Source organism: Oryctolagus cuniculus, chromosome 5, assembly GCF_051225735.1.
Source record: "Oryctolagus cuniculus isolate XC-2025 breed Fujian yellow rabbit chromosome 5, ASM5122573v1, whole genome shotgun sequence".
In the NCBI taxonomy this organism is placed as follows: domain Eukaryota; kingdom Metazoa; phylum Chordata; class Mammalia; order Lagomorpha; family Leporidae; genus Oryctolagus; species Oryctolagus cuniculus.
The window spans coordinates 18,379,305-18,521,516 of NC_142871.1; the positions used below are offsets into that span (position 1 = coordinate 18,379,305).

A 142,212-nucleotide genomic window follows, 5' to 3' on the forward strand; every position below is an offset into this window, starting at 1 on the left:
TACCTTCGCATTCATATAAAGGTTTAAGGTTGAATTCACCTAATTCATCTCTTATCTCCCTGAACTGGTTCTTGATATCAAAAATTATGTAGTTTCCTGTGCTTCATTAATATGAGTTTTGTTTTGTTTTGTTTTTGTTTTTGTTTTTTTTTTGTTTTGTTTTTTTTTGACAGGCAGAGTGGACAGTGAGAGAGAGAGACAGAGAGAAAGGTCTTCCTTTGCCATTGGTTCACCCTCCAATGGCCGCCGCGGCCAGCGCGCTGCAGCCGGCGCACCGCGCTGATCCGATGGCAGGAGCCAGGAGCCAGGTGCTTTTCCTGGTCTCCCATGGGGTGCAGGGCCCAAGCACCTGGGCCATCCTCCACTGCCCTCCCTGGCCACAGCAGAGAGCTGGCCTGGAAGAGGGGCAACCGGGACAGAATCCGGAGCCCCGACAGGGACTAGAACCCCGAGTGCCGGCGCCGCTAAGAGGAGGATTAGCCTAGTGAGCCACGGCGCCGGCCAGAACCTATTATTTTCTACAAACCTTAGACCCCATGACACGTCCTATGTGGTGAAACACTTATATCCAGTGCTCGACACTCTGGCACCAGCAGTCGCTCCACGAACACGTGGTGCCTGAATGGATGTATTTCCCACGCACCTGTATCAGTCCTTGGGAAACGACCGGCAAGCTTTCCTGTCAGAAACTGAAGGACAGCGAGTCTGAAACGCCTCCCCCCGGCCACAGGTTCATGCCCTCTCTGTTTTATTCCTGTGGGGCCTATGAGGAATTCTGAGTTCTAACGCTGGGGTTTGTCAAAAACGAATCGCAGGACCCTTGACACTCACGGGTAAAACGGACACTCGGACTTCCTAACCTCCGAGGAAGGTGGCGGAAATCAAATGGGAGGGAAAATGAGTCAGCACTTGAAAAAAATACTGAGGCACACGAGGTACGGTTCATTAGGGTCCCCTACAGCCCCTCCTCTCAGGCTGAAGCGAGCGGCGCGGGACTGCGCAGGCGCGCGCCGGCACGGGCCACACCCCCGTCCAGGGCCCCCGCGCGGTGGCGCGCACGCCGCCAGACGTGCTCGCTCTCGGGGCGTCGCGCGCGTGCGCCCGAGTGGCCCAGCCCCGCTCTGGCACCGGAAGTGGCCCTGGCGGGTTTGCCTTCAAATTCTAGGCGAGCAGAAGCAGCGCTAGGCGGTGGGGGCGGTTGGAGGGTGCAGTGCCGCTTCGGAGAGCAGAGGGCCGGGTGCCGGGTCTGTTCCGGGTCCTCCTAACACCCTGCCCGGATCTCCGCTCGGCCCTTCCGCTCCGTCTGGCTGTGGGCGGCTTCCCGAGGAGCCTGGGCCGCCGCAGGTGAGTGTTGGCCGGAGGGACTCCCGACTGCCCAGGGCCGGGTCGTCGAGGCCTTCGGGGCCACCGCGCACCCCGCCGGGAGCGTGTCTGTGTCTGCGCCGCTGTCTGCGGTCCCTGCCGCTGTGGCTGACACTTGGGGGTCAGGTGACAGTTCCCCCTGCCTGGGGAATCCTGTCTGGGGCTCCTGTCGGACCCTGGGCCAGTGCCGTCGGAGAAGTCACCGGCTGAGAGAACGTGTGTCCGGCCCGCGCCCCCTGAGAAACCCCGCAAGCCTGGACCTTGGGAAGCAGCGTGCTTGCTCCAGCGGGTTGGGTGGGAGTGCTGTCGTGCAGCACGGTGGTCTTTGGTGTTATCCCGAGCCCCGTGTCCTCGGGGAAGGCGTAGCTCCCTTCCTGGCTGAGTGTTGTTCGGCCCCTGTAGAAATCGCATCCCTCGAAACCTTCGTTTCGTGCAGCGCGCCTTACAGTGACAAAGGCAGGCGCGGGTCCTTGAGAGCCTCGGGTGATCGCAAGCCCGTATCTCATCAAAGATGGTTTCCTCTTCACGGCTGTGTGTTGCCGACTCCGGCAGGCCGCTTCTCCTGGAAGCACCAGCTGCCGTCAGACCTGCAGTTGCTGCTGAAATCATTCCTGATGTTGCAGAATGTGCGCGCTCGATCTTTGCTGCGTGGTCACAGTGATAGCCACCTTCGTAGGGGTCAGGAAAGAGTCGTACTAAATGTCTCGGTATACAGCCAGATTCCACCCCACCCCCAGCAGATGTGTTTTGTTTTGTTTTTAAGCCATCAGTTCTTAAGGGAAGAAATAGTAGCAAAATTCTTTGTCTTGTATTCGCAGTAACAATCCGCGTGGGCTGTATCGTGTTTTAAAAATAAGAATGCCCTGCTGATGCATTTTTTTCCACATCCCTAGACTGTGAAAAGCTGTATAAAGCTCATTTGTGGCGCTGGTTGTTCAAGACGCCTTTCTGTTTTGTAGATTATTAGGCATTCTATATAGTCTACAAGCGGTCCTGCGTATTATTTTGAAATGTGTATCACAGTTATGACAAGTATTGAGGGTTAGAGACTCTGTTAGAGTTTACTGTATTAACAACATTGTTAAATTTCTGTTTCTAACAAATGGTTTGGGCTTTTATTTTCTAAGCTACTTGGCTGTCTAAAAAAGATAACATATCAAAACAATGTGGACACTGGTGATAACACACTAAATAGATATTGCATGTGGTGTTGATTGTTAGGGCTTTGAATATGGCTTTTTAGTTATGTTTTAATTGTACTTACTGATTTGTTTTGTTCAGGCAAACTGAACAAAAGTTTAAAACCAGATAGACATTTGGGGGACCTTTTTTCCTGAAATTTCTTTTTGGTTTTTTTTTTTTTTTTTTGTAAAATAATAATAATTTTGTCTTGCCTGACTATTCATGATATGATTGTAAAGGTTAAGAGAAATGTATGCCATGCTGTGATTGGTCATGGGCCGTTCATTTGTTGAACGTATTTATAATTAGCAGTGACTGACTGCAGTTCACATGTGCTTGCTTTCGTGGCCCAGAGATGAATGCTCTGAAAATTGTTTACTAACGTATTGCCACTTGGAAAGCCACACACGATTTGTTCACTGAAATGCTGGGAAGCTGTGTGATCTGTTATTTTTTTGTTTTAGGAGATCAGTTTTGCAGATAAATATTGTTTAAACACCTCCAGACTTCCGACATTGATGCTGATTAATAGTAGTCTATCCTTGTCTCCTCTCACGAAGCAAAGAAACAAATCTATCTAGAATAAAATGGTACCCTGTCCAGTAAACAAAAACGGTTTCAAGGTCTGGTTCTGAATTTATTTTGTCTGTTGTGCATTTACTTGCAATTCAGTGAGTGCTTCTTACCTATTTCCTGAATGAATGACCTGTGTATTTTACAGTAGAAGCTACAATATAGTGGAACCCAGCCTGAGATCTCTTGTTAAATGGGTGAAGTAGTCTTCTTATATGTGGAATAGAGGCACCCATATTTGATGTTTAGGAAGAGAATGGGAATCATGAACGCAAATATTTGCCTGTTCCTGTTTAGTCTCTTTGATGATCACTTCTTTAGAAAAACAGTACTTCAAGTCTCTTTGTGGCCTCACTGTACTGCATCACATCTTAAGTTTGCTAGAAATTTTGCTGAAAAATTCAATTTTTAGTATTTAATTTTAAGAAGATGGCTGTTATTGAATTAAAAGTTCATAGTGCAACTTGATCAGTTTAAGTAAATTAATTTAACCATTAGGTAAATCATAAATACTCAAGTCATGTAAGCAGAAGGGTGGTCCTGTAAGAAAAATGTGTAGGAAAAGCTGGCTATGAGATAGAGCAGGCATGGTCTGTGATTATTTTTTTCTCTAGTATGTGTAACCAAGGGTCTGAATTTGAGACAGTCTCATCTTCGTGAGTGTTCTATTAACCCATTGAGTTCCAGGTTTTCAGTTCTGTGACTATTTCAACAAAATTGATCCTGGTGCTTTAAAGTAGGTTAGAAATCATAATCTAGAGTTTTTATATTCTTTATTACCATTAAGAATGAAAATACAGATTGTCCTATAAGAGGGCACTGGGACAATATGGTATCCTTTACACAAATAAGCTGGCTATAAATAACAAAAAAGTGACTTTCATGACTTGTCCAATTATTTTTGGTGGAAAGAAGCAGATGAAGGGACGGGCTATATTCCATTTTTGACAGTGTGTTGTTGGTTTCACATGACATGACTTACTTTGACATCATCATTGTTCTTACTGTTTGGGGATAATGCAGCCTCTCATATCCAATAGGATATCATCTGGGACAGTGGTAGGTCCGCGAGGGTTACACTTTCTTCCTCCTGATGGTTTTCAGTGCATCATTTCAGATACACTGAGCAGATATATCTCTCTCTCCCTCTCTCTCTCTTTCTCTTTCTCTCTTTTTTTTTTTTAATATTTTTTATTTATCTGAAAGAGTTACACAGAGAGCGAAAAGGAGGCAGAGAGAGAGGTCTTCCATCCGCTGGTTCGCTCCTCAGTTAGCTGCAACAGCCAGAGCTGCACCAATCCGAAGCCAGGAGCAGGAGCTTCTTCCAGGTCTCCCACATGGGTTCAGGGGCCCAAGTACTTGGGCATCTTCCACTCCTTTCCCAGGCCATAGCAGAGAGCTGGATCGGAAGATGAGCAGCTGGGACCCAAACCAGCGCCTATTTGGGATGTCAGCACTGCAGGCGGCAGCTTTACCTGCTATGCCACAGAGCCAGCCCTGCGGATGTCTCTTGAAATCCAGCAATTTTATGAGATCATTCTTGTCTTTGTTTACAAATTTGTGAATAATCCATGCATTTATTATATCAATTATTTGAGTGAACAAAAGCCAGTAACATCTTTTTACTTTTTTTTAAGACCTTTATTAGCAGGTGCTTGGAGTTTGTTGACTTTTTTGAAAAAGTCAAGTTGTAAACTTTTATTACAAATTAAAAATGAGATTCTTAAAAATCTCATCTTGGGCCGGTGCCGCAGCTCACTTGGCTAATCTTCCGCCTGTGGCGCATTCACCCCGGGTTCTAGTCCAAGTCAGGGTGCTAGATTCTGTTCCAGTTACTCCTCTTCCAGTCTAGCTCTCTGCTGTGGCTCGGGAGTGCAGTGGAAGATGGCCCAAGTGCTTGGGCCCTGCACCTGCATAGGAGACCAGGAAGAAGTTCCTGGCTGCGGCCAGTGCAGCCGTAGCGGCCATTTGGCGGGTGAACCAACTGGAAAGGAAGACCTTTCTCTCTGTCTCTCTCTCTGTCTCTTTCTCTCTCTCTCTCTCTCTCTCTCTCACTGTCTAAATCTGCCTGTCAAAAAAAAAAAAAAATCTCATTTTGACCAGATATGAAACAATTTAAAAACCTTTACAGGTGTATTGAGAAAAACCAGGCTATTTTTTAAAGGTTTTATTTATTTGTTTGAAAGGCAGAGTTACACAGAGAGAGAAGGAGAGGCAAAGACAGAGAGAGAGAGGTCTTTGATCTGCTGGTTCTCTCCCCAATTGGCCACAACAGCCGGAGCTGCACTGATTTGAAGCCAGGAGCTTCCTCCGGGTCTTCTCACTGCTTTCCCAGGCCATAGCAGAGGGCTGGATCAGAAATGGAGCAGCTGGGACTTGAACCAGTGCCCTTATGGGATGCCAGCAGTGCAGGCAGCGGCTTTACCTGCTATGCCACAGCTCTGGCTCCAAAACCAGGCTTTTTTAAAAAAAAAAAATGTTTGTCATTACCAAAAAGAGACATAATTTTTTTACTTCTTTAATAGAAGTGGAATATTTGGAAGACAACCAATCGTGTATGTCTGCTCCACCACTGAAATTGTTACCAGTTCACAGTACCTTTGGTTGAGGCATATGGGCTCTACTCTATTTCTTTTTTTCCATAGTTGAACTTTGCCAGATGGTTCCACTGTACTGTAATTCATTCTAGCAATGTTACATTTATTTTCTAACCATGAGAATCTCATTATTTATATTAAGGCTATAATCATACTATTCTCTTGTCAGTTTCATAAAACACTTGTTTAATCTGCTTTCCCTTGTGGCACCTGTAGTATGGAATTGAGTACTTCCAGGTTGTACCAGCAAGTCATAACTAGTGAATAGGTAGTCAAAAAAAAAAAAAAAATAGAATGTTATTGTGGATTCTCTGACACTATAGGGATTTGTAGAACTACCATATTCCCAAGTGCATAGGCCACAGCTTATCAGTACATAACCAGAAGTCGTAACACATTAGAGTTTGTCGGACAGCAAGGTAGTATACTACACAATGCTGAGCAGTTTACATTGTCCCAGGGTCCTCACTACAGGATTGTAGGACAGTTATTTTCAAATACTGATCATTTGAAATGCAGGGAATTCCCAGAAGTAAAATGACAACCTAGGGGCCGGCGCTATGGTGCAGCGGGTTAACACCCTGGCCTAAAGCACCGGCATCCCATATGGATGCTGGTTCGAGACCAAGCTGCTCCACTTCTGATCCAGCTCTCTGCTATGGCCTGGCTATCGCATGGTAGACCAGGAAGAAGCTCCTGGCTCCTGGCTTTGGATTGGCGCAGCTCTGGCTATTGCGGCCATTTGGGGAGTGAACCAGCAGATGGAGGACCTCTCTCTCTCTCTCTGCCTCTCCTCTCTCTGTGTAACTCTGACTTTCAAATAAATAAATAAATCTTAAAAAAAAAAATGACAACCTAATCGTAGAAGATACTTTGATGAAATGCACTTCTTTTCTTCTTCTTCGTCTTCTTTTTTTTAAGATTTGTTTTGTTGCTTGACAGGCAGGGTTAGCAAGAGGGAGAGACTGAGAAAGAGATCATCTATCCTCAGGTTCATTCCCCAAGTGGTCCTGGTGACCTAGGGCTGGGCCAGTACACAGCCAGAATGCCTGGAACTCCATCTAGGTCTCCACGTGGGTGCAGGGGTCCAGGCACTTGGGCCATCTTCCACTGCTTTCTCAGGCACATTAGCAGGGAGCTAGATCAGAAATGGAGCAGAGCCATGACTGTAGCCAGCATGCATATGGGATGCTGATATCACAGGCAACAGCTTAACCCACTGTGCCATCACATAAATGCATTTCTTTATATTACATATCAGTTTGTTCAGTTAAACATTAAGTAAAAGTAACTTTTGCAGTAAAGTTTATGCCATTTTTGGAATGAATTTAAAAATAATTTCAGTTGCTCTAATCACAGATTACTTTTCTCAAAAGAAGAGAATTTTAAAAACACATGATTTCAAATGGTATATTTATTGTTCAATTTTAAGATTTTATGCATGTCCTATGTATAGGTCTGTGGGATATAATGAGTTAATATTGAACTAGTAGGTAATGTTTGTAGTTCATACTTGCTAAAAGTTGGTCTACTAGCTTTTTAAAGATGTATTTTATTTATTTGAAAATCAGAGTGACACAGAGAGGGGGAGAGCAGAGAGAGATCTTCTGTCTGCTGGTTCATTCCCCAAATGGCTACATGGGTGGGGTTGGGCCAGGGCCAGGCTGCATCTAGGAACCTAGAACTCCATCTATGTCTTCCACATGGGTGGCAGGGACCCAAGTACTTGGACTATCTTCTGCTGCCTTCTCAGGCACATTAGCAAGGAGCTGGATCAGAAACAGAGCAACCAGGACTCCAACTAGTGCTCTGATATGGAGTGCCTGGGTTGCAGGCTGAGGCTTAACCTAATGTTCCGCAATACTGTCCCCTATTGGCTTTTTTTTCCCCAATAGAGAAATTCGGAAACAGCCAACCAGGACTCAGACCAGTGCTCTGATATGGGGTGCCTGCGTTGCAGGCTGAGGCTTAATCTGGTGTTCCACAATACTGTCCCCTACCAGCTTTTTTTCCCCAATAGAGAAATTTCTTCAAGTATTTCCAGATATGGTAGTATGGTAGTTTTTGTCCTCCAGTGTAATGTTAGGAATGATAGGATATATTCTTGAAAATTGGAGGATCTCATAAATATGTAGTACGGACATTGATTTGAGAAGAAGGATGTTTTAGGTTTAAAGAGTATTAAAGAAATGAGAAAAACCACTTTTGTCTATCATTTAGTGTACTATGGCTACTTTCATACTGTATTCTTTTAACACCTTGTTTCTTTGATAACGAAGAATGTTTCAGGTCCTTTGTTAATGTAACCTTGGATTGACTTTATGTTTCTGTTTGCTGGAAATGTCAGTCCATTGACTCCTAAGGAGTTTTTTCTGACAAGAAAGGAGCTTAAATACAGAAGGCCTAGAGCGATTTCTACAAGGTAGGGGCCATTGAACCAGGGCCCTGGAAAAAAAACAAGAAGACTGCCTGTATATAAGTAACAACTAATTACAATTTTTGTTAAGTAGGAGAAAGAGAAAAAAGATAGGGATATGGAGGGGGTCCGTTAAGGAAGAGAGGGGAAAGAATGAGACGCTTGATATTGAAGCTCGTCTGGATCAACCCTGTACTTCCAGCAGCTAGCCCCAGTCACACTCTTCTAACACTTGCCCAGACTAAGTGTCACTGTGAGGCGTGGACAGAAGTAGTCACATGGGGATCAAGTGGAAATCCTAGCTTCATAGGGATGAACAGGGATCAAGGAACATAATAGTGCTAGGTCAGGAGCTGGGCAAAAGCAAGAAATCTTGGTAGTTAAGACAGCAGCCTGGCAGTGCTCATTCTTTCAAAGATTTATGGACAAGCATGGTTCTAGCTGCTAAGGATACGTCAGTAAATGACAGAGACACATAGGTCCTGACCATGAAGCTTTTATTTAGATGGAATATTATCAGTGGTCATGAGAGCGTCAAGAGAGTCATCATTTAGGTCATGGGATTTCTCTCCTTCTCTTTTGGACCTCAGATGCCTGGTCTTTGAGTTACTCATAGACTTCTGTTCATAGTTGTACTGCTTCATAATAAATTACTCCATAACTTAGTGTCTTGGACATTTATTACCCCACAGTTTCTTTGGGTCAGGAATCTGGGCACAGGCTGTAATCAGTCATCAGCCAGGGCTGTAGTCACGTCAGGGCTAAAGAAGGATTCACTTCCAAGTTCGTTCACAGGCTGTTGGAAGGATTCAGTTCCTCACTCTTTGTTGGTCTGAAGCTTCCCTCAGTTTTTTGCCACGTGAACCTTTGCGCTCGGCAGCTCGCTACATGTTACCTGCTTTCCCATTGAGTGGGCCAGCAAGAGACAGCAAGTAAGTTGGAAATCACAGTGAGAAACAGCATTCTATTATTTTTGTGTACATGTTAGAAGCCGTCATTCAAGAGAAGGTAGTTACATATGGGCATGGAAACCAAGAAGCAGAGGTCACTGAGAGCTATCTGGGAGGCTCACTGTGACAGTCCATATATATAAAGTTCTTTTGTTGTATTTATATACTTTCTGCAGCAAAAGACTTTATTAATGACTATGGGATGCCTGGTAGGCCAAAACTTGTATATATTTTTAGTTTCTCTGTTACTCTTCATCCAATTTCTATGTTCAGATTTCATCTTATTTTTTTCTCTATGTACTTTTTGGGTTGTTCTTAGTCTTTTTCTTTCTAGCTTCCTAAGAGGATGACTTGCTCAGTTATATTCACTCTTTTATGATGGTGAGTCGTGGTGAGTCTCCACTGAAGTGTTCAGTGACTCCCCAGCATTTTGATATTGTGCTCTCACCCCAGTCCTACCACGTGGGGATCCTTAGCCTGGGAACTGCTCTTTGCTAAGAACAGTGTTTCTTGGTTGTTATCTGTGAGTGGAGTGGCAGCGAGACCACTCTGAAGAGCTACTGGGTTGACCTCGCCCCTCTATCCAGGCAGAGGTTTGGCCCGAGTTGCCCTGCTGTCTGTGTCTGATACTGGGCTAGCACTGCTGATTTTTGGCTCTAAAATGGGAAAGGAATAGGGTGAACAATGATTGGCCAGGGCAAAAAAAGTCAGAAAGGACACAGTTAGAAAACTCTGGCCTGTTTCTCTCTGGGCTGCCAGGTATCCTCCCCACACACTAGCATCCAGCTGCCCCCATCATTTCAGTGGTTTTTCATCAATCTTCCTTAACTGCCTGGGACTCTTCTAGGATTGGTTTTCAGAGAGAGCATTAACAGCTCTCTTGGTTTCTTTTCTTATACGTGAAAATTGAACCTGATACTGAGATGAAAGATGTTGGGTTTAATGATCTTAATACATTATCCTAATACATAGCTTGTGACATGTATTCATCAAGCCTAACGAGGTAAAGAATCCATAGTTATAATTTAGCTGGTTAGAGAAGAAAACTACCTAAGGCTGGCAGAGAGTGGAAACCTGAGGTGGCTGTTGTGATTTTGATGTCCCTGCTTCTCCACTGAGGTGGTGGCGCCATCTCCCACTAATCTGTCTAATAAGGAGTATATGCCTTTTTCTGCTCTGGGAATGCAGTGCTGATTTTTAGCTCCTCACCAGTCAGTGTTTCTTGTCTATTAATTTTGCATCCTATAATCTTCTTAATTCTAGGTTGTAGCTACATGACTACCTTCTCTTGTCTTTTTGGTCCTAACAAATAGTGCATCTGACTGAAATTCCTGTTTGGCCTGTCATCATCATCTTTGCCCTGCCTCCTGGTCAGATATTCTACTTAAACTCAAGAAATATATTTGGCATGCTTTTTTCACAGGAACTCCCTTCTAAGAGTGAAGAGTTTAAATACATAGAATGTAAGAACTGTAGTCTCTCTCAGATTTAGCTCTGTTGCATAACTTGATCTTAACCATGGTGGGGCAGGAGGGAATATCCAAAAACATCATTTTGGAAAAGTTCTGACTAGATAGTTCTGACCAGGTAGAGGGGTCTCCATGGAAGTTATTTCTGTTCATCTGAGACACACCTCTTTGGATATCCTCTTGAGGTACAACAGAAGTCAAAGTCTCATTTACTTCATACTTTTTCCTCTTCTCAGCTTTCTGGTGATCTCTCATGATTAGTTTCCCAGGCTTGAAACTTCACTTTCAATGTCTCCCTACACAGTGAGTTCCTAAATACACAGTAATCTCAACAGTTCTTTCACCATAAGGATTTCAGATTTGCTTCTTTTTATCCCCTTAGCCTCAATCCTAATCAAAATTGTTGCCATCTTTTAAAAGCACTTAGATCTTCCTGAACTTCACTCTACTATTTACAGTTAATACATACTGGCACTCACTGTCAACGTTAACAGAAGTCATATCAGGTGCATCTTTCTGGTGCTGTGTATGCATGTCCATATCCTACTGAGTTCAGCGGTTAGGCTTGGATCTTGTATATGGAAAATAATGGATAGCCTGTATTGAAGAACTACTTGTGGCAAGATTATGGTAGGTACTTTGAATAGTCATTTATTCTTTACAATAAAACTCCTGGAAGTAGTTAAGTAGTTACTATCCTTGTTTTACAGATTTTAAAACTGAAGCATTGGGCTGGTGCTGTGGCGTAGCAGGTTAAAGTCCCATATGGGCACCAGTTCTACTCCCAGCTGTTCCACCCAATCCAGCTCCCTGCTAATGCATCTGGGAAAGCAGTAGAAGGTGGCCCAAGTGCTTGAGTCCCTGCACCCACGTGGGAAATCCAGAAGAAGCTCCTGGCTTTGGCCTGGCCAAGCCCAGTGCTGTTGTAGCCATTTGAGGAGTGAACTAGCAAATGGAAGACTTCTCTCCCTGTCTGTCTCTACCTCTGTAACTCTGTCTCTCAAATAAATGAAATAAATGTTAAAAAAAAAAAAACTGAAGCATAGAAAAAAGTTAGGGAAATTGACTAACTGGAAGAATTATAATTCTTTTTTTAAAAGGTTTATTTTTAATTCATTTTGAAAAGCAGAAAAATTTATTTGAAAAACAGGGAGAGAGAGAGAGAAGGAAACACAGAGCGAGATCTTCTATCCACTGGTTCATTCCCCAACTGGTTTACTCCAGCAACTACTGAAGCTGTGCTATGCCCAAACCAGGAAACTGGAAACAAGAGCTTCTTCCAGGTCTCCCACGTGGGTGCAGGGGCCAAGCACTTGGGCTGGCCATCTGCTGCTTTCCCAGGCACATTACCAGGGAGCTGAATCAGAAGTGGAGTAGCTGGGACTCGAATCCGTTGTAGACAGCAGTTTAATCCACTGTACCACAATGTTGGCCCCAGAATTATAATTCTAACCAAAGTGTTTCTAATTTCAGAACACATGTGTTTTCTTTAATACCTCCAAAGTATGTATCTAACTTTCAACATTCATTCTGCAGATGTTTAATAAGACTGATACATCTTTTAGATGCAAATCCTGCTGTCAAAGAACTTAGTCAAGTAAGTAGAGAGACGTGAACAGATGCCTTGAGAGGAAAGTCCCAGTGACATGCCAGGGGACGTTAGAAGAGGAAGAGTTTATTTTGATCCTCAGAGTTCAGGAGGATGTCCTGGAAGCACTGCTGTCTGGGCTGGGCTTTGACACAGAGGGAAGGTTTGGATGAGGCAACTGAAGTGCTGTTTTGAAGAAGTAGACCAGGAGAAGCACCTGGCTCCTGCCATCGGATCAGCACGGTGTGCTGGCCGCGGCGGCCATTGGAGGGTGAACCAACGGCAAAGGAAGACCTTTCTTTCTGTCTCTCTCACTGTCCACTCTGCCTGTCAAAAAATAAAAAAAAAAAAAAAAAAAAAAGAAGTAGAGATACAGGAATGAGGCGCAGAGATGGGAAGTGAGGTCCGCGTGGACGTGACTTCCCTGACGGAGCCCTGGAAGGCTACTTTGAAAAAACTTTTTGGAACTTATTTTTAAGAGATACACAATATGAAAATGTTTTTTTTTTCTTTTTTAGCTTACAGTTGAGCATGAGTCTTCTCATGATTAGTGAGAATGTAAAGTTGGCTCGTGAATATGCGTTGCTGGGAAACTATGATTCTGCCATGGTCTATTATCAGGGAGTTCTTGACCAGATGAACAAGTATCTATACTCAGTGAAAGATACATACCTTCAGCAGAAATGGCAACAGGTAAGACTCTGGGCTGCTGTACCTTTTAATTGTGTTAACAAGAGAAGATTGAGATCCATTGCCGGTGGAACATGCAATTATACCTTAAGAATGTGATTTGTTACATGGATTTGTATTTAATGTTACTTGAAACTCGGTTAATAAGCACCCACTCTCACTGTCAGCAGATTAAATATATACGTGTGTATATATTTAATGGTTATACATTATAAATGTATTTAATACCACCAAACTGTACACTCAAGAATACACACACACACATATACACACACAATTTAAAAGGCAGAGAGACAGAGTAAATCTGCTGGTTCACTCCCTAGATATCTGTAATAGCCAGGACTGGGCCAGGCTAACTCCAGGAGCCCAGAACTTAATCTGGGTTTCCCACATGGGTGGCAGGAACCCAATTGCTTAAGCTGCTTATTGAACCAAGGTATTGTGATGTGGAATGCAAGTGTTCTAACTACTCCAACTACTTAACTACTAGACTGAACATCTGCCCTTATATGTGGTTTTAAAATTGAGCCATGGGAGCTGGTGTTGTAGCATAATGGTTTAAGCTGCTGCCTGCAGTGCCAGCATGCCATATGGGTGCTGGTTTGTGTCCTGGCTGCTCCACTTCCAATCCAGCTCCCTGCTAATGCACCTGGAAAAACTGAAGTCCTTTGGCCCCTTTACCGACATGGGAAACCCAAATGAAGCTCCTGGCTTTGGCCTGGCCCAGCCCTGGCCATTGTGGCCATTCAGAGTGAACCAGCAGATAGAAGATCTCTCTCTGTCTCTCCCTCTGTAACTCTGTTACAGATGAATCCTTTTCTTAAAAAAAAAAAAAAAAAGCCATGGGGCCAGCGCTGTGGCGTAGCGGGTAAAGCCGCCGCCTGCAGTGCCAGCATCCCATATGGCCACCAGTTCAAGTCCCAGCTGCTCCGCTTCCAATCCAGCTCTCTGGTATGGCCTAGGAAAGCAGTGGAAGATGACCCAAGTGCTTGGGCGTCTGCACCCTGGTGGGAGACCTGAAGAAGCTCCTGGCTCTTAGTTTCTGATTGGTGCAGCTCCGGCTGTTGCAGCCAGTTGGGGAGTAAACCAGTGGATGGAAGACCTGTCTGTCTGTGTGTGTCTCTCTCTCTCTCCTGCCTCTCCATCTTTCTCTGTGTAACTCTGACTTTCAGATACATTGGTTGGGGCCAGTGTTGTAACATAAGTAGGTTAAGCTACCAACTGTGACTGCAGTATCCATATGGTCCCCAGTTCATATCCTGACTGCTCTACTTCCCATCCAGCTACCTGCTAATGTGCCTGGGAAAGCAGTGGAAAATGGCCCTGTCTTTGGCCCTTCTACCCATGTGGAAGACCTGAAGAAGCTTCAGGCTCCTGGCTTCAGCATTGCCCAGCCCCCACTGTTGCAGCCATTTAGGGACTAAGCCAACAGATGGAAGATCTCTTTATCTCTGTTTTTCCCTCTCTGCCTTTCAGATAAATAATTTTTTTAAAAAAATATTGGTTGTGGGCCGGCGCCGTGGCTCAATAGGCTAATCCTCCACCTTGCGGCGCCGGCACACCGGGTTCTAGTCCCGGTCGGGGCCCCGGATTCTGTCCCGGTTGCCCCTCTTCCAGGCCAGCTCTCTGCTATGGCCAGGGAGTGCAGTGGAGGATGGCTCAGGTGCTTGGGCCCTGCACCCCATGGGAGACCAGGAAAAGCACCTGGATCCTGGCTCCTGCCATCGGATCAGCACGGTGCGCCGGCTGCAGCGGCGGCCATTGGAGGGTGAACCAACGGCAAAGGAAGACCTTTCTCTCTCTGTCTCTCTCTCTCACTGTCCACTCTGCCTGTCAAAAAAAAAAAAAAAAAATATTGGTTGTATGTGAATTGAGTCCTTTGTCCTTTGAAGCTATAAAATATAAAGCTATAGGTTGTGATCCATTATTGTGTTGTAGGTTCTGATCAGCGTTTTAAATTATGTAGCATAGAAACCATTAAAAAACAATGTTTAAAAGTTTTATTTTTGTCAAATTTTAAAATTATAGCTGCCTTTTAACTTATATTATTTGAGTAAGAATTATTAGTAATGTGATTTAATTATCCAAGTTATTTAATTCATTTTTCATAATAATTTTGCATTTGAAGACAAAGAAGAAATAAACCATTGTGAAAAATTTGACAGAATAGCTTTGTGTGGTTTACTAGATATCTGATGCCAAAATGGAGGTTTCTGACATCTCTAATAAGTGGCCCTACTTTAATCTTAGTTGTGATTTGTAAATTGTGGAGATGTAAAAGGACCTTCTTCTTTGAAACCAGGTGTGGCAGGAAATAAACGTGGAGGCCAAGCATGTGAAGGATATCATGAAAACGCTGGAGAGCTTTAGACTGGACAGCACTCCCTTGAAAGCAGCACAGCATGAAGCTCCAGCTTCTGAGGGCGAAGTCTGGTCCTTGCCTGTACCTGTGGAACGAAGGTAAGTGGAGACTTTATAAGAAACCAGTTGGCTCAGAAAACAACAGTGGTTCTGTCTAGGAGGAAGTCTGCGAGACTGAGAGGAAGGGGAGGAAGTTTTTTACTGAATATCTGTTTATAACTCTTGAGTTTTGTATCATGTGATTCTGTGCCCTATTTTGATAAATAAAATATAGGTGGAAATAAGCTAAAAATATGCTTTCGTGAATGAGCTGAAAGTAGTCAAGACAGCATTATCATATAGAAGGAGAATGGAGCTGGGAATTGAAGTTATCTAGGCTTTTTACCCTTATCTGTAGCTTTTGGGAAATATTGTTGCCTTCTGGGCTTTGAGTTTTCCTTATGTGATGTGAGGCAGTTAAACTCACTGGATCTCAAACAAGATGTCCCAGAATACTACTATTAAGCCATACAGCTGCTAACATTGAAAAATGGCTTTTTTAATTCACAGAGAAAAATTAAAAATAAAATATTCTAAATTTTCAGATTTTTCTTTGGCATTTCCTCCCCCCCCCCACCACCAGCTTCTTACTACTGAGTACCACCGAATGAGCTCTTAATGAAACTGACATTTGCAAAATGCTCTAAACAGCCAGTCATGCTTAGTTAGTTTCACTGCATGTTTTTTAACTGACAAGTATGCAGGTGGATGCTTATTCTCTATCTCACTTAATAGATTTCTTAGTATTGTGGATTCACATGCATGACTTACCGTGGCTTTCTAGAAAGAGCAGTTATGACTTCAGGTTCTTTGTTTTCTGACCAGTTAGAGAACCTTGTATTAAGATGTTGCTAAGGCCGGCGCCGTGGCTCAATAGGCTAATCCTCCACCTTGCGGCGCCGGCACACCGGGTTCTAGTCCCGGTCGGGGCGCCGGATTCTGTCCCGGTTGCCCCTCTTCCAGGCCAGCTCTCTGCTATGGCCAGGGAGTGCAGTGGAGGATGGCCCAGGTGCTTGGGCCCTGCACCCCATAGGAGACCAGGAAAAGCACCTGGATCCTGGCTCCTGCCATCGGATCAGCGCGGTGCGCCGGCTGCAGCGGCGGCCATTGGAGGGTGAACCAACGGCAAAGGAAGACCTTTCTCTCTCTGTCTCTCTCTCTCACTGTCCACTCTGCCTGTCAAAAAAAAAAAAAAAAAAAAAAAGATGTTGCTAAGAGGTTTTTTAGTTTCAGCGTTCTGTCATTGTAACTGTAAAGTCTGGATTTTATTTTGTAATAATAGGAGCTGAATATTTAGCACCCAAAGTGTTGTGAGCATGTTAGGCTACATATATTTATTCATTTGTTCCTCGATGAGCCTTCTCTATAAGCCATGTTGTCCCTATATATGAGATAAAATAGGTGCAGTGAGGTTAGCAGTTTGTCCCCAGGATCACTAAGCTAGTGATGCTGATGATTGATCTGCGGATGATTCTGGTGGAGATAGAATTTGAACCCAGTTCTGGAGCCTGGGAAATCCAGCGTCGGGCTGCTGCCCAGTTTGGTACTTGGTGAGGATTCTCTTCCTGAGTAGATGGCCACCTTCACTGCCTGCTCACGCGGCAGAGAGTGATCTCTTTGGTGACGGGGTAGGACACTAACCTGTCCTGACTCACCTTTATTTCATTTTGCCTTGGTTACTTTCTTACTCCAAATAGTCATATTGGGAGTTGAAGCTTTAAGATAATGCATTCTGGAGGTATGCAGTTAGTCTGGAACAACTCTATTTCTTTTCTTTATGTAATTGGTAAGATCTTTCCAATGCATTGATGTGCCCAGTAAAAGATCAGTTGATTTTTAGTGAAGTATTTGATCACATCGGCCTCACAAGCAGAAGCAGTAGGATTCTCTTTCAGGGGTAAGGGGATGTTAAGCCCTAAATAGGGTCCCTTCTTTTTGCTTGATTTGTTTCTATCTTTTTTTTTTTTCTTACTTTGTTGTTGTTGTTAAGATTTATTTATTTGAAAGGCAGAGGGATACAGAGAGAAAGAGAGAGAGAGAGTTCTTCCATCCACTGATTCATTGTCTAAATGCCTGCAACAGCCAGTTGCTGGGCCAGGCTGAAATCTGGAGCCAGAATTTTCATCCGAGTCTCCCTCATGGGTAGCAAGGACCCAAGCACTTGGACCATCATCCTCTGCTTTCCCAGATGTGTTAGCAGGAGGCTGGATCAGGAGCTGCAGTGTCTGAGGCCCGTATCACAAGCAGCAGCGTGGCCCACTGCACCGCAGTGCCAACCCCATTTCCTGATTTCTCTGATCTCTTTTCCTCTCCCTGATTTTTGAATGCTCTGAATTACTGTGCAGTTCTCTGACTTTATTTGTTGATTATATCCGCTCCTTCTTGTAATGTATTTAACTTGCTTCTTTTCAAAGCTGTTATTTTTCTATTTGTCTTCATCTGTATTCATGCCTGGGAGAATCATTCTTTCTTCAGCTGTGTTGGTGATTCTCACTGGTAATCACCTGAACTGTATTCTCGTTAAATCCCCACAGCAGGCATGTCAGATTTAAATTTTAGATCTAGCCTTCACCGTCCTGAAATTCGTTCACTACGGTCTTGTTCAGTTATTGCCTCTATAGACTCATAGATGCTAACTTACACACTATGTGTGTTTACCCATATCTGGACCAAAAGCCAGAGGTGCTTACAACTTTAATACCTTGTGTTTGATTAGACCATCACCAGGACCTAGAAAACGCCAGTCTCCTCAGTACAGTGATCCGAAACCACATGCTAACCGGCCAAGTACAGCTGTCAGAGTTCACCGTCCCTCCGCACAAAATCTTCACAATGACAGAGGGAAAGCTGTTCGTTGTCGTGAAAAGAAAGAACAGAATAAAGGAAGAGAGGAAAAGGTAAATGTTACTGATTTTCATAAATGAGAGTTACTTACAAACCACAAAATGAAGGCTACAAATTTCTGTAAGTTTTAGTCATCAGTGTGCAAGTGTTGTCACAAAACCTTAGCTGTACTGCATGTGCGTGGGCTGGAATCAGTCAACAGATAGTTTTGGCTGTTTGTAACTTTATATTCTGATGTAATTTCAAACTGGTGAACAAGTCCCTGGAATGGTATCAGGAGCTTCCTTACATTCTTTGCCTAGTTTTAATGGTTATTAATCCCTTGGATTTGCCTCTCTGATTTTTTCATTATATTCTCCGGATGCCTCTATTTTCCTAAGTTGAGAATAACTTGTAGGTGTAATGCCCTTTACCTTTTAGTATTTCAGTGTATATGTCCTTATGTACTGGGATATTCTTTTACATAAACACAACACAATTATTAAAGATAGAAGTGTTATGTTGATATTGAACTGTTAACTAATGCTCAGACTCTGATGAAATTTGCCTGTCATCCCAGTAGTGTCATTTATAGCTGTCTACCCCTTCCTCCTTCCCGGATCATGACCCAACACAGAATCACAGATTACCTGTCCAATATCTGTAGTCTCTTTTAAATGTAAACACTTCTTTGGCCTTTGTCTTTTTTGGTCTGGCATTTTCAAAGAGTATTTTTATATTTTTATTTGTTTTAAGAGGTAGATGGCCGGCGCCGTGGCTCACTAGGCTAATCCTCTGCCTGCAACGCCGGTACACCGGGTTCTAGTCACGGTTGGGGTGCCAGATTCTGTCCCGGTTGCTCCTCTTCCAGTCCAGCTCTCTGCTGTGGCCCGGGAGGGCAGTGGAGGATGGCCCAGGTCCTTGGGCCCTGCACCCGCGTGAGAGACCAGGAGGAAGCACCTGGCTCCTGGCTTCAGATCAGCGCGGTGCACCTGCCATAGCGTGCCAGCCGGAGCGGCCATTGTGGGGTGAACCAACGGAAAAGGAAGAACTTTCTCTCTGTCTCTCTCTCACTGTCCACTCTGCCTGTCAAAAAAAAAAAAAGTAGAGTTACAGAGGGAGATACAGAGAGAGACATCTTCCCTTTGCTGATTCACTCCCCAAATGGCAGCAGAGGCCAGAGCCGAGCTGATCGGAAGCCAGGAGCCAGGAGCTTCTTCCAAGTCTCCCACGTGGGTGTAGGGGCTCAAGCACCTGGGCCATCCTCTACTGCTTTCCCAGGCCATAACAGAGAGCTGGATCAGAAGAATAGCAGCGGGGACTTGGACCGGCACCCATATGGGATGCTGGTACCACAGGCAGAGGCTTTAGCCCACTATGCCACAGCGCCAGCCCCATGGGCTATGTATTTTGTAGAATGTCCTCAGTTTGGGTTTTTTCTGATGGCTGGACATGATTAGATCAAGATTGTGCGCTTTTGGCGGGAACACCCTTGCAATGGTCTTCTGTTCTGTCCATGTATCTCATAGGATGGCACAGGGTGTCTCTTCTATTATTGGTGATAATTTGGATTACTTGGTTTTGATAGTATTTGCCAGGTGTCTCCTCTATAAAGTTACCATTTTTTCTTTGTAATGATTTAGGAAAAGATGCTTTGAGGTTGATAATTATTCTGTTTCTCATCAATATCCAGTCTATTTGTTTTAGTATCCAGTAATTCTAGTATGAATCAATCATTCCTTTCTGATTGCAAAAATCATGATTTTCTAATGCTGCTATTCTAGTTGAGTTTTTTAGCGTTCTATAAAGAAAAACTTTGTCTTCTTCCCCTTTGTACTTACAGAAGTATGGACTTGTGGGCTCTTATTGTATACAGTAAGTTACAATCTGGTACTATCATTATTTTGATTTGAGGAATAGGGGATCTTCGATGCTGGATCCTGTGTCTTTTTGATATGTACCCATCATTCTCTGAGCGCCTTCTTCTTTTCTGACCCCATGTGATGTTCCAGGCTCAACCTGTATCTTGTCTGCCCTATTCCTGGGAGGCTTGGTTCCTATTCATGAGAAATAGTATTTAGAGACCAAGATTTTGATGCTAGTGAATTTCTTTGAGGGTTTATTAGTAATAAGGAGCGCATCGGAATCTAGGAACTTAGCTTCTGTCTTCTCTACTTCTACCACTTCTCCCTCTCCTCCCCTCTCCTGCCCAAATAGCCACCACATATGGAGCTGGGCCAGGCTGAAGCCAGGAACCTGGAACTCTTATCAGGATCTCCCACAGGATCTCCCAGTGCTTGGCAGAGACCCAAGCACTCAGGCCATCTCCTGCTGCCTACTCAGGCACATAGTGACCTGGATCAGAAGTGAAACAGCCAGGACTTGAACCAGCACTCATATGGGATGAGTGGCAGCTTAACTGGCTGCACCACAACGCCAACTCCAAAGTAACATTTTCTGCTACATAGGAAGTGCTCAGTAAGCATTAGCTATTATTTCCCCCAAACATTCCAGGTAACTTAGAGTTTACTGTGTTTGCCGTTAGATTACACAGGTTTTCCATTATGTTGAGGTTTTTTTTGTTTTGTTTTGTTTTGTTTTTTAATTTAATTTATTTGAGAGGCAGAGTTACAGACAGAGGGAGAGACAGAGATAAAGGTCTTCCATCTGCTTGTTCACTCCCCAAATGGCCACAACAGCTGGAGGTGAGCCGATCCCAAGCCAGGAGCCAGGAGCTTCCTCCAGGTCTCCGGCATGGGTGCAGGGGCCCAAGCACTTGGGCCATTTTTTATCACTTTCTCAGGCCATTAGCAGAGGGCTGGATCAAAAGAGGAGCAGCTGGGACACAAACCAGCACCCATATGGGATGCTGGCACCACAGGCGTAGGCTTAGCCTACTATGCCACAGCACCAGCCTCCCACACCAAACCCTCCTTTTTTTATTTTAACATTTTATTTATTTGAAAGACAGAGGTGTATACACACACACACACACACACACACACAGAGAGAGAGAGAGAGAGAGAGAGAGAGAGAGAGAGAGAGAGAAAGTTCTTCCATCTGCTGGTTCACTCCCCACATGGCTGCAACAGCTGTAGCTGGGCCAGGCTGAAGCCAGGAGCCAGGAGCTTCTTCAGGTCTCCCATGTTGCTGACAGGAGCCCAGGACTTGGGCATCTTCTACAGCTTTCCCAGGCACATTGGGAGCTGCATCAGAAGTGGAGCAGCTTAGTCTGGTATGCCATACCAGGCTCAGTGAAGTATTAGCTGTTAGTTGGAAACATAATTTTTCTGTTGCCCTTTAGTTTCGGTTTCTCCAGAACAGAGCAGAGGAAGAATGGATACTAGAAAAGAGTCCCTCGGCAGCGGTCAGAGGAAGTCTTCTGTCCAGCTGCAGTTCCAGCATCTAGATGGTAGAATTATCCTGGTGGAAGGAGTCAGAAACTTCCTTCTACTGAGTGCAGGTCTGTCTTTGTTACTTGTAAAATTCTGCTTAGGACTTAAAGCAAGGGGCATATGAAGGCAGAGAACAAGTGTATAGAATAGATTTTCTTCCAAGTTAGCGTGTGGAACTCAGTCTGGGTCTCCTACATGAGTGACAAGGACCTAACAAGTTGAGGCATCACCTGCTGCCTTCCAGGGTACACATTAGGAGGAAACTGGATTGGAAGTTGAGGCAGTCATTGAACCCCAGGCACCCCAAGTGGCAGCTTAATCATCACATCACTGTTTTCACCCCAGTATCTCTTTATTGGTGTGTTTAGATGTTAACAAAATTGTTAAGACTTAAATCTGCCATTTTTTGTTTTCTGATCAGTGTTTCTTTTTTTTTTTCTGTGTTCTTTCCCACCTTCTTATGAGTTACTTGAATATTATTTAGAACTCTACTTTATCTGTAGTGTTTTTTAATATGTCTCTGTATTGCCTTTTTTAGTGGTTCTTCTAGATATTTTGTAAACTTAAGGAACTTAGAGTGGTTTATTGTTGGTGTCATTGGATCATTGGATAGGTTTGAGTGAAGTACAGAAATCTTATCTTTGTATCTTTCTACCCTTCCCACTTGTAATTATCCTAAATTCTTTTTTCTCTATCATTCAGAAACACATCAGACAGTACTGTAACTTTTATTGTAGTTGTCAAACATAATTTAAATCTAAGGAGAGGAGAGAAGGCCTGTTGTTTGAGAGGGCTTCAAGAAAATCAGGGAGGGGCCAGTGCTGTGGCATAGCAGGTAAAGCTGCCACCTGTAGCACAGCATCCTAAATGTGTGCTGTTTCAAAACCTGTCTATTCCACTTCCTTTTTTTTTTTTTTTTTAAAGAATTATTTATTTATTTGAAAGGCAGAGCTAGAGAGAAGCAGAGGCAGAGAGAGAGAGGGGTCTTCCATCCACTGGTTCACTACCCAGATGGCCACAATGGCCGGAGTTTAGTCTGTTCGAAGTCAGGAGCCAGGTCTCCCACGTGGGTGCAGGGGCCCAAGAACTTGGGCCATCTTCCGCTGCTTTTCCAGGCTATAGCAGGGAGCTGGATTGGAAGAGAAACAGCTGGGACTAGAACTGGCACCCATGTAGGATGCCAGCACTTCAGGCTGAAGCTTTAACCCACAGTGCCCGCCCCTGTTCCACTTCTGATTCAGCTCCCTGCTAACGTGCCTGGGAAAGGGGAGGAAGATGGCCTAAGTGCTCAGGCCCCTGCATCCATGTGGGAGACGCTGAAGAAATTCCTGATTCCTAGTTTTGGCCTAGCTCAGGCCTGGTATGGCTGTAGCAGCCATTTGGGGAATGAACCAGCAGATGGAAGATCTCAATATCTCTTTTTCTCTCTTCTCTCTCTCCTTCTCCCTCCCTCCCTCCCACCCTCCCTCTCTCCCTCTCTCTCTCTCTCTCTCTTCCCCCCCCTCCTCCCCGCCATTCCCCTTCTCTCCCTGTAACTCTCTGCCTTTCAAATAAAAAAAATTTAATGGGCGCCGGGTTCTAGTCCCGGTTGCTCCTCTTCCAATCCAGCTCTCTGCTGTGGCCCTGGAGGGTAGTGGAGGATGGCCCAAGTGCTTGGCCTCTGCACCCGCATGGGAGACCAGGAAGAAGCAGCTGGTTCCTGTCTTCGGATTAGCACAGCGCCAGCCGCAGCGGCCATTTGGGGAGTGAACCAACAGAAGGAAGACCCTTCTATCTGTCTCTCTCTCTCACTGTCTGTAACTCTACCTGTAAAATAAATTTTTTTAAAAAAATTCAGTGTTCTCAATTTGGGGAATTTAAAAAAAAATTTAAAAGAAGGATCATGGAAAAATGAAATTTTTTAAACCCTCCCTTGTACTTATCTATATTTTTGCTTACTCTATTGTTTTTCCCTGGTGTTTAAGGTTCTTTCTTACATTGTTTGTTTTCTGTTTAGAGAGTTTCAGCCATTTATTGTGGGTTGGTCTTCTGGCAACGAAATTTTCTTTGATTTTGTTAATCTAAAAAAATTTTATTTCCTCTTAATTTCTGAAGGATATTTTTTGCTGGGTATGGTATTCTGGGTTGATGGCTGTTTTCTTTCTGCAACTGAAAAATATTGTCCTATATTCTCCTGGTTCCCTGATTTTGTAAGGAGAACGAAATCTACTTTCATTAGAATTGTTTTTCTGTATAGGCAAGGCATTGACTTTCTTTCCTTTTCTATTTTTAAGATTTTATTTATTTATTTGGAAGTCAGAGTTACACAGAGAGAGGAGAGGCAGAAAGAGAGAGGTCTTCCATCCGTTGATTCACTCCCCAATTGGCTGCAATGGCCAGAGCTGTGCCGATCCAAAGCCAAGAGCCAGGAGCTTCCTCTGGATCTCCTACGTGGGTGTAGGGGCCCAAGGACTTGGGCCATCCTCTACTGCCTTCCCAGGCCACAGCAGAGAGCAGGATTGGAAGTAGAGCAGCCAGGTCTCGAACCGGCGCTCATATGGGATGCTGGCACTTCAGGCCAGGGTGTTAACCCCCTGCGCTGCTGCGTCACAGTGCTGACCCCAACACATTGATTTTCCCTAGCTGCTTTCAGTTTTTCCTTTATCTTTGGTCTTCAGGTGTTTAATTATAATGTGTCTTGACATGAATTTCTTTGGGGTCTTCTGTTTGTTTCTGAGGATTTCTGCTTTTATTTATATCAAGAATATTCATCATTGCTTGAAATCTGTCAAAAAACTCCAAAATCTGTCATTTGGTCTTGGCATCTATTAGTTGTCTTTTTTCATTAAGTTTGAGATCTTCTTACTTCGTGGTATGGTGATTTTCAGTTGAAACCTAGACATTTTCTATTTTTTAAAAAATTTATTTATTTATTTGAAAGGCAGAGCTACAGAGAGATATTTTCCATCCACTGGTTCACTCTCCAAATGGCCACAATGGCAGGAGCTGGGCCAATCCAAAGCCAGGAGCCAGGAGCTTCCCAGCTCTCCCAAGTAGGTGCAAGGGCCCAAGGACTTAGGCCATCGTCTGCTCTTTCCTGGGCGCATTAGCAGGGATCTCGATTGGAAGTGGAGCAGCCAGGTCTCAAACTGGCGCCCATATGAGATGCTATTCTACTATGAGTCTGAAATCATGTGTTTTTAAAATCAGTAGGTTTAGTTCCTACATTATGGTAAATACAGTATTTTAGCAGTACTGCTAAAAGGTGAGCATCATAAGTAGGTGTGGAACTTAGAACACCTCTGATCTATTACCTGTACCAAATACCTGAGTTTAATGACCCAGTCATTGGGTTAAGTTCTTCGCTTCTTTAGTTTCATTGGCTTTATCTACTATGCCACAGCACTGGCCCCTAGACGTTTTTTCATATTATAAGGCTAGATGTTCTGTTTAACTAACTTCTGACATTTTGACAAGGAAAGTAGGGGTGGCACTGTTGGCAGGTGGAGGTAGAAGTCCAGGTTTTGACACCAGGGTACAGACAGGGGCCCTTTCTGTGCTGGCGGGCTGTGGTGCAAGTTCTCCATGTGATCTCCAGTTTGTGGTTGGGTGGCCTTTTCTGATTCTCCACAAGTACTCCTCTGACACCTCCCAGTGCCTCACGAACTCCTGGGTCAGGGTGGAAGTCCAGGTGCGTGCTTGCCACTGACTAGTGGGGTTGGTGCGGGGGAGGTGGTTAAGGACCAGCTTTCTCTTTGGACTGTGGTAGCACCCTGCTGGGGATTGAGTGCCTCATTACAGGTTCACAAAGGTGGGAAGTCTAGGTTCCCCACTTGGCCTTTGCTGGCCTGGGCCACACCCAGGCTACCGCTCCTCTGAGGTGTTTGAGTAGAATAGAGTGTTGTTGCTATAACTTCTCTCTTACAAGGACTTGAACCAGCACCCATATGGGATGCCAGCTGTGCAGGGGCAGCTTTGCTTGTTACACCACAGCACTGGCCCCTTGACTGAGCTTTTGTAGCTCTGTTTCTCCTTTCTGTCTAGTTTAGGTTTGTTTTGCTTTGCCCATCAGGGTTGTGTTCTATGGGAGAAAGGAAAGAGGGCTGAGCAGTGCCTTCTGTTTGTGTCTTCCTTGGTGCACATTATGTGTCCCTGATAGAGACAGTCTTCTTTATGTTCCTCATAGTTGCTAGCGTAGAACAGATAGTTTTCACTCCCCAAAGTTTGTAACAGGGCTGGGTCAGGAACTAGGAATTCTATCCAGGTGTCCCACATGGGTGGCAAGAATTCACCTACTTGGGCCATCACCCACTGCCTTCCAGGCTGTGTTAGCAGAAAGCTAGTATCGGGGAGAGGGGCTGGTGTGGAGCAGTGGGTTAGCCGCTGATCTGCAATGCCAGCATCCCAATCCAGCTCCCTGCCAATACACCTGGGAACACAGCAGAAGATGGCCCAAGTAGTTGGACCCCTGCCACCTATGTGGGAGTCTTGGATGGAGTTCCAGGCTCCTGGCTTCAGCCTGGCCCAGCCCCAGCCATTATGGCCATTTGGGTAGTGAACCAGCAGATGGAAGATACCTCCCCCCTCATCTCACCCTCCTTCCCCATCTTTCCCTCTTTCTAACTCTGCCTTTTAAATAAATAAATAAGGGGCCGGCGCTGTGGCGCAGCAGGTTAACGCCCTGGCCTGAAGCACCAGCATCCTATATGGACGCCATTCGAGTCCAGGCTGCTCCTCTTCCAATCCAGCTCTCTGCTATGGCCTGGGATAGCAGTAGAAGATGGCCCAAGTCCTTGGGCCCCTGCACCTGTGTGGGAGACCCAGAGGAGGCTCCTGGTTCTTGGCTTCGGATCGGCACAGCTCCGGTCGTTGCAGCCAATTGGGGAATAAAAGTGAATCATCAGATGGAAGACCTCTCTCTCTCTCTGCCTCTCCCATCTCTCCCAGGTCTCCCATGTGGGTGCAGGGGCCCAGGCACCCAGGCCATCCTCCACTGCTTTCCTAGGCATGCTAGCAGGGAGCTGGATCTGAAGTGGAGCAGCCCGCGGGACTCAAACTGCCGGCATCATAGGCAGTGGTGTAACGTCTACACCACAGTGCCAGCCCCATCACCATGTCTTTCATCACAGAGATTATCAGATACCCAGCTCACAACAGTGGCTCGTTACTGAAGGGAGATAGCAGTCTTAATGTAGGAACTGTGAACTGTTTCGAGCTGGCAGCTTAAGCAGTGTTCAACAGTTGACGCTGTGTTTCTCAGAAATTTGAACATCCCATAGTATCTTGTGAATTTGCCATGATGCCCTGGGCACTGCAGTAAAGGTTGGGAACTGGCCCTAATGACCATCATCACGGAGCATGAGAGGAGTCTCACCTAAGGCCTAAGGTGTCTTCAGGAGGGTCATGGGAGTAGTGAGAAGGGCTGCTTTTAGGAGCACTGATGAGAACCAAGTAGATAGCTAAAGACTGAGCTGTAGCCTTGCTAAATAAACTATATGTCCTTGATCTCGTCTTCTTGAAAGTGTTGAGATAAATGTCACTTACCTGATATTCACTAGTCACCACAGTCAGTCAATCTATGAATTTTTTGATGCTGGCCAGTTCATATGCATGGTCATTTTTGTTACTTTAACTCTTGTCATACATTTAGCTAAAAATGAAAATTGAGTATAAAACTGATGTTGATAGAGAAAGATGACTTAGAGTCTTTGTTGCTATTTTTATCACTTGTTTCATTTGTATTTGAATCAATCAAAATCTCTTTTTTTCCCTCATGTAGAACAAATCTCCTGCAGCAGTTACAGAACCAGAAACAAATAAATTTGATAGTACTGGATATGATAAGGACTTAGTGGAAGCTCTGGAAAGAGATATAATTTCTCAGAATCCCAATGTTCGATGGTAAGTCCCATTACAATAAAATAATTCGATGTTGATAATGTTCTTTGGAACAGAAAATGGAGCAGATGTGGGCATTCACTGAAGATTGTCCCTGGGCAAGAGCAAGATTGTATGCACTATGAGCAGCACATAAATGAAAAACTGTACGTACCAATTTTTTTGTGTGAGTTTTTTTAATAAATTATATACAAAATGAGGGGGCCAACGCTATGGCGTAGCGGGTAAAACACCACCTGCAGTGCTGGCAACCCATATGGTCGCCGGTTCAAGCCCCGGCTGCTCCACTTCCAATCTAGCTCTCTTCTGTGGCCTGGGAAAGCAATAGATGATGCCTAAGTCCTTGGGCCCCTGCACCTGCGAGGGAGACCTGGACAAAGCTCCTAGCTCCTGGCTTCAGATCAGCACAGCTCCAGGCATTGTGGTCAATTGGGGAGTGAACCAGTGGATGGAAGACCTTTCTCTGCCTCACCTTCTGTCTCTGTGTAACTCTGACTTTCAAATAAACATTTAAAAGAAAATGAGAATAAGAGAAATTTCATGATCTTTCTGAGTCACACAGTGGTGAAAAGGCAATGATTGTAATACATGGATGTTATGTATTAGCTATAATATCGTATGGATGTTGGTTTTATTTCCTATTTTATTAATATTTCTAATCAAAAATTGCATTTTAATGATGCAATAAAAGAACTATTGATTTAGGGAGAAAAAGATTTGTAGTTTATCACAATAATTATAAAATCTCACTTTCCCACCATGTTAGAAACATTCTATTACATATTTTCTGGTTGAACCTTGGTGATTATTTCGATAGTTTTGGGTAATACATAAGTTTTTTGGTGGTTGATATTTATACAATGAAGATATGTTTTCATTTGCCATGTGTATCAGTAGTTGTAGAGTTCTAATGGTAGGGATGACCTCGCTGCAGTCTTGATGTTACTCTGTGACTTTGGTGTCTACCCTATAATAGAGTTGGGGCCAAAGCAGCAGTCTGGTAGTCTGTTCTACTTTATGCCCTCTTTATTTATTTATTTTTAATGGCTTATTGTTGCTAAGTCATGGAGCTTATGGAATGAGCACTATAAGAGAAGGAATTCCAAGTGAGATGGCAAAATAGTACTTCAGAGTGGGCCTACAGACCTGCACCCTCATGAGCCAAGCTGAAAACCAATACTGTCTAAAAATGAAGACACATATTGTGCTCTCTGAATACGTTGGTTGGCAGGGCGGGCCTTTACAGGGTACTGTGCACTTGTGTCCAGAGAGGGGCTTGGTGTTTGGTCAGCAGTGTGAAATCCTGCACTTCCCGTGGTTCTCAAGAGGGGCTACATGGAGTTCACTATGTAATCTAAGGGGTTTTTGATAAAATGTCCTCTTTTTCAGGGATGATATTGCCGATTTAGTAGAAGCTAAGAAGTTGCTTAAGGAAGCTGTGGTGTTACCAATGTGGATGCCAGAATTCTTTAAGGGCATTCGGAGACCATGGAAAGTAAGTTTATCACTGTCACTGCATCATCAAAGTGAATCACAGTACACTGCTGGAGAGAGCCAGTATTAATCTGTGTTGGGGAAGTGCAGGGAGAAAAGGAAGTAAAAAAAAAAAAATTAAAAGGTGTATGTTATATTATTCAAAATTTTGTTTAGTATTTAAACTGTTGCAGGGTTCCCAGAATAAGCAGTAGATGCAGTGTGATCTTTGGAAGTTACTGCACAGCAGAGTAGAATGAGCTCATTTGCCAGTGTGCCTCGTTAGCCAATGCAGATTGGATTTGTACTGGAGAAACCCGACGTGCATGCACTTTAATGAGTGCTTTTTAAGGTCATGGGCTAATCTGAAAGAGACTCAAAAAGTTTCTTGGATTTGGAAAATGTGCTAATGGGTAACTCTGCACTGACTGATATTTTAAAAATCCTTCAAAGACTAAGTGGTACAGAATTACAGACAAATTTTGTGTAAACTATTTGAGAATAATAACCTAATTTGCCTAAACATGAAATGTATGCAGATACCATTGATATCTATCTTACAGTATTAATATTATAACTACTCCTTCTCAGCTCTGAGTTCCAAATCTTTAATAATGTGGTTATCTTCCTTTTGTAATGGAAAAAGTAAGTTTGTGTTGAAATAGCCTTCTGCTTATCTGTTTGTCTTTTGTCTTAATGTATACATTGGTTGAAATTTGATACTTAGTAATGAAATTCTCATGAAGTAGAACAGTAGCAGTGCTTACAGTATTATATTCCCAATAGGGAGTACTGATGGTTGGCCCACCCGGCACAGGAAAGACCCTCCTTGCTAAAGCAGTAGCTACAGAATGCAAGACAACATTCTTCAACGTCTCTTCATCAACTCTGACTTCCAAATACAGAGGAGAGTCCGAGAAGCTTGTCCGTCTTCTGTTTGAAATGGTGAATGTTTGAGACAGCTCTACTGGTTCCTTACCTCTGAAAGGGGAGAGAGTGAGTTGTAGCTATCTCCAGTGTACTGGGAAGCAGGCAGGGTGACATTCTCTAATGGTTCCTTACCTCTGAAAGGAGAGAGTGAGTTGTAGCTATCTCCAGTGTACTGGGAAGCAGGCAGGGTGACCTTCTGCCCAGGATGTGAGATGCCTGTGCTCTTGAAGTCTTGAGTTTCTTTCTCCTTTCCGCCAGAGTAGACTCCTGTCTGTTGGTTTATTGACCACTCACATTATGGGATCAGCATTACTAATGTACTATGATTCTGAAAGTGTGTGCTTTTAAAATCAGTAGGCTTAGTTCCTACATTATAGTAAATACAGTATTTTAGCAGTACTGCTAAAAGGTGAGCATCATAAGTAGGTGTGGAACTTAGAACACCTCTGATCTATTACCTGTACCAAATACCTGAGCTTAATGACCCAACCACTGGGTTAAGTTCTCTGTTTTAGTCTCTCTTTCTCTCACCACCACAAATCTTAGTTCAAGGTAATTTAACACGTTCTGTTAGACTTTAATGATTACTTCAGTCTGCCTCTAATAGTATAGTTATATGTAAAAGGACAGAGACTGTTACATGGACACTGACAGAGATGTGAATTCTTGGTTATAGTAAGCAAAACTGAGATGCCTGTGCTAATATTCCAGACCTTCCTTCTTAAGCTCAGAATAAAAGGAGACTAAAATTTTCACAATTTCAGGTTATCCATTTTCTGAAAAAGCTTTTGACTATTTCACTCCCCATTTTCTTTCAAATTCATAACCCATAAGGCAAATTATCACATGTTCTTAATGGCATGTTAGTAGTCCATGGCACAATAGGCATCTGATAGAGGATCTCTTAGATTTTCAGAAGATAGTTTGTCCATTAGTTGAAATAAAACTACATTGTCAGGGCTGGTGCTGTGGTGTAGTGAGCTAATAAGCCTCTACCTGCAGCACCGGCATCCCATACGGGCACCAGTTCTAGTCCCAGCTGCTCCTCTTCCGATCCAGATCTCTGCTGTGGCCTGGGAAAGCAGTAGAAGATGTCCCACGTGCTTGGGCCTTTGCACTCATGTGGGAGACCCAGAAGAAGCTCCTGGCTTCTGATTGGCCCAGTTCCAGCCGTTGTGGCCATTTGGGGACTGAACCAGTGTATGGAAGACCTTTTTCTCTTTCCCTTCCTCTTTCTGTCTGTAACTCTACCTCTCAAATAAATAAATAAATAAATAATCTTCAAACAAACAAACATAAACAACATTGTCAATATTCCAGAATAACTAGGCCTTTGGAAAAGCAAAAAATCTAAATAGAGTGAATGGTTAAGTGTAGGTTCTTGAGTCAGGTGACCTGGATTCAACTCCCACCTCAATCACTTTCCTGTCTGGTGAGCTGCGGGCAGATTCCTGGCTTTTCCCATCTTCAGTTACTTTATCTGCAAGAGGGCCTACTGTAACATCTGGAGGTTAAACAAGCTCATGTGTGTAAGTTGCTTAATTCAAAACCTGACTCAATAAACATCAGCTGTTACTGTTGTTAAATTTTCTAACGTAGGATTTATATTTAAGAATACTAAGTCGTTTTCTGCTATGGAAGACTTTTTTTTTTTTTAAAGATTTATTTATTTATTTGAAAGTCAGCTACACAGAGAGAGGAGAGAAAGAGGTCTTCCATCCGGTGGTTCAGTCCCCAATTGGCTGCAATGGCTGGAGCTGCGCCAATCCGAAGCCAGGAGCCCCGGGCCTCCAGGCCTCCCACGTGAGTGCAGCGGCCCAAGCACTTGGGACATCTTGTACTGCGTTCCCAGGCCATAGCAGAGAGCTGGATCGGAAGTAGAGCAACCGGAGCCAGCGCCGTGGCTCACTAGGCTAATCCTACACCTTGCGGCGCTGGCACACCGGGTTCTAGTCCCGGTCGGGGCACCAGATTCTGTCCCGGTTGCCCCTCTTCCAACCAGCTCTCTGCTGTGGCCAGGGAGTGCAGTGGAGGATGGCCCAAGTCCTTGGGCCCTGCACCCGCGTGGGAGACCAGGATAAGTACCTGGCTCCTGCCATCGGATCAGCGTGGTGCGCCAGCCACAGCGCAGCGGCCATTGGAGGGTGAACCAACGGCAAAAGGAAGACCTTTCTCCCTGTCTCTCTCTCTCTCACTGTCCACTCTACCTGTCAAAAAATAAAAAATAAATTAAAAAAAAGGAAGTAGAGCAACCGGGACACGAACCAGCACCCATATGGGATGCCAGCGCCTCAGGCCAGGGCATTAACCCACTGTGCCACAGCGGAAGACTTATTTACTTACTTGAAAGTCAGAGTTACACAGAGAAGGAAGGAAGGAGAGGCAGAGAGAGGGAGAGGTCTTCCATCTGCTGGCTCACTCCCCAACTGGCCACAACGGCTGGAGCTGTGCCAATCCGAAGCCAGGAGCCAGGAGCTTCCTCTGGATCTCCCACGCAGATGCAGGGGCCCAAGAACTTGGGCCACCTTCTACTGCTATCCCAGGTAGCAGAGAGCTGGATGGGAAGTGTAGCAGCCGGGACTCGAACTGGCGCCCATATGGGATGCCGGCACTTCAGGCCAGGGTATTAACCTGCTGTGCCACAGCACCGATGGCCTATATTTTAAGATGACTTAAATTTGATGAAAATGTGTCTAGGACTACTCATGTAATGTGTAAGTACATACAAAAACTTATTTTTGCTGTACTGTCAAGAACTTTTACTTTTTAAAGATGTATCCATTTATTTGAAAGGCAGAGTTAGCGCAATCTTCCATCTGCTGGTTGACTCCCCAGATGTCTGCAATGCCTAGGGCTGGTCCAGGCTGAAGAAAAGCTTGGTTGAGGGTATTTGGCACAGCAGTTAATAAGACACCATTTGAGAAACTCACATTCCACATTGGTGTGCCTGGGCTGAGTCCCTGTTGTGCTTCGGATTCAAGTTTCCTGCCTATGTGCACCCTGAGTGGCAGCAAGTGATAGCTTCAGTATTTGGAGCCACTCCACACATACGGGAGACCCACATGGACTTCCTGGCTTCTGGCTTCAGCCTGGCCCAACCCTAGCTATTGCCGGCATTTAGGGAATTAAGTCAGTGGATGGGAATTCTCTCTGCCTTTCTGCCTTTCGGAATAAAAACAACAACAAATCACAAAAACAAATCCCCCTTGGGACACAGAAATTAAATTGCTAATTGACCAAAACTTTAATGCTCTTTAATAGTAAAGGGAAAAAATGGCAATTAGAATTTCTTAGAGGGGCAGGCACTTTGGCACAATGGTTAAGACACTGCATAAGGGGGCTGGCGCTGTGGCGTAGCTGGTAAAGCTGCCATCTGCAGTGCCAGCATCCTATATGGACGCTGGGTTGAGTCCTGGCTGCTCCACTTCTGATTCAGCTCCCTGCTAATGTGCCTGGAAAATAGTATAGGATGGCCCTAGTGCTTGGGCCCCTGTAGCCAAGTGGGAGTCTGGGAAAGAAACTCCTGGCTCCTGGCTTTGGGTTGGCCCAGCTCTGGCTGTTGAGGCCATTTGGGGAGTGAACCAGCAGATGGGAAATCTCTGTAATTCTGCCTTTCAAATAAGTAAATCTTAAAAGACACTACATAGGATGCCTGCATCCCAGGAGTACCTGTGCATAAGTCCCAGCTCTGTTTCTGGTTCCACCTTCCTGTTAATGCACACCCTGGGAGGCAGCAGGTGATGACTCAAGTACTTTGGTCCCTGCCACCCACATGGGAGTTCTGAATTGAATTCCTGGCTTTGGCCTGTCCCAGCCTTAGCTGGTAGGGGCATTTGCAGTGTGAACTAGTGAATGGGAGATCGGTCTCTGCATTTCAAATATAGTAAATAAAAAGAATTTCTTGGAGGCAGCCTATATGATTTTATTTAAGGTAATTTTTTTAACCATTTTTATAGAAGTTTAGAATACCAGCTAGTATCTGTAAATGTTATCCCACCATAGTTACCCACATTATACAGTGTACAGAATAATCTGTGTAAAGGATAATCTTGAATTTATATCAAATATTCACTTATTGAAAAATCAAAAATATATTTGAATAGCTAAGTCTGCATTAGAAGCTCTATTTTGGGGCTGATGTTGTGGCGTACCAGATTAAGCTGCTGCCTGCATTCCTGGCAGCCCATATAGGCAATTGTTTGAGTCCTGGCTGCTCCACTTCTGATCCAGCTCCCTGCTAATGTGCCTGGAAAAGCAGCAGAGCATGGCACAAGGGCTTGGGCCCGTGTACCCACAAGACCTAGAAGAAGCTCCTGGCTTCAGTCTGGCCCTGCCTTGGTAGTCTTTTGGGGAGTGAACCAGTGGATGAAAGGTGTCTCTCTCTCTCTCTCTCTCTCTCTGTTCTTCTAATTCTTTCAAGTAAATAAATAAATCTTAAAAAATATACATATTGTATGTTAGTCAAAATCCATTCTCCCCCCATATTAGGGCAAGAGAATGATGCATAGAATGGCAGCCTTCTCATGTGTTTTCTGATAGGTGACTTATGGCTGCAGTGGCCAGAGATGGGCCAATCTAAAACCAGGAGCCTCTTCCACATCTCCCATGTGGGTTCAGGGGCCGAGGTGCCTGGGCTGTCTTCCAGATGTTTTCCCAGGTGCATTAGCAGAGAGCTGGATCGGAAGTGGAACAGCCAGGACTCAAACTAGTGCCCACATGGGATGCTGGCGCTGGTGCCACAGATGGCAGCTTAACCCACTACACCACAGCGCCAGCCCCACTTGTAGGTTATTTTAAAAGGAAACAAAAACTTAGTGCTGCATGGTTTCTTCTTTTAGGCTCGATTTTATTCTCCAGCCACCATATTTATTGATGAGATAGATTCCATTTGTAGTCGCAGGGGGACCTCTGAAGAACACGAAGCAAGCAGAAGGGTGAAAGCAGAGCTGCTGGTGCAGATGGACGGTACGTATGCGGGCTGGCCGGGCGGGGCTCGTGCCGCCCCGGTGGGTCAGCTCTCCCCACAGTGTCCCACCTCCGAGGCTTCTAAGGCTTGTTCCTCACTCCACGTACATCAAAGGGGGCTGGTGCACAGTGCCCGCACACACAGTTCTAAATTTAGTACACTGCCAGTGGCAACCTGTCAGAAATAGTGACCATCTCCAGGGTACCTTTTGACATATATGGTGATCTCTTTTTTAGCCATGGTGAAATAGAAATAAATACAAATAAAGCAGCCTTGATTTTATATCTTTTGAAAAACACTTTAATAGGTAGCTTTTTTTTTCTTAAAAAATTCATTATTTATTTATTTGAAAGAGTTACAAAGGAAGAGGGAGAGACATAGAGAAAGAGATCTTCAGTCCCGCTGTTTCACTCCCCAGATGACTTCATCAGCCAGAGCTGGGCCAGGCAAGAAGCCAGGAGTCGGGAGCTTCATCCAGGTCTCCCACACGGGTGCAGGGACCCAACCACTTGGGCCGTCTTGTGCTGCTTTTCCCAGGCCATTAGCAGGGAACTGTATGGGAAGTGGAGCAGCCAGGACATGAACTGGCACCCATGGGGGATTCTGGCATTGCAGGTGGTGACTTTTACTCTCTATGCCACAACGCCAGCCTCAATGATGAAATCCATTGTGAGCCATAGTTTTAGCATATCACAGAAACCCAATTCTCTCTCTTTTTTTTTTATTTGAAAGAGTTACACAGAGAAAGAAGAAGAGGCAGAAGAAGAATCCGCTGATTCACTCCCCAACCGGCTGCAATGTTTAGAGTTGTGCAGATCCGAAGCTAAGAGGGTTACAGAGCAAAGTAGAGCCAGAGAGCCTGGGCTAGGGCGGGGCGGGGTGGGGGGTCTTCCAGCCGATGGATCACTCTCCAATTGGCTGCAATGGCTGGACTGTGCCAATCCGAAGGCAATGGTCTTCCAGTCCATTGGTTCACTCCCCAATTGGCTACAATGGCCAGAGCTGCGTTGATCCGAAGCCAGGAGCCTCCTCTGTGTCTTCCCACAGATTCAGGGGACCAAGGACTTGGGCCATCTTCCACTGCTTTCCCAGGCCATAGTAGAGAGCTGGATCGGAAGTGGAGCAGCGGGACTCAAACCAGCACCTGTATGGGATGCCGGCATTGCAGACAGTGGTTTACCTGCTACGCCAGAGCTCCAGCCCCTCAATTTTTTTAGATTACAATATCATATAAAAGGGAGCTTAAAAAAGTTCATGGAAAATTCATTCAGGTTATCTTTTTTTTTTTTTAAAGATTTATTTTATTTATTTGAAAAACGAGAGTTACAGAGAGAGGTAGAGACAAAGAGAGAGGTCCTCCATCCGCTAGCTCACTCCTCAGATGGCCACAGCTGCGCAGATCTGAAGTCAGGAGTTTCCTCCGGGTCTCCCACACGGGCGCAGGGGCCCAAGGACTTGGGCCATCTTCCACTGCTTTCCCAGGCCATGAGAGAGCTGGACCGGAAGAGGAGCAGCCAGGACAAGAACTGGCGCCCATATGGGATGCCAGCGCTTCAGGCCTGGGCTTCAACCTGCTGCACCACAGCGCCAGCCCCTACGTTATATATATATATTTTTAAGATTTATTTGAAAGTCAGAGTTACACAGAGAAAGGAGAGGCAGAGGGGTCTTCCAATCTGTTGGTTCACTCCCCAATTGGCCACAATGGCCAGAGCTGCACCGATCTGAAGCCAGGAACCAGGTGCTTCTTCCGGGTCTCTTCTACTGCTTTCCCAGGCCATAGCAGAGAGCTGGATGGGAAGTGGAGCAGCCAGGATTAGAACCGACACCCATAAGGGATGCGGTGCTTCAGGCCAGGGTGTTAACCCACTGCACCACAGCGCTGTCCCTGCCCCTAGGTTATCTTTTAATTTCATATTCTGTGAATGGGTTTTTTTTAAAGGTTTATTTACTTATTTATTTGAAAGTCAGAGTTACACAGAGAAGAGGCAGAGAGAGAAATGTCTTCCATCCGCTGATTCACTCCCCAACCAGCTGCAATGTTTAGAGTTGTGCAGATCCGAAGCCAAGAGGGTTACAGAGCAAAGTAGAGCCAGAGAGCCTGGGCTGGGGTGGGGGGTGGGGGTCTTCCAGCCGATGGATCACTCTCCAATTGGCTGCAATGGCTGGAGCTGTGCCAATCCGAAGGCAAGAACCAGGAGCTTCCTCCGGGTCTCCCATGTGGGGGCACAGCGCCAGCCCACCCTCTGTGAACTTTTAAAAATTATTTATTTAAGCCGAGAAAGAGCTACCATTGCTGGTGGGTTGCAGGAACTCAGCTACTTGATCCATCACTGCTCACTCCCAGGATCTCCATTAGCAGGAAGCTGGAATCCAGAGCCAGAACTGGAATTGAACCCACACCTGTATAGGAATTGCAGGCATCATTACCGTCAGGCTAAATGTAAATGTGCCCCCTGACCAGCTGCGGACAGTTGGCTTTCTAAGTCTTAAGGGGCTTGTAAACTATACTCCTATAATTGCTGTACTAAATACTTGATAATTTTTAAATGCTGAACTTTATTTTGCATCATTTTATTTTCTCCCCTTATCCTTCTTTTAGGTGTTGGAGGTGCTTCTGAAAATGATGACCCTTCCAAAATGGTTATGGTTCTGGCAGCCACTAATTTTCCCTGGGACATAGATGAGGCTTTAAGACGACGTCTTGAAAAGCGCATCTATATTCCTTTACCATCAGGTCTGTTCATCTGTATCTTATCGGGAGAGCTCCTGTAAATCCTCAGCTTGTTTTGCTTAATTTAATGTCTGGTATAAAGTAGCTGTCCTTAGACAGGTAAGAAAGGCCAGCTGTCTTCCCTCATTTTACTACTTTGGCTCTATCTAGAGCCTGCGAGCCTTGATACTAAATATTAAAAATTCAGTGAGGAATGGCTCTTGAAATTTCAGGCAAATCAGCTTTTAAGAACTGGAAAATAACTCCTCACACAAAGCAGAGGAGAAAAAACAATACACTGTTTTTATGTTGAAGGCTTACATTTTAAAATGTTTCTACCATTAGCAAAAGGCAGGGAGGAGCTACTACGAATAAGTCTGCGTGAGCTGGAATTGGCTGATGATGTTGACCTTGCAAGTATAGCCGAAAAAATGGAAGGTTATTCAGGTGCGGACATTACCAATGTGTGCAGGTACGTATCATTTCGGAAGCATAGGTTTTTGTGGGTATATACTTCTATGACACGTTTCTGGCAAATTAAGATAGATGAAGAGTCGAGATCCACACTACAGTCTGTAGTCGGGTCATGAAAGTTTTTTTTTTTTTTTTTTAATTTATTTATTTTTGATAGACAGAGTGGACAGTGAGAGAGAAAGAGAGAAAGGTCTTCCTTTGCCGTTGGTTCACCCTCCAATGGCTGCCGCGGCCGGCGCACTGTGGCCGGCGCACCGCACTGATCCGATGGCAGGAGCCAGGTACTTATCCTGGTCTCCCATGGGGTGCAGGGCCCAAGGACTTGGGCCATCCTCCACTGCACTCCCTGGCCACAGCAGAGAGCTGGCCTAGAAGAGGGGCAACCGGGACAGAATCCGGTGCCCCAACCGGGACTAGAACCCGGTGTGCCGGCGCTGCAAGGCGGAGGATTAGCCTAGTGAGCCGCGGAGCCGGCCATGAAAGTTAACTGTGAGCAGGTGTTAGTGTGATATTTGGGGATCTTTCATGGCCGTGAAGTCTGTAGTATATCTGGAAGCTACAGATTCAAGAAACTAAATTGAGAACATTCTGGAAAATGTGGAAAATCAGTAATTCTCTTAGATTTTAGGTTATTGGTGCGTTCTGTACTGTAATATAGGAAATGACTGTAATAACTACATTGATTTGGCCTACCTGGACAGTCTCGTTTTCAGTTAACGTATCCTAAATGTGACAGGTAAAGAGATTTAGTAGGCTTCATCCTAATCTGAGGTATTGGCTCAGATTAGCAAGGGGCTTGACTGTACTGGTTTTTCTCTCAAGACAGGATACTACAGAGAGTTACCAGGATTAGCAATAACATGTATACATAAAGCAGCTGTAAACAGTGCTTCAACACAGTTGTAGAAGACAGTAGGAAAAATAAATTTGGGGCAAGTGTTTGGACTTGCAGTTAAGATGCTGGTTAAGATGGCCATATTCCATATCAAAGTGTCTGAGTTTGATTCCCAGCTCCCAACTTCACCTTCCTGCTAATGAAGACTGGGGAGGCAGCAGTGAGGGCCCAGGTGATGGGGTGAGGAAGGCCTAGGTCGACTTCCTGCCCCAGGCTTTCCTTGCAGGCATTTGGGGAGTGAACCAGTGCCTGGCAGCTCCATTGGTCTCTCTGCCTCTCATGTGTTTATTTTGATGCCAAAAAATGTTGAGACCCAGGCATATAAGTGGTCTTCAAAAAATTTATGAATTAAGAACCCCATGCATGGATTTGAAAGTTTTTACACTGGTACAGGCACTTAAGATGCCCACATGCCCTGTCAGAGTACCTGGGTTTGAAAACCAGCTCCAGCTGATTCCAGCTTCCTGCTAATGCAGAGCCCTGAGAGCCAGCACTGAAGGCCCAAGTAATTGAGTTATGCCGCTCACGTGGGAGACCTGGATTGCATTCCCAAGCTCCCACCTTTGCCCCAGCCCAGCCCTGGCCACTGTGAGCATCTGAGGAGTAAATCAGCAGATGGGAGCTCTGTAGTTTTTGCATCAAATTGAGCATTTCTTAATTTCACTTTTCCATGAACTTTTTGAGGTGCCCTTGTACTAGAGTGTGAAGTTCCTCTAACAGAGCAGGAAAGGAGAAACCTCCTTCCTTGATGAGCTGGCTTTCACGCTCCCTGGAGAAAATAATTTCCTACCAGCAGGTGGTCTTTTGCCTTTGTGATGCCTACTCCTGATTTCAGTTAACACTTGTAATGAAATTCACTTGCTAGTTCTTTATTGCACCTTTTCTCCTTGGGCTTTATGCTAATTAATTACTTACATTGATTAGAATCCTCCTCATTTCATCCTGGAAGATTTAACTGCTGAAACACAACTCAGACCAGGCCTTGTATTCCAATATACAATTCTGAGCAATACACATATATAAATATAAAAGATTTCAAAATCTTACTTGAGAGTCAGACAGACTCACTCCTCAGATGCTCACAATGGCTATGGCTGGGCTGGGCTGGGCCAGGCTGGGCTGGAGCCAGGAGCTCCACCCAGGTCTCCCATCTGGGTGGCAGGAACCTCACTGAGCCATTGCTGCTGCCTTCCACCATCTGCATAGTAGGAAGCTAGAGTCAGGAGCCCTAAGTGTGACCCAGGTACTGCAGCGGAGCACACAGGCATCTGAACATCTGCCCCTTTAATAGCATCTCAGCTGGACCATTTTACAGTGCATGCATTGAGAATTCTTATATCTCGTCAAAATAATAACTTGTGATTTTAACTTACAACTAGGGATGCATCCTTGATGGCTATGAGAAGGCGTATTGAAGGTCTGACTCCAGAAGAAATCCGGAATCTTTCAAGAGAAGAAATGCACATGCCTACAACTATGGAAGATTTTGAAATGGCTTTAAAAAAGGTTTCTAAGTCAGTGTCGGCTGCAGACATTGAAAGATACGAGAAATGGATATTTGAGTTTGGATCATGCTAAATTCACATGCAAATTGTGAGAAATCTGCCTTAAGTCTTTGGAAAATAATTAAATGTAGTATTTCATTGCACTGAGTGCTATATTTTTTTAAACTTTCATAATGATAAGATTTAAAAAAAGATTCTGAATAAAGGCAATTTTTTAAGCTGAAAATTTGTTTTAATTTTTCATTACCTGATTTCTCTTCCAGTGGCTACAAATGCTGCAGCACAAATATTGTTAGTTAATTAGCTTGGAAAATGGTCTGGCTTTATTCCTGTAAGTATAGCATCTTCTCTCCCACAGTGAACTGCCAGCATTTCTTCCAGGGAGTACAGTAATGCCGACTCCAGCTTCCTAGGCAAGCCAGTGGGCAGCTGAAGACTCCTGAACATTTTACACGAGCAGTGAATACGGCTCAGTCCATGCCCCATATGTGCCTCCTTCCCACCTGCTCTCAGCACACTTTCCCTCCTCTTCTGACCAACCTCATTTTACTGTGCATTTTTAAGAGAGGAAAATACAATCTTGTCTGCTTTATTCTACCCACATAAATGGCTGTGCTGCAGGCAAGTAGGTGTTTTTAAGCCAATGCTGCTCATTGCACTCTAATCAGACTCATTAGCTCATTCACTGAAGGTACTACTTTAACTAAAATAGTTAATGGTAAAAAATAAAATATATAAAAGTTAGTGGTTTAAAATTTTCATTAGGATTTCCACTTACAATTACTTATAGAAAATCGCTGGGGCTGGCATTGTAGCACAGGTCAAGCTGCCACTTGTGACACTGGCATCCCATTTGAGTGCTGATGCGAGTCCCAGCTGCCCCACTTCCGATCCAGCTCCCTGCTAATGCAGCTGGGAAAGCAGCAGAGGATGGCCCAGATGCTCGGGCCTTGCACTCATGTGGGAGACCCAGAAGAAGCTCCAGGCTTCTGACTTCAGCCTGGCCCAGCTCTGGCTATTGTGGCTATTTGGAGAGTGAACCAGCAGATGGAGGATCTCACTTTCTCCCTCTTGTCTCCCGCTCTCCCTTTCAACTCTTTCAAGTCAGTCAATCTTTAAAAAAAAAAAAAAAAAAAAAAAAAAAGCCACCCAGCCATAGAAGAGATTAGAGATTGAGCACTTTGCTGTGGTCAAGTCTTAGTGGCAAGAAAAAAAACCCAGATAGGAATCTGTTGATGGCAAAGCCTACAGGGGTTTTTTTTTTTTTTTTTTTTTTGACAGCGTTATAGACAGTGAAGGGGGGGGGGGGAGGTCTTCCCTCTGTTGGTTCATTCCCCAAATGGCTGCCATGGCTGGCAGAGAGGAGGGGGAGAGAGAGAGAGAGATTGTGAATCTTCCCTCCATTGGTTCACTCCCCAAATGGCCGCCCCTATAATTTTCAATAGATCATTTGGCTTCCTCAGTTTTTTTCTTTGCTAGAATCTAGTTACGGTTAATGGGAGAATTGAGACCCTGTCATCATTTGGCGTACTGCTCCTTTCTAATAACTTATGCAGGCCAGCGCCGCGGCTCACTAGACTAATCCTCCACCTAGCGGCGCTGGCACACCGGGTTCTAGTCCCGGTCGGGGCGCCGGATTCTGTCCCAGTTGTCCCTCTTCCAGGCCAGCTCTCTGCTGTTGCCCGGGAGTGCTGTGGAGGATGGCCCAAGTGCTTGGGCCCTGCACCCCATGGGAGACCAGGAGAAGCACCTGGCTCCTGCCATCGGATCAGCGCGGTGCACCAGCCACAGTGCGCCGGCCATTGGAGTGTAAACCAACGGCAAAAAGGAAAACCTTTCTCTCTGTCTCTCTCACTATCTACTCTGTCAAAATAATAATAATAATAAACTTATGCAATGAGGAAGAAAATAAAAGATTTTCTACTTTAAGATCAACTTATGAATTGTATGCCATTATTTATTCTTCTAACAATAAGAAGATAGGAATAGTCACCTTGTGAAAAGTACTAATTAAAAGTAAAACGAGGGGCCAGCGCCGTGGCTCACTAGGTTAATCCTCCACCTGTGGCACCAGCATCCCACATGGGTGCCGGTTCTAGTCCCGTTGCTCCTCTTCCAGTCCAGCTCTCTGCTTTGGCCTGGGAAAGCAGTGGAGGATGGCCCAAGTGCTTGGGCCCCTGCACCCGCGTGGGAGACCAGGAAGAGACACCTGGCTCCTGGCTTTGGATCGGCGCAGTGCCGGCCGTGGCAGCCATTTGGGGGTGAACCAACGGAAGGAAGACCTTTCTCTCTCTCTCACTGTCTGTAACTCTACTTGTCAAATAAATAAATATTTTAGGGAAAAAAAAAAAGCAAAATGAATCATCAGGTGCAGGCATTTGACCTAGCAGTTACAAACACTCACATCTTGTATCAGCGTGCCTGGGTTTGAGTACTGGCTCTGCTCCTGATTCCAGCTTCCTGCTAATGTGGTCCCAGGAGGCAACAGGTGCTGGCTTAAGTGAGTAGGTCCCTGCCTTTCAGGTGGAGAACCTGGATTGGGGTTTTGGCTCCTGGTGGGCATCTGGAGAGTAAGCTAGAAGATGGGGACTGTTTCTCAAAAAATTTCAGATTAAAGAAGTTTTCTTTAAAAAAAAGTTTATTAAAAAAACGAAATCACTCCTTCATTCTAGTACCTGTCACCCTTCCCTGCAACACACACACACCTATTTAGCCTAAGTAGTAGAGTGGCTTAGGGGTACCCGTTTGGCCTGGCAATCAAGATGCCCACTTCCCACATCAGAGTACCTGGGTTCAAGTCCCATCTCAGCTCTCAATTCCAGCTTCCTCCTAATGCAGACCCTGGGAGGCATGCGTGTCTGGGGAGTGAACCAGCAGATCCAGCAGATAAGAACATGTGCTCTGTGTCTTCATCGCCCTGTCAAAAAACTACACTTAAAAAAAAAAGTGTACAAAACTAGCCATTGCTTATGGGACAATGTTTTTAAAATGATGGCTGCAATCAAAATGTTTTTAATGAAATAAAGTATCACATGGAATAAAGTTAAATGTACTAGGCCATAATATAAAGCAGTATACATAGAACTGTAAGACCACACACACACACATACACACACACACTCTCTCTCTCTCTCTCTCTCTCCCCATGACACTGATGGACTCATTAACTCATCTGAGCCCTGGTTTCAGCCAGTATAAGTGATAGGAGCTATCCTTGCATCTGTGCATAAGTAATTCTCATATAGGTAATTCTCACTAGGTTTTATATAAATTTGTACCAAAATGGCTATACTTTTTCCTCAAAACAGTTTAGAGTGACAAGATGTCACTACTTTTAAATCCTGGCATGTTTGAGGGTAAGGGGTCGTGGTACAGGATACAATCAAATAATAATACATTTTAGTGGTTTTTATACCAAGTCACAAACTTAATAGGCACACTGTACTGAATAAAAAAATAAGTGTTAAGTTTTTGAGCTTTTAAATTAGAATTTCATAAAGTGCTTTTCATAAAGTTGTATATATTACAGTAAATAAGTGGAGATCATTTTCTTAGCAAAGGCACCTTGAAAAGTTATTGGCACACTGGCATTTTGTCTTGCCTTTTTCTTTTTGGTAATTTCAAAGTCTCTTCACATGCCTTCCACTTTGTTCAGATTTTCCTTAACAATTCATCTGAGCAACTACCCCTTTTATAGAGTAAGGTGAATTTTAACTTGGCACCATGAAGTGAATTTTCAAGCCCTCTTAGGAATTTAGCAAGTTCTCTCTCTATAAACTGGTTCTTAATGACTTAAAGAAAATTATATTCAAATGGCAGATTTCAAGCCAACAGACGAATTCAGAGTGCATGATTTGAGATGTTTTCAGTACATGCTTTGTCTTCAAGGTTTTCCACTTTTTTCTCCAGTCCATCAGGATATAAGTTGACAGCTGTCATGGGTATAACATTCACTTGATCCAACTGAAGAATTCCTCTGAAATATAAGGTGATTATTTGCTATAAAAATATTTCCTCCACTTAGAAAGATGCTATATTATAATATATCCCTAAGGTAAGGTACTTTTGTTTCATTTGTACAAACTCTGAGCCCCAAGTTCACTTTCATCAGACTGACTGAGGGAATAGAAAGGTACAGAGGAAGTGTATTTACTTGGTACTACAAGAAAGCAAGGGATGGAGTAAGCACAGATCTCCAAGGATTTCCACAGGTTGGGCAAAAACATAAGCACGGACTGCTTCAATTTTTTTTAAAGATGTATTTATTTATTTGAAAGGCAGAGTTCCAGAGAGGCAGAGATGTAGGCAGAGGGAAGGAAGGAGGGAGGGAGGGAGAGAGGGAGATAGGGAGGGAGAGAGAGGGGTCTTCCATTCCCTGGTTCACTCCCAAGATGGCCACAACGACTGGAGCTGTGCCAGTCTGAAGCCAGCAGCAAGGAGCTTCCTCTGGGTCTCCCAAGCAGGTACAGGGGCCCTGTACTTGGTGCCTTCCCAGGCACCAAGTGGACTAGATCTCTCTTCTTTGTCTCTCCCTCTCTCTTTGTAACTCTACCTTTCAAATAAATCTTAAAAAAAATTAGTAATTAACTGTGCTAATGGCACAGGAACAAATAGAACAGTGGAACAGAAGAGAGACTAATGTACATGAGAATTTATAAGAAGGTGACACTCCAAGTCAGTGCAGATCACTAATGACAATGTTAGCAGAGATGAGTGGAATAGGTTCTGGTCTTCACGTAAGAAAGGATTCAGACGTGAGAGAGCAGTGGGAAGCAGGGTAGCAAGGTTTAATGAGGTAGGGCATCGTTGGAATGGATGGGACAGAAGCTGAGAGTGCCCAGTCACTCAGGGGAAGGCAAGGTTACGTGGTTTAAAGGAGACCATACGCCGGGCTCCTGAGTGTGGGCTGGGTGAAATTCCTCCCGCCCTCACTGCTCGGTGCTGTCGGACCAGGCAGTCCACCTGGTGCTGGGCAGAGGCGCCTCCCCTGGGCTGTGAGGGGTTTTGCCCAATGTTAGGCCAGGTAACCCATCTGGTGCTGAGGAGGGAGGATTCTCCTGGGGAGCTTCCCTTGGGGGAAGGCTGAGACCACCGTTACCGGGGTCTGGGCAGACTTTGGAGTGTAAAATACTGGGCTGCTTCCCAGCTTCTGCCGACGCTTTGTTTCCCCTAGGCCCCTCACACACAGGCTAATTTCTAACTTCCTACCTAACATGCCCCCCTCAAGAGAAGAGACCCATGCTCTTACGCGTACAGAATGGGGGAAGGTCTCAGTTTCTGTATCTCCCTCCAGCTGACAGATGGACGTAAAGAGGGGTGGGGAGGGAAGGGGGCAGGCTGGATGTTGAGCTGATCACCAATGGTCAATGACCTAATCAGACCCATGCAATGGAGCCTCTATTACATAAGCAGAAGGGCTGGGCTGGGCTGAGAGCACCACACAGCTGATCACATGAAGTTCCAGGGGGGAGGGCATGAAAGCCCAGCCCCCCCTGCTCACCATCCCTCACCCTGTGCATCTTACCCATCCAGCCGCTCATCTTTAACAGCCTTCATAATAATAAACAGTCAACAGCTCCCCAAGTTCTGTGAGCTGTCCTAGCAAATTAATCAAACTAGAAGAAGGGCTCGTGGGAACCTCAGTTTACAGCCAGTTGGTCAGAAGCACAGGCTACAGCTTGAGGCATGCAATCTGCTATTACCCCAGGTAGACAGTGTCAGAACTGAATTGAATTCGAGGACACCCAGCTGGTATCCACTGGAGAACCAGCTGGCAGGGAGAGGTAGAGAAATCCCTATCCTCACACTGGTGACCAGTGGCAAAGTAGAGAACAGGGAAAATACTGGTTTTTCCTATCTCTTAAAACTATACAGCTCTAAAAAGACTAGGGAAGCCATATGCTATTAGGATTTGTCCATTAAAAAAAAAAAAAACACTAATCTGGGGCTGGTGCTGTGGCATAGTGGGCAAAGCCATCATCTGCAGTGCTGGCATCCCATATGGGCACCAGTTCAAGACCCAGCTGCTCCTCTTTCAATCCAGCTCTCTGCTAAGTCCTGGGAAAGCAGTAGAAGATGGCCCAAGTCCTTGGGCCCTTGTAGCCACGTGGGAGACCCAGAAAAAGCTCCTGGCTCCTGGCTTCTGATCAGCCCAGCTCTGGCCATCGCAGTCATTTGGGGAGTGAACCAGCAGATGGAAGACTCTCTCTCTGGCTCACGCTCTCGCTTTCTCTCTCTCTCTTTGCCTCTGCCTTTCTGTAACTTTGCCTTTCAAATAAATAAATCTTTTTTAGAAAAACAACTAATTTAAAAATTGAAATAAAAAAAAAAAAAAGAATAAGTACGCCTGTAAGTGCCCTGATAGGGAAAGATCTGAAGTAGCTGGTTCCCAAACGCCCTGGGTCCCCTAGGCTGGAGAGCAGACTCACAGAGGGACCACGGAGTGTCTCTCCATCTCTGCACAGCTGGGTTTCAGGTGATTGCAATCTTGACTGTAGGGTTACTGTGCAAAAGCTTATGTTGAACAGGAAATGAGGGTGACAGTGTCCCATGTAAGATAACAAGGTATTACGTAGTGCCCTATAGGCAAACACATCCCATGAGTAAGCATTTTAAGAATGAAAATTTCATTAGGCCTGGATAGGGGCATCGAAAGATAATTACTGACATGCTAGGGATGCTATGAACCAGGGAAGTTTGGGTACCACTGTCTTAAGTGAAAAAAGGAAACAGCAGGACAATTAACAGAGTCCAGTCGGAAGAACAAGTGTTGTGACACGGCAGGTGAAGCCAGCACCTGGGATTCCCACGTCTCCTATCGGGGTGCCAGTCTGAGTCCCAGCTACTCTGCCTGCAAGGCAGCTTTCTGCTAATGCCTCCTGGAGGGCAGCAGATGAGGGCTCAAGCGCCTGGGGCCCCACCACCCCACGGCAGACCCGGCTGGAGTTCCAGGCCCAGCCCCGACTGGTGCAGTCATTTGCGGAGTGAACCAGTGGAAGATCTCTCTCCATGTGTCTCTGTCACTCTGCCTTTCGAATAAATAGTCTTTTTAAAAAAGAGTCTAGGATGGGTATAGGAGAGGGAGGAGGAAGAGGGGTGGGAGTGTGGGTGGGAGGGCGGGCATGGCAGGAAGAATCACTATATTCTTAAAGGTGTATTTACAAAAAAAATTATTATACATTAAAAAAAAGAATCTAGGTTGATAAATAATTTTAATTATCTAGTAATACATAAACCTGAAATAAAAGATATCCAGCATCTTTTAGTTGACAATGACAAATACTACGCGCAAAAATGAGAACTGAAGAACAGAGACGGAAAGGGATGCTTTCTCCTAACTGCTCCTCGTGGATCTACATTGACTAAACCTTTTATTACAAGAAAGCAGCCACATTGGCCGGCGCCGCGGCTCACTAGGCTAATCCTCTGCCTAGCGGCGCCGGCACACCAGGTTCTAGTCCAGGTCAGGGCGCCGGATTCTGTCCCGGTTGCCCCTCTTCCAGGCCAGCTCTCTGCTGTGGCCAGGGAGTGCAGTGGAGGATGGCCCAGGTGCTTGGGCCCTGCACCCCATGGGAGACCAGGAAAAGCACCTGGCTCCTGGCTCCTGCCATCGGATCAGCGCGGTGCACCGGCCGCGGTGCACCGGCCGCAGCGCGCCGGCCACGGCAGCCATTGGAGGGTGAACCAACGGCAAAGGAAGACCTTTCTCTCTGTCTCTCTCTCTCACTGTCCACTCTGCCTGTCAGAAAAAAAAAAGAAAGCAGCCACAGTGCCCCTGCTATTGATAAAGTACATTGCAAAATTTTTAAAGGACTTATTTATTTGAAAGAGAGGAGGTGAACAGCAGAAAAGTAAGAGAGAGAGAATAAAAGAGAGAGAGAGAAATCTAGTTCACTCCCCGAATTTCATTAAAATAAAAGTAAGCATAAATCACTTTATAAGCATTGGAAACATTAACATTATAAAAATAAGAGAAATACTCACTTGTAATCAAACCATGGGAAGAGCACCTTTAGGATGGTTATTACCACAGCTGCTCCCATAATTCCAACCACCACGACGTTCAGAAACATGAAGAAGAGTGGGAAGACACTGCCCCAGAACCCACACAGATCCTTCCTGAACTTTTCCATCCACTGACACATCACCTACAAAAGGAGCTGTGGTTAAATATGCGAGTTCCACTGAACTCTAAGAATAAACCTAACGTGTTCTGGGGTAACTGGATTTTCTATTTCGATTGTGGTGGTTGCATGGGTACCCACATTTATCAAAACTGGGTGCACTTTATTCTAAACAGTACCTCAACATTTTTTACAATTAGAAAGAGTGTTCTAACAATACAAAGAAATGTTAACATCCTTTAAAACTATTTTTACTGCTGTCTTGACTACAAATCAAGTGAAGATAACAGCTACTTGATGAGGTGAGTTAGGCTGGCCTAAACAAAATGGAGCCACATCAACAGTCTGTTTCTAGTAGCCACCCGACAAGAGAAGACTCAAACATCGGTAGCTTTTGGAATGGACAGCAAGTTCACTGTGAACAAAATACATTTCTGTACTTTGAGAGAGAGAAGAAAGCTCAGGTGAAATTGATGGCCCTAGCTGTGGAGCCTGTTCTGGGCTGGGCTGCTGAGGGTGGTGGGACAGACAGGATCAGGGGACCACAGGCCAGACCACTAAAGTGACCTGGATTCCTCCAGCAACCCCAACCTTCCATGAGAACTTGTTCTTTGAGACTAACCCTAGACTCTGGTCACTTAAGGAGACATTATTTTGGGAATAATGTGCCTGGAAAAGCAGCAGAGGATGGCCCCAGTGCTTGGGCCCCTACACCCATGTAGGAGACCCAGATGAAGCGTCTGGCTCCTGGATTCAGCCTGGCCTAGCATTGACCATTGCAGCCAGTGATGGTTTCTACCCCATCTTAAACATTTATTTATTTGATTGACAGGGAGAGACAGAAAGATCTTCCATCCCCTGGTTCACTTCCCAGGCCAAAGCCAGAAGCCCAGAATTCCATCTGAGTCTTCCACGTGGGTGGCAGGGACCCAAGCACTTGGGCCATCCTCTGCTGCTTTCCAGGGGCATTAGCAGGAAGCTGGATGCAAAACGGAGAAGCTGGGACTCCAATATGGGATGCCAGGATCACAACTGGCAGCTAAGCCACCAAGCCACAATACTGGCACCTCCAAGTCATTTTATATGCCAGTGTCTGTGCCTCACCATAACCATAAATGCTTATGATAACATCAGGAACAGGTAACACTAAAGAGGCAGACACTGTGCTACAAGCTGTTACGCCACTGCTTGGAATAACCACCTCCCACATCAGCGTGCTGGTTTGGGTCCGCACTCCCTGCTAATACGTCCTAGGAGGCAGAGGATGGCTCAAGAGCTCAGGGTTCTGCCACCCACATGGGAGACCCGGATGGAGTTCCAGGCTCCGGGCCCCAGCCCGGCCCAGCCTTGGCTGCTACAGACATTTAGGGAAGGAAGCAGCAGATGGTGGATCCATGTGTGTGTGTATCTTTCTGTTGCTTTGCCTTTAAAGTAAGTGAAAATAAACAAAGAGTTAAAAACAGAAAGAGTGCCACTACACACTGAGCTCACCTTATATGAAGACGGAGGCTCCGCTCTGAGAGGAGTCTCGGGTAACTTGCCAGGTAGTGCGTCTCCATCCACGGTGGTCTCCACGTTCCTGATGAGGTACTGGCTGGTGGTCTGCAGGGAAGCAGCACTTTCTACTGAGGAGGAAGAGCAAGGTCATTGGGGAGCAGGGGACGCGCTGGGGCCTCTCCCGCCAGTGACGTTTAGGACAGAAAGGGCAAATATTGTCCCATGGGAGGAGAAGTAAACATATTTGATTATGCACTGATTTAAATGCCAGAAGGTGTAAACTAAGGAAGTTAGAAGGGGATACAACAGTTACGATTTTATCACATAAATTGGCGACATTTTTTAAATTCTATGAAAAAAACTATGAAATAAAAAGTGCTATGGAACAGTAGAAAACGGAACAGTTCTTCCTCTAAATGAACCTCTGCCATATTCTTCCTACATATTTGTGGTGAGAGCCAGGGTAAGTGTGAGAGTCCTGAATCCACACAGGTCCGAGACCGCCCCCCCACTCCTGGAATCAGGAAGACAAAAACACAGGGGTGCTGTGGCCCTGGACAGCCTCACCCTTCCCACAGTTTGTCTCAGCTGCAAATCAGGGAAACACCCTGCGCCTCCCGGTCCCCGTCACTGCCCCAGCGACTGGCAGCACCTGTCTCACGGTGTCTGGGGTCCTCTCCCACTGCTCTAGCCCGCATCCCACATCCCACACCCCACATGCCTTTGTTCGGCCGCTCCAACCCCTCTCCACCCATCTCCACTTCCCTCACACAAATCCCTACAAAGCCCCAGCCCTACACAGGAGCCCCGAGCTCCTCTCCCTCTGAGGCTGCTCCCAGCAGTTCTTCGCCCTAGAAACTTCTTTGCTCAGCGTGGTCTTGGGCGTCGCTCTCAGCTGTGGCTGAAACCCCTAACAGTTAGGATGACCGGTTACTGGACAAAGGCACCACACAACCAGAATCATCACATTCTACCGGGGCTCGGAATGGACTTCGAGTCCTCGAATGCACACAAAGTGACACACGTACACAGCATTTTTAAAAGCAGCTTGTTTCCAAACGTGTTGGCTACAACTGAGCTGTCACCAATGGAGTAGACATTACGAAGTCGAGGACTCTACAAAGCTACCAACTGAAAACATAACTTGCTTAATTCTTCAAGGAGCGACCCCCAGTACCTTTCTTGGAGAGGCTGGGAAGGGTGAAGAGAGCGTCGCCGCCCCGCGACAGAGAGTGCAGCACGCTTGCCTCCAGCGGGCGCGTGTAGCTTGAACGCCTGAGTGTTTGCTGATTCTTAACTAAAATAGCAACTTCGGTAACGTCCTTTGGTTGAGCCTATGAAGGAAAAACTAGGTTCACTACTGTTTAAATAATGGCACAGCCCCGTAAGATTTTAAAAGCCAATTTTTTCCTCCCTGTAACTAAGAAACTTGTCCTCCTCCCCTCACCTCCAGGTTGGGGCACTGGATTAGGACTTTCACCACTTTCTGTGTTAGCACTCTCTCTGGCAGGCTGAACCTGCTTCATCCCATTACGCACGGACACTTAGAGAGACGGCAGCAGGACTAGGAACCAAGTGCTGTCTCTCTTGAACGGTGTTCACAATATCTTTAAAGTGATACACACATGTAGGGATATGAGCAATTTCTAAAAAATTAACACTTCAATTGCTAAAGTAAGTACACAAAAATTCTAAATGTTTGGATCCAGGCAACACATGGGTAACTTTTTTACTTTTACTGAACACATGCATGACACCTGGCACAGACGTACATCCTCACAAGCTCAGTTGATAAGCATGCTTTCTTACTTGCTTGCCATCAAGCTCCACGACCTCTGCTTGAATGACAAGCAGTTGCAAACCGGAACCAGAGGTCATAGGCCACTCGTGAACTACAATCCTCACACTGACCACTCCAAAACACTCTTTCTGCTTCAGGCTTTCCAGACTCTCATTCTTCACTGTAAGAAAGGGGGGGGGGCAGTAAGAGCTCTGAACAAAAACTGCACTAAATCTGATGCTGAATTTGATTATTTTGATGACGTTTACATGGAACAAAACAGTTATAAACCAATTTCTTTGATTTCTTTATTTAGCCCTGACTTCTGCTGCCAGAAGACAAACTCGACCTCAAGTTTTAGCAAAATAAGTGCAGTCATTCATCCACAAAATCCAGGGAGAGAGGGGTCCGGGCAGTAAGGATGCGAGTTCTCCTCTCCGTGCCTCCCCCAGTGAGTGGTTTGTTACTGTTGGAAAGGACAGGGATGGAGAATAGGGTGGGGGAAGCCGGTCTCTACTCCCTAGTTACGGGTAATGGGGTAGGACTAGCTTCTGGGCAGTGGTCCACTCTCGCTAGGAAGCCTCCATCCCCACCCCAGTGGAGAGGAGGTATAGTAGTTGCAGCTGTTCAGAGAACCAGTGGTTAGTCTATGAAGTGCAACATACACCAGTAAAACTGCCACAAAAGGAGGATTTTGCCTCTGGCCCTTAAATAACAAGCATTATTTGCCAAGAAGGAACCAGATGTATGTCCTGAATGCAAACCAGCTGTTTAAATGGACGCTGTACCCTCACAGGACTATTTCTTCTATCTGGCAGCATTTGAGAAGTCACAGGAAGCAGCTAACTGAGGTGAGCACAGTAGCAAAAGCTAGGGGCTGGCCCTGTGTGGCTCAGGTGTTAAGTCACTGCCTCTGATGCAAGCATCCCGCGTCAGAGCGTCAGCTTAAGTCCTGGCTGCTCTGCTTCCAATCCACCTCCCTGCTCATGTGCCTGGGAAAGTAGAAGGTGACCCAAATCCCTGGGCCCTGGCACTCATGAGTGAGACCCGGATGCAGTCCCAGGCTTGTGGCCCTGGCCCTCTCCTTGTCACTGGGCCTTTCAAATCAATAAAAATAGATCTTAAAAAAAACCATAGGCTCTGCTACTCTTCCCCACAGCCATGTGCCAATTATTGCCAAAGCCGAACGGTAGAGAAGCTCAGAACCTGAGCAGAAAGCAGTGACTAAGAGGCACAGAAGCCAAATGAAGCATCTGCTGTCTCATGCAGCCGGGGATAAAATGCAGCTCGACTCTGAGGCAAAGATGCTCGCTTGGAGAGGGCATCCGGCCTACGGGAAGAGACCCCCACACCCCATACCCACATCCCGTCTTGGAGCGCCTGGGTTCAGCACGCGCCTCCAGCCTCCCTGCCAGCAGCACACCCTGGGAGGCAGCAGGGGTGGCTCAGTAGCTGGGTCCCTGCCACTCACACACGAGACCCGGATTGAGTTCCTGCCTTCCAGCTTCAGCCTGGCCCAGCCTTGGCCGCTGTGGGCCGCTGTGGGCCTCTGGGCAGTGAGCCAGCAGACGGGAGCAGGCTTGCTCTCTGCTTCTCAACACAGAAACCTACAGCCTACTTTTTTATTTGAGAGGGAGAGGGAGAGGGAGGGAGGGAGAGAGGGGGGGGGGAGATGTAGAAACAGAAAGAGAGAGAGCTCTTCCATTGGTTGGTTTACTCCCCAAATGACCACAATGGCCAGGAGTGGGCCAGGCCAAAGCGAGGAGCCTGAACTCCATCTAGCTCTCCCACGTGGAGTACGTGGGCCGTCTTCCACTGCTTTCCTGGGCACATAACAGGGAGTTGGACTGGAAGTCGAGTAGTTGGACCTGCACCAGCGCTCCTAGAGGATACTGGCATGGAATAACCCATTGCGTCACAACGCTGGCTACGCCAGCTCCCGTGATATACTTCTAAAAATGCTAAGCTATGATTCCATGTCCAGCAAAAATATTCTTCTAAAATGAAGGAAAAATGAATATGTTTTAGTTTTCATATGATTCCCTTCTAACATACTTACACTAAAAGTACTAAGAAAGAAAGACAATTTTAAATATTAAAGGGAATTATTTAGGCAGAAGTAAAATGGCCCCAGAGCAGAGCAGAGATATTTAAGAGGGATGGAAGAGCAATGGAAAGAGTAACATGAGAGTCCACAAATAAATACTGGACTATATAAAACATTACAAACAATTACATCCCATAATATGCTTAAGAATGCAAAGAGTAAAAATTCACGATAATAATAATGCAAAGACAAAAAGGGAATAAATGAAAGCTAAGTATTCTTTGCTTCTTTTTTTTTTAAGATTTATTTTATTTGAAAGTCAGAGTTACACAGAGATAGGACAAGCAGAGAGAGAGGGGTCTTCCATCCACTGGTTCACTCCCCAAATGGCCACAATGGACGGAGCTGCGCTGATCTGAAGCCAGGAGCCAAGAGCTTCTTCCTGGTCTCCCACACGGGTGCAGGGGCCCAAGGACCTGGGCCATCTTCTACTGCTTTCCCAGGCCATAGCAGAGAGATGGGTCGAAAGTGGAACAGCTGGGACTTAAACTGACACCCATATGGGATGCCGGCATTGCAGGCAGCTGCTTTACCCACTATGCCACAGCGCCGGCCCCCTTTGGTTTTTACATTATTTGGGAAGCATTAAAAGTGATAACTTGGGGCAAGTGTTGTGGTTCAGTGTGTTAAGATGTTCCTTGGGAAGCCTGCACTCCACATCAGAGTGCCAGTACGAGTCCCAGCTACTCCTCTTTTGATCCAGCTTCCTGCTAATGTACCTGGGGAGGCAACAGATGAAGGTTATCGTGTTTGGGCCCCTGCCACTCATGTGGGAGACCTGGATGGAATTTCTTGCTTTTGGCTTCAGGCTTGCCCAGACCTGGCTGCTGTAGGCATTTGGGGGAGTGAAACAGCACATGGAATATCATATCTATCTTTCCTCTTTCTGTCACTCTGTCTTTCAAATAAATAAATCGTTCACAACAACAAAAAATCACGAATTCACTGACATCAAGAGTAACCACTAAAAGTTCAATAAAGTGACGTAAAACCAGGGGAACTACAAAACAGACAAGCCCAGGGGAACTACAAGCCCAGGGGAACTGCAAAACAAAAAATAATCCAGAAAGGGGCAAAAAAGGGAGTGGGGGAGGGGAGACACAGACTATATGAGACAAACAGAAAACAATGAACATGGAGGACTTGCATTCAAATATATCATAATTACATGAATGTAAACAAAATCCCAGTTTAAAATCAGAATGACACACTGAAGTAAAAAGAAACAACAGGGCCGATGTGTGACAAAGCAGGTTAAGCCGCTGCCTGCAGTGCTGGCATCCCATATGGGCGCTGTTTCAGGTCCCTACTGCTCCACTTCTGATCCAGCTCCCTGCTGATGCGCCTGGGAAGGCAGTGGAAGATGGCCCAAGTAGTGTGGCCCCTGCACCCACATGGGAGACCCAAATGAGGCTACTGGTTTCAGCCTGGACCAGCCCTGACTGTTGCAGCCGTTTGAGAAGTGAGCCAGTGGACAGAAAATCTCTCTCTCTCTCTCAAATAAACAAATAAATAAATCTTTAAAAAAAAGAGGAGGGGGCAATAATAAATGTTAACTGCTCATGAGAGATTTACCTTAAATACAAGGCCCCAGTAAAACTGAAAGAAAATGGAAAGATACACCCACATCCACCCCTCCTCTTGCCCCCCCAAAAGGCAGTTATTGCTAAAGTAATAGAGATGAGTTTGACTTTAAAGCAAGAACATAACTAGAGATAAAGAGGGACATACTATAACGATAAGAGAGTAAACTGCCAGGAAGACCTAACAGTTGTAAACATGTGTGCATTAGTAATACTGTGTCAAATAAAACAAAAACTAATAGAACTGAAAGGAGAACAGAAAAATCCACAGAATGGAGTTTTCTGTTTGTTTTTTGTTGTTTTTTTGTTTGTTTGTTTGTTTGTTTGTTTTGGACAGGCAGAGTTAGTGAGAGAGAGAGACAAAGAGAAAGGTCTTCCTTCCATTGGTTCACCCCCTAAACGGCTCCGAAGCCAGGAGCCAGGTGCTTCCTCCTGGTCTCCCATGTGGGTGCAGGGCCCACGCACTTGGGCCATCCTCCACTGCCTTCCCGGGCCACAGCAGAGAGCTGGCCTGGAAGAGGAGCAACTGGGACAGAATCCGGCACCCCAACCGGGACTAGAACCCGGGGTGCCGGTGCCGCAAGTGGAGGATTAGCCTAGTGAGCCGCGGCGCTAGCCAGAACAGAGATTTTAACACTCAATAATCAACAGAGTAAGAAAACCATCAAAAACATCAGTAACTGCACAGGATTAAATATTTGATCTGGCACACAAAGAACATAATATCCAAATAATAACATAATTCACTTTCTTTTCAAACACACTTGGAAAGACATTTACAAAAATTGTCATACTAAGCCATAAATCAAGTCCAATTTCAGAGGACTGAAATTACATAGAATACAAGGCCCCAAAAAAACTGAAAGAAAATGGCTTAACCTGCTTTGTCACACATTGGCCATGTTGTTTCTTTTTAATTCAATGTGTCATTCTGATTTTAAACTGGGATTTTGTTTACATTAATGTAATTATGATATATTTGAATGCAAGTCCTCCATGTTCATTGTTTTCTGTTTGTCTCATATATTTTGTGTCTCCCCTCCCCCACCCCCTTTTTTGCCCCTTTCTGGATTATTTTTTGTTTTGCAGTTCCCCTGGTCTTGTAGTTCCCCTGGTCTTATGTCACTTTACTGAACTGTCAATATGCTATCAACGGCAGTGGAATCAGTAAAGAGTCCCAAACATTTGGAAAAGAGGCAGGGTACTTCCAAATGATGCACAAGACAAAGAAAGAGCAAAACAAATAATTAGGAAACATTTTGAACTCAACAGAAATTAAAATATATAATAAATCAAGTATAGGACAGAAGTTCTTAGGGTATAATTTATGGCCTTAAATGCAAAAAAAAGATTCCTATATATATTTCTCATTTTGGTCCTTCCATTCAAATAATATGGTATATTACAAAGTAACATATCTGCTTATCTTTAAACAAATCAAAACATTTTTAAAAATTTTTATTTATTTTCACTTGAAAGGTAGACGTATGGACAGAAGACAGTGAGATCACTCCCCAGATGCCTACAACAGCTTGGGCTGGGCCAGGCAGGAGCCCGGAGCCCAGCATTCAATCCAGGTCTCCCATGAGTGTCAGGGATCCAATTACTAAAGTCAGCTGTGGCCTCCAAGTGTGCATTCGTAGGAAGCTAGAACTGCTAGCAGAACTGGAACTCGAACCCAGGCATGCCAAAATGATAGACAGGCATCCCAAAGAGTGCTCGCCCCAGCAGCTCAAAATTTTAAGACTAAAAAGAAAAATGTTTTACTAACATAAGGGTAGAAGAAGGTGAAAACTAGAGAACCACACAGACAATTCATTTTCTCTTTATTTTCTACAACTGAAGTAAGTGCTCCTCCATGACTTTGGTTCTCCCTACCCTACTTCTATGCACATTTTTATATATTGATATCAACCTGCCATCGATGCTAATCTCATGAAAGAAAAAAATGAATATTCCATCAACTGCTAATATAAAGAATACACTTTTAAACATGAGCATTATGAACAATAGTAACGATGTTTATATACTTTTAAGTAAAAATGTATGATTTCTAAGAAACATTTTACTAAAAACAACAATTATGGAAGTAATTAATAGTACTCACCTATCAAAGTCTGACAGCTTATTCGGGTTACACCACTACTTACAGGTAAGTCATTTATATATACCTGTCCAGTCTCATAGGTTACGTTAAGGACAACCTTCAAATAAAGCAGCATACACATTAATTCCAATGGTTTATAAAAGGTGACAAACTTCACGTCAAAAATACATTATGTACCCACGTTGGATGTGCAGGTACCATGGTATGGATGTGACTTGGCCCCTACAAGTTCACGTTAGAGACCTGGGCCTCAACTGCAGGTGCTGGGGTGGAGGGCCTGTAAGAGGCAGGGGCTCCTTAAGTCACTGAGGACATCTCTCACTCTCCCTGGCTTTGTGTCTGGCAGTGTGATATAACCGCTGGCTCCTGCCACTGTGGTGCCATCTGCCCATCTGCAGGGCTGATGTCAACACCATGCCTCTGAACCTCCAGAACCATGAGCTAAATAATCCTTTTCTTTATAAAGTAGTCTGCCTCAGGTGTCTTGTTACAGTAACAGAAACCAAAGTACTATAGTAGGTAAACATAAAATAGGTTTTAGAATATAAATAATATACTAAATAATTTAGGATATAAACAATATACTAAAAACAATCAAAAGGAGACAAACCTGTGCTTCAGATATCTCTCCATCATCCTTCAAGGTAGTTACATTAATCCTGATACTGTCCTGCAAAATAAATATTATATAAATTGGACAGGTATGCATTTCACAAAGTTAGACTAATTCAGTCCTTCTCCTTTTCCCTTCGATTATATTGTACTACCACTTAAATATGAAAAGAATGTGTTATAGACCATCATTTTCATTTTTGTAGCTTTTATTATGCTCTTATTCAAAATTCCAAATTTTTACAATCTATACTTTTCCTATTTCATTGTGAAATATCACATCTATAAGCACAGAATATGCAAATGTGGGGTTTAAAAGATTTATCCTCATGTACCTCTTAACCTGCCTTGAGATCTGCAACTTCAACAGTGCCCTGGAAGTCTCAACAGGACAATCACATTGCCCTCAGGCTCCCTGGAAGGAATCCCTATACTGACTTCTGGGTTAATCGTTTCCTGCTTGCCTTTATAATGTGACTCCCCGTGTATCTCTCTGTGGACACACACTGCTTAGCTTTACTGGTTTCTGAGCGATACATAAACAGCAGATGTTAAAGCATTCTTCCGCAACTTCTCTTTCCTTCAATTGTTGATGGATGCAGCTGCAGTCACTGGTTTGCAGCACTGCGTAACATCCCATCCTATGATTGCCAATGGACTTCATCGTTCCGCTACCCATGGACATATGCTTCTCCCAACATTTTGCTATTCTCTGCCCTGTGAATGTGTCTCTTGGATAAGTATCTGTTGTGCAGTTTTATTGTTTCTCAAGGAGATAAAAAACAGTCCACCCAAATATTTAAGTGTACTGATGGCATGCTTTCTGTACAGAAGAAAGCGCTGTTTTCAATATTCATCACTGACCACAGAAACCACAATCTGCCATTTGTAAACCAAATTCTTCCCTCAGGTTTTCAAAGATATTGTTACCCCACAATAAAAATACTTCCTTTTTAAAGATTCATTTATTTACTTGAAAGACAGAGAGAGAGAGAGAGAGAGAGAGAGAGGTCTTCCATCCGCTGGTTCACTCCCCAGATGGCCGCATCGGCTGGAGCTGAGCCAGGAGCCAGGAGCTTCTTCCGGATCTCCCATGCAGGTGTAGGGGCCAAAGGACTTGGGCCACCTTCTACTGCTTTCCCAGGCCATAGCAGAGAGCTGGATCAGAAGTGGAGCAGCCAGGACTCAAACTGGTGGCCCCATATGGGATGCCGGCACTGCAGGCAGCAGCTTTAGCCACAACGCCAAAGCACCGGCCCCTAAAAATACTTTTAAAATACTTGTCTTGGGGCTGTATTCTTAATTTTAAAAATAGGAAAATTATTCATAAGCATAAAAAATAATATGCAAGTATATTTCTTGGCATTGTGAGTATCCTTAATACCTCATATAAAGTCACATAACAACATTTTGTTAATGACGGAACCCACATAGACAGTGGCCCCATGAACGTACATTGCATTGTAAAGACACAGCGCTCTTAGTCTGTGTAAGTACACTCTATGATGTTCCCAGGATGCATTTCTCAACATGTATCCCTGTCCTTCAGTGACACATGACTCTAATTTCTGACGAAAGAGAGAATAAGACTGACCCGATTTCATGAGGGTGAGCTGGTTGGAGGGATAACTTGTGGAACAGGATTCACACCACGGGTTCACACCACGTAAGGCCCACCTCACACATGCGAGCTGATTTTGGTGCACCTCCCAACTCCCCTTAGGAACCGAGGAAGGTTTCCAACTAGTTACCTCTCAGAACCAGCCCAGCAATTCTCCTGGTCCACCCAGATCGAGAGAAAGCTGAAGTTAGAACAAACAGTCCCTCTAAAACAAGCCAACATGCAATAAGCCATCAAGCTAGAAGCTACATCGTTTTGTGTCTGAAGACCAATCAGATGTTCCTATTCCCAAATTAGAGAACGACTTGAATGCTGGCTTTTGTCCTAACAGTCCTGACAAAGTATCCAGTGATGTTCTCAGGCATTTTTTATAGCTTCTGCCTGCAGCAGTGAGCATATGCTATATTGTTAGTAACTTACTGCAGTTACTTACGTATGTAACACTTGCAACACTTGCCTAGTGAAATACAGGCTTCACAAAAGACAACAGTATTTTCCATTGAACCAACTTTAACTAAATTCTGCTCTGGCCTTCTAACAATTCCACTGTAGACGGGCACTCCGATTCTCACTGTCTGCTGACATAAAAGATCAGAGCTTGGTCATGTTTCTTGCTCTTCCTGAGAATCTCTGGTTGAACTGGAAGTGCAGGCTTGGGAGTCAAGTTTGTACATGCTAAGAAAGTGGGCGGTGAGGGGCCGGCGCTGTGGCACAGTGGATTAGGGCCCTGGCATCCAGGTGCCACTGAAGCATGGACTATTGTAAAATTCTTTCAAGTTTTTTGCACATGTGAATATTTTTCACTATAAAACACTGGAAAAAAAAAAAACTTAGATCAAGGGGCTTCAGCTTCCAACACATATATTCCAAGTAATGAGAACAATTCCTCCTTCTCAGATTGTTACAGAACACCAAAACCTGGGGCCGGGGTTGCAGCTCAGCAGGTAAAGTCACAACCTGCACCACCAGCATCCCCTACCAGACTACAGGTCAGAGTCCTGGCTACTCCCCTTCTGATCCGGCTCCCTGCTAACACACCTGGGAAAGCACAGGAGGATGGCCCGCAATCACATGGGAGACCGCCAGGATGGAGTTCCTGGCTCCTGGCTCTCACCTGGCACGGACCCAGCTGTTGTGGCCACTGTGGGATGAACCAGCGGATGAAAGTTCTCACCCACATGGGCAGCCGGCATCACAGGCGGTGGTTTAACCTGCTGCGCCACAGCACCGGCCCCATCGCCACTCAGGCAGCTACTGCTCATTTCTTGAGCTCTGTGGGGAACAATGGCAGTGAATTTTACACATTAAAGTAGATCTCAAGCAGTGTCTCATCAGCTCATGTCGGGGGCTCCTGGTGGGTCCATGAAGGTCATGGCCTTCCTTTGGTTTCTCTTGTAGTTGGAAAGTGGTCTCCAGCCTATCTGGGGTCTCCAGGCAGCTTGGGTACCCCTTTATTTGATCAAGGGCTGCAAGTTCCTGTCAAGCTCTCAGAATAGAGTCTGATAGTGGGATATCACCTAGAGAAGCGATCCCTGAATTCTGAGCGCGACTCTAGGACCTACTCTTCTTCCACACCCTTAATTTTGAGTTGCCTTGCAATCATCAAAGGGAATATACAGAAACTGGTGCTGGTGCTGTGGCACAGCAGGTTAGAGCCCTGGCCTGCAGCGCTGGCATCTCATATGGGGCCAGTTCAAGTCCTGGCTGCTCCACTTCTGATCCAGCTCCCTTCTAACGCGCCTGGTAATGCAGCAAAGGATGGCCCAAGTCCTTGGGCCCCTGCACCCATGAGGGAGACCCAGAAGAAGCTCCTGGCTCCTGGCTTTGGATCAGCTCAGTTCTGGCCATTGCAGCCATTTGGGGAGTGAACCAGTGGATGGAAGACCTCTCTCTCTGCCTCTGCCTTTCTGTATAACTCTTTCAAATAAATAAAAAAATAAATCCTTTTTTTTTTAAAGATAGAAATTGTAAGTTGAGGGAAGATACCGGAGCCTCATAAAGTATACATCAAAAGCACTGGGGGGCCGGCGCCACGGCTCACTAGGCTAATCCTCCACCTAGCGGCACCGGCACCCCGGGTTCTAGTCCTGGTCGGGGTGCCGGATTCTGTCCCGGTTGCCCCTCTTCCAGTCCAGCTCTCTGCTGTGGCCCGGGAAGGCAGTGGAGGATGGCCCAAGTACTTGGGCCCTGCACCCCATGGGAGACCAGGAGAAGCACCTGGCTCCTGCCTTCGGATCAGCGCAGTGCGCCCGCCGCAGCACGCCAGCCATGGCGGCCATTGGAGGGTGAACCAACGGCAAAAGGAAGACCTTTCTCTCTGTCTCTCTCACTGTCCACTCTGCCTGTCAAAAAAAAGCACTGTGGGTAAGGGCCCAGTTTCAAGATTATATGGTCAGGGGCCGGCTCTGTGGAGTGGCGAGTAAAGCCACCACCTGCAGTGTCGGCATCCCATATGGGCGCTGTTTGGTGTCCCGGCTGCTCCACTTCCAGTCCAGCTCTCTGCTATGGCCTGGGAAAGCAGAGGAAGATGGCTCAAGTATTTGGGTCCTGCCACCCATGTGGGATTCGGAAGAAGCCCCTGGCTCCTGGCTTTGGCCTGGCCCAGCTCCAGTGAACCAGTGGGTGAAGATCAATCTCTCTTTCCTCCTCCCCTTCCTTTCTCTCTAAACATCTACCTTTCAAATAACTAAATCTAAATCTTTTTTAAAAAAATTTCAAATACATAAATATTTGAAAAGATTATATGGTCAGATTCAAAGGTCTCCTGGGTTCACAAGTAAGCATGAGTCTTTCGAAGTGGCAAAGGAGGAGGAAGAATGTGCATTTCTCTAGAACTTTAAGGTTGTTTGGTTTTTATTTGGTTTCTTGGTGCTTGCCCGCAGCATTGCGGGGGCGCCCGGGCAGAACTGAGACAGACAAGCGCCTCACTTTCAGAGGCACGGAGAGCAAGGGCTCGGATCTAAAACACTGAAAGTGGCTTCCAGCGAACCGGTCGCCCCTGTGTTTAGTGCATCCCCAGTCAAGCCTCCACTAGTAAGAAAAGGGGGCCTCCCTAGCTTCCTGTCACTCACAGCGAAACAGTTCAAACTTTCCCCGCCGGACAACTGGAGAAGGCTGGCTTGGTTCTGCAGACCCCGCCGCGGAAACCGAGGCGCGCAGGGGTGCGGTTCTCGCACCTGGGCGCTCCCGAATCACCTGCAGGGGCGGCGGCTACCGAGCACGGGTCCCGCCCGCAGCAAGGCCGCACCGAGCTCCCGCCGCCCGGCGTCCCGGGCCGTGGGCCTCTGCCCCGAGCCGACACAGCTGGCCGGGCTCTCCCCAAGTGGGCAACCTCCACGCTGCCCGAGCACGGCGCCATTAGCGGAGCCCGAGGTCAGGGCGACCGGGCGCTTCCGACGGCGGAGCCCCTGGGCAACGGCGAGGCTGGACCGCTCGGAAGACCCGAGTTTCGTGGTCCCTTCCCCACCCTCGAGGGCTTCGCGCCCTCGTCCCCACCACAGGCTGCCCCCACTTCCCTGGCTGCTCCCCACTCCTCTTTGGGGGCCTGCTGGAAGCGGCGAGGAGGCATCGATGCTCGCGACCCCGGCCTCCCGGACCCAAGAGTGACAGCCGCGACCGCCCGGCCCTACCTGCGGGGCTCGGGACGGCGTCTCCGGGGCGCTGGGCGCCAACCACCCGGCGGCCGGCAGCGCCACGAACACGAGCAGCCGGAGGGCCAGCGGCGCCGGCGGAGCGCCCTCCATCTTGTACAACCCGAGGGCGGGTGGGGAGGGCGGAGCCGGCAGGAGGGCCGGACGATCGATCTTCCGGGAACCGGGCTGGGGCGGAGGGGAGCGGCGGGGCGAAAGGGGAGAGGAGGGGCGGGAGGGGAGAGGCGTGCCGGGGCTGAAGCGAGAGGGGAGAAGCGGAGTGGGAGGGGAGAGGCGTGGCTGGGGCGGGGAGAGGCGTGGCTGGGGCGTGGCTGGGGCGGAGGCAGGAGGAGAGAGGCGGGGTGGGACTGGGGCGGGAGGCGAGAGGCGTGGCTGTGCCTGGAGGGGAGAGAAGGAGTGGGAGAGGCCTGGCTGGGGCGGGAGAAGAGAGGAAGAGTGGGAGGGGAAAGGCGTGGCTGTGGCTGGAGGGGAGAGGAGTGGGAGGGGAGAGGCGTGGCTGGGGCGTGGCTGGGGCGGGGGAGCGGGAAGGGAGAGGCGTGGCTGGGGCGGAGGCAGGAGGAGAGAGGCCGGGCTGGGGCGGGAGAGAAGAGTTGGAGGCAGAGGCGTGGCTGGGAGGGCTGGGGCTGAACCAGGAGGAGAGAGGCGTGGCAGGGGCGGAGGCAGAAAGAGAGACGGAGGCAGAGAGGGAGAGGCGTGGCAGGGAGGACTGGGGAGGAGCTAGAAGGCGAGAGGCGTGGCTGGGGCGGGGTAATAGGTATGGCTGCGCATGGGCGGAGAGAGGCGTGGCTGGGGCGGGGGCAGGAGGGGAGAGGCGTGGCTGGGGCGGGGGCAGGAGGGGAGAGGCGTGGCTGGGGTGGGGGCAGGAGGGGAGAGGCGTGGCTGGGGTGAACTTCGCAGAGGTGCGGGGAGCATCCAAAGTGTTGAACGCCAGAAAGCAAATGAGATCAGCAGCGGAGTCAAATCTGGGAGAGTAGAAGCCCGGGATTAGAACGGAGCTCCGAACCGGTGTAAAGGTTCGGTGGCTATATATTTTTTTTATTTTATTTTTTTTTTTATTTTAATTTTTTTTTTATTTTTTGACAGGCAGAGTGGACAGTGAGAGAGAGAGAGACAGAGAGAAAGGTCTTCCTTTTTGCCGTTGGTTCACCCTCCAATGGCCGCCGCGGCCGGCGCGCTGCGGCCGGCGCAGCGCGCTGATCCGATGGCAGGAGCCAGGAGCCAGGTGCTTTTCCTGGTCTCCCATGGGGTGCAGGGCCCAAGCACCTGGGCCATCCTCCACTGCATTCCCTGGCCACAGCAGAGGGCTGGCCTGGAAGAGGGGCAACCGGGACAGAATCCGGAGCCCCGACCGGGACTAGAACCCGGGGTGCCGGCGCCGCTAGGCGGAGGATTAGCCTAGTGAGCCGCGGCGCCGGCCTATATTTTTTTTTAATTAGTGTTAGGGAGTAGAGGACGTTTTCAGCTCTCGGTTCTTTACCGAGACTCCTCCCTGGCCTGATAGGTGTACTCTTCTCTTCGTTAACGTTTGCTAGCATGCTTGCCGCTACTGTGTCTCAAGTGTGAAAGCTTTCTTGCACAAAGACAAGACCACCAAGCAGCCGATCCCGGAAATATTTGGCGACCCAGGGAGGATGATAAAGAGGACCAGTAACGGGAAATTGACTTTCTACTCCATGGGACCCTCCACTAGGACATGTTCACAAAATTGGCTGCAGTTTGATCCCCAGGAAAAAAAAAAAAAAAGTACAAGCCATCCAGTTCCCGATGGTCATGAGACAAGGCTTCCAGTCTACCGCACCGGTCCTGCGGACCTCCCAAGACAATCTTTTCCCAGCCACCCCCCAGGACAGACAGCAAGAGAGGGATACTCATAACCAGCTCGACACCCATCCACCAGCTCTGAAGGAAATAAAGAAGATGGATCTTCATGTTACCCCATAAGATTAATGTTACAGTAGCCAGGTAGACATGAGCCTTTGTGTGCATGAGGGGCTGAAGAAAACTGGGAATTTCTGTGTGGTGGAGTGCGGAAGAATGTAAACACAAGCCTGCAATTTCCTTAGCTAAAGTACAGCTCTTATTCAATAACCTGGCTGGGTGGGTCCAAGCCCTCTCCCTGGGAGCTGCTTAGGGGAATCTAATTTGTTCTTCTGACAAGGGGGTTGTCAGGAAGTGCTGGGAGGAATTCCACACCCAGAAAGCCCTCCAGCCAGCCACATCCCAGAAAGAGAATGGGGGAGGAGAGACAGAGGGCCGACACCCACATCCATAAACCCTCCAGTCTGAAAGAAGACCGCCCGGGTCTCTTAGCTGTACTCTCTTCGTTATTTCTCTTCATTGAAGCTTGCTAGCTTACAGTGGTGAAAAAGAAGAAAAAAAAAAAAAGGCCTCCTTAGAACACCGCTTTGGCTGGGGCAGAGTTTCCTCCCTGGCTGATGCATGCAGCCAGGAGACATGTTAGCCTGAGTTCCCGTAAATGCATCTTCCAAGCCTTCTGGGGGCACTTGCTTCTTGAGGCACAGCCCTTACTCTGCGATGTAAAACACTTCAAGAAATTGCTGCTAACCCATCTTGGCTGTCCTGTGTACCCTGGTCTGCTGAGTACTTTTTCTTCTGGTGGCCTGTTTGGGGACTTCCTCCTTTCCTGGCTGAGAAATTCAAATTTGCTCTCCTCTGGAACATTGGTAAGTTGATCTGACCCCACACCATCCCTGGAACAGACAAATTTGCTGTTTCTTTGAGACCCGGCACTGGCCTACCTCATCCTCTCCTCTAGACACCGGTCCTGGGACCTGGGTCAAGTCAGGATGCCCACTCTCCCTCTTCCCTTCACTCTCCCTCTGACTTTGACTCAGGGGCACGCCCCTCTCAGATGTCAAATGCACACCACCATGGCTCTGGCTGTCAGACTGTCTTCTTTGGTCCTACAGGGATCCTCCCCATTGGGAACATTCGGCCTGTCCCTCTACTCCTATAGTCCCCTCGGGTGCCTCCTCAAACATCAACTGGCCCTCAGCTTTTCTGATCTCCACCCTAAATCCTTGTTTTCTTCTGTAATACAGCCTGACCTCATAAATTGCAGATTGACAAACACTGGACTCTCAATGGTTCCCTAAATTCCAACACTCTTCAAACATGTGAGAATTTTTTTTTTTTGCCAGTACCAGGAAAAATGGAGTGAGATCCCTATATCCTTTTTTTTTTTTTTTAAGATTTATTTATTTGAAAGTCAGTTACACAGAGAGAGGAGAGGCAGAGAGAGAGAGAGAGAGAGAGGTCTTCCATCAGATGGTTCACTCCCCAAGCAGCCGCAACAGCCACAACTGCACCGATTCAAAGCCAGGAGCCAGGAGCCTCCTCCAGGTCCCCCAAGTACTCGGGCCATCCTCCACAGCCCTCCCAGGCCACAGCAGAGAGTTGGATCAGAAGTGGAGCAGCCAAGTTTTGAACTGGCGCTCATATGGGATGCCAGCACTGCAGGCCAGAGTGTTAACCCGCTGTGCCACAGTGCCGGCCCCCCTATATCCTTTCTTTAAACTGCACTGCAGTCTCACTCTGCTTTTCTTGTTCTGCACATCAGACCTGCCTCCTTTCTCCTCCTCATCCACCCTTTCCCTATCCATCCATGTTGCTTTCTCACCTTTCACCCAGTTTCTGCCTCCCTCCCTCAGTGAGGCTCCCTCTGCCCTGATAAAATTTTTTGTTTATTTATTTGAAAGGCAGAGTTACAGAGAGGCAGACACACACACACACACACACACACACACACGTATTCCATCCACTGGTTCACACCCCAGATGGCCACAACGGCCAGAGCTGAGCTGGGCTGATCCAAAGCCAGGAGCCAGGAGCTTCTTCCAGGTCTCCCTCATGGATGTAGGGGTCCAAGGACTTGGACCATCTTCTACAGCTTTCCCAGGCCATAGCAGAGAGCTGAATTGGAAGTGGAGCAGCCGGGACTTGAACCGGCACCCAAGTGGGATGCAGGCAGTGTAGGCAGTACTTTGCCTGCTACGCCACAGCACCGGACCCCTTCCTCCCCTTCTGATCTTTCCCTACACTCCCTCTTCCCTTCCCAGAAATCCTGTCCCACTCCTCCTCCTCAGTCACCCCATTCCTCCCCATACTCAAAATGGCCAGCCTTTCTACCTCTCACCCCTAACTTCCCTTTTGTGAAGTGGCTGCTGCCAAGGACATTGTTTGGGTCCATGTTCCCTTCTTTATGTCTGACCTCTCCCAGATCTAGTCTAAGCTTGGTTCCTTCTCCACTGATCCCTCTAGTTTCACTAAGGAATTTGAGTACTGGGGCTGGCGCTGTGGCATAGCAGGTAAAGCCACCTGCAGTGCAGGCATCCTATATGCGCATTGGTTGGAGACCCGGCTGCACCACTTCTGACCCAGCTCTCTGCTATGGCCTGGGAAAGCAGTAGAAAATGGCCCAGGTGCTTGGGCCCCTGCACCCATGTGGGAGACCCGGAGGAAGCTCCTGTCTCCTGACTCCAGATGGGCACAGCTCTGGCCATTGTGGCCATTTGAGGAGTGAACCATTGGATGGAAGACCTCTCTCTCTCTCTCTCTCTCTGCCTCTCCTTCTCTCTCTGTGTAACTCTTTCAAAGTAAATAAATAAATCTTTCTTTTTAAAAAAGGAATTTGAGTACTTTACTTTTTCTTATGAGTTTACTTGGCAAAGTATCTGTTATTTTTTCCACCTGTACTACCTCTGACAAGCACAAGTAAATTTGAGAAGTAAGCCAAAAGTTCACAGATGACCTTAATATACAGGACCTCCAATGACATCAATACAGACTGATGCCATCCCCCACCAAGAAGCTAACTGGGACTACCAACTTCACTCCCCTGATCATCTTCGAAGCATCTGTATGCTGGCTTGCCTTCTTGGGGGCCTTAAATCCCCATCCATAAACCTGGCAATTACAATAAACTGAAGTCAGTCACCCAGGGGCTTGATGAAAATCCTGCCCTCTTCCTCTCTCGCCTCTCTTCCACTCTTTCCACCTTCTCCTTGACTCCCCTAAGGGTATCCCTCTGACAAATAATACATTTCATCTCTCAGTGCCAGACATCAACCACAAGCTTTAGAAATTTAAGGGCAGACCCCAAATCCCCCCAGAGCTCCTCCATATGGCTTTTAGGATCTTCAACAAGAGACAGGGAATGAAGATAGAAAAACAACATTGAAAAAAATAAACAGGCCCAAGTGCAGCTCCCAGCCTTCCAACTTTTCCTCTTGGCTGTCTCTTTTGCCCTTCCTCCCAAAAGAAAGAAGTTCCCCCAGGGGCCATCAGGAGGGACAAAATCCACCCCTCCCCTGCAACCATTTCAAGTGCAGACAGCCCGGACAGTAGAGTAAGTCCTGCACTAGCTGTGGCCTCCTCCTGGACCACATCCTAATTGCTGCCAGGTTGGCCATGGGAAGTCTGAATACCCAATGGCCCTTCAAGTTGGTTGGGCATCACTTTCTGGGCCTTGACCCAGAAACCTGCCATGGACTCAGCTGATCTGGAGCTGGGCCTCTGGGACTACCTGGCAAAGACTGAAGAAGCCCAGTGCTTCCAAAGGCCTCCGTCTCCACCCTTCAGTTGACAGAGCTCTGGGTAACTCTCTCAGTTATGGTTAAGACCGTGTCATTTCTTTTTTTTTTAAAGACTTATTTACTTATTTAGTTTTTTAAATTAATTATTTATTTGAAAATCAGAGATACATAGAGAAGAAGAGACAGAAAGAGAGAGAGAGAAAGTCCTCCATCCACTGGTTCACTCTCCAGTTGGCCACAATAGCCAGAGCTGCACCGATCAGGAGCCAGGAGCTTCTTCCAGGTCTCCCATGCGGGTGCAGGGGCTCAAGGAATCAGGTCACCCTCCACTGCTTTCCCAGGCCATGGCAGACAGCTGGATCAGAAGTGGAGCAGCTGGGACATGAGCTGGCACCCATATGGGATGCTGGCACTGCAGGCAGTAGCTTCACCCACTACGCCACAGTGCAAGCCCCTTTTTATTTATTTTGAGAGGTAGAATTACAGACAGACAGAGGGAGAGACAGAGAGAAAGGTCTTCCATCCACTGATTCACTCTCAATATGGCTGTAATGGCCAGAGCTGAGCCAATCCAAGGCCAGGAACCAGTAGCTTCTCCCAGGTCTCCCATGTGAGTGCAAGGGCCCAAATGCTTTGGCCATCTTCCACTGCTTTCCCAGGCCATAAACAGAGAGCTAGATTGGAAGAGGAGCAGCCAGGACATGAACCAGCACCCATATTGGGTGCTGGCATGGCAGGCAGAGGCTTAGCCTGCTACAGCACAGTGCCAGCCCCAACAGCATCATCCTATTGACTTAGAAGGGAGCACCTACTTCCTAGAGCCTGAATTTCCAAGACCTCTCTCCAAGTCTTCCATCTCTATTGTTGGGGTCTCTGGCGCATGAGGTCATCCATCTCTCCCCACACACTTAAACCCAAAAAGTCAAACTCACTGTACTTACTCCGGCCCTCATATTGGCCTCAGGGGCTTATGTCAACACTTACACCGAGTCTAAGCATACCTTTCACCACATCACGCATCCCCATGCTGCCATCTGGGCAGAGTGGGGCTATCTTACCACCCCTTGGTACTCCCCAATCGCCCACGCACCTGTGATTCTTGATCTGATCCAGGTCATCCTCCTCCCTAAATGGGTTGCCATCATCCACTACTTCTATCATCAGAAGGTAGATGGTCTTGAGAAACAGTAAACAGCAGAAACCAGAATGGCTACCTTTTTGGCCCTCACCTCAACGCCAACTATTAGTTAGCTATTCCACATCTTGAACCCAAAAACAAACCCTCCCAAGTATGCCTATCTCCTCACAAAAGGAGTCGTTAAAGAAGGTCCTTAGCTGACCTCCAAGGGCTGCCTCTTTCTCCCAATCAATGGGTGGAAACCATCCTGACCTATTTACACAGTGCCCTACATATTGGGCACCACCTACATCTAAAATATCTTCAACCAAGGATCGCCTATCCTCACTTGTTTAAGTTCCTTAACCAAGGTTACTCGGGCATGCCATACTTGTCAGGTTTCCAACCCTCAGTGCCCCTACCTCTGACCTCTCACCTTCCCTACCCTCTCATCAGGCATAGGGAAACCCCAGATAGGAGTGGCAGACTGACTTTACATATTTACCCAAGTTCAGATCTTACAAACACTTGCTGACCTTCTGAGACACCTTCACTGAACGATTAGAGGTTATTCTGGGCAAAGCTGAAAAGGCCTCTGATGTTTTCACTGCCCTTTTCCAACAGATCATTCCCCCATTTCAGCCTACCAAGTTCCACCCAACTGGACCATGGCTCAGCTTTTGTCTCCCAGGTCACCCAACAAATCTCTGCTTCCCTTAGTGTCTATGGAGATTTCATACCCCTCACAGACCCCGGTCCTCAGTGAAAACTGAAAAGGCTCATTCTTCTCTTAAACTTCAACTAAACAACTCTCCCTTGAGATAGGACAAGACTAGGCTTCCCTTCTTCCCAATGCCCTGGCTCAACTTTAAGAACAACCCCAAGTTCCCTTCTACCTTAGCCCTTTTGAGCTCATGTGTGGCAGATTCTTCCTCCAGGGCAACCTTCGCCCTCCAACCACTGCACCAGTGGGAGACTACCTCCTGGCCTTTTGCCTTACATGGCACCTCCTGTGAGATCACACCGATAAATTCCTCACTAGACCACAGACCAAAATGTATATTCCTGTTGCCCTACTGGAATCTGGGGACTGGGTCTAGGTAAAGAAACTCCCAAACCAGGTCCACCCTCTTCAATCCGACTGAGGTGCTCCTATCATCTTATCCTAGCCACGCCCACAGTGGCCAAACTACTGGGACTGGATTCACCTATCCCGACTCAAGCCTGCCCCTCCACCACTAAGACAAAGCATCCACTCATCTGACAACCCGGGACTGCATGCCTACAATGGGCACCACTAGGTGACCTCAAGTAGCTTTTCACAAGAGTAAAGGACCCCACATGTCAAACAAAGCAGAGCTCTCCTATGACAGTATCTTAGAGCACCTCTGCCAATACCCCTCAAAGACTTTAACTGGCAAATCAGAAGAACAAATCAGGGAGACCAGAAGTACCTGGCTCCTGCCATCGGATCAGCGCGGTACGCCAGCCGCAGCGCGCTGGCCACGGTGGCCATTGGAGGTGAACCAACGGCAAAGGAAGACCTTTCTCTCTGTCTCTCTCACTGTCCACTCTGCCTGTAAAAAATAATAATAATAATAAATTTAGCCCTTATTTGATATAAAATCCTCCAGAGACTTTCAGGATTTTTCTCAAGAAGAGGTATGGTTATGCCTAGAAGTTCCCTCTTTTTCACTCTTTTATCATGCCTAAGACAGGCCACCAAGCTCCACAACACCTCTAATTTGGATTCTTTTTCTGCCACGGGTCCTTATAATTACAATCTATTGGTGCATAAAACCCTGCATACTCCCTGATGGCTGGAATCACCTTCTTTGCAGCCATCCCATTAACCTTTCTCCCTCTCTCAACCCATATGTTTCACATGCTTATCTCTCTCCACTATCCAGGAGACCCTCAACCTCTTCAATAAAAGACTCAATAATCCTCACAATATTGTTGGATCTGTGCTATTCCCTACCTACCCAGCACAGACATATTGTAATCATAGCTTCCCCTGCTGATTGGAGCCCCTTCCTATTTTGACTTACCAGGTTGGTCCATCAGTCCCAGAGTCAAGTCCACCATCCCATATTCTCCTCAGATACTTGGAAGACAAGCCATAATTCAGTCTCTGGGTACTCTCCACAGAGTCTGTCCAGACCAGCCCTTCTTTGTGTCTCTTCTACCTCCTGACCAGGATACCCAGTAGGAACTTTCCCAACATTAAAGGTTTGTAATCAGTCCTTTACCCTCTCTCCCAGGTGACAATGGGTCCAGTTTGTCACCAGTGACCAACCCAATTACCCATATACATGTTACTCAGAGTCCCTTTTTTAGAATTTATTCTTCCTGATGCCTCACAATCTCATCACCACCTGGAGGTTAAGTTATTTGGGCATCACCATTTCCCCAGGTCCTCACCCAAGCTGCCCCTTCAAGGGCCATAATCTCTGGACCAAGCAGCATAAAGCAAACTGATTGCAAGAGGTTACAATACCCTAAGAACCATCAAATATGACAGAATCCCACCAATCTGTCCTTCACATGGGCATACAATCCTTCCACCCTGTCTCCTACAGCAGCCTGTTCACACTCTTTAGCCAGGATGACCCTTGCTCTACTTATGAAGGGATCAAAGATTCCTCACATTACCCATCTAAGGCTTATTTCAACATAAATGTTGATGCATGTTTAGATCCCTTCAATCGCACTTACTTCTTTGTGGAACCAGCACTTACTTAAGCTTCCCAGGCAATTAGACTGGGACCCACACCCTTGCTTACATCACCCTCAAGTCTTCATTAACCAATGAACATATGCCACTTCCAGTTTATTCACAGACTCCATACATCAAGTGAGCAATCTTACCTTCCACAGCTGCTGTGGATATCCTGGTGAGAATAGTCCAAGATTGGGTAGACTCTTCAATTCCATATTTGCAGCCAAGTACTTCTCACTTGAGCTAAGCCAACTAAGTGATGACCTAGCAGCCAAGGTCAGCTCCATGCAGGAGCAGCTCACCTCCATGGTAGGGGGTAGTATTACTGGACCTTCTGACTGCTAATTGAGGGGGAACTTGTGCATGCTAGAAGAAAAATATTGCTTTTTCAACCATTCTGGTAAGGTACACAGCAACCTAAAAATATTATCAAAAGGGCCAATGAATTCTATAAACAGCATTTGTCAGGGGTTTCTGACTGGTGGAGTTTCAAGACCCACCTTTGGTCACAGTTCTCCTGACTAACTCCCCCCCCCCATTTTTTAAAGATTTATTTATGTATTTGAAAGGCAGAGTTACAGAGAGGCAGAGGCAGACAGAGAGAGAGAGAGAGAGAGAGAGGGAGGGAGACAGAAAGTCTTCCATCTGCTGGTTCACTCTCCAATTGGCTGCAACAGCCGGAGCTGTGCTGATCGGCAGCCAGGAGCCAGGAGCTTCTTCTAGGTCTCCCACAAGGGTGCAGGTGCCCAAGGTCTTGGGCCATCTTCTACTTCTTTCCCTAGCCACAGCAGAGAGCTGGACCGGAAGTGGAACAGCCAGGACTTGAACCGGCACCCATATGGGATGCCGGCGCCGCTAACCCCTTTTTGAAGCCCGATAGCAGCTTTCCTCCTCTTCCTTCTCCTGCGATCCTGTCTCCTAAATTGCCTACTTTCTTCTATCCAAGGATGGGTCCAGGCTCTTGGGAAAGCTTTACAAAGGCAACAGTGCAATCAAGAACTGATGTGCCAAGGTATCTACTATCAACCAATCCCTCCCAACTTTCCTCCCCTCTACTGACGAAAGCTTGAAGACTTCACTCAGCGGGAAGTGTTTACAGAAGACTGATGATCACGCCATCCATAAGAACACTCACCAGAGAGAAGAGGAAGTGATGTTAGGGAAGAAAGGACCTCTTCAATTCAAAATGCTACATACAGTCAACTAAGGTCCTTTTGAGACCTCTTTATAGGAGCTCCTCAAACCTGGCTGCCTCGGAGACTTCCTCAGAACAAAACATCTTGCTTTACCTGTACCCCAACCCTGAGATCACCACTTTGGTTGGTGCAGAGTTTCCTCCCTGGCTGACGCATGTACTGCAAGACACTGCAAGACCTGCAAGACACCATTGTTAGCTTGAGCTTATGCAACCATAAACCAGAATATATAAAAACATCCTCCAAGCCCTCTCGGGGCTGTTGCTTCTTCTTTTTTTAAAAAAAAAAAGATTTATGTATTTATTTGAAAGTCAGAATTACACAGAGAGAGAGGAGAGGCAGAGAGAGGTCTTCCATCTGCTGGTTCACTTCCCAATTGGCCGCAATGGCCGGAGCTGCGCTGATCCGAAGCCAGGAGCCAGGAGCTTCTTCTAGGTCTCCCACACAGGTGCAGGGGTCCAAGGACTTGGGCCATCTTCTACTGCTTTCCCAGGCCATAGCAGAGAGCTGGATAAGTGGAGCAGCTGGGACTAGAACTGGCGCCCATATGGAATGCGGGCGCTTCAGGCCAGGGCATTAACCGACTGCGCCACAGCACCAGTCCCAGGGCTGTTGCTTCTTGAGGCACTTCCTTTCCTCTGTGATATAAAACTTTGCCAATACATTGCTGATACTTAATTTTGTTTGTCCTGTGTACTTTGGCCTGCCAAATACTTATCAATTATATATGCACATGTATATGTATATGTAAAATGAAGACAATAGTAATATTTCACAATACTATTACACATTCAAAACTAAAGATACTTGGAAAATTTTTTTTCCTAAATCAGTAGCTTTAAAAAGCACTGGAGTTTCTTTCTTTCTGTCTTTCCTGCTCACTGTCTGTAACTCTACCACTCAAGTAAATAAATAAAATCTTAAATGGGGGGATAGGGCTTGTGCTGTGGCACAGTAGGCTAAGCCTCCACTTGTGATGTCAGCATCCCATGTGTGCGCTGGTTCATGTCCTGGCTGCTCCTCGTCCGATCAAGCTCTCTGCCATGGCCTGGGAAAGCAGTAGAAGGTGGCCTAAGCACTTGGGTCCCTGCACCTGCGCAGGAGAACTGGAAGAAGCTCCTGGCTCCTGGCTTCAGATCAGCCCAGCTCTGGCCATTGAGGCCATTTGAGGAGTGAACCAGTGGATAGAAGACCTTTCTCTCATCTCTGCCTTTCCCTGTCTGTAATTCTACCTCTCAAATAAATAAATAAAATCTTAATCAAAATAAAAACAGCACTGGAATCTTTCTAGGACACCAGATTTCTTCTGATTTAATTAGTTTGGGCTGCTTCTGGGGCATCAACAGTTTTAAAGTTCCTGCTGTGACTTATTGTGCAGTCATGGTTGAGGATCAAAGAGGCATTAATGTTTAATGTTCAGCCCATCCCTGGAGGGTGTGCAGACAGTGCTTTGAACCAGAAGCCATCCATTTAGGTTTTCTTTCTTTTTTATGATTTATTTATTTACTTGAGAGGCATGGTTATAGAGAGAGGGAGAGACAGGGAGAGGGGTCTTCCATTGCTGGTTCACTCCCCAGTTGACTGCAATAGCCAGGGCTGGGTCAGGCCAAAGCCAGGAGCCAGAAGCTTCTTCCAGGTCTCCTACTTGGGTGCAGGGGCCTAAGCATTTGGGTCACCCTCTGCTGCTTTCCTAGGCACAGTAACAGGGAGCTGGACCATAAATGGAGCAGCCAGGACTTGAACCAACACCCATATGGGATGCTGGTGTCACAGGCAGCAGCTTTACCCACTGCACCACAATGCTGACCCCACTTAGGTTTCTAATTAGTTCCCTGTTAAATGAAGGGATTAGATGTTTCTTCTTTCTTTTTGTTGTTGTTGTTTGTTTTTAATTTTATGAAACCCTCTAGAGCAAAGAGCACCAAGAAATCCAGGTATAACAGAATTGCATATTGATTGAGAATAACTTGGAGACATATCCATCCAGACAGAATAAAAGTCTGTATTTCCCACCCAGCCCTTTCAATAGTCTTATCATCCATTCATTCACTCTCTCCTCAACTCCAGGAAGGGAGTAGCTAAGCCTAAAAGAACATAGCCTACTGGGATAGGCCCTCAGTACAGGTCTGTGGGACAAATAATGGTTGAGTAGATGGCAGTATTATTAGATAATGACAACTTTACTATTTTGTATGACATGGTTCTCTCTAAGCCACGGTTTTGGCTATATGTAATGTAAACACTATGGAATTTTATGTTAAATTGTCCCATAATTGGCGCCGGATTCTGTCCTGGTTGCTCCTCTTCCAGTCCAGCTCTCTGCTGTGGCCCAGGAAGGCAGTGGAGGATGGCCCAGGTCCTTGGGCCCTGCACCCGCATGGGAGACTGGGAGAGGCACCTGGCTCCTGGCTTTGGATCAGCACGGTGCGCTGGCTGCAGCGCCGGCCACAGCAGCCATTGGGGGGTGAACCAACGGAAAAGGAGGACCTTTCTCTCTCTCTCTCTCTCTCTCTCTCTCTCTCTCTCTCACTGTCCACTCTGCCTGTAAAAAAAAATTGTCCCATAATTTCCAAAAACCACCATACCATAACTAAGATGAGTTATAAAAAACTTCAAACAAACTTTGTTGCAGGTTCCACCCACTTGTCATCCATTAAAAGACTCAGCTTGGTACACCTGAGTTCACATTAATCTGTAAAACAGAAATAACTTGAGAGTTGCTCATATGACCAAAAAAGAGCCAAGTGTCAATACAGCATGTCTTTTGATGTTCTTTCGAGTTAGCTCATGTCAACTTGATTTCTTTGATCATAAAACTCAACCAGATGAGTTCCATTGCCTAACATAGCAAATAACATGGCACATAACATTATGTGTTCATTAGATATTTTCTCCTCTTACAATAATCTTTCATAAAGCAGATGTTCTTTGAAAATTCTTAATACTATAGAAAATAAAATATGTAAGATGTATAAAAATGTCTCTATACTTTTAACCAATAATACACTTTGATCCAAATCCTGACTTATTTCCTTCTTCAGCAACCAATTTCATTGTTATCTTCCTCATTCCCATAATCAAAATCTGGATTTCACCTTTTCTGCAGTTCAAAGTAGGCTTGACACCACAGGGAAATATAGGCCATGCTCTATAAGTTTCCAACTTCTGGGATAGAATGCATCTTTTTACTTGTGTTACTACTCTTATATTTTCCAGAGTTAATCATCTACATAATTTTTAACTTTCTAAAGATGCCCAGAACATGACAGGAGGGAGCACAAGGACCTAAGATGTCATTTTTTACATCTCCAAGATAATTCACAAAAGTTACACTTTTATAAGATATTCATTTTTATACTTTTTAAAGATTTATTTATTTTACATGAAAGTCAAGTTACACACTGAGAGAGGAGGAGAGGCAGAGAGAGAGAGAGAGAGGTCTTCCATTCAATGGTTCACTCTCCAGTTGGCTGCAATGGCCAGAGCTGTGCTGATCCAAAGCCGGGAGCCAGGAGCTTCTTCCAGGTCTCTCTCGCGGGTGCAGAGTCCCAAGGATTTGAGCCATCTTCCACTGCTTTCCCGGGCCATAGCAGAGAGCTGGATTAGAGGTGGAACAGCCGGGACCCGAACCAGCGCCCATATGGGATGCCAGAACTGCAGGTGGCAGCTTTACTCATTACGCCACAGCCCCGGCCCCCATAAGATACTTGAAAATAATTTTATCTTCTTGCCAGTGTATTTAGAAATGAATTTTATTAGACTCAGCATGATTGGTGATGCTTCACCTATGAACAACAAACTCATAGAAATATCACTGAGGGCCAGCGCTGCGGCTCACTAGGCTAATCCTCCGCCTTGCGGCGCTGGCACACCTGGTTATAGTCCTGGTCGGGGCGCCAGATTCTGTCCCGGTTGCCCCTCTTCCAGGCCAGCTCTCTGCTGTGGCCCGGGAAGGCAGTGGAGGATGGCCCACGTCCTTGGGCCCTGCACCCCATGGGAGACAAGAAGCACCTGGCTCCTGCCATCGGATCAGCGCAGTGCGCCAGTCACAGCGCGCCGGCTGTGGCGGCCATTGGAGGGTGAACCAACAGCAAAGGAAGACCTTTCTCTCTGTCTCTCTCTCTCACTGTCCACTCTGCCTGTCAAAAAAAAAAAAAAAAAAAAATCACTGGGGGCCAGTGCTGTGGCACAGCAGGTTAATGCCCTGGCCTGAAGCGCCAGTATCTCATATGGGCACCGGTTCGAGACCCAGCTGCTCCACTTCTGATCCAGCTCTCTGCTATGGCCTGGGAAAGCAGTAGAAGATGACCAAAGACCTTGGGCTCCTGCACCCATGTGGGAGACCCGGAAGACGCTCCTGGCTCCTGGCTTTGGATCGGCACAGCTCCAGCCATTGCGGCAAATTGGGGAGTGAACCATCAGATGGGAAGACCTCTCTCTCTCTCTCTCTCTCTCTCTCTCTCTGCCTCTCCTCTCTGTGTAATATGACTTTCAAATAAATAATTAAAAAAAAAAAAAAGAAATATCACTGTAGGCGCTAGCATTGTGGCATAGTGGGTAAAGCTGCTGCCTGTAATGTCCGCATTCCTGGTGGGTGCTGATTTGTGTCTGGGCTGCTCCATTTCTGACCCAGTTCCCTGCTGATGGCCTGGGAAAAGCAGCGGAAGATGGCCCAAATGCTTGGGCCCCTGCCACCCATGTAGGAGACCTGGAAGAAGCTCCTGTCTCCTGGCTCTGGCCTGGCACAGGCCCAGCCATAGGGCTATCTGGGGAGTGAGTCAGCAGATGGAAGATCTTTATCTCCCCCTCTCTTTCTGTAACCCTTTCAAATAAATAAATATTTTAAAAAATCATTGTAACAGAATTTATTATTTTAAATGTGCTAAATGCGTAATGACATGATTGCAATTTATCCTCTCATTAAAAATATTTACTTATTTTTATTTGCAGGCATAGAGGAGACAGAGAGAGAGATTTTCCATCTGTTATTCACTCCCCAAAAGTCCATAATAGCAAGGACTACGCCAGGCCAAAGCCAGGAGCCACGAGCCAAGAGCCAGGAGGCAGGAGGCAGGAGGCAGGAGGCAGGAGCCAGGAATTCAATCCAGGTCTCCCACATGTGTGGCAGTCCCCAAGCACTTGGGCAATCACATACTGTCTCCTGGGGTCCATAATAGCTGAAAACTGGAATCAGAAGCAGATCCAAGATGTGGACCCAGGCACTCTGATATAGCATGTAGGTGTCCCTAGCGGTACCTTAACTACTGTAGCAAGTGCCTGCCCTAATCATCCCATTCTCTATATACAAAACAGACATTTGTAGAGATTAGGGGCTTTGCCCTGAATTACAAGATAGTAAGTGATAGGATCACAATTTTTAACCTTTGCATTAGAAACCAACATGCTATGCTGGCTCATAATAAATAAAGGCAGGGGCACATATATGGTGCAATGGTTAAGATGCCCACCCATCTCACACATTGTAGTGCCTATGTTTGAGTCCTGGCTTGACTCCCATTCCAGCTTCCTGCTAATAGAAATCCTTGGAAGCATCCATGATGGCTCAAATAGTTTTGTCCCTGTCATCAATATGGGAGATCTGGGTTGAGCAGCCTGGCCAGTTCTAGCTGTTGCAGGCAATTGGGAAGTGAACCAGCAGATGGATGGGAAATCTCTGTCTTGTCTGTCTGTCTATCCCTCTTTCTCTCTCTCTGCCTTCCAAATAAAATTTAAAAATTGGAAAAGGGGGCCGGTGTTGACTCACTTGGTTAATCCTCTGCTTTCGGCGCCGGCATCCCATATGGGTGCCGGTTCTAGTCCCGGCTGCTCCTCTTCCAGTCCAGCTCTCTGCTGTGGCCCGGGAAGGCAGTGGAGGATGGCCCAAGTGCTTGGGCCCCTGCACCTGCATGGGAGACCAGGAAGAAGCACCTGGCTCCTGGCTTCGGATCAGTGCAGCGCTGGCCATAGTGGCCGTTTGGGGAGTGAACCAATGGAAGGAAGATCTTTCTCTCTGTCTCTCTCTCTCACTGTCTATAACTCTATCTGTCAAATAAAAATTAAAAAAAAATTGGAAGAAACATTTAAAATGTCATAATTTATTTTATATGTTTATAGAGATGATTATAAAATGTTCCATTCATTGAATTCCTGAAACTGTGAGCTGGGTTGGGAGAAGCTGAGAAATAAGAAAGGGTGGGAGATCTTTGCCTGTATGTCACAAGTGACCTCCTGGGACTCATGCCTGCTTGCTATAAAACCAGCAATTAAAATTCCCCACAGGAAGACTGGGTAATGTCCTGACCCGATAAAGGAGCACGTTGACCTCCCTGTCTGTCTCCACAGAATCCCCGATTTTCAGGTGTGTGTGTGTGTGTGTGTGTGTGTGTTTCTCCTCCAGGCCTGCATATACCACCAGGACTCTTAAGTAATAAAATCTTGATTTCTATTTTGTGCCTCATCTTGTCTAATCATTAGAGGGGTACTCTTCATCTGATTCAGAAATGGGCAGCTGAGTCTTGAACCAACACCCATATGGGATGCCAGTATTGCAGGCAACAGTTTAACCCACTACGTAATGCTGGCGCCAATTTTCTGTAATTCTAAAAAAATGTATTTATGTTATCTGAAAAAAAAATTGATATCTGCTGATTCACTCCCTTAATACCTGAACAGCAAAGGCTGGGCCAGGCCAAATCCAAAAACTGGGAATTCAATCCAGGTTTCCCACATGAGTGACAGGGCCCCAATTCCTTGGGCTATCACCTACTGCCTCTTAGGGTCTGCAGTAGCAGGAAGCTGGAAGCAGGCACAGAGCTAGGCCTTGAACCCAAGGACTCCCATAGGGGGTGCAGGTGTCCTAAGCAGTGGCTTAACTGCTGCTCCAAACACCCATCCCTTCCTTCCATTTTCTGAGTTTTTGAGGCTATGCTGACCATGGTGAGACTGCACCCCCACTTCCAATCCAGCTAATTCCCTGGGGGTGCACTTTCCTACACAACTGCACTGACACAGGGTCCCTGTTCTGAACCACCTCCGTTACCGGACTCTGTTCCAGGGACCAGTATCCCTCTTCCCTGATCACACCAGGGCCAGGTACCAGACAACTGGAGACTGTTCCAATATCCCAGAGCCTGCTGGAATTATGCCAGCCAGCCAGCCAGTCCTGAACTGCCTTACTCTGCCTAACTTTGCTTTCCCTTGGAAACCACAACAATGGCTCCTGCTCATGGTCTCACCTCTCTGCCTCTGCCTCCTCACTAACCTCCATGCTTCTTCAAGTGCCCTCTCCTCCCAGAAACTGTAACAAACTACTTTTTCAGTGGGAAGCGTCTCCTGATCTGTTGGCGTCAATACCAGAATAATTATAATATATCCATATTTTAAAGCACAATACCAGTATGTACTGAAAAGGTAAAAGACAGAATAATCACAACAAAGAAAGGACAGTTAACATATTTGACAAGAACAGACAGACGAAGACACAGGCCAATATTATTTCTTGCAGCCATTGTTTGGCACTGCAGTTAAGCCACAACGTGGGGGGTCTGCATTCCATGTCAAAGTGTTAGGTCCAAGTGCCAGCTGCACTCTCAATTCCGGCTTCCTGCTAATGCACACCCTGGAAGGTAGCAGGTGATGGTTCAAGTATATTTGGATCCCTGCCACCCATGTGGGAGACTTGAATCGTATTCTGGGCTCCTGGCTTAGGCCTGGCCCAGCCTTCACTGTTATACACATTTGAGGCATGAATCAATGAGTGGGAGATCTCTCTTTATTTCTGTATCTCTGCTTTTCAAGTAAATCATAAAGTAAAATAATAAAAACTAAACAGTTTCCTTAAGAAGGAAAAACATTTTTTCCAGAAAGGGCAGAATATTTTGCTTTCCAGCCAACCAAAATATTTTCTTAAGCCTCTAGACCTGCCACTGTCCCAAAGAGAAACCATATTATCAGTGTGTTGACAGTAGTGACAAGGGTGAATCCTAGTTCACCAAACTGGGATTCCTCAAGGTGCAAGAGGAGAAGGCAGGAAAAAGGTCATAAGGTAAATAAAGGCCATGATACTGCACTTTCAACATGTTAATACCTCTGCACCATACGTTAACATAGGAGCACAAACATGTTTTTGTTGTTTATATAGTTAGGTAAAAGAGAGCTCACTTAATGCAACATGTCAATATATGATAAATTAGTCATGATGGCTGGTGATACTGACATCTGGAAAACAATAAATATTTGCTAATCCCGCTGTCTATACTAATCTACTTTAGTATTTACATGTAGTACAATTGTGAAGGACAAAACTCATTTCATTTTACTTATGTAGCTGCTGTACTCATACAAACCACTTAAATCTACTTAAATACTTATATATCATTAGAAATTCAAAGTGTGGGGCTGGCACTGTGGCATAGCAGGTAAAGCCACCGCCTGCAGTGCTGGCATCCCATATGGGCGCCAATTCAAGACCCAGCTGCTCCACTTCAAATCCAGCTCTCTGCTATGTACGGCCTGGGAAAGCAGTGGAGGATGGTGCAAGTGCTTGGGCCCCTGCACCCACATGGGAGAACTGTGGGAAGCTTCTGGATCCTGGCTTTGGATCAGCACAGCTCTGGCCGTCATGGCCAACTGGGGAGTGAACCAGTGGATGGAAGACTTTTCTCTCTCTCCTTGCCTGTCCTTCTCTCTCTGTGTAACTCTGACTTTCAAATAAATAAATAAATCTTTTTTTTTTAAAAGAAATTCCAATTGTAGGAAGATAGAAATAAGCATAAACTGTATAATTATCACAAAATATTTTTCTTATGAGAGTAGAACATTCTATATTTAGTGAAATAATTGAATATAGCCTAATTTAGAGATTCTGTAAATTATACACTGAATAATGTATAAGGTATTCTGTCTTGGGTTTAAGATATCCATTCATGGATCTGGATTCGCCAAAAGAATCTGGCAATAGCACACATCTTTGTTAAAGAATTACTCCATATGTGAAATCATTTTTCACATTCATCATGTCACTTTAATAGATAAATTTTTTTTTTAGAAAGTATTTGGTTTTCCAAATCCTCTTTTTTTCTTGAATCTATACTTCTTTTAAAGGTATACAGAATGTTATAAAATATTACTCTTCCACACCATCCCTATTCTTATAGTTCAAGATCACAATGGGAAAATATTAAATTAGAGGCAGTGGTTTAGCCTAGTGGCTAAGACAGTGGTGTCCCCACTCAGAGTGCCAGAGGCCGTTTCCCAGCTTCGGCTTCTGATTTTAGCTTAGGCAGATGCAGACCTGGGGGCGGCAGGGTGGGTCCCAGCCACCTACATGGGAGACCTGGATTAAGCTCCCAGCTCCTGGCTTCAGCCTGGCCCAGCTGCAGCTATCTGGGCTGTGAAGCAGCAGATGGAAGATCTGTCTGTCTCTGTTTCTCTCTCCTCAAAAAATAAATAGAAAGGAAAAATCAGTGTTTCATTTCCTTTTTAAATATTTATTTATTTGAAAGGAAGAGTGAGAGAGAAAGGAGAGAGAGGGAGAGACAGAGAGAGAAAATCTTCTATCCATTGGTTCACTCTCCAAATGGCCACAACAGCCACGGCTAGGCCAGTTTGAAGGTAGCAGGCAAGAACTCCATCCTGGTCTCTCACATGGGTAGCGGGGAGGGGCCCAGCTACTTGGGCCATTTTCCACTGCCTTCCCAGGTACATTAGCAGTGCGCTGGATTGGGAGTGGAGCAGTGTAGCTGACTGTGTAGATATCATCTGGACCCTCCATGGACCTTCCATGGAACTTAGGGAAATGGAACTGGTGCAAATATTTTGATACTCATGAAGCTAGCCATGCTGTGAATAAAAAATTATCCTGCGTCTCTGATCTGTGAGTCTTACATCTTCTACCAGCATCCAGGAACTGTGGTAGGTTAATTTGTTGTTTTCATTTGCATTTCTTCAATTGCCATTAGATTTTTAAAAGAGAAGCAGAAGCAAAGAGAAAGAGAGAGATCTTCCATCCACTGCTTCAATCCCCAAATGGCTGCAATGGTCAGAGCTGGGCTGATCTGAAGCCAGGAGCCAGGAGCTTCTTCTGGGTCTCCCATGTGGACACAGGGGCCCAAGGACTAGGGCCATCTTCCATAGCTTTCCCAGACCATAGCAGAGAACTGGATCGGAGGTGGAGTAGCCAGGATTCAAACCGCTTTACCCCTTACGCCACAGCACCGGCCCCCAATTACCAATACTAATTCAGTCAATACATATTCACCTATGTGCAAGGCTGTCACAGGCACTAGGGATACAGCAGCAAATACAATTAACTGTCCTTCCAGAGTATACATCCTAGCGACAATAAATACATATGTAAATAAATTTTAATTAGCATGTTAAATGAAATTACTGTGGAGAAAAAGCTGTGTGGAGAAAGCTAGAACTGCACACGTGTGGGGCTAATTTAAATTACGGTGGCCAGGGAAGTCCTCACGGAGAGGATGACACCTGGGCAAAGCATCTTATGGAGGTGAAGAACCAATAACTGGAAGAGGCTTAACTAGAGGGAGAGCAAGGGAAAAGGCAGAAGTTCGACATGGATGTGGCTTCAAGGGAAGGTCGGGGAGGAGAGGCTCAGGGGAAGCCTTGTAAACCACTGTAAAAACTCTGGTTTGGGGGCCGGTGCTGTGGCGTAGTGGGTAAAGCCACTGCCTGCAGTGCTGGCATCCCATATGGGCACCTGCTCTATTCCCGCTGCTCCTTTTCCGATCCAGCTCTCTGCTATGCCCTGGGAAAGCAGTGGAAGATGGCCCAACTTCTTGGGCCCCTGTGTCCATGTGGGAGGCCCAGAAGAGGCAGCTGAGGAGTGAACCAGTGAATAGAAGACCTCTCTCTCTCTGCCTCTGCCTCTCTGTGCCTGCCTTTCAAATAAATCAACCAATCTTAAAAACAAAAAAACAAAAAAACAAAAAAAACAAAAAAAACCCCCTCTGGTTTGTAGTCAGATAAGAAGTTATTGGATGTTATGACCATGTGTAAAGTTACATTAAGTAGAGGCCGGCGCCATGGCTCAATAGGCTAATCCTCTGCCTAGCGGCACCGGCACACCAGGTTCCAGTCCGGGTCAGGACGCCGGATTCTGTCTCGGTTGCCCCTCTTCCAGGCCAGCTCTCTGCAGTGGCCCAGGAGTGCAGTGGAGGATGGCCCAAGTGCTTGGGCCCTGCACCCATGGGAGACCAGGATAAGTACCTGGCTCCTGCCATCGGATCAGTGCGATGTGCCGGCCGTAGCGCACCAGCCGCGGCGGCCATTGGAGGGTGAACCAATGGCAAAGGAAGACCTGTCTCTCTGTCTCTCTCTCTCACTAGCCACTCTGCCTGCCAAAAAAAAAAAAAAAAAAGATTGTAACTGGTATTGTTCAATTATAATGAATTATTAGTTTTGCATAGGCTTTGGGTTAGCTTGAGCCATGTATTCCCCTCCCTTCCTTGGGTTTTTGCCTTTATAAACCCTGTTGCTTTGAGCCTCGGGGTTTAGAGTTCTTTGGGGCATGGGCCCACTCCCAAATTCATCAGTGTGTGGCGCGCTTGTCAGCACTCGCTCAGGCGCGACCCTGTAATAGGCACAGTCCCTGCTAAACAGCCTCCCTGGAGCTCAAGGTGTGACATTTTCCCTCAGGTGGACGCGAAAGGCGAATCCCTCTGGGCGGCGGAAAAGGAGCACCGACCCTACGAAGACTTCCTTCTGAGCAACAGGCTTCCCGGGAAGTCGCCACTGGCCGACAAGCACTTTCAAAAACGGCCGGGCAAAGAGGCAGGACCCGAGAGGACCGCACGTCAGAGGCGGGGCCGGGGCGGGGCCGGGGCGGGGCCGGGGCGGGGCCGGGGCGGGGCCGGGGCGGGGCCGGGGCGGGGCCGGGGCGGGGCCGGCCGGCCGGAAGCAGCTGCCCGGAAGGGGGCGGTGGCGTCCGCGGCGTGACGCAAGCGCGCGTCGCGCCGCGAGTGACGCGTGGCGCAGAAGACGACGGGCTGCGCCTGTCACCGCCCCCGTCGGCTGGTTGCAGAGGAGGAGCCGGCGCCATGGCGGTTCTGCTGGAGACCACTCTGGGCGACGTCGTCATCGACCTGTACACCGAGGAGCGGCCGCGCGGTGAGGCCCGCGCCCCGCTGCGCTCGCTTTGCCTGCTTTCCCTTCTCAGCACAGTCCCGGGCAGGAGTCGGCTCCAGCGGCGGGGCTGCTGGTGCCCGCGACCGCGCTGATGTCGTTAGCGGGCTTTGGTTAGAAAAGTTTTAGTGAGGAGATTCGGCTTGGGCCGGGTAGGTGGTGTCGGCCGCCGGTCGGGTGGTCGGCCTCGAGGGCTGCGTGCGGTCGTGGGACGCGGGCTGCCTGTGCCGTGCCGTAGCTTTCGTTACTCGTGAGAGGAACAACCACAAATGGTGCTCGGTGGTGTCATCGGTGGAGTTGGGTGAAGCAGGTGGGACGTGCTGGGCGCGGCGAGTGTGGACATCCGCAGGTGTGGAAAGAGGCTGCCAGGGGCTAGGCGGCTCCTGATTTTCCGTTAGGGGAGATCGACGCGGGAGCCCATTTTAACTTTGGAAGTGTTGTGGTGGACTGTGTAGGTTGCCGTGGAAACCGGCAGAGCGAGTAAATTTTCCCCGGGCGGGGGTGGGCAGAAGCGAAGCGAGCAGCCGGTGGGACACTCGTGCTGGCGCGCTTTCACAGAGCGGGGGGAGTGGGCTGTTTCTTAGCCGTCTGCTCGGAATTTTCTGGAAACGGCCGGCAGGTCGATAGGGCTGGAAGGAAGGCTAAGGGACGTGCAGTGGCAGTCTGATTGTTGTGGGCGCTGCCGATGACCAGAGTCTTTGACGGGTTTCAGAGCACGGTTGAAGCGTGTTTGGGGAAGATAATAGGCAGCAGGGTGGGGAGACGGAAGGCGAGAGTAGTCAGCAGTCAGGGGCTGCCCCCTTGGCACGCAGTCTATCGAGCAGGAGTCCAGCTGCAGCTCTGTGCAGGGCGTGCATCCTGCTGCTGTGCGCGTGCCTCCCACATCCTCACCCCACCAGCTTCCGAAAGTGGCCCTTGTCTTCTGTTATCCTTCCCCCAGACTCCCTACTCACGATTCAGACCTCAGCTCAAGCGCGGTTTCCTCCCTCCCTAAGCAGGGTTAGCGCTGTTTCCTAAGGGTCTCAAGTCTTTTCTGTACATCACATGGCATGTACTTTATTGCAACATTTACCTGTTATCCTGATTTATTTGCAAGTCTTGTCTCAAGAATGTAAACTCCCGTGAGAGAAGAGACTGTACCTTAACTGTCTCTGTCTTGAGTAGCTGGAACAATGCCTGCCACTCTGAGGGCACACGCAGGGATCTGTTACATTGATTGATGCGTATCAGCGTGTTATGTGAGTTGTGACTCTGCAAGTGGTAGAAACCCTATTCGATTGGCTTAAACAAATAAGTGATTGATTGTCTCATGGGTACAAGGTAATCTGGGCTTTATGGATGGCTATATCCAAGGGTTCAAAGGATGTTATGGGGAATTTTATTTTTTATCTTTTGTTTTTACTTTCCTTTGAGATTTTTTGACACTCCCTTGACCCATTCTTCATCTAGAGCAGCACCTAGTAAAATGAGTGGATCTCTTTCTCTAAAGTTGTAAGGAACTAAATGGGAGGTAGTGTTATTCCACCTAATTAAACAGTCAGTGGTTCCGCAAAAAACCAAACCTGGAACAACGAAACCAAGTCCACTTATTGCATATATATTTGTAAGCATATGATTGGACATCTACTTATGAATATGTGTACCTCCTTATCAACATATTGTAAGTTTTTACAGGCCTACCTCTTTTCCTTTCTTTTTGTTTGTTGCTTTATAAAGAAAATGTGAAACAGAAGCAGAGAGAATCCTATCAATAAATCCTCATGCATCTACGTCCAGCTTCGTTCAACAGTTGTCAACACATATCCATCTTATTTATAATACCCCGATCTTCACTGGAATTATTATTTAAATTATTTAATGTAGTTACTTTAAAGATGAGGATTTCATGGGACTGGTATTGTGGTGCAGAGGGTTAAGCCACCACTTCTGATGCCCGCATCCCATATTGGAGTGCTAGTTTGAGTCCCAGCTACTCTACTTTCTGATCCAGCTTTCTGCAAGTGTGCCTGGGAAAGCAGCAGAGGATGGCCCAAGTGCTTAGACCCCTGCCATCCATGTAGGAGACCTGGATGGAGTACTTATCTCCAGCTTTGGCCTGGCCCAGCCTCAGCCATTTGGGAAGTGAACCACTGGATGAAAGATCTCCCTCTTTGTCTTGTACTCTTGCTCTGTTGCCTGCTTTTTACATAAATAAATGAATGTTTTTTAAAAGATTTATTTATTTATTTGAAAGAGTTACACAGAGAGAAGGAGAGGCAACGAGAGAGAGAGAGAGAGAGAGAGAAAGAGGTCTTCCATCTGCTGGTTAACTCCCAATTGGCTGCTACAGCTGGAGCAGCACCGATCTGAGGCCAGAAGCCAGGAGCTTCCTCTGGGTCTTCCCACATGGGTACAGGGGCCTAAGGACTTGGGCCATCTTCTACTGCTTTCCCAGGCCATAGCAGAGAGCTGGATTGGAAATGGAGCAGCTGGGACTCGAACTGGCGCCCATATGGGATGCCGGCACTGCAGGCGGCAGCTTTACCTCCTACGCCACAGCACTGGCCCCATGAATATTTTTTTTTAAAAGATAAGGACTTAAAAAAAACCCAGAAACACAAATCATTGTCATACCTTAAAAAATTAGCAATCATTCCTTGGTATTATTTGAATTTTCCTTTGATTTTTTTTTTCTGATTTATTTTATTTATTTGAAAGAATTACAGAGAGAGCTAGAGACAGAGAGGTCTTCCATCCACTGGTTCATTCCCCAGATGGCCGCAACTGCGCTGATCGGAAGCCAGGAGCCAGGAGCATTTGGTCTCCCAAGTGGCTGCAGGACCACAAGCATTTGGGCCATCCTCTGCTGCTTTTTCAGGCACATTAGCAGGGAGCTAGATCAGAAGTGGAGAACCCAGGACATGAACTGGCGCCCAGATGGGATGCTGGTGCTGCAGATGGCAGCTTAACGCAGTGTGCCACAGTGCCAGCCTCTATTTTTTTTTTTTTTGACAGGCAGAGTGGACAGTGAGAGAGAGAGACAGAGAAAGGTCTTCCTTTGCCGTTGGTTCACTCTCCAATGGCCGCTGCGGCCGGCGCACTGCGCTGATCCGATGGCAGGAGCCAGGAGCCAGGTGCTTTTCCTGGTCTCCCATGGGGTGCAGGGCCCAAGCACTTGGGCCATCCTCCACTGCACTCCCTGGCCACAGCAGAGAGCTGGCCTGGAAGAGGAGCAACCGGGACAGAATCCGGCGCCCCGACCGGGACTAGAACCCGGTGTGCCGGCGCCGCAAGGAGGAGGATTAGCCTAGTGAGCCGCGGCGCCGGCCTATTTTGTTTTCTAATAGAAGGACTACTCTCTGTTTAACAGAAAGCCCAGAAGTGCATGCAAGAAACACAACTGAAACCTAATATTCAAGATTCTCCAACAGGTCGGCCCCCTTTTCCCTGTGTTTTCACTCTCCATTACTCTGATATGAGGTTATTACAGAACTTAGACTGATCTTTTGGACCCTCCCCTTCCTCTTACCTATCCAATATAAATTTTCTCTTTCAGGCTTGAGTTTTATGTCTCCCAGTGTGGAACACTAACTTTCTTATCTGCCAATCATTTTTTAATTGCATGTAAAAATTGACATATGAAAGTATTTATGGAGTATCATGTGATGTTTTGATACAATCAGTTTCAATTCTTGCTTTAAGCTTCCATTGGGTCTTCTGATTTCCTCAGCCAGAAAGTCTCTCTTTAACTTGTAGCATTTTTTTTAAAACCAGCTTTTGCCATTTTGCTATTTGAGTGGCACAAATGGTATTATTAGATACGCCCTGTATTATAACTGCTTGGTGATGTAAGGACTCCTCTTTAATGTAAGTTCCTTGAGGGCAGGGACTGCCACGTGTATCTAATTCTGTGTCTTGGTGCCTTAAGGACTTATTAGCATGTCTTTCCACAGCTTGGCCGTGAACTTGTTGAGGTCAGTGAGCATGGTTTAAATGGCGTTTGTGCTGGCAGTGCCAAGTATTTAGAAGGTAGATGGTCAGTGTTTGTTGCAAAAATGAGTGAATTTCTATGCGAAAGCTTGTTCATGATAAGTGTGTGGGTTTTTGTGAGGTGTTCTTCAGTCGTAAAAAAAGTCTCTAAATATTTGGTTTAATCTGTACCCACTTTGATATATTCTACTAGGTCCTTTTCTATCGTTGTGTCTTCTGTAATTGTCTTTTCGCAAAACTAATCCATCAATAAATGATTATTTTTGCTAGATAAATGTCAATTTCCTGTGTTAGTTCAGATGCCAAAAAATCCTGAGAAAAGGGAAATAAAATGAAAATGTAAAGTATGTAGCCTTTTTCTAGGCATACCTCCCTTTTTTATGGCTTTGGACATTTGTTTCTTTCAACAGTAATTTAGAAATTATAATCACTGTGCCTTTATTTGTTTAAATGTTTATTTGTGGAGAATGGTGATAATTTATTGTTTATTTTATTTCAGCCTGTTTGAATTTCTTGAAGTTGTGCAAAATAAAATATTATAATTATTGCCTTATTCACAATGTACAGGTAAGTTGGGGTATATTAGTCATGTATGTCCTTTGTTGTTGGAACTTTTTAGCAAACTGAAATAACAAAGAATCCTCTATTTTATAGAGGGATTTTATCATACAAACTGGTGATCCTACAGGCACTGGTCGTGGAGGAGAGTCTATTTTTGGGTAAGTTCTTTTAATTTATACTTAATTTTTATTTTCATTTATTTCAGAGACAGACAGATGGAGAAAGATCTGTGCACTGGTTTACTCCCAAAATGCCCACAATTGCCAGGACTGGGCCTGGCCAAGGTCAGGAGCTCAGAATTCTCTCTAGGTCTCCCACATGGATTCAGGAGCCCAGTTACTTGTTACCACTGCTGCTTCACAGGTTCTGTGTTAGCAGGAAGCTGGAGTCAGGAGCCACAGCTGGGGGTTGAACTTAGATACTTAGATGTAGGGTATGGGTATCTTAACCTGGGTCTTAGCTGCTAGGCTCAACTCCTGCTCTTTACTTTTTTCAATAAACATTCTTACAACTTTAATTTATTCAGAGAGAGCGAGAGCAAGCTCCTATTTTCTGGTTTACTCTCCAAGAACCCACAATGACTGAAGCTGGGCCAGGCTTAATCCAGGAGCCAGGAACTCAATCCAGGTCTTCAGTGTGTATGGCAGGGATCTAGTTATTTCAGCCTTTATTTCTGCCACCCATTAGCAGGAAGTTGGAGTCAGGAGCTGGAGCTAGGCATTGAGCCCAGGTATTTATTATTATTATTATTTTATTATTATTTTGACAGGTAGAGTTAGAGAGAGAGAGTCAGGGAGGAAGGTTTTCCTTTTTCCATTGGATCACCTGCCAAGTGGCTGCTACAGCTGGCGCGCTGCGCCGATCCGAAGCCAGGAGCCAGGTGCTTCCTCCTGGTCTCCCATGCGGGTGCATGGCCCGAGGATCTGGGTCATCCTCCACTGCACTCCCGGGCCACAGCAGAGAGCTGGCCTGGAAGAGGAGCAACCGGGACAGAATCTGGCGCCCCAACCAGGACTAGAACCGGGGGTGCCAGTGCCACAGGCAGAGGATTAACCTATTGAGCCGCGGCGCTGGCCAAACCCAGGTATTCTTGATACGTGACTTAGGCCTCCCAACCAGCATCTTAACCCCTAGACCAAATATCCATCACACACACATACACACAAACACACACAACCCACCTGTTAAAATATGGTTCAAGTGTAGATTTTTTTCTCTCAAGTTCTGTGAATGTAGCAAAAAAGAGGAATGCTTTGAATCACAGTGTCATTTCTATACAGAGGTAGTTGATAGCTATTTGTTAATAATACTTTTGCATTTGAGAGTACTGATAGTTTATAACCTTATGTACATTTTCAGTCAACTGTACGGTGATCAAGCAAGCTTTTTTGAGGCGGAAAAAGTGCCAAGAATTAAACACAAGAAGAAAGGCACTGTGTCCATGGTGAACAATGGCAGTGATCAGCATGGATCTCAGGTGAGCAGATGCGTGAGAGGATGAGCTTTGCCTAGAAATGAAGGACTTGAAGGAATCCACATAGTTATCCTTTAAACTATCCAGGAAGGAGAGAATTTCAATCAAAGTTATTTGTTAGGAGAATAATATTACATTATTGTTTTTTATAATAAAATATATATTTTTTAAAAAATTATGAGCCATGCCCAGTGTGAGGAATTTAGAAAATACAGAGAAGTACATAGAAAAAAATGTTACTTACAATTCCAGCACCCTTGATTGTCACTCTTCACCTTTGTGGCCCATTTCCTTTTGATATTTTTACTTATTTTAAAACATTGTATTGAGTACCTTTCTTTCATTGCCTTGTTTAATCCTCACAACAACCCCATTAGGGTAGGTGCTTTTATTTTCCATTGTTTGCATGTGAAAAAACAGCCATAGTTTGTCAAATTATTTTAAACAATCAGGGAAACATCTGTGTATGTATTAATATTTTATTATATTTTATACATAAGCTTTGTACATTTTACTGAGTTCCAGTAATGTGTAAATGTAGTCTTATGTATTTTTTTGTCAGTCTGTTCAGTTACCAAAATCGTATAGATACTGAAATATATAGTTTGTATATTTTTTATTTTACATTACATGTTTTTCTGTACAGTTTCTTATTACTACAGGAGAAAATCTGGATTACCTTGATGGTGTTCATACAGTGTTTGGCGAGGTGACGGAAGGCATGGACATAGTTAAGAAAATTAATGAGACCTTTGTTGACAAGGACTTTGTACCATATCAAGATATCAGGTATGGCTACAGTTAGTATCTTGAATGTACTAGAGTGTTTTAATACTGTGATGTTTGACTTGAGTGAAATGAATAAAACTAATAAGCCTTGACTGGTTTCTGGATAATTCCAAAATGGAATTTAATAACAAGCTGATACAAATCTTCATAATATAACTTTTTGTATTTTTACACTAGTGCCAATTATTTGTAATTGTTTCTGTTGGGAAGAATTATTAATACTTTAGTCTTTTTAAATACATTTTAAGAAATAAGGAAAAAGTACTAAGATTTTACATTTATATTTCTCAATAATGTAGAATAATATGATATTGAATAATGAAAAACAATTACATTCATTGTGAAACTATACTATAGACTACTAACATAGCCTTATGTGATACGGATTTTTTTGGCATTTGAGATACCTAAGTTTTCTGTCATAATGTATGAAAGTAAGATATAGATTCTGAAATAAATAATAAATGAGATGAAACATTTGACTTGGATTTGTTTTATAAGGATAAATCATACAGTGATTTTAGATGATCCATTTGATGACCCTCCTGATTTATTAATTCCTGATCGATCACCAGAACCCACAAGGGAACAATTAGATGTAAGTAGAGCCTTCTTGTGATAGAATGTGTATGTATATTCATGATTTTCATAGATTTAGGTCTCCCATGTGAGTGGCAGGGATCCAAGTACTTGAGCCACATCTGCCACCTCCCTGGGTGCTAATTACCAGGAGCTGGATCAGAAGTGAGGAGCCAGGACTCCAACCTTACACTCTGATATGGAATGTGGGCATCTCAAGTGGCTTAACTGCTGTACTATCCCACGCACTACCACCACCACCACCACCACCACTGCCACCACTATTTTTTCCTTTTTTAAATTTTTTTAAAGATTTTATTTATTTATTTGAGAGGCAAAGTTACAGACAGAGAGGGAGAGACAGAGATCTTCCATCCACTGGTTCTCTTCCCAAGTGGCCACAAAGGCTGGAGCTGGGCAGATTGAAGCCAGGAGCTTCTTCCAGGTCTCTCACATGAGTGCAAGGGCCTAAGCACTTGCGCCATCTTTCACTGTCTTCTCAGGCCATAGCAGAGAGCTGGATTGGAAGAGGACAACCGGGACACTAACAAGCACCATGTTTTCCTTTCTTTAGTTTCGGTTCCACCAAAACAGCCTTAAGTCTGGAAGATTACATGAAAAATGTTTCTCTTATCACCTGGGTCTAGTTAGGAAAATAGCTCCAAAGCCAAATAAAATAATTCTTTTTGTAAAAAAGGATTTATTTATTTACATGAGAGGCATAGTTAGAGAGAGAGGTCTTCCATCTGCTGGTTCATTTCCCAAATGGCTGTGTTGGCCAGAGCTGGGCCTATCTGAAGCTAGAAGCCAGGAGCTGCTTCAGGTCTCACACAGGTGCGGGGCCAAGGACTTGGACCATCTTCCACTGCCTTCCCAGGCTTATTAGCAGGGATCTGGATGGAAAGTGGAGCAGCCAGAACTCTAACTGGTGCGCATGTGGGATTGCAGGGTGGCAGGTGGGAGGTTACCCTACTGTGCCACAGCGCTGCAGTGCTGGCCTCCAGTCATCTTATGAGAGCACTTCTCAACTGGGAATGCTCTGGAGCCAGGCACCACCCAGGAATTTCTGTGGCACAGTGCAGGTTTCTCCCCAGGTATTTTAAGATAAAAATTCTGCTTATGAGGTTTCTTGAAAGCCAAATTTATCTTTTTGGTTGTGATTAGTGCTTCATTCCAAGACACTTATCTACTCATTCAGCACTGAGTTGGGTGACAGATCTTTCTCTTTCTAAATGTTCATTTTGATTTTTCAGTAGATTTGAAGCTTAGTCTGGCGAATATTACAGTTAATTTAAGATTGTTTTCAGAGTTTTGTAGGTTTGTTTCAGCTGCTTTTGTAACACTTTTGATGGAACTAAAATAGAGCATGATGTCTTCCAGGTTTCTCCGATTTTTAATTAAATTTATGTGTCATAATGTCTGCCTTACAGAGTGGCCGAATAGGAGCAGATGAAGAAATTGATGATTTTAAAGGAAGATCAGCTGAAGAAGTAGAAGAAATAAAGGCAGAAAAAGAAGCCAAAACTCAAGCTATTCTTCTAGAGATGGTAGGATCATTATCTTCATTCAAAAACATCGGCAATGTATTTATTTATTTATATTTTTAAAAATTTCTCTTAAGTATTTGTTTATTTGAAAGGCAGAATTAAAGATACAGAGAAGGGGAGACAGAGATATCTTCCATCCTCCGGTTCACTCCCCAAATGGCTGCAGTGGACACATGGTTGGGCCAGGCCAAAGCCAGGAAGCCTGGAATTCCTTCTGGGTCTCCCACATGAGTGGCAGGGGCCCAAGTTGTTGGGCCATCATCTGCTTTCCTAAGTGCATTAGCAGAGATCTGGATTGGAAGTGGAGCAGCAGGTACCTGAACTGGTGCTCATTTGAGATACCTATGCCCCAGGCTGCAGCTTAACACACTACACTACAATGCCAGCCCCCTGCAATATATTTAATACATGTCATTATGAGTTTATATCTGGCTCTTTGATAGTCTTACAATATAAAAAAATTAGTTAAAAGGGAGTTTTTTTAAATTAAATTTTTAAAAAATATTTATTTATTTATTTGAAAGAGTTACACAGAGAGAGGAGAGGCAGAGAGAGAAAGAGTTGTCTTCGATCCGATGGTTCACTCCCCAGTTGGCTGTAATGGCTGGAGCAGTGCCGATCCGAAGCCAGGAGCCAGAGGCTTCTTCTGGGTTTCTCACATGGGTGCAGGGGCCCAAGGACTTGGGCCATCTTCTACTGCTTTCCCAGGCCATGGCAGAGAGCTGAATCGGAAGTGGAGCAGGGGGTCTTGAACTGGTGCCCATATGGGATGCTGACGCTTCAGGCCAGGGTATTAACCCACTGCGCCACAGTGCCAGCCCCATGCCAACTACCTTTTTAAAAAACACGGAATAGATGCCTAGCTTATAAATAGATAAGATTTCAGTTGATTTTTTTTTTAAAGATTCATTCTGTATCTTTTTTAAAAAAATGATTTATTTATTTGAAAGAGTTATAGAAAGAGGTAGAGACAAGGAGGGAGAGATCTTCCATCCACTGGTTCACTCTCCAAATGGCCCCAATGGCTGGAGCTGGGCCAATACAAAGCCAGGAGCCAGCAGCTTCTTTTGGGTCTCCCATGTGGGTGCAGGGGCCCAAGGATTTGGGTCATGCTCCTTCATCCAGGCACATTAGCGGGGAGCTGGATTGGAAGTAAAGCAACCAGGACTTGAACTGGCACCCATATGAGATGCTGGCACTGCAGGCCTGGGCTTTAACCTGCTGTGCTACGGGCTCTGGCCCCTCAATGGATTAAATTAATCTCATTTTTTGAGGTTGTTTATTAGATTCAGTTTTATGTGTATTAAGGGTTGATTGTTATACGCAACCTGTTGAGAAAAGGCAGTAGAATAGTAATCGAAGGGTGAAACAAACCTGGGTGGAAATTGAGCATTCTAAAATATACTCATTATAGTAGATCAGTAAATATTTGGATGAGTGGATGTAATTATATTTTTATCATTTTACGTTAAAGCATTCAGATTTGTGGTGTATTTTAAAATTTGTATTAGTGTCGCTAGTTTGAATGAACAAATATTAAATGCTGTGATTCAAGAGAACTTTACTGGAATTAAAAAAAAATTAACATACACAATTTAATGCGTGCACTGTCAGAATACTGACCCAGAAAAACACCACCAAGAAAAATTCTAAGAAAATCACTAAACTTAAAAGAAAGATCTTTTGAGCTGCTGGGCAAAAGAAATAGGTAACTGATGAGGGGAAAAAAAATTCATTATCAACCTTTTAAATTTCTTAACTCTGTCTATTTTTTGTGACATATTTCTGAATAGTACTGATCATGTATTTTATATTCTCCAACTTAAGTGTGATTAAATTCAGGTTATATACCCACAACTGAAACAGTACACAAGTGATATGTCCACTGTATCTGGAGGTATACAATATCCATTTAACCCTCTTTGGAAAATGAAATTTTTAATTTCTTGGTAATCCACTGCCTGATGTCTCCATGCATAGTTTCTGTTTTTCCCCTAGCAACCAGTAAACAGTCTGTGGCAAGACACTTTTGAGAGCTTTCAAATATCTTGTCCCTTGTCAAACTTCCCACCCAGGTTTCTCAGTCATACATGATTCTTTCCTGAACCATTCTTGACTCTGGTGTGTACCAGGTGGTGATTTTCCAGTTCTACCTCTCCTACCCCTACCAGCCTGTAAGGAGGAGCCCTCTTTTCTTACTGCTTTTTCCTCCATTCATTGCCAATATGGATTCCTTCTTCATGTTTTGTTTTCCATAACTATATATTTTGAAGTGGTTTTAGGTTTGTAGAAAAATTGAACAGAAAATACAGAGAAATATCATTTTCTTTTCCAACAGTGAAACTGTCCTCAGTGGTTCTGTCTCACTGTCTCCTTCACCGGACTTCAGTAGAAAGTGATATTGCTCGGTTCAGTGCAGTAGTTGAGTGTGAGGTTGACTTCAACTTGGTTGTAGTAAAAAGCTAAAAGAGAGGGTGAGAGCAAAAAGCTAGAACACTGCCCAGGATTGTAATTGTTGTTGTTCACTATTGAACAATAATGTAGAAAGAAATAGGCATTGCAAATTGTGAAAGGCTAGATTCCATATGATAATATTTAACAAAACTTCAAAAGCAAAACCAGGCACAATAATGGTTAGGGTTGCTTTAATACATGAAGAGTGGCCACAAAGGAAAACCAAAAAGTAGGATGTTCATTATTTCATAAGGAAGAAGAGGGGTAATGGGATCAGGGACATTTTAGTTAAGCTAGGTGATAGCTTCATGGATGGTTTTTAATTCTCATGCTTCATCACTTAGATATACTTTATATAAACTCTTCCCTTTCCCTTTCCCTTTCCCTTTCCCTTTCCCTTTCCCTTTTCCTTCCTTCCTTCCTTCCTTCCTTCCTTCCTTCCTCCCTCCCTCCCTCCCTCCCTCCCTCCCTCCCTCCCTCCCTCCCTCTCTCTCTCTCTCTCTTTCTTTCTTTCTTTCTTTCTTTCTTTCACAGGCAGAGTGGACAGTGAGAGAGAGAGACAGAGGGAAAGGTCTTCCTTTACCGTTGGTTCACCCTCCAATGGCCGCCGCGCCCGGCGCACTGCGCTGATCCGAAGCCAGGAGCCAGGTGCTTCTCCTGGTCTCCCATGTGGGTGCAGGGCCCAAGCACTTGGGCCATCCTCCACTGCACTCCCGGGCCATAGCAGAGAGCTGGCCTGGAAGAGGGGCAGCCGGGACAGAATCCAGCACCCCGACTGGGACTAGAACCCAGTGTGCCAGGTTCTCAATAGGATTAGCCTATTGAGCCGTGGCGCCGGCCATAAACTCTTTCTTAAAAACAGTTGTATGACAAATACTTAAAAAAAAAAGGGGGGGGGGATAAAACTGGGGCTTTGAAACCAAATAGTTGTGGTTTCAAATCTAAGCTCTTAGGCTTCCCACTGTATTTCTTTGGGCAAATTACTTGTTTAACCTTTTGAATTTCACTTATCTTTAAAATGGAAATTGCAAGATGTTTTAAGAATTAAGCACAGGGTTCACACAAAGTATTGGTTAGGTAAACGTTAGCTGTTCATATTGTTAATACTAGGAACAGCTTCAGATTTTGAATCTTATTTAGACCTCTTACCTGAGCCTGAAATTTATAATGGAATTTAGATGTTTTAAAGGAAATCACGGCTTGGATAGGATATTTAGAGTGGTAACTGAATAAAATAATTGATTTATGTCCTCTGTTTATAATTTAGGTGGGAGACCTACCTGATGCAGATATTAAACCTCCAGAAAATGTGCTCTTTGTTTGTAAATTGAATCCAGTGACCACAGATGAGGATCTGGAAATAATATTCTCAAGATTTGGGCCAATAAGAAGGTAATCTCTAGAATTTGTAAAGGAGAAATTTAGAAATACTAAGTATTAGTTCATCATTTTTAATGGTAGTTTTTGGTGAGTCTGTGAACTCTGGGTGAATGTTTTTTACTGCTTAAATTTTTATCTGAGTCTCTGGACGGTAGGAAAGAAAAATGTATGATAAGTAATTGGATAATTTAAATAATTAAAAGTAATTATTAAAGTTAATTAATCCCACTCCCAACACATTTTCACCCTAAAAGAGGAAATGAATAGTTTGCCTAATTCCATAATTCTATAACTTTTTTTAATATTTTTTAATATTTAAAATATTTATCTCAGTTAAACTCTTCCTAGCAGTCTATGTCAAAATGTATTTAAATTTTCCATGATTTTTCTTTTTACTACATTGTTAATGTAAAAGTCTATAAAGCTGGTATATCAGTGAGAAATTTTGTAATTGATGTAAAAGGTTTAGGACTTTTTTTTCCTAAAGATTTCTTTTATTTATTATTTGAAGGAGTTAGAGAGAGAGAGAGGGAGAGACTAAGGAGAGGGGTCTTCCATCTGTTGATTTACTCCCCAAATGGCTGCAATGGCCTGGGCTGGACCAGACCGAAGCCAGGAGCCAGGAGCCAAGAGCTTCTTCCAGGTCTCCCACGTGGGTGTGGTGGCCCAAGCACTTGGGCCATCCTCCACTGCTTTCCTAGGTGCATTAGGAGGGAGCTGGATTGGAAATGGAGCAGCCAGGCTAGAACAGTGCCCATACGTGATGCCAGCACTGCAAGTGGTGGCTTAACGTGCTACACCACAGTGCTGCCAGTAGGACTTCCTTTCTTAAATGTTTGTAAATGAAACTGTGATACATGGGGAGATGTGATACATGTGAAACAGAGGCTTGGAACTCCAGCTGATTGACCCTCCCACTGGGTTTTTACATGGTAGATTCTGTGTGGCAGTTGTACTTACAAAGTTTGAGCTTAGTTTACACTAAAAATAAAAAATTTCAAAGCATAAACTTACTAAAAAAATCTTTTTTAAAGATTTATTAATTGAGAGGCAGAGTTATAGACAGAGAGGGAGAGACAGAAAGAGAGGTCTTCCATCTGCAGGTTCACTCCCCAAATGGCCAGAGCTGGGCCAATCTGAAGCCAAGAGCCAGGAACTTCTTCTGGCTCTCCCAGGTGCATTAGCAAGGGAACTGGATCAGAAATGGAGCATCTGGAACTCAAACCGGCACCATATGGATGCTGGTGCCACGATGCCAGTCCCTACTGAAGAAATTTTGAGAAATATAGTTCTTTGAGTCTAGCTTTGCCTTTTAATAACTAGCTTGTTTTGGTCTTCAGTTTTGAAAGGTGAGAGTGAATGCTTATTGTTTTGAATCACTTTTCAAAAATTTCCTTTCAGTTGTGAGGTTATCCGGGATTGGAAGACAGGAGAGTCCCTCTGTTATGCTTTTATTGAATTTGAAAAGGTATGTCATAATATACTTTTATTTATTTTGTTGTTATGATATTGAAATGAGAAATTATAGAATGTTTTTTCTGGTTTCTAGGATGGCCCTTTTCTTTGAGCAATCAAAAAAATTTTTATTATATCCAAGTAGGCGAAAAATTCAGCATCTCTTTATGTTAATATGTATATTTTACTTTACATTTGGGTGCAGTCTGCATGAATGTGTCTTCAGTACTTGTTAAGTTTCACATAACAATCTTCACAGGCTATTAATGGATTTTTGTGTGATATATGTAGAGCTATAGTTTAGTAATAGGAGGAGACGTGGACTTTGTTAAGATATAGGGATTCATCCAAGCTATGTCACAGGCCAGCTGTTAAGTGATATTGGGTAGTTTATTTAATCTTTCTTTCTAGGCTTTCCCTTCTCAAAGGTAAAACTTGAGTATTGGATTAGATGGTCCCTTCTGGATCTATAATAATGATGATAGCTTATGTTACTTGAAACTTGAACCCGTTCATTATGTTAATTTTCCTTCATGTAGTCCTCATAATACTGTAACATAGAAATTATGCTGTCGCTCCCCGACTCGCGGAGGAACGACACTGGACCCTGCGCTGTTCTCTTTCCCTGGTCCTTCCCGGGTTTGCTGCCGGCTCCCCCGCCCCCCCGCCGCGGAGGGGTGGAGGGGTGGCACCCCTGCCACTTCCCCCGCTTCCGCGGAGGAGCGGCACACTGCCGGCCGGCTCTCTCGGGTTGCTCAGATGTTCCTGCTGTATGTTCTCTCTCTCCTCCTTTATAGTCCTTTTCCACCAATCCCAACTCTGCTGGCGTTCTCTCCCCACGCTCTGAGCACGCTGCTCTCCTCCAATCAGGAGCAGGATCAGCTCCTGCAGCTTGTTAGTCGAATTGGTGAGGCAGCTGTGTGGAAGTTGTTTATTCCCTCTCAGCGCCATATGGTGGGAGATCAGATGCACAGAATTAGTCCTAGCAGTTCCAGTAATTTAGTCTAGTCTCGGTTGCTCCCCACACTATGCTCCTTTTCCAAATTAGTAAACTAAGGCACATTGTGGTTAACATGACTTATTCAAACTTATGTACCTAGTAAGTGTCACAGCTGGGATACAAATTTAGATATGTGACACTGTTGAGTTTAGCTACTTTGCAATACTATTTTTTTTTTTAAACCCAACACTAATGATGTGTGCAGTAGCAGGTTGTGGTAAGTTTTAGTTGTTCCAAAGCATTTATTGAATACCTTCTGTGCTTTAGGCACTATGCTAAGTACTAGGGATGCAAGTTACATACTGAAGGATTGAGGAATACAGATACTATATAACAAGTTACACCTAGAAACTGTGTCAGATGTACCAGAAATGATACTTACAAGGTGTTGCTCCCCCTCTTCACGGAGGAACGACACAGGACCCTGCGCTGTTCTTTCGTCTGCTCGGCCCTCCCCGGGTTTGCTGCTGGTTCTTCCTGGGTTGGCTACCGGGTTCCCCCTAGCCACTTTCCCCACTTCCGCGGGGGAGCGGCACACCGCCAGCCGGCTCTCTCGGGGGCTGCTCAGATGTTCCTCAGGTGTTCCTTGTGCATGTTGTCTCTCTCCTCCTTTATAGTCCTCTTCCACCAATCCCAACTCTGCTACCCACACACCGAGTACGCTGCTCTCCTCCAATCAGGAGCAGGTCCTGCTGTTTATTGGTTGAACTGGAGGCAGCTGTGTAGAAGCTGTTTCCTCCTCTCCCAGCGCCATATTGTGGGAGAGCAGATGCATAGAATAAGTCTTAATTCCAGTAACTTAGTCTAGTCCGAGTTGCTCCCAGTTGCTCCCCACACAAGGTACATTGGTACCAGCATAAAGGAGATCTTTAGCAAATATTTATTTATTTTTATTTATTTGAAAGCAGAGTGACAGCAAGAGAACGAGAGGGAGGGAGAGAGAGAATCTTCAATCTGCTGGTTCACTCCCTAATGGCCTTAACAGGGTCTGGGCCTGGATGAAGCCAGGAGCCAGAAATTTCATTCTAGTCTTCCACATGAGTGGCAGGGTCCCAAGTACTTGCACCATCATCCACTGCCTTCCCAGGCACATTAGCATGGAGCAGGATCGGCAACAGAGTAGCTGGAACTGGAACCAGCACTCTAATCGGGGATGCCAGCATAGGAGTTGGCGGCTTGACCTGCTGTTCTACAACATCAACCTCTAAGTGTAAGAGCAAAATACATACGGAAAATGTACAGATCCTAAATGAACAGATTGCTGCTTTTTCTAATATCATAGGTTAATTTTGTGTAATTAAAAAAATTTTTTTGTTTCTTACTTATTTGAGAGAGAGCGTTACAGAGAGGGAGAGACAGAGAGAGGTCTTCCATCTGCTGGTTCACTCCCCAATTGCTGCAACGGCTGGAGCTGGGCTGATCCGAAGCCAGCAGCTAGGAGCTTCTTCCTGGTCTCCTGTGTGGGTGCAGGGCAAGCACTTGGGCCACCTTCCACTGTTTTCCCGGGCTATAAGCAGAGAGCTGGATCAGAAGAGGAGCAGCTGGACATGAACCGGCAACCATAGGGGATGCTGGCGCCATAGGCACAGGCTTTGCCTACTATGCCACAGTGCCAACCCCAGTTTTGTCTAATCTTAAACTTTTTAAAAAAAAATTTTTTTTTTTTTGACAGGCAGAGTGGACAATGAGAGAGACAGAGAGAAAGGTCTTCCTTTGCCATTGGTTCACCCTCCAATGGCCGCCGCGGCTGGCGCACTGTGGCCAGCGCACCGCGCTGATCCGATGGTAGGAGCCAGGTGCTTCTGGTCTCCCATGGGGTGCAGGGCCCAAGTACTTGGGCCATCCTCCACTGCACTCCCAGGCCACTCTGGCCTGGAAGAGGGGCAACTGGGACAGAATCCGGCGCCCCAACTGGGACTAGAACCCGGTGTGCTGGTGCCGCAAGGCGGAGGATTAGCCTAGTGAGCCGTGGTGCCGGCCTAATCTTAAACTTGATTCAAATGGAATATACTGTGTGTTCTTTTATGTCTCGCTTCTTTTGCTCAGTGTTATATTGGTAAGATTTTTTTTTAAAGATTTAAAAAAAAATTTGTTTGAAAGGAAGACTTACAGAGAGGGAGACACAGAGATCTTCCATCCACTGGTTCACTCTCCAGATGGCTACAATGGTCAGGGCTGGTTGAAGCCAGGAGCTTCTTCCAGATCCCCATTGTGGGTGCAGGGGACCAAGTTCTTGAGCCGTGTTTTGCTGCTTTTTCCCTGGCCATTTGCAGGGAGCTGGATTGGAAGTAAAGTAGCCAGGACTTCATCCGGTGCCCATTTGGGATACTGGTGTTGCAGGTGGCAGCTCTGTTTCGCTACAATGCTAGCCCCTTATTTGTATGATATGTACATGTTACTGTATGTACCTTTTAACAGTACTTTTAGTTAATTTTCACTAGTGTATAGTATTTCATTGTATGTATGTGAAACAGTTTAAGTTACATTCTGCTGTTAGTATACACTTGAGCCCTTTGAAATTTTTGTGTTATGAATGGTGCCTACTATAAACAGTTTCTGTACATGTCTTTTGGTGTATATAAATAAGCATACATTTCTGTTGAATATCTAGAAGTGTATTGCTGAGTCATAAGTATAGAGGCAGTCACTGTGATGCAGAGGGTTAAGCTGCTTCTTGGGATGCCCACATCCCATATCAGGCTGCTGGTTCAAGTTCTGGCTATCTGCTTCCAGCAAGCAACAAATGATAGCTCAAGTATTTGAGTCACTGCTACCCCTGTGGGAGACCTAGATGGAATTCCTGGCTCCTGGCTTCTGCCTGGCCCAGCCCTGGCTATTGTGGACATTTGGGGAGTGAACCAAAGGATGGAAGATCAATTTCTCTCTTTCACTCTGCCTTTCAAAGGAATAAAGAAATTTTTTAAAAAAATAAGATGGGTGTAACTTTGATAATTCTACTCATTTTTCCAAAATGATATACTGATTTTATTTTCATTAGTAGTGTGTGGCAGTTCCTTTTCTGTATCTTTACTGACTCTTGGTAGAGTTGATCTTTTAAATTTGTCCATTCTGTTTTGTGTGTAATGGTATCTTACCAGGGTTTTATTTTACATTTCTGATCCTTTTGCATATGTTTATTACCATTTGTTTTATGAAGTACCTGTTCAAGATTTGCGCATTTAAAAATTGTGTATTTATTTATTTGTAAGGCAAAGTGATCAAGAGAGAAACACAGAGAGATCTTGCATCTGCTGGTTCACTCCCCAGATGCCTGCAATAGCCAGAGCTAAGCCAGGCTGAAGCCAGGAGCAGTAACAACATCTGGTCTCCCATGTGAGTGGCAGGTGCCCAAGTATTTGGGCTATTATTTGCCACCTCCCAGGCATGTTAGCAGGAGGCTGCATCAGAAGCATGGAACAGCTGGAACTTGAACTGGGCTCTGACATAGGATGCAGGCATCCTCAGTGGTGGCTAAACCCACTGTACCATAGCACCTACCCCTGTCTGCTTCCTTTTTATTGACTTGTGGGAATTTTTTCTAGTGTTTGGATGCAAGCTGTGCTTTGGTTTTATGTGATGCAAATTTCTTCTGCTCTGAGGATTACCTTTTCTCCTTTTTATTAGTGGCTTTTGGTAAACAGAAGTTTTTCATTTTAATTTAGTTCAACTCATCAGTATTTTCCTTCTTTTTTATGGCCTGCTTAAAAATCTCCAAACTTATGAATATATTCTGTGCTATTTGTAGAAGCTTTGATGTGAGGTTATGTTTCTGATTTGTAATTTGATTTTTGTGTAGTATATTAAATTCCATTTTTCTTACATTGAATAGCCAAGTGACTGTCTGGGGCAGTTGCTCTGGGGCAGGTCTTGTGGACAACAAGTTTAGCTGCTGCTTGTGACAAATCCTGTACTGGAGTGCCAGTTTGAGTCCTTGCTGTTCCACTTCTGATCCAACTTCTCTCTAATGCATCTGGGAAGGCAGCTGATGATGGCCAAAGTAGTTGGATCCCTGCCACCCATGTGGTAGACCTGGATGGAGTTTCTGGCTCCTGGCTTTGGCTTGGCCTAGCCCTGCTATCGTGGCCATTTAGGGAGTAAACCTGGATGGAAGATATCTCACTGTCACTCTGCCTTTCAAATAAGAAATCTTTTAAAAAGCAAAAATAAAAAAATTGTCTTCTTTCTACAGTTCTGCAGTCCCATGTTTGTTACAAATCAGGTGTCCATCATGTATATATAAAGTCTGTTTATAAATGTGGTACTGTTGCAGTGGTCTTTTTGTCTCTTCTTATGCTATAATTACATTATGTTAATTGTTACAAGTTTATAATGTCTGATACTTGTAACATGGATTTGCCAACTTTGTTGTTCTTGAAGATTATCTTGGCTATTTTTGCCCTTTACATTTTCAAATTAATTTCTCAGTGAAGTTTTTTTTTGTTTTGTTTTGTTTTGTTTTTTAATTTTCATTTTATTTGAGAGGCAGAGCGAAATCTTCCATCCGCTGGTTCACTCCCTGAATTTCCACAACAGCTGGGACTGGACTAGGCCAAAGCCAGGAGCCTGGAGTACAATCTAGGTTTCCCACGTGGGTGGCAGGGAACCAGGTAATTACCAGGTAATTGAGTCATCATCTGCTGTCTCCCAGGGTGCTCATTAGCCGGGAAGAGGAACCAGGACTTAAACCAGATACTGATACAGGATATGGGCATCCCAAGCAGTATTTTAACCGTGACACCAAATTGCTGCACCAAAGAGATTCTGTAACTGTTGTTTGGATATAAATCAGTTGAGTACATTAAGCTGCTATCTTTGTGAAAAACGATCTGAGAGATTTCTCTTTGGGAAAAGGGACGGTGATGGAATGATGTGCACCCCATGTAAACAGATTTATCAGACATTCACTGATAAAGTGCCACATGGCAGATGATACTCTGAATGATGTAGATGTAAGATGAATAAATCTTTGTATCTTCATGAACTTTATAACCCATTTAATTCTTTTTTTTTTTTAACCTTTATTTAGTAAATATAAATTTCCAAAGTACAGTTTATGGATTACATTGGCTTCCCCCTCCCATAACTTCCCTCCCACTCGCACTCCTCCCATCTCCCACTCCCTCTCCCATTCCATTCACATAATCCATTTAATTCTTAGCACATATGTAAATGATTATATCTAGCTTTTTTTTTAATCTCTGTTTTTTTGTGTCCAGTAAGTTGTAGGCAGACGAAAAGAGTAAGTTTCAGAAAAATCGATCAATACCAGACTGGAATGTGTCACTTTAGTTTTCAGAAACAGAGATATCTTAGAATTTATATAACATTTTCCTGATGTTAGTGATATTGAGCATTTTTTCGTATATTAGTCATTTCAATTTCCTTCTTTTGAAATGTCTGTTCAGGTCCTTAGCCCATTTTTAGATTTTATTTTTTTTCCTTCTCTTTAATGATTTTTAGTTTTATTTATTTATTTGAGAGGCAGGAAGACAGCAGGTTCCTCTTTCTGGCTCACCCCAGGTGCCTGCAATGAGCTGGGGCTGGGCTGAGGGCAGGAGCCAGGACCCCATCAGGATCTCCTGTGTGGTTTTCAGGGACCCACCTAGGGCGAGCATTAGCAGGAAGCTGGAATCAGCAGTGGAGCCGAGACTTAAATCCAGGCATTTCAATATGGGATGCAGGTGTTACAACTGATGTTTTAACTTGTAGGCCACAAACCTGCCCCCTCTTTGCATATTTCTTAACTCCAGGTAGAATGGCTATTGTCAAAGTGACAAAAAAAATAGGTACCAGTGCTGTGGTATAGCCAATATAGTCTCCGCCTGTGATACCAGCATCCCATATGGGCGCCAGTTTAAGACCTGATTGCTCCACTTTCAATCCAACTCCCTGCTAATGTGCCTGGGAAAGCAGTGAAAAATGGCCCAAGTGCCTGATCTCTTGCACCCATGTGGGAGACCTGAAGAAGCTTCTGGCTCCTGGTTTCAGATTGGCCCAGCTCTGGCCATTGTGACAATTTTGGGAGTGAACCAGTGGATGGAAAATCTCTCTGTATCTTCCTCTCTCTCTATAACTCTGCCTTTCAAGTAAATAAATGCACCTTTTTTTAATAATTGACAAAAAATAACATGCTGACAATGATGTGGAGAAAAGGGAACTCTTAGATACTATTGGGTCTTCAAAATATTGTTAATAGATCTATATGTATGACTCAGCCATCCTAATTCTGGTATATATCTGAAGAAAATGAAATCAGCATGTGAAAGCCATCCTTGCACCACCATGTTTATTGTGGCCCAGTTCACAATAACCAAGATATGGAAAAGACGATGGATTAATGGATAAAGAAAACATGGTGTGTATAGGTTATAGATACAAATATAAAATGGAGTATTATTCAGCCATAAAAATAATGAAATCTTGATTTTGCAGCAAACTGGATGAGCTGGAGGTTAAGTGAAATAAGCCAGAGAAAGACAAATACTGTTTTCTCTTGCACATGTGGAAATTTAAAGAAGTTGTTGATCTGAATTTAAAATGATGATTATTAGAGGCTGAGAAGGGTAGGAGGAAGGGTACTAAAACACAGCCAGATAGAAGTAACAAGCTCTAGTGTTTCACACACAGCACAGTGGGGTGACTGTAGCTCACTGGCTAGGTAAGAGATACTGGATAAACGACCAAAGAGAGTTGCTGGTAGGTTCCTAATCCAGAGTAGATAAGTAAATACAAAGGCTAATTGCCTAGTTTGATCAGTTTATAGTATGTGTATGTGTTGAAATATTGTACAATACCCTGTAAAAAATTTGCGAGTATTACATGTTAATAAAAAAAATCTTTTTAAAGGAACAGGCATTTGGCCTAGCAATACCTGTATCCCATATCAGAATGTCAGGGTTCAATTCTTGACACTGGCACCTGATTCCAGCATATAGTAGCTGTAGACTCTGAGGGGCAGCAAGTGATGACTTAAGTAGTTAGGTCCTTGCCACCTTGTGGGAAACCTGGATTGAGTTTCTGGTTTCCAGCTTTAGTCCAACTCAGTCCTGGCTTTTGGGGACATTTAGGGATTGAACCAAGAGATGGGAGCTCTCTCTCTTGTTTTCCTGCTTTCTATTGGTTTCTCTCTGCCTCTTGAATAAATTTAAAGAAAAATTAACATATACACATACACATATACATTCACAAAAAGGAATTTATGAAGTTTCTCACTGGAAGGGTATTTGCATAGCAAAGAATTTAGTGTCACAGGCCCACACCCATTATGCACAATGGTTGTGCTTCCTGATTTCAAATTTTACAGAATTTTTGGGGGAGAGATTCATTTTATTTATTTGAAAGGCAGAGTGACAAGAGAAAGGGAGAGACAAAGAAAGAAATCTTCCATCTACTGGTTCACTCCTCAAATGGCTGCAATGACCAGGGCTGGGGCACACCGAAGCCAGGAGCCTGGAATTCCATCTGGGTCTGTCACTTGGGTGACACGGGCCCAGGTACTTTGGCTATCTGCTGCTTTCCCAGGAGCATGAGCAGGGATCTGGATCAGAAGCAGAGCAGCCAGAACTCAATGCAAACGGTTGGTCTGATACGGGATGCTGGTATTGTGAGCAGTGACTTAACCTGCTCCACCTAGTCTTGGGTCCAGAATTTTTCAGAATTTAAAAAGATAGTATTTTGTATGTTGATATGTGTATGTAATCTACACATTATATCTAAAAACTATTTAATACTCCTGGTTCAGCATTCTCTAATCAGTCACACAAATATTTCTGCAGTGAAATGAATGAGTGAATATTCATGCATGGTGGGGGGAGGCCATAGCTTCCCATTAGGTCAGGTATTGCTGCCAAATTGATTTTGATACCAGATTTATGAAAACTGCTTTCATTCTTCAGGATATTTTTAGGTTCTAAGTTAAAAGAACTGTGGACTCACATCATGCAGTCAGTGTGTATGTCTGCTGCCTTCAGACTGACCTGATTCAGAATCCTGCCTATGACTCTTGTCAACTTTGTGACCTTCAGCAACTTAGACAACTCTCAATATTTTTCTCATTGACAAAATAGAAATAATAATAAATAGTAGCGCATAGGATTGTTACCAGGGTTAATTGAGATAATAGATATGAAGCATTTAACAGCATGTGATGTATAAATAAATATTAATTTTAGTAACAGTAATACTTTTTTTCCTGTATTCTAGCTTATAGAAATCTTTTTCATAAAGATTTATGCATGAGTTTTTATCATTACTATCAGGAAGAAGATTGTGAGAAAGCGTTCTTTAAAATGGACAATGTACTTATAGATGACAGAAGAATACACGTGGATTTTAGCCAGTCTGTTGCAAAGGTTAAGTGGAAAGGAAAGGGTATGTTGGTTTATATTCCCTTATTGCAGTTCTGCTTTGTATTCTTGTGTATGTAGCCTTTACTTGGTGCTATTAATTAGGAGAAATGTTAATTGATGTAATTCCTGACACTGATGGTTTTACAAAGCTGCTATCTGAAATCTAAGGTAGGGGGAGTGTGTATGTTGTATATTTTAAGCAGATGAAAAATATTTGTTACATAATTTATTCACTGCAGAAGTAAAGTTTTTCCAAAGTAATTACTATGACTTTATGGCTTTTTAAAAAAGTTTTTGTTTTGTATGTCATATGGTACATTCCAAAACTATTGAACCAGTTCTACTAATGAACACTCAGGTGTTTTTAATCTTTTACTCTTTGTGTCCTTTGTACTAATGCTATGTAATATGCCTGTATTTATGATAATTCCTACAATTGCATATATGATTGTCAAATTCCTGGTAGTGACATGCCAAAAAGTTAAATTTGTGATGCAGTTTTTTTTTTTTTTTTTTGCAGTGTTTTTAAAAGGTTTTACATCACATGTAACGCTGAATTTTATCAGGAATTTTATGATCACTTTCTTCCCCTATAATGCTTTTGTTTATTTTCCGTGATTTTAATTTATATAATAACACTTTTATTTCTGTGTTTTTGTTTAATTATAAACAGTGTGAGGGAGACAGAGATAATGAGAGAAAGATTGATTTACTGATTCACTCCCCAAATGTCTGCAATAGCTGGGGTTGGGCCATGCCAAAGTCAAGAATTTGGAACTCAGTCTGGGCCTCTTAGATGAGAGGCATAGACCCATGTACTTGAGCTGTTACCTGCTACCTTCCAGGGTGTGCATGAGCAAGAAACCAGAATCAAGCAGAGCTGGGACTGCCACCTGGGCACTCCAGTATGAAATATGGCATCCCCAGTGGCTTTTTTTTTTTTTTTTTTTTTTTAAGATTTATTTTTTTGAGAGGCAGAGTTACAGAGAGAGGGAGAGACACAGAGAGGTCTTCCATCCTCTGGTTCATTCCCCAAATGGCTGCAGTGCCTGGAGCTGGGCTGATCCAGAGCCAGGAACCTCTTCTGGGTATCCCACTTGGGTATAGGGGCCTAAGCACTTGGGCCATCTTCCATGGCTTTCCCAGGCCATAAATAGAGAGCTGGATCAGAAGAGGAGCAGTGGGACATGAACCTATGCCCACATGGGATGTTAGTGCTGTTGTAGGCAGGCAGAGCCACAGTGCTGGCCCCCACTCCCCACTGGCATCTTAACTGCTAGGCTTCCTCCTGCCTTCTAATAAGATAACAGAGAATACTGGCAGTGATGTATTGAATTGTTTCATAGATTATGTTATTTTATGGGAATATAGGGAAAGAAATTATTAATGACTGGCGCAGACAGATACAGAAGGTCTTCTAGGAGTGATCTCCAGTAGAAGAGAGCACATTGGATTGAGATTCTACCTACTATTAGTTTCTCCCATGAAACCATCCTGGCAGTCAGAACCCATGACTAGTTTTGTTTGTTTTTGTTTGTTTGTTTGTTTGTTTTTTTGACAGGCAGAGTTAGACAATGAGAGAGAGAGACAGAGAGAAAGGTCTTCCTTCTGTTGGTTCACCCCCCAAATAGCCGTTCTGGCCAGCGCGCTGCGCCAATCTGAAGCCAGAAGCCAGGTGCTTCTCCTGGTCTCCCATGCGGATGCAGGGCCCAAGCACTTGGGCCATCCACCACTGCCTTCCCAGGCCACAGCAGAGAGCTAGACTGGAAGAGGAGCAACCGGGACAGAACCGGCGCCCCAACTGGGACTAGAACCGGGTGTGCCGGCGCCGCTAGGCGGAGGATTAGCCTATTGAGCCGCGGCACCAGCCTTAAGTGAATTTTTTAAAGATCTATTTATTTATTTTGAAAGTCAGAGTTACAGAGAGAAACAAATCTTCCATCTGCTGGTTTACTTGCCAAATGGCTGCAATGGCCAATGCTGGGTCAGGCAGAAGCCAGGAAACAGGAGCTTCATGTAGGTTTCCCAGACACTTGGACCATCTTGTACTTTTCCCATGCCATTAGTAGGGAGGTGTATTGGCAGTGTAGTAGCTGTGACGTGAACTGGTGCCCATTTGGGATGCTGGTATCGCAGGTGTTGGCTTAACTGACTGTGCCGTAATGCTGGTCCCCTCTTCTTTTTTTAATTTTGTAATTTTTTTATAAAGATTTTTATTTATTTATTTGAGAGGCAGAGAGACAGAGAGAAAGGTCTTCCATTCACTGGTTCACTCCCCAGATGGCCGCAGTGGCAGGAGCTGAGTTGAGCTGAGCTGATCCGAGGCCAGGGGCCCAGAGACCTGGGCCATCTTCTACTGCTTTCCCAGACCATAGCAGAGAGCTGGATTGGAAGAGGAGCAGCCAGGACTTGAACTGGTGCCCATATGGGATTCTTATGCCCCAGGCGGAGGCCTAGACCACTATGCCACAGAGCCAGCCCTGGCCCCTCTTTTTAAAAATATATTTATTTGTTATTTATTTGAAAGGCAGAGAGAAAAAGACAGGCAGAGGCGGTGATCTTTCATTTACTGGTTTGTTTTCAGCTTTCAGTTTACACACGAAGGCAGTGAGTTGCAGAGGAGTGAAGCATCTAACCTAGGACCTGCCAGTAGTCTATTTGAATGTATAGTCTCCCACTTCAGTCAGTGGCCTTTCTATTGTACCATTTCTGCCTCATCCATAGGGAACACGTGCTGTCAGGCTCATGGCACATCATTTTCCAGTGATAAAATGATGCATGGCCAGCGCTGTGGCGCAGCGGGTTAATGCCCTGGCTTGAAGTGCTGGCATCCCATATGGGCGCCAGTTCAAGACCCAGCTGCTCCACTTCTGACCCAGCTCTCTGCTATGGCCTGGGAAAGCAGTAGAGGATGGCCCAAATCCTTGGGCCCCTGCATCCAAGTAGGAGACCCAGAAGAAACTCCTGGTTCCTGGCTTCAGCTTGGTGCAGCTGTGGCTTTTGCCCCCAACTGGGGAATGAATCACTGGATGGAAGACCTTTCTCTCTCTCTGCCTCTCCTCTCTCTGTGTAACTCTGACTTTCAAATAAATAAATCTTTCAAAAAAAGAAATGATCCTTGCTTGTTACTGTCATCAGTTACTTTATGTCTTGAAGTAGTCTCTTCAGCATTTATATGAAAACTGCTGCCTCTGGAATTGTCCAGTGGGTTCATCTTTTTTTTTTTTTTTTTAAAGATTTATTTATTTATTTTAAGGTCAGAGAGAGAATGAGAGGCAGATAGAGAGAGAGAGAGAGAGAGAAGTCTTACCTCCACTGGTTCGCTCCCCAGTTGGCTGCAATCTGAAGCCAGGAGCCAGAAGCTTCTTCCGGGTCTCCCATGCAGGTGTAGGGGCCCAAAGACTTGAACCATCTTCTACTGCTTTCCCAGGCCATAGCAGAGAGCTGGATTGGAAGTGGAGCAGCTGAGACTCGAATTGGTGCCCGTAGAAGATGCCGGCACTGCAGGTGGTGGCTTTACCCACTATGCCACACCATCTGCCCCTTTAGGTTCATCTTATCTTTAATAGTTAACCCTCTTTTTTCATTCCTTTTTCTTTCTTCTTTAAAAACCTGACATTTAGGGTCTATTAGGATTGATAAGCAGAGAATCTCTCTGTGTACCTTCAGTTCGCTTTACTTGTACCCTAATCCAGGACCCTTCAGTAGGAAAAGTTCCCACAGGAGTCATTCTAGTGGTAGCGGAGTGCAGTAGGAAAGGCAGACAGCAGCTCTGGTCCATGGAAGAAGTATTACCCTCATCTGGCAGGAGAGCAGACTGGAGAGCAGAGGGACTGTACAGTGCCCTGCCTTTTGGCTCTGCATGATTGGCTAGTGAGGATGTAACACTAGTCCTGTTTTCTGGAAGGTACTGGTAATTACAGTTTGGGCACATGGAAGGGATGTAACTGCCAATAAGCCAGGATTTCAAAGCAGAGACAGTTTGTCTTTGGTACTGTCACCAACTCCTCTCTACATGCATCTGCAGTCTCCTATCTGCATGGTGCTCTGGTGAGAGAATGTCAGAGTCTATAGAGCCTCACATCTGGGGCCAGCCCTGTGGTGTAGTAGGACAAGCCTCCGCCTGCAGAGCTGGTATCCCACATAGGTGCCGGCTCATGTTCTGGCTGCTCCTCTTCCAATCCAGCTCTCTACTTATGGCCTGGGAAAGCAGTGAAAGATGGCCCAAGTGCTTGGGCCCCTGTGCCCACATGGGAGACTGGCAGAAGCTCCTGGCTCCTGGCCGTGGATCGGCTCAGCTCTAGCCATTACGGCCATTTGGGGAGTGAACCAAAGGATGGAAGACCTTTTTCTCTGTCTCTCCCTCTCTCTGTAACTCTGTCTCAAATAAATAAAATCTTTAGAAAAAAAAAAAAAAAAAAAGCCTCACTTCTCCCAAACTTGGAAGTCTTTGAGGTTTCAAACTCAGTTCCCAAATCTTCAATATTTCCACTGAACTTAGTGTTATCATGGACATAATAGCTGTACTCATACTGAATTATTTGCATGTAATTTATTTTAAAGTTTGCTGTTGTAATATTCATATGTATCATTAGATGGCAGCATAAGGCTACCTAACAAAACGTGTATCTGACTTAAGTTAAAATTGTCATAGAGATTGAATTACTATGATTCTTGTGTTCTCCTCTTACCTTTTTTGTCTCTTGATACATACAATTTATAAAGGAGTTCATCTTTTATAAAATACTTACTGTTCTTAACTTTTCTTTCTCTTTTCTTATTAGGTGGGAAATACACTAAGAGTGATTTCAAGGAGTATGAAAAGGAACAGGATAAACGCTCTAATTTGGTCCTGAAAGATAAAGTAAAACCCAAACAGGAGTATCCTTAACAAGAATCTGTCAGTGTGTTTCAAGCATCCACTGTGCGTTGAGCGCCATGTAACGGGCCCTGGGAGACAAGGTTCTGGTCCAGGTTATGATCATTTCTTTTCAGCATCTTACATATGCTTTGCTCTGTCATTATACTCTATTATATGGAGAGAGTTAGGGTTGAAGGAAATAGTAAGCCTAATTCCTTTACATTCCTACTGTTGTTAAGTGCTTTCCTGCTTATATTTTCAGAAGACCTAAAGGTAAGATTTATATTTTCTTTAGATAATTGTAATGTTTTAATTCTTCATAATCAAAAATATAACCAAGCTAAATCATTTGTGCTTACCATTCTCTTATGTTTAACTTTCTTATCTAGATAATAATATACTATAGTTTTTGTGTTACAAGATAAGGTTGCTTTTTTCTATATGAGATATAATATACTGTCACTTTAGCAAGTATTGGACTCCTAAGAGCTGACTTTTATAGGATTTAAGAGAAGTCCATTGATTTGACCATTTAATTCAATTTCTTCCAAGATTTAGGTTGAGACAAGTAAAAAGCAGTGAAACATACTGCTCCTATTATGTCATTTTAATTTGTTCACTGATTTTCCCCATTATAAATTGATCACTCCTCACATTGCTAAGGTTATTTCTTTTGTGATTCTTTCTGGTAAATGGCATCTTTGTTTCCCAATTTCTGGTGGTGTTTCAGTGATTCTCTTTCCCATGCTGTGTAGACATTGCTCCTTCAGGTATTCATCAAGAGAAGATGAGTATCAGTTTGACCTGTTACGTGTTGTAAAATGTGTTGACTGTCTGCAATGCCTGGAGCATTACAAGGTGTTAGAGCTTGACAAAGCCTGCAGGAGACTGACTAAAGCGGCACAGGAGAGGCTTTCCTACCCAGGCAGGCCAAACCAGAGGCTGAGATAGGATCTGAAAAGACCAGTGTAGGAGGGCAGGTGATGCAAAGTTCAAACTCGTGACAGTGTAGATAGGGTAACTTGAGGTTTATTTACCATATCTTTGAAACTAAGTTTAGGTTAGCCTCTCATAGTTCCCCTTCTGGAAGAAGGGGAACATGTAGGATAACTAAAGTAGAGGAGAGCTGCCAAGCACATAGGAAAGCTACATTTTCCCTGAAGGGGTGGTTCAGTTGAAAAGAAGGACTACTCAGTGTTAAAGTGCCCTGGATTCAAGGAGATAGATTCATACTGAGAGTGAAGAGGAAAATAGGCATGTTTGAGAATAGATCTCCCTGGTAGTCTTTACTAGAACTTTCTGCAATGATGGAAATGTACTTACTACATCCCCACTGTCCTGGATGACTTCTAAGCATGTGTGGCTTTTTTTTTTTTTTTTTTTTTAGATTTATTTTATTTATTTGAAAGACAGAGTTAGAGAGAGAGAGAGAGAGAGTGAGGGAGAGAGGAAGAGGGAGGGGGGGGTCTTCCATCTGCTGGTTCACTCCCCAGATGGCTATAAAGGCCGGAGCTGCGCTGATCCGAAGTCAGGAGCCAGGAGCTTCTTCCGGGTCTCCCTCATGGGTGCAGGGGCCCAAGCACTTGGGCCATCCTCCACTACTGTCCCAGGCCATAGCAGAGAGCTGGATGGGAAGAGGAGCAGCCGGTACTAGAACTGGCACCCATATGGGATGCCGGCGCTTCAGGCCAGGGCTTTAACCCACTGTGCCACAGTGCTGGCCCTGGCTGCTTTTGAAATGTTTAATTTTTCTTTTTTAAGATTTATGGTATTTATTTGAAAGACAAAGCTACAGAGATTGGTAGAGACAGAGAGAGAGAGAGAGGTGTTCCATCCATTGGTTTACTCCCCAAATGGCCACAGTGGCTGGAGCTGAGCCGATCTGAAACCAGGAGCCAGGAGTTTCTTCCTGGTCTCCCATGTGGGTGCAGGGGCCCAAGGACTTGAGCCATCCTCTGCTGCTTTCCCAGGTGCATTAGCAGGGAGCTGGATCAGAAGTGGAGCAGCTGGGACTCCAACTGGTGCCCATGTGAGATGACGGCACTGCAGGCTAGGGCTTTTAACTCGCTATGCTACAGCACTGGCCCAAAAGTGTTTAATTTTTAAAAATTTGTTTTAAATGTATTTTATTTGAAAGGTAGAAGCAGAGACCTCCCATCAACTGGTTCCCTTCTCAAATGCCCTCAACAGCTAGGGCTAGGCCAGGCTGAAGCCAGGAGCTGGAAACTCAATGTGGATCTCCCACGTGGGTACCAGAGAACCAATTAATTGAGACATTACTGGGTTACATTAGCATGAAGATAGAATCAGGAGTGGAGCTGGGACTTGAACCCAGGCACTCTGATACAGGATGCAGGTGTCTCAACAGACAGCTTAGACCAAATGCCCATCCCACCTGTGACTGTCAAGCATTTGAGATGGACTGAGGAACTGAATTTAAAATTTTGTTTATTTCAGTTAAACAACCACTTAGCCTAGTCGTGAACAAGGCTGCTTCTAGGCATTTGGAGTTGATGTAGAAGACAGACATGTTCTGGTGCCAAACCATTGTGAATAACTCTTACTGATTAACAGGATATTAAACTTGAAAGAGAAACTTCATGCATGCGACCCAGTAAGACAGTTTTTAAGTCCTTAGTATTTGATAGGTTTCATTTTAGTGAGGTATTTATGATTTTAGGTGAATAGTAGAGGGATGGAATACATATTTATAATAGGTAAGATGCATACTTTCTTATGTTCATATTATATATTGTTACTTTGTTACATACAGTGAGGGAAGGGGGGCGTATAGAGGGTAATCTAAGTGCAGATACGTTGCCTTAAGTCAGTTAAAAGGGCCTGGCAGGTATACTTTATGTGCCGTGAGAGAAAGAATAATTACTGTAAATGTGAATTTAAAAAAGGATCAAAAGTGGAAGTAAGAGAAGGAAGTTTAACTGGCCCGACTAGATCTAGGGAAGGAAATTGCAGGAACAAAGCTGAGATCATACATTTGTATTTTGTGTGAAGGATTTTGGAGGAATTTGACATCTTCTGAAAGTGTTGACTGTATTGGTCAGTAGAAGATAGATAAGCATGGAAGGTGGTACAATAACCAACAGGTATTTGCATATGCAGTTCAGCAGTGAAAGATGCTCGGTTCCTGCCCACATGGCGCTTTTATTCCTCGAGAGAGGGAAGGACAAATGTTGAATAGTCACCATTAATTAAGTATTTCTAGAGTACTACAAAGAAGTACATTTGTGGGACGTAGGAGTTACAATAGGGGTTAAGAGTTAGGAAATACGCTCATATAGCACTAATAGAAGTGATATTAAAGCTGCAGTTCAAATATGGGGGGGAGAAGGTGGCTGAGGTTGGAAGCTATTTTTTTTTTTTTGACAGGCAGAGTTAGAGAGACAGAGAGAAAGGTCTTCCTTTGTTGGTTCACCTCCAAAATGGCCACCACAGCCGGTACACTGCACCGATCTGAAGCCAGGAGCCAGGTGCCCCCTCCTGGTCTCCCATGCGGGTGCAGGTCCCAAGCCCTTGGGCCATCCTCCACTGCCTTCCTGGGCCACAGCAGAGAGCTGGCCTGGAAGAGGAGCACCGGGACAGAACTGATGCCCCAACTAGGACTAGAACCCAGAGTACTGGTGCCGCTGGCGGAGGATTAGCCCAGTGAGCCATGGCACCGGCCGGAAGCTGTTTTTCTTTTTTGAAGATTTATTTATTTATTTGAAAGGCTGTGGCAGAGAGAAATCTTCCATCTGCTGGTTCACTCACCAAATGGCCACAATGGCCGAAGCTGGGTCGGCTGATCTGAAGCCAGGAGCTAGGAGCTTCTTCCAGGTCTCCCATGCAGGTGCAGGGGTCCAAGTACTAGGGCCATCCTCCACCGCTTTCCCAGGCTATAAGCAGAGAGCTGGGTGGGAAGTGGAGCAGCCAGGTCTCGAACTGGTGCCCATATGGGATTCTGGCACTGCAGGTGGTGGCTTTACCCAATATGCCACAGCGCTGGCCCCTAGCTGTTTTTTTTTTTTTTTTAACTGTGACTTATCATTTAAGAAATAAAGTTTATATCTTAATCCAGTACATAGTATAAAATTGACTGGAACAAAAATTTCATAAGATCATATTTTTATGGGGTGCCTTGCACTGTCTTACTACAAAAAAAATTCTGGTTGTAACCCACTATATTACATGGATTTTGCACCCCCTTGATGGATTGTGATCACTATTTTGAAGCACACAGCTGTAAAGCATTTTGGACAGAGAGCAACATGTGTAAAGCATACACAGAGATGATAGCACAGGCAAGACCTGTTGAATTTATCTTGAAGAGCAGTAGAAAGGACAGAAGAAGTAGGCAGCAGACTAACAGGATGGTACAGATTGATGAGCCATCTTCAGGCATCTTAGAAAGCCACAAGGAATGATGTTTTCTTTGATCTTAGAAGTCAGATGTCCTGGGGCCAGCGCTGTGGTGCAGTGGGTTAAAGCCCCAGCCTGCAGTGCTGGCATCCCATAGGGGTGCCAGTTTGAGACTCAACTGCTCCACTTCCAATCCAGCTCTCTCTATGGCCTGGGAAGGCAGTAGAAGATGACTCAAGTCTTTGGGGCTCTGCCACCTATGTGGGAGACCCAGAGGAAGCTCCTGGCTCCTATCCCCTGACTCCTGGCTTCAGATTGGCTCAACTCAGACTGTTGTGGCCTTTTGGGGAGTGAACCAGCACATGGAAGACTTCTCTCTCTCTGTCTCTACCTCTCTCTATAACTCTGTCTTTCAAATAAATAACATAAATCTTAAAAAAATAAAAAAGGCATCCTGAGGAAAGCCTTGAGCCGTGGCAATGGAGAGAGACGTTGGACACGAGTCCTGAGGGAAGTGGTGTCTGTGTTTTCTCCACTCTCACATGCGGCTAAAATAGTGCCACATGTTGGGCTTTCTTTAGAAAACCACTGTTCTAGCCCAAGTCAGCCTTTCTCAGAAATCCATTTTAGTGTTTGAGATTTTTCAGCAGAGGTTAGGATAATTTTGTGTTTTTCTCTCTTTTTTAAAAGATTTGTTTATTTACTTTGAAAGGCAGAGTTAGAGATGGCAGTGAAAGATGCTCAGTGCCTGTCCACAGGAAGCTTTTTTTCTAGGAGTGGGGGAAGGACATATGTTGAATAATTAGCATTAATTAAATGTCTCTGGAGTATTTCAAAGAAGGACATTTGTGGGACATAGGGGTTACAGTAGGGGTCAAGGATCAGGAAATACTCTCATATAGTACTGAAAGAACTGGAATTAAAGCTGCAATTCAAAAATGGGGGAGAAGGCACAATTGCCAGGGCTGGCCCAAGCTGAAACCAGGTCCTGGAACTCTATCCACGTCTCCGAGGTTGGTGGCAGGGCCCAAGTCCTTAGGCCATCTTCTGCTACTTTCCCAGATGCATTAGCAGGGAGCTGGATTGGAAGTGGAACAGCAGGGACTTGAACTGGTGCCCCTGTGGGATTCTGCCATCACATGTGGTAGCTTAACCCACTAGGCCCCAATACCAGCCCTAATATTTTTTCTTAATTCTAAGGTATATACTGATCTCTGAATTAAAATACTTTAAAAATGTTTATTATGCAAAATTTAGAAAAGGTTCACTTATAGTTCTGTCACCTCGACAAATGATACCTACTGTTTCTTTCAAATCTTTTTTTTTTTCAATAAAGTTATAATCACTATATAGTACTCATATATACAGTTTTTACTTCAATCTTTTCACCTTCAGTTTCCATAGACACATTTCCAGGTTCTTTTGATAGCTTTTTTTTTTTCTTAAAGATTATATTTATTTGGGAGGTAGTTATAGTCAGAGAGAGGGAGAGACAGAGAAAAAGGGTTACTTCCTCTGGTTTACTTCCCAAATGGCTGCAACGGCTAGAGCTAGGCTGATTCAAAGCCAGGAGCCAGAAGCTTCTTCCAGGTCTCCCACATGGGTGCAGGGGCCCAAGCAGTGGCCATCTTCTACTGCTTTCCCAGGCCATAAGCAGAGAGCTGGATCAGAAGAGGAGCCAGCACACAAACTGGCATTCATATGGGATGCTGGGACTGCAGGCAGTGCCACAGTGCCAGCCCGCATGGCATTTATTATTTTTAATAATTGCCTGTGTGTTGCATTATGTTGAAGCAAGTTTTATCTTTATTACTAGATATTCTGTTGTTCAACTTTCTGATTTTAAAAAATAGTCCTAGGGGCCTGCTCTGTGGCGTAATGGGTTAAGACGCTGTCTGAGTGCCAGCATCCCATATGGGTACCTGTTCAAATCTCAGCTGCTCTACTGACAATCCAGCTCCCTGCTACTGTGCCTGGGAAAATAGCAAAAGATGGCCCAAGTCCTTGGGCCCCTGCACCCATATGGGAGACTTAGAAGAAGGTCCTGGCTCCTGGCTTCTGATTGGTTCAGCTCCAGCTGTTGAGGCAATTTGGGAAATGAACCAATGGATGGAAGATCTTTCTCTCTGACTCCCCCTCTCCTCCTTTCTCTATGTAACTCTGCCTTTCAAATAAATGATCAAGTATTTTTCTTTTTCCTTTTTTTTTTTTTTTTTTTTTTGACAGGCGGAGTTAGAGAGACAGAAAGGTCCTCCTTCCATTGGTTCACTCCCAAAATGGCCGCTACGGCTGATGTGCTCTGCCGATCCGAAACCAGGAGCCAGGCGCTTCCACCTGGTCTCCCATGCGGGTGCAGGGGCCCAAGCACTTGGACCATCCTGATTAAATCTTAAAAAAAAATCCTGTTAGGTTTATTTTCTTTTGTTTAACTTAGTACTATAATTTCTCTTGTTAAACTTACTACTTTTTTAATAAATTTCTGTTAGAATCATATGCATTGCTAAATTTTTTTCTTTTAATATTGAATTAAAAGAATTAGGATTGAATTAAAAGAACAGTTGTATGAATGTGTTTATTTTATATAGCTTTTCTGGAATTCGGGTTTATAGTATATTAGTTTTAAAGATGTGCCTCATTTTCTAAATTTCATTTTTTCATAATTGACAAGTTTCCTTATTTTTTATGCTACTTGTATTTTCACTTGGGATGCAGTTTTATTTTCTCCCCCAAACTTTGCCTACTAGTTGTTAACCGTTTAAGATCACGGTTCTTTCCATTTTTCCTGACTATAAAATGAAAAAAATGTTATTTTTATTTTAGAAGTGTATTATGTGCTTTTGAGATTCTTTTGCTTTAAAAAAATTACTTTAGCCTTTTGTCTTCCTTTGATTACCATATTTGTAGGTGGTGGTGTCTTACCCATGTCATTTATCCTATTTGTCCTTAACTAACTGCCGCAGTGCAAAATACGATCTAATCCTAGATGAGGAGGCAGAAGACTCAAAGTCCAGTCACTCACACACCAGTAAAAAACACAAGAAGAAAACCCGACACTGCTCTGAAGAGAAGGAAGATGAGGACTACATGCCGGTCAAAAATACTAACCAGGTACTTCTGAAGTCCAGTCTAAGATGCGGAGAAATCAGTATTTTATCCCTTTGTAAATTACATGTTAGTGATGTAACTTAGAAGGTAAGGAATAGTTCTGCATAGACTGAGATGTGTTCCTGATTTTAAAATGTAAAATGGTTATCCTGGGGCCAGCATTGTGGCATAGCAGGTAAAGCCACTGCCTGTGACACCAGCATCCCATGTGGGCACCTGTTCATGTCTCAGCTGCTCTGCTTGCAACCCTGCTCTCTGCTATGGCCTGGGAAAGCAGCAGAAGATGGCCCAAATGCTTGGTCCCCTGCACCCATGTGGAAGACCTGGAAGAAACTCCTGGTTCCTGGCTTTGGCCTGCCCCAGCCCTGGCTGTTGTGGCCTTCTTGGGGATTAGCCAGTGAATGGAAGATCTTTGTCTGTCTGTCTCTTCCTCTTTCTGTAACTCTTGACTTGCAAATAAACAAACAAATCTTAAAAAAAAAAAAATGGTTACACTGGGGTGAAGGATTTTAGTTTTTAAAAGAAATCATAAGTTAACAAAAGATTATTTTTGAAGTAACTTAATGTATCTTATATTTCCACATCAGGAAGCAAGAATGATTTACATACCTATAGATGGTCATTTCTGCCCACCAAAAACCAATGTGGTTATGTTGAAAAAGTTCTTCTCGTTTATCAGCTTTCACTATTGCCTTACAGCTCTTTAGATTTTACAGCCTATAAAACACTTAGGCTTTTCCATATGTTTATATGAAAGGCAAACAGCACTAGTAATTCACTTGATTACCTAAAAGCTCTTTTGAACACGGTAATAAAAATGCACCAAAGAAAATTGAGTATAAAGAGAAGAAATCATTTCCATCCTGCATCTTGGCTCTCAGTTAAATAAAAAGCAAATTCCTTCAAAGCCCCTTGCTTTGATTTTACCGCACAGAAGACATTTGAGCTGGGCCCTTGAGAATCAGAAGGCTGTCACCAGGCAGAGGTATGAAGGTAGGGAACCCAAGAAAGAGAACGAGGCCAGTGTTGCGGTGCAGCGGGTTAAGAGGCCTTCTGTGACATCTGTTTCGCATATGAGCGCCAGTTGAAGTCCTGGCTGTTCCACTTGTGGTCCAGCTCCCTGCTAATGTGCCTGGGAAAGCAACGGAAGATGGCCCAAGGACCCCGGTGTGGGAGACCCAGATGGAGTTCCAGGCCCTTGGATTTAGCCTGACTCAGCCCCAGTTGTTGCAGCATTTGGGAAGTGAACCAGCAAATGGACGGCCTTCCCCCCGACCCCACCCCTGTCTATCAAATAGTTAAATACATCATAAAAAGAGAAACAAAGGTGGGAATTTCAAGACAGAGATTTAGTTCACTAGGCAAAGTGAGGGATTGACTGTCAGGAGAGCTGGGTTACAGTTCTACACTGCTCCTCACTGATGTGACCTTGACTAGTTATTTAGCTTTCTGAGAGCCACAGTCTCTTCCTCTATAAGACTAATACAATTTCACAGGTGTGTTGTTAAGATTAAGTGGAAAAAAAAATGTGCATGCAGACATTTTTTGCACTGACTATTCTTGTTACCTACTTTTACTATTATAGTCAAATTACTGTTTTAGAGTTACTGTAAGTTTTTTCCTACAGTTATACCATAACTAAATTCATATCCCAGTTTGTTTCATTTTCTTTTCAATGTTAAAGAATTACTTTTAAAGTTTTTTGTTTTGTAAATTAAAAAAATTTTTTTATTTGTTTATTTGAAAGAGATAGTGATTTTCCATCTGCCAATTCCCTTGTCAAATGCCTGCAACAGTTGGAGCTGGGCCAAGTTCAAGACAGGAGCCTGGACCTCAGTCCTGGATCTCCTACATGGATGGCAGAGATCAGAGTCTTTGAGCCATCATCTGTTGCCTTTTTTTTTTTTTTTTTAAAGATTTATTTATTTACTTGAAAGGCAGAATTACAGAGAGGCAGAGGCAAAGAGAGAAGTCTTCCATCTGCTGATTCACTCCCCAAATGGTCTCAACAGCCAGAGCTGGGCCAGTCTGAAGCCAGGAGCCAGGAACTTTTTCTGGGTCTCCCATGTACGTGCAGGGGCTTGAGCTTTCTTGTACTGCTTTCCCATGCCATAGCAGAGAACTGAATCAGAAATGGAGCAGTCTGGACTCGAACCAGCACCCATATGGGATGCTGGTACTGTAGGTTGCTGCTTTACTCCCTGTGCCACAGCACCAGCCCCACATCTACTGCTTTTCAGAGTGCACATTAGCAGGAAGCTGGAATCAGAAATGGAGTCAGGACTCAAACCCACTAAGGGGTGTGGTTGTTCTCAGTAGTGTCTTAACCACTGTGCCAAAGGCCTACCCTGTTTTATAGTTTTGTTTATTTTTTAACGATTTATTTTCACTGAATAAAGGCAGAGCCACAGAAAGAGATGAGAGCGAGCTTCTATCCATTGGTCAACTCCCCAAATGGCTCCAACAGCTAGACTGGACTAGGCTAGGCCAAGCCAAAGCCAGGAACTAGGAACTCCATCCTGACTTCCCATATAGATAATGGGGGCCCAAGTACTTGGGCCATCATTGGCTGCTTTCTGAGGCACATTAACAGGGGGCTGAATTGGAAACAGAGCAGCTGGGACTTAAAGTGGGCTTAAACCCAAATTTCCAATACGGGATGCTAGCATCACAAGAGTAACTTGACCTGTTGTGCCCCTGTTTTGTAGTTGTAAGAACTATATGATTCCAAAGTGCAATGCACAGATTAACGTTACATACAGAGAGTTCAGCTTCTGTCCCTCTCCCCTTCCTCCTTCTACAGGTAACTTGTGTTTTATGGTTTATATTCATTTTTAAAAGAATTTCAGCAACTATATATTTTACATATATTCTCAGCTCCCTATTTTCTAGATGGCATACATTCTGATTCTTTGTTGTCGTCTAGCAGAGATGTATAATCTCTCCTCTTTCCACAGTCCATTAGCCATTTAATGCCTTCCCCCAGTTTTGAAGCTATACCTTTGATGGTTCCTTCAAATATTCCTCACATGAACCAGTGATGGAAACAGTAATAGATGACATCTTTTTTGTCCTTCGAATGTGAGGTAGATTCTTTCATCATTTTACTAGTTTTACATGGCCAGTAAATGATGGAACCACAATTCAAATAGATTTGTCCTCCTGCTGTTCTTCATGCCTGAAATATATTCCTGTCAGTTTTTCCTCAAAATCTTATTGTTATTCTAATATAACTTGTTCCAAAGTATTCTAGTGTGAGCCATGGAACATCTCCTTAATTTCTGCATTTATTAACTTAGTCTAAGATCTTTTCAGCCTTTTCTTTTTTAAAATTTTTAATTGAAAGGTACCGAAAGCTCTAATCTATTGGTTCACTTCCCAAATGCCCACAATGGCTGGGGGCAGGGAAGAGCAGCCAAAGCCAAGGGCCCAGAATTCAGTTCAGGTCTCCCATGTGGGTGGCAGGAACCCATTCAATTGAGCCATGACTGCTACCTTCCAAGCATTGGTGGGAATCTGGAGTCAGGAGCCTGAACTGGGAGTAGAAGCCAAGTACATCAGTGTAGGACATGGGCATCTTAACTGCTAAGCGAAATTGCCTCTCTGCCTCAGTCTTTTTATTATTTTTAAAATTTTTTTATTGCATATGTTTAAAATATTTGAGAGGCAGAGAGACAGTGTTAGAGAGCTTGCATCTGCTGGTTCACTCCCCAGATGCCTACAACATCCAGCAGGACTGAAGCTGGGAGCCAGGAACTCAATCCAGATCTTCCATTGTGTGGCTGGAACCCACCTGCTTGAGCCATCACTGCTGCTACCCAGAGTCTTCATTGAGAATCAGGAGCCAGAGCCAGGAATTGAACCCAAGCACTCTGATGTGGAACACCGGGGCCTCAGCTACTAGGCCAATGCTCACTCCTTCCCCAGTCTTTTAAAATGGTGCTTATATTCTAATAAATAGCTTGTCTTCCACTAAAAGTGCTTAATTCTTGGCCATGTTCTGCTTTTAGTTACAGCTTTTTCATCCTCCACTTAGACATGGAATCTTCAGTGAATCGAGGCCTAAAATAGTCATTTGTGTGCTTTGAGATAATCAGAGATCTTAAAAAAACTCAAAGGCTGCCTGCATTTTAAATCTTATCTCTACTTCCCTCTTTTGTGAATCTTTTCAATCATGCTGCTTGATTACTTAAAACTTCATAGTAGCAAATATTCTCTTTGGCATGTAGTAAAGAGCATCAGATTTTGGGGGGATGCTATTATTGTTTTTCTTCAAGATTTATTTATTTATTTGAAAGGCAGAGTGGCAGAGACAGAAAGAGATCTCCGTTTGCTGGTTTACTCCCCAATGGTTGCGACAGCGAGGTCTGGACTATAGGAGCCAGAAACTCCATCCTGGTCTCCATAGGTAGTAGGGTCCAAGTCTTTCACTGCTTTCTCAGGCACATTAGAAGGAAGCTGGATTGGAAGCCTAGTAGCATTGACTCATATCAGCACACCAACACATTGATGTGGTATGCTAGTGTCACAAGTGGTAGTTCTTCACCCACTGAACCACAGTGCTGGCCCCTGCTACTTGTTTTTTTCCTATTTTTTTTTTCTAAAGATTTATTTTATTTAAAAGGCAGAGTGTTAGAGGGAAAGACAGAGAAAGAGAGAACTCCTATCCCTTGGTTCACTCCCCAAATGGCCACACCCAGACCCAAGCCAGGAGCCTGGAACTCCATCTGGGTCTCCCATGTGGGTGACAAGGGCCCAAGTACTTTGGTTAGCTTCCACTGCTTTCCCAGGTGCATTAGCAGGGAGCTGAGTAGGACTTGAACCAGCACCCATATGGGAGCTGTTGGATGTGGCATTGTAGGTAGGGCTTAATCCGCTGCATCTCAGCGCTGGCCCCAGTATTTGTTTTATTTTTTAAAAGATTTATTTATTTATTTATTTATTTTACTTGAAAGAGTTAGAAAGGAGGAGAGAGAGAGAATTTTCCATTCGCTAGTTCACTCCCCAAATGGCCACAAGGCCTGGCCTGGGCCAGGCCAAAGCCAGGAGCCCAGAGTTCCTTCTGGGTCTCCCACATGGGTGCAGGGGCCCAACGGCTTGGGTCATCCTCCGCTGCTTTCCCAGGTGCATTAGCAGGGAGCTGAGTAAGAAGTGGAGCAGCCAGGTCTGGAAGTGGTGCTCATATGGGATGCCAGCACTGCAGGGGGAGGCTTAACCTGCTACACCACAATGCTAGGCCCTATTTATTTTTAAAGATTGATGTATTTACTTGAAAGTAGAGTTTACAGAGAGAGGCAGAGGCATAGAGAGATCTTCCATCCACTGGTTCACTCCCCAAATGGCCATGATGGCTGGGGCCCAAGCACTTGGGTCATCTGCTGCTGCTTTCCCAGGTGTATTAGCAGAGAGCTAGATTGGAAAAGGAGCAGCTGGGACTTGAACCAGTGCCCATATGGGATTCTGATGTTGCAGGTGGCTGCTTAACCTGCTGTGTCACCACGCTGGCCCTGGGATTACTTATTTATTTGAAAGTCAGAGTTAGATGGAGAGATGGGGCGGGGGTGGGGGGGTGGGACTTCTGTCTACTGGTTTACTTCCCAGATGGCCACAAAGGCCACAGTGGCCAAGGCTGAGTGAGGCCAAAGCCAGGAGCCAAGAACTGCATCTAGGTCTTCCATGTGGATGTTGGGGACCTACACACGTAGGGGCCATCTTCCCAGGCCATTAGCAGGGAGCTAGATTGGAAGTAGAGAAGCTGAGATATGAACCAGTGCCCATATGGGATGCCAGCATTGCAGGCAGCATCTTTATCTACTACGCCACAACACTAACCCTAGCCCTGAGCATTTTTTTTAAGATTTTATTTAATTTATTTGAAAGTCAGAGTTACACAGAGAGAGAAAGAGAGGCAAAGAAAGAGAGAGAGAGGTCTTCCACCTGCTGGTTCACTCCCCAAGTGGCTGCAATGGACAGAGCTTCGCCAGTCCAAAGCCAGTCCGAAGCCAAGAGCCAGGAGCTCTTCCGGGTCTCCCATGCGGGTGCAGGGGCTTAAGGACTTGGGCCATCTTCTGCTACTTTCCCAGGTCATAGCAGAGAGCTAGATTGGAAGTGGAGCAGCTGGAACCCAAACTCACACCCACATAGGAAGCCAGCACTGCAGTAGGCAGCTTTACCCCCTACACCACAGTGCCTGCCCCAGCCCTGAGTATTTTTTTTTAATATATTTATTTATTTTTACTTGAAAGTCATAGTTACACAGGGAGAGGAGAGGCAGAGAAGAGAGAGAGAGAGGTCTTCCATCCGCTGGTTCACTCCCCAGTTGGCCTCAATGGTCGGAATTGCGCCGATCCGAAGCCAGGAACCAGGAGCTTCCTCTGGGTCTCCCATGCAGGTGCAGGGGCCCAAGGACTTGGACATCTTCTACTGCAATCTCCCTGATTATTATTATTATTTTATTTTTTATTTTTGACAGGCAGAGTGGACAGAGAGAGAGACAGAGAGAAAGGTCTTCCTTTGCTGTTGGTTCACCCTCCAATGGCCACTGTGGCCGGTGCATCGTGCTGATTCGAAGCCAGGAGCCAGGTGCTTCTCCTGGTCTCCCATGGGGTGCAGGGCCCAAGCACTTGGGCCATCCTCCACTGCACTCCTGGGCCACAGCAGAGAGCTGGCCTGGAAGAGGGGCAACCGGGACAGAATCCGGTGCCCTGACCGGGACTAGAACCCGGTGTGCCAGCACGGCAAGACGGAAGATTAGCCTATTGAGCCGTGGTGCTGGCCCCTCCCTGATTATTTTTTTAAAAAATTTTAAAGTAGTTGGCAGTGAGAACATTTTTAAGTTTTGGGAAAAAAAAAAAACTCCCCTTGAAATAAAGTGTTTTTCAATACTTTGATTTAATAACATAGCAGGATTCATTTTCTCTTTATTTTCTTTCTAATAAAATAGCTTCAAATTTAAGATTTCAATGCGTCCTAATTTTTTGTATTTTTATTATTTTCCTCTTGATTTCAGTCTCAAAATGTAATCACTAAAGGGAATTTTTCAGTATTGATTAAATTTCAGGTGTAGCTCAACTTCTGGCAAGTCTGTTTTCCTAAGAACATTTTAGTTTATTTCTTCAAATGTTTCATTTTTCATTGAGTAGCAACCTTACTATTCAATCTCAAAACCTCTCTTCAGTTTTCCACTTCATGACTTAATTCCAAAGATGATTTTTTGTGTGGTTGAGGTTGGGTTTTGGGAAATGAGTACTTAGCTGTGGGCTGCTGGTAGAGGAAGTGTTCATACTGGTTTTTATCAGTGCTTGTTTTTGCCATGTTCTTGTTTGTAATACGAGACTCTATTTTTGTTGTCATTTTAATAATTTAATGTTTCTTTAGTGATTTAGGTTAAGCTAAATTTTTTTATTTATTCCCAAAGACCTGAACGAGGATTGTTTTTAGTTAGACTTCATGTTATCTGCTTTACATCAGTTATTTGTGAGGTTAATCGACTATTTTTTTAAAAGATTTATTTATTTATTTGAAAGTCAAAGTTATGCACAGAGAGAAAAAGGCAGAGAGGAAGAGAGGTCTTCCATCTGCTGGTTTACTCCCCAATTGGCTGCAACAGCAGGAGCTGTGCCAAACCGAAGCTAGGCGCCAAGAGCTTCCTCCGGGTCTCCCATGTGGGTGCAGGGGGCCAGACTTGGGCCATCTTCTACTGCTTTCCCAGGCCACAGCAGAGAGCTGGATTGGAAGTTTAGCAGCCGGGATTCGAACTGATACCCATATGGGATGCCGGCACTGCAGGCGGTGGCTTTACCCGCTACGCCACAACATCGGCCCCATGTTTATTTTTTAAATTGACCATTATGTGTGTATGTCTATGTTCTTCTCTTTTGGCCACATGCCCCTTTCATCATTTTGTCTTATGTCTTAAATGTATAAACACTTTTTTAAAAAAATGTTTATTTATTCATTTGTAAGATTTATTTATAAGGCAGAGTCAGAAGGAGTGAGAGAGAGAGATCTTCCATCTACTCGTTCACTTCTGAAATGGCCACAACAGCCAAGGCTGGGTTCAGGACTAAGCCACGAGTCCAGAACTCCATCCTAGTCCCCCACATGGGTGGCAGGGCCCAGGAACTTTTGGGCTGTCCTCTGCTGTCCTCCCAGGCACATTGTTAGGAAGCCAAATTGGGAGCAGAGTAGCTGGATTTGATCTAGCACTTCTGTTTGGGATGCCAACAAGTCTGTATTAGAAGGGACTTAGAGCTCAGGTGGTTCATTTCTTTTACTTTTAGAATGAAGCTACCCCCTTAGGCCCTTAGCCCTTTATGGTTTAGTGGGAAGCCAAGAACTTTAGAATTTATTTTGATTTCATTCAGTGTTGGTTGTCCTCCCACCCCATACTGTGTCACTTCTCTCTTTCGAGCCTGAAACTTACTGATCAATACAATAATTATCTCCAACCTGTGTGTATCTCTTGAGTCTGTTTCCTTATTTCTGGAATGATGATCACTTGCACTCCTGAAGCACTCAGTACTGTGCAGGCACATACTTAGAGGCCCTACTTTAATATGCCTGCACCAGCCATGTCAACCTTCCTCCTCCATATCACAGAGCTCGTTCTTCCTTGCATCTGAGTTCTCACTTGCATTACTTCCATTTGTCTTCTTGCATTCAGTCTGAACCCAAACCCAGTTGTCCTTTGAGGCTCATCTCAAATCCTAATTTCTCCATAAAACCTCTGATGAATCTAACCTTGAGGACTTTCTATTGGACATACTGCCTAACCTGCCTGGCTTCAGAGCTTGTATAGCTTTGGAAACTACTCCAAGTCAGTGATTTTATTTTATTTTTTAAGATTTATTTTAGGGGCTGGCACTGTGGTGTAGCAGGTAAAGCCATGACCTGCAGCGTCAGCATCCCATTTGGGCGCCGGTTTGAGACCCAGCTGCTCCACTTCCAATCCAGCTCTCTGCTACGGCCTGGGAAAGCAGTAGAGGATGGCCCAAGGTCTTGGGCCCCTGCACCCACGTGGGAGCTCCTGGCTCCTGATCGGTGGTGTTCCAGCAGTTCCGGCCATTGCAGCCATCTGAGGAGTGAACCAGTGCTTGGAAGACCTCTTACTCTCTCCCCTTCTCTCTGCCTCTGCCTCTTTAAAACTCTGCATTTCTCTTTTTGCAAAAGGCAGAGTGATTTTAAAGTGTTCATAAATTCCAGAGTTTCAGTGTCCTCAATTTTTTCAGAGAATTAGATACTATATAACCTTTTATTTCTCTCTCTCTCTCTCTCTCTTTTTTTTTTTTTATAATGTAGTGAGGATTTTATGGAGTTGTATAGGCTGACAGTCTCTGCATTTTAGAGGTCTTGTCTTGGGGCTGGCATTATGGCGTAGCAGGTAAAGCTACCACCTGTGATGCCGACATCCCATATGGGTGCCAGTTTGAGTCCCAGCTGCTCCATTTCCAGTCTAGCTCCCTGCTAATGTGCCTGGGCAAGCAGCAAAGGATGGCCCAAATCTTTGGGCCTGTGCACCCACATGGGAGACCTGGAAGAAACTCCTGGCTTAGGACTAGCCCACCTCTGGCCATTGTTGCCATTCGGGGAGTGAACCAGTAGATGGAAGATTTCTCTCTCTCCTTGTCTCTCCTTCTATCTGTCCCCCTCTAATTCTGCCTTTTAAATAAATAAGTAAATTTTTTTTATAAAAAAGCCTATTATCTCAACAAATACAAAACTGGGTGTTAAGTATACAGAAATAGTACATAGATGTTTATATTTTGTTTTGTGTTTTAAGATTTATTTAAAGATCAGATTTACAAAGAGAGAGAGGGAGTGATAGATCTTCCATCTTGTGGTTCACTCCCTAAATGTCCACAGTGGTCAGGGCTGGGCCAGGGTGAAGTCAGGAGCCAGGAGCTTCATGTGGGTCTCCCATGTGGGTACAGGGGCCCAAGTACATGGGCCATCTTCTACTGCTTTTCCCAGGCACTATTAGCAGGGAGCTGGATCACAAGTGAAGCATCTAATACTGGAACCAGCGCCCATTTGGGATGCTGGAGTTGCAAATGGTGGCGTAACCTGTCCAATGGCATCATCCTTGATGTTTACATTTTGTATATGTTGCAGGAAATACAAAAAATCTTCATTTAGGAATGTCATATTTCTAAAAAGTAGTTGGTAAAAGGCTAAACCAAAATAGCTATTTTTTTCTTCCTCATAAGACTTTTTTTTTGAAGAATTTATTTATTTATTTGAAAAGTAGAGAGGGAGTGACAAAGATAGAGACAGAGACACAGAGAGAGAGATCTTTCACTCACTGTTCACTCCCCAAAATGGCTGCAGTGGCCTGGGCTGGCCCAGACTGAAGCCAGGAGTTTCATCCACGTCTCCCACATGAGTGGCTGGGACCTAAGTACTTCTTCCATTGCTTTCCCAGGCACATTAGCAGGGAACTGGAACTGAAGTGGAGCAACCAAGATTTGAACCAGCATCGATATGGGATGCTGGCATCACTGGCAGCAGCTTACCCTGCTGTGCTATAATGTGGGCCCCCATCATAAGACTCTTACAGAATGATAAGAACTGTTGGATTTTGTGGAAATCATGAAGCAGTTTATAAAGTTGTATTCCATCAACACTGTAGTTCTAACAGTCGAGTTAGATCTCTTTTTGCATACTGCAGACTTTATGCTAGGTGAAGTGTTCGGTATCGAGACATTTAGAGAATGACAAGTCACAGACCCTTCAATATTCATTACTCTAGATTTTAGACATTGACATTGGTCCCACTATAATAATATCTGTAGTGACAGAATTGGGACCCTTGGGTTGGGAATTCAGTCCCTAGAATTTTGTCTTTCATTTAAGTAATCTTTTAAGAAAGTTTAATTTTACAAATGATCTCTCTTTCTTGTTTAAAGCTTTTTTATTTATTTGAAAGGCAGTTACAGAGAGGGGGAGAGAGAGAGATCTTCCATCTGCTGGTTCATTCTCCAAATTGCCAGAGCAGCCAGGGCTGGACCAGGCCCAAGCAATGTTGCTCTAAAACTTTCCTTACTTCAGTTGGGCTACTTCAGTTTCATGTTTTTGGATCTGATTCTTCAGTTCAGCTGCACTAACAGACACAAAGCAATGAGACTGATCAAAAGGACAGTTTAAATCTTTTTCTGAATTGTTTTTACTTTCTCATTTACAGGATTTTTGACATTAGCAGTTGTGTTCAAAATTGAGCTGTTAAAACAGCTTGCAAATGGTGGACTTTTCTAGGTTTTATTAATTGGCAGTGCCCACAAAGTGATTATTGATTGGCCGGTCATGTTCTTTCCATTCCTTTGACAGGATATCTACAGGGAGATGGGGTTTGGTCACTATGAAGAAGAAGAAAGCTGTTGGGAGAAACAAAAGAATGAAAAGAGAGACCGAACTCAGAACCGAAGTCGCAGCCGATCTCGAGAAAGGGATGGCGACTATAGCAATAGTCACAAGTCCAAGTACCACACTGACTCTTACGAAAGAGAGAGGGGTAAGAGGAGAGGCCGGAGCAGAAGTCCAAAGAAATCTAAAGAAAAATCTAAGTACAGATGAAAGCATGAGTGGGCGCCGTAGAGTGCCAGAAAAGCAGATGTTCAGATTGTGTTAGAGCAGTTATAGACTCCACTTGTCATTAATACTGATTCCACAGGGCAATGGGCAATGAGAGTAACAAATTGGCTGTTGTTTTTTTACATTAATTTTATTGCTATACATAAATGTCCATCTTCATTTTTAAAGTTCTTCACCGTTTTCAGTCTTTTTTAAAATTAAGTATTTCAAACTACAGAAATACACAGCCATGTATATATGAGGCATAAGGAATAATAAATGTAAATATCTGTGTAGCCATCAGCCAGCTTAAGAAATGAACCAACACCTACATTTTAGAAGTCCTCTGTGTGGCCTCCCTCCTCAGTAATTGTTACTCTGAGTTTTGTCAGTCTTGCTAGTTGTTATAGTTTCACAATGTATGTTTGTATCCCTAAATGTAATGTTAATTTTTGTATGTTTTTGAATTTTATATAAATGGCTTAATGTATATTTATTCCTGTGAATTTCTTTTTGCGATTTAGTATTTTTAGAAACTCATTTTTGCTGCATAGTGAATGAATTTACCACAACTTATACATTCTGTTGATGGACATTTGGGTTCTGTTTGTTTTTGTGTTTGCTGTTGCAAACAATGCTGCTATGAACATTATCTGGGAGTGATACTACCGTCTCGGTCTTTACCAGACAATGCCACATTCTGTTTCAAAGTGACTATCTGGTTTTAGCCCTACCAGCACATAAGCATTCCTTTTGTTGCCCATCATTTGTAATACTTATTAATTTCAAATTTCAACAATTTTGCCATTTAGTGGATGTTGAGATATTTTATTGTGATTTAAGGTTTTGTCACTGGTTTTAAGCAATTTGATTATGATGTGCTCAGTGTTTCTTCTTCTGTATCTGTTTACTTATGGATTTATGGTTTATCATCAAATGTAGAAAAAAATAGCAGATTTCTGCAGTTATGTTTTTCTGTCTCTTTGCTACCTCTCACTCTTCTGGGGTTCAATCACTGTTAGGTCACTTGACATCTCATAGCAGTTGATACTGTGTTCAATTTTGTTGTCTTTGTCCTGTCTCTGTTTTCATTGCTGTGTCAAATTCATTAATTTTTTTTTCTGAAGTACCTCATCTCCTATTCGTACTACCCATGTATTTTTTACCTCAGACTTTATATCTAATCTTTTCCTCTTTTTTGGACTTTTGGAGTATACATGTATGTATAATACCTGTTTGTTCATTCTACATCTGTATCATTCTCTTGTGTTTGTTTCTGTTGATTCCCACCCTAGCCCCTGACCTTCAACCTGATACTGAGTTATAATTCTTACCTATAATTTTTGGTTTTTACATTGTGCTGGAGTTTTCCATATTCCTTTAAACATCTTGAGTTTTGTTCTGGGACATGTAAGTTATTTGGAAACAGTTTTATCCTTCCTTAGCCTGCTTTTTAAGCTTAGGTGAGATGGGACCAGAACGGCCTCTAATCCAGGGCTGATTTGGCCCTCTGTTGAGGTGATCACCTTCTGAGCAGTCTTCGCTTATACTGTTTCTCCACCCTGGCCATTAGGGACGTGAAGTACTCTGTGAGTTCTGTGTGAGCTCATATTTTACCTCCTGTTCCTTTCTGGTTTTTCTTTCCTGGCTGTGGGTACTTTCTTCACACGTAAACACTGGTGTTTAGCTGAAGGCCCAAGGAAAGCCTCCATAGCTCTCTCCTCTGCAGTAGTTTTCCTTCCGAATTTTGCATTGGCTCCCCTAAATTCTCTGCTCAGGGAGATTCCCAGGCTCTTTTTGTAGCCTGTGCTACAGCTTGCAAATTCCATGTAGTAGGGCCTACCTTGCTTGTTTTTCTTCTTAAGAGTAGTTTTCCTGGGTGGGCATTTTACCTACTGGTTAAGATGCCCATTAACATGCCTGCATCCCGTCATGGAGTATCTGGGTTCCAGTCCCTGGCAAGCTCCTGTTAGCTTCCTGCTCAAGTGCACGCGGGGAGGCGGCAGTGATGGCTTGAGTAGCTGGGTCCCAGCTGCTCAGGTAGGAGCCCTGGATTGCATTCCCAGCATTGGCTCGGCCCAGTCCCAGCCATTTGGAGATTAAACCAGTGTACGAAAGCTTACTCTTTGTCTCTCTGCCTCTCCGATCAGTTAATTTTAAAAAAGTCACTGTCGTATACTGGATATTGTCCAGTGTCTGAAAATTTTGTTGTATACATATTGTACAGGTTTTTACTTGCTTAAGATGGCAAAGTTAATTATTTGATGGCGTCTTCATCATGTTCGCTAGTTTATTTCCTATAAATTGGAAGTTCTACTTGTTTGATTAGAATTAGGTTATACATTTTAGGCAGAAAATTAAGTTTAATCATAAACTTACTAGCCTTTCTCGCTGTATTTTATGCTTTTTGTATTTTAAGAAATCCTTACCTATCCTGAACTAATAAAGATATTCTATATCCTAAAAGTTATAAAGCTTTTTTTACATTTAAGTCTTTAATTGTGTATGTTTGTGTGTATTTATATAATATATATATAAATAGTCTCTCTGTGTGTAGATAGATAGGTAGGTAGATAGGTAGATCCAAAATCATTTTTTAGCTTTTGTGGTTTTTTTTTTTACATATGGATATAACCAGTAGTCCAAAATGTATTATTGAATGGTTCATAAATTCTCCATTGGTCAAAGTTCCACCTCTGTCATGTTTTTCTCTCTTTTTCCCTGAGCACCCCTACTTTTTTCATGGGCTCTCTATCCTGTTGGTTTTTCTCTATCCCAGAACCAATACCAATTATACATACTATTTTTTGGCCTTATGGAAAGTCTCAGTATTTTCTTTCTTAAGTTTTATTTTTTTTTATTTGAAAGAGTTACAGAGAGAGGTAGAGACAGAGAGGTCTTCCATCTGCTGGTTCACTCCCCAGGTGGCTGCAAAGGCCAGACCTGAGCCAATCCAAAGTCAGGAGCCCGGAGCTTCTTCCAGGTCTCCCATGTGAGTGCAGGGGCCCAGGGACTTGAGTCATCTTCTACTGCTCTCCCAGGCCATAGCAAAGAGCTGGATAGGAAAGAAGAGCAGCCGGGACTAGAACTGGTGTCCACATGGGATGCCAGCGCTTCAGGCCAGGGCGTTAACCCACTGTGCCACAGTGCTGGCCCCAAAAGTCTCAGTATTTAAACACATCTTTCCACTTGTTTTTTCATCAGAAATTCCTTGGCTCTTTGTTCTTTGCAACTTTGGAACCCATTTGTCAGGTTTCCCAAAGAATTCTGTTGATATTTTAATTGCATTTCCATTGAAGTAGTAGATCATTTTCAGAAAAAAAAACACTTCATACTGTTGAATCTTCTATTTATAAAGATAATATTCTATCTGTGTGTATATATATATATGTATACATTCATCTTTTTTTTCCACATCCTTATGCATTTGGGAATATCAGTATGTTTTTTTTCTAGCCATTTGGAGAGGTACTTAGTGGCATCTTATTTTGCTTGTAATTCCTATTTCCATAATTGCTAGTGATGTTGAACATCTTTTTATGGATTCATTTTGCTGTCTGCATATCCAGTGAAATTTCACTTCATGTCCAAAGGGATTTTTTTCCTTTTTTTTCATTTTGAAATTACTTACTTGGAAGGCGTGCGTGCGCACACACACATGCACACACACACACACACACACACGGATCTCCATCTGCTGGTTCACTCCCCAAATGCCTGCAGCAGCCGGGGCTGGGCCAGGTTAAAGCCAGTAGCTGTGAACTCAATCTGGATGCACATGTTGGTGGCAGCAGCCCAAGCACTGCCTCCCAGGGTGCACATTTGCAGAAGTCGAGCTGAGCCTTCAACTCAGACCTCCAGTATGGGGTGGAGGCATCTCAGAAGGCAAGTTAACTGTGTGCCAAACACTTGCTCCTTCTTTTACTTTTGAGTTTTAAGAGCTTTTGATATATTCTAGATACTTGTTCAATGTCAGAAATGTCTGCAGAAATGTTCACTCTGTGTAGCTTGACTTTTCATCTTTTGCAAAGCAATATTTAAATTTTCTGAAATTCTGTTGGTTTTTTCTTTCATGGAGAGTGATTTTTATGTCAGAGCTTGGGCTAGTGAAGTTTCTGTTGGTTTTTTTTTCCCAAAAATAAATTTTATAGTTTTTACATTTAATTCTGTGGTCCATTTTGAGTTAATTTTTTTATCTTTATAGACATCTGCTTAACACCATTTGTTGATATGGCTCTGATGCTTCTAAGTTTTTTCTTTGGTATTTTAGCATTTTGTTGTAATATGTCTGTAGATATGGATTTCCTTAACTTTGTTTTTATATCAAAGATTTATTTATTTGAAAAGTAGAGTGACAGAGTGGGAGGGAGAAGGTGGAGAAAGAAAGTGTTTCTGGTTCACTGCCTAAATGGCTCCAACAGCCAGGTCTGGCAAGGCCCCACCAAGCGAAATCCTGGAACTCCGTGCTGGTTTCTCACATGGTTGGCAGGAGCTCAAGTACTTAGGCCATTTTCCACCTCCCTAGGTCATTAGCAGGAAGCTGGATTGAAGCGGGGCGGCACTGAGGACAGGGGATGTTGGCACTAGAACAGGCAGCTTAGCCCTACGCACCACAGCGCTGGCCCCTCCCCCAGTCGGTTTTACATTAGGCTTCCTCAGTCTGTTCTTTATGTCCTGTCCTGTTTTCCTGTGGAGCATTCTGAGTAATTTCTTCAGGTCTATATTCCAGATACCCATTCTTTCTTCATATAAACCCAGTCTGCTGTTTTAAACCATTCACTGAAGTTTTAATCTTAGTAATTTATTTTTAGAAGTTCTCTTTGATTCTTTTTTCTTTCAATCTGCCTAGTTCGTTACTCATTTATTTCCACTCTATTTATGTGGCTAGTGTAAATTGTTTTTGTTCATTCCAATACCTTAATTTCTTGAGAATTAAGTCCCTTTTGCCCTTGATGACTCTTGTACGTAATGGTTTCTTTTCCTTGTGTTTTAATTTTTTTCCCCTTCAATTTGGAGTGGACACTTGGGGACTTTTAAGTTCCCTCAGTTGAGGATGCTCTGCTCCAGGAAGATTCACATTTGCCTTGTAGGCCTGCCTGGGGCGATCTTCCCATGTGATTCCATAGCCCAGAGCAAGAGCCCTCACGGTCTGCCATCCACACCCCATGACTGCTGAGCAGGGGAGAAGGTGTGCCCGTGGTTTCTTCCTCATCTAACCTTTGATAGTGAGCTCTATGTAAAGACACCAGATCTAACCTTGCCTTTTTTTTTTTTTTTTCACCCTAGGCTTGGTTTATGCTTTGTAATTTTATTTCTTTTAAAGATCTGTTTATTTATAAGAGTTACAGAGAGAGGGCCAGAGAGACAGATCTTCCATCTGCTGGTTGACTCTCCTGATGGGGGCAACAGCCAGGACTGGGCCAGGCTGAAGCCATGAGCCAGGAGTTCCATCCACATCTCCCACATGGATGACAGGGGTCCAAACATTTGGGCCATCCTCTACTGCTTTCCAAGCACATCAGCAGAGAGCTGGATTAGAAGAGGACCGGCCAGCACTTGAACCAGCGCTCCTATGGGATGCCAGTACTGCAGGTGGTGGTTTTACCCATTGCACCACGGCACCGGCCCCAGGGTCTTGCACTGAGCAAGTCTCATCACTGCGACTGGAGCCCTTAGTGCCAGTTCTACGTGCACGGCTGCCTGGCTGCTGGTCTGCTGGCCATTCTGTGAAAACAGTTCTGGGTGGTGAAGGATTTCCGTCTTGCCATCTTTCCATCACTTTTAAGAGGACACTTGCTGTCATTAATTTGGCCCGCATGTATTTTATAGGGGAGAAGGTAGATGTGCTCACGATAAGAGCAGGTGTCCCCACCGTTGTGCATGATTTCTGGCTATCACTTTGGGGCTGCCATCGTGGTGTAGTAGGTGAAGCTACCGCCTGGAATGCAGGTGTCCCATATGGGCGCTGGTTTGTGTCCCAGCTGCTCTCTGCTAATGGCCTACAAAAAGCAGTGGAGAATGGCCCAAGTGTTTGGGCCCCTGCTACCCATGTGGGAGACCCAGATAAAGCTCCTCGTTCTTCGCTTTGGCCTGGCCCAGCCCCAGCTGTTGGCTCCCTGTCTCACCCCCCTTCCCCCTATAACTCTGCCTGTCAAATAAATCTTTTTAAAAAATAGAAAAACACTTTAATTACATAATGAAGTATCACCTTGAATATAGGGAACTGTTATCCAAACAGAAGATGCTAAAATGTGGTCTGAAAGAAGAATGAATGAGCAACAGAGAAATGTTGGCCAAATGTAGGAGGCAGTGAGGAATAACCTGACAACAGAAACCTTGGCAGATTCAGTGGGGACTAAGGAAGCAGTAAACATTTCTGGAGATAGTATTTCAAGGAAACACTGTCCATAACTGTAAATGCTGAGATATGAGAAGCTGGTTTTAACAAAGAAATATACATAGAAACAGTGACTTCAGTCAGAATGTGGTTCTGCTGTCGACAGCCTCTGATGTTCATCAAGCATCCTTGGTGAGGTACCCGACAGGCCTGGCTCTCTTACTCCTGCTCATATCTTGGGTAAAGTGACCACTTTCCCCTTCATTTTTGCTTCTCTAGATTTTAAATAAACTTTTTAAAAAATTTATTTTATTATTTGAAAGGCAGAGGGGCCAGCGCTGTGGCACAGCGGTTTGACACTGTAGCGCAGCGGGTTAACGCCCTGGCCTGAAGCGCTGGCATCGCATGTGGGTGCTGGTTCAAGACCCGGCTGCTCCACTTCTGATCTAGCTCTCTGCTGTGGCCTGGGAATGCAGTAGAGGATGGCCCAAATCCTTGGGCCCCTGCACACATGTGGGAGACCCAGAAGAAGCTCCTGGCTCCTGGCTTCGGATTGGCGCAGCTCCAGCCATTGTGGCCAACTGGGGAGTGAACCATCGGATGGAGGATCTCTCTCTCTCTGCCTCTCTTCTATGTAACTCTGACTTTCAAATAAATAAATAAATCTTAAAAAAAAAAAAAAAAAAAGAAAGGCAGAGTTAGTGAGATAGGAAGAAACAGATCTTCCATCAGCTGATTCACTCCCCAAATGACTGCAGTGAATAGGGCTAGGCCAGGCTGAAGCCAGGAGCCTGGAACTCCATGCAGATCTCCCATGTGGGTGCAGCGGCCCAAGAACTTAGGCTGTCTTCCGCTGCTTTTCCAGGCAAATTGGCAGGGAGCTGGATTGGAAGCGGAACAACCAGGACTTGAACCTATGCTCATGTGGGATACTGAAGTTGCAAGCATTAACAATGCTGGCCTCTACGTAAACTCATAAAAGCAGGCTCCAGGGGCTGGTGCTGCGGTGAAGTGGGTGAAGCCACCACGTGCAGTGCTGGCATCCCATTTGGGTACCAGTTCAAGTCCTGGCTGCTCCACTTCCAATCCAGCTCTCTGCTATGGCCTGGAAAAGCAGTGGAGGAAGGCCAAGTCCTTGGGCCCTTGCACCTGTGTGGGAGACTCGGAAGAAGCTGGCAGAGAGAGAGGTCTTCCATCCTCTGGTTCACTCCCCGACTGGCTGCAATGGCTGGAGCTGCACCAATCCGAAGCCAGGAGCTTCCTCCAGGTCTCCCATGCGGGTGCAGGGGCCCAAGGACTTGGGTCATCTTCTATTGCTTTCCCAGGCCATAGCAGAAAGCTGGATTGGAAGTAGAGCAGCTGGGACTCGAACCAATGACCATATGGGATGCTGGCAATGCAGGTGGTAGTTTTACCCACTACGGCACAGCACTGGCCCTAGAAAAACCTTTCTTTTTCTTCCTCTCTATATAACTCTACCTCTCAGGTAAATAAATAAAAATATTAAAAAATCATTGTTTTGAGGTTAAAATTGCCCATTAATTATAACTTTTATATAATTATATAATTATAACATAATTATAACAAAAAGTTTGGCTTAATTTTCTTACTATTTGAATTTTCATGGATTTTGATCAGAACTATTAAAGGCTAAATGAGAAAATTTAAATGAGCTCAGCAATCATACTCTCATAAGCTCATTTAATAAATTGGTTGCTTTTGGTTACTAAAGATGTATCTCATCTTTATTTTCCACTCATAAGAAAATTCAGCTCAAATTTGTCACTTATCTAGACTGAGTCACAAAGAATGCATAATAGGTAGTAAAATCGAAATCACAGAAGCCTTACCTTTCAGTGCCTGTTGCTAGGAAACCATGTTTTGATGGGAAATTTTAGAGCATCTGTGTTTCCTGTTATTAAATGAGAGAATGTGGAGATCCCCTTAATTTTCAAAATTGTCTCTCTTAAGCAAGAAATCTCAATTATTCTTGCTAGAGGAACTGTCTTTGTTTACACACCATTTTCCTCATCCAGGACTATTGCTTGGTTTAATTAATTGTGTTAAGAACACTGCCAAGAGTTAGCAATTTTGTGTTTTGCCTCCTCTCCTATTCCTTGTTCATTGAATAAGTAGATGGGCAGGTGTTTTGAGTGATGTATGAAGTGCAATTAGAACACTGAATTGCTGCTATTTACTTAGCCTCAACATTAGGAAACAACACATAAAAGGATTGCAAAGATGGTAACACGCCAGCAAGAGAGTTTGTGTAAAAAAAGAAGTTAGCAAAAGGCTGCCCTGTTGCCGTGATTCTAGAACAAGACCATAGTCTCTTAG

General features: G+C 44.8%; 3 protein-coding genes across 37 annotated transcripts; 2 read left to right on the plus strand and 1 right to left on the minus strand.

The window, feature by feature from the left end:
• Positions 1 to 1,041: 1,041 nt before the first annotated feature.
• KATNA1 (katanin catalytic subunit A1) lies at positions 1,042 to 40,504 on the plus strand. Of its 6 annotated transcripts, XM_008249907.5 has the most exons (12): positions 1,098 to 1,344; positions 12,086 to 12,146; positions 12,656 to 12,830; positions 15,130 to 15,287; positions 17,944 to 18,124; positions 27,204 to 27,325; positions 28,712 to 28,817; positions 29,582 to 29,740; positions 34,564 to 34,690; positions 37,294 to 37,428; positions 37,750 to 37,876; positions 40,153 to 40,504. In XM_008249907.5, the coding sequence occupies exons 2-12, from the start codon at positions 12,115 to 12,117 to the stop codon at positions 40,349 to 40,351; spliced, it is 1,521 nt and encodes a 506-aa protein (XP_008248129.1). In that variant the 5' UTR covers positions 1,098 to 1,344; positions 12,086 to 12,114; the 3' UTR covers positions 40,352 to 40,504. The 6 variants fall into 6 exon arrangements, 3 of the variants coding, with proteins under 3 accessions (XP_017193829.1, XP_002722481.1, XP_008248129.1); XM_002722435.6 differs by lacking the exon at positions 12,086 to 12,146 and having other exon boundaries at positions 1,043 to 1,344; XR_016234480.1 differs by lacking the exon at positions 34,564 to 34,690.
• GINM1 (glycosylated integral membrane protein 1) lies at positions 34,969 to 63,469 on the minus strand. 24 transcript variants are annotated; one of them, XR_011388460.2, is made up of 10 exons: positions 63,338 to 63,469; positions 58,086 to 58,145; positions 57,476 to 57,572; positions 51,708 to 51,859; positions 51,076 to 51,232; positions 49,893 to 50,023; positions 48,262 to 48,425; positions 44,151 to 44,254; positions 43,066 to 43,195; positions 34,969 to 35,835 (listed from the first exon to the last, which is right to left on the minus strand). XR_011388460.2 is itself a non-coding variant. In XM_070073427.2 (10 exons), the coding sequence occupies exons 5-10, from the start codon at positions 51,774 to 51,776 to the stop codon at positions 35,741 to 35,743; spliced, it is 720 nt and encodes a 239-aa protein (XP_069929528.2). In that variant the 5' UTR covers positions 51,777 to 51,859; positions 53,479 to 53,675; positions 57,476 to 57,572; positions 58,086 to 58,145; positions 63,338 to 63,469; the 3' UTR covers positions 34,969 to 35,740. The 24 variants fall into 24 exon arrangements, 22 of the variants coding, with proteins under 22 accessions (XP_069929528.2, XP_069929527.2, XP_069929556.2 ...); XR_016234483.1 differs by having other exon boundaries at positions 49,893 to 50,026; XM_070073427.2 differs by lacking the exon at positions 43,066 to 43,195 and adding an exon at positions 53,479 to 53,675.
• A 22,410-nt stretch (positions 63,470 to 85,879) lies between these two features.
• On the plus strand, positions 85,880 to 137,702 carry PPIL4 (peptidylprolyl isomerase like 4). Of its 7 annotated transcripts, none has more exons than XR_016234486.1 (14): positions 85,880 to 86,077; positions 90,561 to 90,628; positions 90,716 to 90,780; positions 91,982 to 92,099; positions 92,743 to 92,885; positions 93,387 to 93,483; positions 94,895 to 95,011; positions 98,733 to 98,857; positions 100,247 to 100,313; positions 105,783 to 105,918; positions 109,559 to 109,670; positions 114,433 to 114,529; positions 121,826 to 121,973; positions 133,296 to 137,702. XR_016234486.1 is itself a non-coding variant. In XM_002722436.6 (13 exons), exons 1-13 carry the CDS (start codon positions 86,008 to 86,010, stop codon positions 133,539 to 133,541), a joined length of 1,473 nt encoding a protein of 490 aa, XP_002722482.3. In that variant the 5' UTR covers positions 85,880 to 86,007; the 3' UTR covers positions 133,542 to 137,702. The 7 variants fall into 7 exon arrangements, 3 of the variants coding, with proteins under 3 accessions (XP_002722482.3, XP_089189765.1, XP_089189766.1); XR_016234487.1 differs by having other exon boundaries at positions 105,783 to 105,907; XR_016234484.1 differs by having other exon boundaries at positions 105,787 to 105,918.
• The last annotated feature ends 4,510 nt before the right edge of the window (positions 137,703 to 142,212 follow it).

Bases quoted from the DNA above. Each gene is read 5' to 3' on its own strand.
- KATNA1 (XM_008249907.5), top strand. From the start codon at position 12,115: ATGCAAATCCTGCTGTCAAAGAACTTAGTCAA. The intron at 15,288-17,943 runs GTAAGTGGAGAC...GTGTTTGATTAG, and splicing joins CCTGTACCTGTGGAACGAAG to ACCATCACCAGGACCTAGAA. The intron at 18,125-27,203 runs GTAAATGTTACT...TCCCTCATGTAG, and splicing joins ATAAAGGAAGAGAGGAAAAG to AACAAATCTCCTGCAGCAGT.
- GINM1 (XM_070073445.2), bottom strand. From the start codon at position 63,451: ATGGAGGGCGCTCCGCCGGCGCCGCTGGCCCTCCGGCTGCTCGTGTTC. The intron at 58,146-63,337 runs GTAGGGCCGGGC...TTTATTTTGCAG, and splicing joins CGCCGTCCCGAGCCCCGCAG to GACAGTATCAGGATTAATGT. The intron at 51,233-51,707 runs GTAAGAAAGCAT...TTTCCTTCATAG, and splicing joins TGGAGCTTGATGGCAAGCAA to GCTCAACCAAAGGACGTTAC.
- PPIL4 (XM_002722436.6), top strand. From the start codon at position 86,008: ATGGCGGTTCTGCTGGAGACCACTCTGGGCGACGTCGTCATCGACCTG. The intron at 95,012-98,732 runs GTAGGATCATTA...TTTATAATTTAG, and splicing joins AAGCTATTCTTCTAGAGATG to GTGGGAGACCTACCTGATGC. The intron at 109,671-114,432 runs GTATGTTGGTTT...TTTTCTTATTAG, and splicing joins GGTTAAGTGGAAAGGAAAGG to GTGGGAAATACACTAAGAGT.